The 144,179-nt window shown below is 41.0% G+C and overlaps 2 protein-coding genes across 4 annotated transcripts; one reads left to right on the forward strand and one right to left on the reverse strand.

Annotated features, from left to right (window-relative positions):
* Nucleotides 1-16,440: 16,440 nt before the first annotated feature.
* LOC127574450 (mitogen-activated protein kinase kinase kinase 3-like) lies at nt 16,441-111,704 on the reverse strand. Its single transcript, XM_052023466.1, is given in 21 exon segments — nt 16,441-17,265; nt 17,267-17,390; nt 18,156-18,195; nt 18,198-18,332; nt 26,448-26,577; nt 28,083-28,214; nt 30,001-30,149; nt 30,358-30,391; nt 31,825-31,979; nt 34,295-34,387; nt 42,802-42,863; nt 44,969-45,042; nt 48,233-48,366; nt 53,980-54,091; nt 56,569-56,682; nt 57,372-57,471; nt 59,164-59,204; nt 61,287-61,343; nt 67,635-67,729; nt 90,636-90,717; nt 111,159-111,704. Coding segments are annotated over 20 exon segments (1,914 nt in total). The 5' UTR covers nt 90,655-90,717; nt 111,159-111,704; the 3' UTR covers nt 16,441-17,151.
* A 15,585-nt stretch (nt 111,705-127,289) lies between these two features.
* Nucleotides 127,290-142,877, forward strand: myd88 (MYD88 innate immune signal transduction adaptor). 3 transcript variants are annotated; one of them, XM_052023409.1, is made up of 6 exons: nt 127,290-127,429; nt 127,765-128,120; nt 138,182-138,256; nt 139,828-140,008; nt 141,273-141,364; nt 142,074-142,877. In XM_052023409.1, the coding sequence occupies exons 2-6, from the start codon at nt 127,784-127,786 to the stop codon at nt 142,226-142,228; spliced, it is 840 nt and encodes a 279-aa protein (XP_051879369.1). In that variant the 5' UTR covers nt 127,290-127,429; nt 127,765-127,783; the 3' UTR covers nt 142,229-142,877. The 3 variants fall into 3 exon arrangements, with proteins under 3 accessions (XP_051879369.1, XP_051879368.1, XP_051879370.1); XM_052023408.1 differs by lacking the exon at nt 127,290-127,429 and adding an exon at nt 127,533-127,666; XM_052023410.1 differs by lacking the exons at nt 127,290-127,429; nt 141,273-141,364 and adding an exon at nt 127,533-127,666.
* The last annotated feature ends 1,302 nt before the right edge of the window (nt 142,878-144,179 follow it).

Below are 144,179 nucleotides of genomic sequence, written 5' to 3' on the forward strand. Positions count from 1 at the left end.
CAAATGGTCCTAAAAAAACTTTTTGTAGAATAGAAGAAATCATTCAAGTTTGTGCCAGCACTTGGTGGAACAATTCTGTTAGTTTCCATTTCCCTTTCTGATTTCCCTTTACCCTGCATATTTTCCCTTATGTTTAATTCAGTTTCCTTTTGAAAGACATTTTACTCTAGTTTTATCATCTTTACAAAGAGTGAGTTCCAGATGATAACCATTCACTGAGTTAAAAAAATTGTCTTCACGTCGTTACCCAAAACTTTAACATGTGCCCCCCTTGACTATCCGATAATGGAAAAATCTTCCCTTCATTTACTCTGTCAAAATATTTCTCACATACAACAAGATTAAAGCACTATGGACAAGAGAAGAGACACAAGAGGACTGCAGATGCTGGAAATCTGGAGCAACACACAAAGAGCTGGAGGAACTCAGTGGTCAGGCAGCATCTATTGAGGAAACTGGACAATCAATGTTTTGGGTTGAGACCCTTCATCAGGACTGGAAAGAAAGAGGACAGATAGCCCTCTTCCAGTCCTGATGAAGGGGTCTCGACCTGAAACATAGAACTGCCCATTTTCCTCCATGGATGCTGCCTGACCAACTGAGTCCTCAGCACTTTGTGTGTTGCTAGACGATAAGAGAATGCAGATGCTGAAGTCTAAAGCAAAAAAGTAAACTGCCAGAAGAACTCAGCAGGTCAAGCAGCAAAAAAGCAAATACTAAGTTAAAGCAATCTTAAGTATGATATTAAAGCTACCATTTTGTTAATGTTTAACTGCTTCTGACACTTTATCCTTTTCCCTCTAGCACACAGGACTAAGCTCTCTCTTAAGTTTCTCTAAATTATTTTCCCACCCCCGATCTCTCATTCCTTCACCAGGTCCTTCCTGAATCACTGCTTATTCCTTTGTGATCTGTATGCTTGAATCTCTCAATCATACTTCTGTAGCGAAATGGTTCTTACCAATTATGAAATAACAATGACCATGACAAACCTACTCCTCTTCTTCCTTTTCTGTCTGTTGTCTATGTCATAACTGGCCACATTATCTTCCTACTATTGCCCAGCTTGGTGGAAGTTTATTCACTTGGTTGCTTTTATTAGCTATATAGTTTTAAAAAGAGGATCACTTTCACGGTCCAAACTTGCCTCTCTCATGCAAGTACCTCTGTAGCCCCCAAGGATCCATCTTTGACCTACTCCTATTTTGCATCCACTTATAGTTTTTTTAACCATCCCTCTGTATAGATGCTGCATAATTTTTACCCATTTTCTAACCTCCAAATGTAAAGTTTGTCTTCCCATTAACCAGTTTGATAATTAGCTATATCTGTCCATGACATTTTAATGACATATATGTATATAAATCTTCCACACACTTAAGTTTGGTTGGACTTGCACAAGATCTAACCTTTCACCATTTAGGAATTGATAGCCTCATATTTACATGCATTGAAATCCACTTGCCACAGTTTTACCTGGTCACTCAAATCTATTAGTTTTTTCATGTGTCCATTTTCACTGCTTCCAATATCTTTGTATCATCAAAACTTTTGAAGATACAGATTTCTCTCCCAACGTCTACTAATTGGTCAGTTTGGTGAATGTTGTATTCACAGTATGTCTCTTTGATGCTAATGGCCAGTTTATGACTCATGACTCCTACAAATTTCTGTACTTTTGATGCACATATATAGGAAAGTTCTATCCATTACTAAGGTGATAAGGTCCCTCATGGTAGGTTGATTCAGAAGATAAATATGCATGGGATGCAGGGTGAGTTGCAAATTTGGATTCAGAACTGACTTACAGTACCCATAGAAGACAGCGAGTAGAGGTGGAAGGTTATTATTATGGCTGGAGGTCCGTGATCAGTGGTGTTCCACAAAAGGATCGGTGCTGGAAATTCTGTTGTTTGTGATATATATCAATAATATGAATGAAAATGTAGATGGGTGGATGAGCAAGTTTGCAGATGACACCAAGATTGGTGAAGTTATGGACAGTGTAAAGGACGATCAAAGAATACAGGGGGATATAAATCAGTTGCAGATATGGGCAGAGAAGTGGCAGATGGAGTTTAACCTGGGCACTTGTGAGGTGTTGCACTTTGGGAGGTCAAATGAAAGGAGAAAGGATACATTAAATGGTAGGCCCCTTAATAGCATTGAGGTACAGAGGGATCTGGAGGTCCAGGTCCATAGTTCACTGAAAGTGGCTACACAAGTGCATAAGGTGATAAAGAAGCCGTATGGAATTCTTGCTTTTATTGGTAGGGGTGTTGAGTATAAGAGTAAGGAAGTCATGCTGCAGCTGTATAAAACTTTAGTTAGACTGCACTTGCAGTATTTTGTGCAGTTCTGGTTGCCCCATTATAGGAAGGATGTGGAGACTGTGGAAAGGATGCAGAAGAGGTTTACCAGGATGCTGTCTGGATTAGAGGGTGTGACCTATAAGGAAATCTTGAACAAACTTGGGTTGTTCTCCCTAGAGTGGCAGAGGCTGAGGGGAGACCTGATAGAGCTTTTTAAAATTATGAGAGGCATAGCTAGGGCAGACAGTCAGAATCTCTTCCCCAGGATAGAAATGTCAAACACCAGAGGACATGCTTTTAAGGTTAGAGGGGGGAAGCTTAAAGGCGACATAAGGGGCAAGTTTTTTACAAAGAGAGTGGTAGGTGCCTGGAATAGGTTAGCAGGGGTAGTAGTGGAAGCAGGCAGTTTGGTGGAATTTAAGAGGCTTTTAGATAGACACATGAATATGAAGGGAATGGAGGGATATGGTTGACACACAAGAGGAAGACATTTTGTATAAATTGGCATCAAGTTTGGCACAACATCGTGGGCCGAATGGCCTGTCCAGTGCTGGACTGTTCTATGTTCTATGTAATGCAGTAATTTATGCTGTGATAAAGATGAACATTCCAAAGTACTCAAGAAATCAAGCAGCAATTGTTGAAACAGAATGAATAAAAGCTGGTTACATTCTCAGGTCAATGAACTTTCATTAGTGCTGTGTTTTGTTTTTTTAATCTGTTTCCACTGGACTGTGTTGTAACATACTGACTCTGATGTTATTTCAACCATTATTTATTCTATCTCGTTAAGTTAATGCCACCAGGGGCTCAGAGCAAACCAGATGTTGCAACATGGATGTAAATCACGGATAGAGGAGATCATCAGAGGATTACGAAATTTTGTACAATTTCCTTGGTCAATGAGTAATCCGCCTTGCTAGTCAATCTTTGCCAACACTGTGCTGCCATATCCTAAAATAGTAATGAAAAGCTCATTAATTTTATTTTTTCCCTTGAGACAAAAGAAAAGTGCTACAAATGATATAACTTGCACTGCAGATTACAACACAAGAACTAACTCTCAAAGTGTAACAGGGTGTTAAGATAAGAATGGACATGTTAGATAAAAACCAGGAGTTCAGTAGTAATATACCACTGGGTCAGATACTATTAATTCAAGTGTAATCTGTATTGTGATTTTATAAAATCGCCTGATATTTCAGTACTGTGTTGCCAAAGGTACATTTTTTGGGTGTGATGTTGGGGGTTCCATGATTCTTCCTCTACCCACACAACATTAAGATCCATCTGGTCCAGCAGATTATTCCTAAATCCCTCAGGGAAGAGGATCTTCAGTCATGTAGTGTGGCTGAAGTAATTTTGATTATGCTCCTGGGACATGAGAAGTTAGTGGAGATTTAATAGAAGCATGCAGTTACAAGGGGTTGGACATGTAAAGAGAGATAGTTTACACTGAGAGGAGAGACAGTAACTAGAGAACACAGATATAACAGGCAAAAGGGAGAATTTTTTGTGCAGTTGTTTGTTGAGGTCCTGAATACAGTACTTGAAAGGAATGAGAATAATTAAATATTTATTTTATATGAAAATTAAACATTTTGAATGTTATATTTTGTGGGTTAACTTTCCTTCTCAGCATATTCCCAAGTGTCACTGTAGGGAATGGAACCATGTTTGATGGTATCATGCACGAGAGGCGAAGCGTGGGTTACATTCAATGGGTTACAATCAGTCTATATTCTTGCTGCTGATTGTTAGCTGGTGACTGTTCTAAGAAAATATGTGTGTCTGATTGTCAGATGTATGTACCAACAGTTTCCCTTGAAGCTCACACTTAAAAAATTGTCATTTAGCAAGGTAACAGGTAGTTGTGGGACTGATGAGTGTAGAACTGTATATCAGCAGCAGGAGGAGAGAAAAATGAGAAGGCAAAATAAAATTGCTGTTAAACAAAGATTCGGGAATTTGAATACCTTTCTGCTTTCAAATATCTCTGAATATCAACACTGCCCTCTTCAGGCGTTGCAGTGGAACATCTTCACACCAGTTAATCTGGATGTTTCACTGTACTATAGGAAGATTGAGAGAGCTGGCCTTAGAAGTAAACCAGTAATTAGATCTGGCTTGCTTTTGAGACGGATGACCATGGGTTGAAACTCATGCTAGAATCTCCATTGCAATATTGCAGGAGTGTGGCACCATTGACAGTCCAGCTTTCCAACAAGCAAGCGGGAGACACAAGAGACTGCAGATGCTGGAATCTGGAGCAATAAAATCTGTGGGGTTTGGGGGGGGGGGGGGGGGGCGCGGGGAGAGGAATTGTCAATGTTTTGGGTCAAAACCTTGCATCAGCAGTAAAGGTGAAAATGGAAGTCAGCCAGTATCAAGAGGAGAGGGGAGTGGTGTGACAGGGGCCACCAGGTAATTGGTGCATTCACCCCTCCTCGGTCCATCAGGCTGTTAAGCAAAGTTTCCCTCTCAGGACAATGCAAAATATCCCATGGCACTGCTTTTAAAGAAGAGCAAGAGAATTTTCCCAGTGTTGGAAACAATGCTTTTCCTACAGCCAATATCCAAACAAAAAGGAATCTTTTTGCGAACAAATTGGACATATCATTTCCCTAAAGTACAAAGGCTTTTACACTTTAAAGTAACTCATTAACACTTTAGGCTGATTAAAGTGAAGCTGAAGAATATTTTCTTCCCCTTTTTTTTATCCTAACCATTGATGTATTTAAGGTTCTCTATTAAGACATCTTAACTCAGTTTTGTTTCTTTCCTCTGTACCATTAACAGTAAACCCTTAATTCCTGTACATTTAACCTTCACAGTTTTGCATGTAAGAAGCCAAAACATACTGGTACAGTATTGACAAGAATTTTAAGTTACTGCTTTTGTTAATGAGGAAATTATTCAATACAATAAATTTGAGTCTCCAAGTGATCCTTGGGGTTTTTGTTCCTTTTTATTGAGCAAGGTAATGCAAAGAACAATCTCTTCCTACCCTGGTATCTGCTGGTAGCAATGTATTAAGTGCCTCACTAATGACCCAGGATTGGTGTTTCTATCTGTGTCCGCACAATTTACCACCTTGAGAGGATTCAGGGTGAATCTTCCAACAAATAAAAGCCTCATTCAATTCTGCAAATAATGCCCCCCACTCCACAAATGACCTTCACAAAAGAATCCTATGTAATCAGCAAGGAAACATTATATTCATGGTTCTTGGGATTTGTAGCCATTTCTGGAACATGTCCCAACTAAAGTTAAGGGTGCACTGTAAATAATAATTTTTTTGTTAAATTAATAGCTAAATATGAAAATTTAAGAAAACTGGAACTCTGGAAAAGAATAGTAAAAATGATGGATATACACAGCAGGTCAGGCAGCATCAGTGGAAAGAGAAATAGATCTAACATTTCATGTTGAAGACCCTTTGTCAGAACGTGCATTGGATATTCATCCATAGCTTGAGCCCTTTAAACAGCAAAACTCAGAAACAATGAGATGCTGGTTTAATGAGTTTCAATGATATTACATGATTTATCAGATGCAAAGACCATGATAACAGTAGTACAAATAGATGTCCCCTGGAGAAGATATTGGGTAGAGTATGTCATTCTAATCTGGTTACTCTGTTTGAAGCTGCCTCATAAGCTTTACCATGTTCTCCCATTTACTGTGTTAGTAATATTTTGCTAATTTGATAAAAATATGTCAGCACATTAAAGTTACTTTAATCAATATGACACGTTAACCCATTAAGCAACCTTGTAAATTATTTAATCCTCATTAGTGCACCTGTATCACTATTTTGCTTTTCTTATTGTTTGTACCTATCTTGTCCTTTGTCATTATTAATCTATTACATTTGTAAGATTTCTAAACACCTCCTGACTCCTTTGCTTCAGATCTAGTGCTAAATCATATGCACACGTGAAGACTATTAGTCCAATGATGTTAGTGCATACATTCTAATCTTATCTTGATCATGGCTTCCTCAAAGATGCTTAAATTACAGATTGCAGTTTTAACATCTGCAGGTACCTTTAACTGTGAAAAAATTAAAAATAACAGTTATTATCTTACCCACATACCCTATTCTTGCCTACATTTGGCTGTAAATGGACAGCTAAGTGACTTACAGTCTGATATCACAGAATATTCCTGTGGAAGATATAACAATGTGGAAGAGAAAACAATCTCAGTGTGCAATTTGTCAAAACACATTCACCAGAGATGATCATAACAACACATTGAAATATTTCATCTCCCAGTACTTCCGACTTGGTTTTATTTGAACACAGACTTTGTTTACTTTTTATTTTAACTTACATCTAATTTGTCTCTTACAATCTTCCCACTTTTCTCCATTGACCACGAGTAGCCAGGCATTTTTGGACTTGGGTTTTTGTTGCTGTAATTTTCTTATCTTTGTGAAGGAGCACTAGCATCATAAGAATATTCAGGAATGGAGGTGGACAGTCCTGGTTGGTTCAAGTAATTACTATTATATTACCTGTCTTTCACTTCTACCTCTTCCAGTCTTAAGTATCTCCTGAGGTGCCTTTTAAATTTACCAATTTCATCCATCTCCACAAGCAGCCCTCCATGTTAGAAAGGTTAAGTTGTCTTGCCATTATGTGTGTGGCCCAGTATAAGACAATAATTATGTCTAACAATTTTTTCTCCATAACATCTACTCCAGAGAGCCAGAGAGTTTCATGACACCAAACATAAAACCCACCAAGGAAATATATTCCACAACAGCTGTGCATCCGATCACCCGATACTAGCAGCCCTCTCCCCCTCCCCACCCCTCTGATCCACCCACCCCCACAACCACTCACCATATTCTGCATTCCAAAAGTTAACAAAGCTTCAAAGTTTTGGAAGCTGGCAGTCACAGAACAAAGCACAAGGGTAGAAAATAAATCAGGAAATGCGAGAAATGCTCGTGAGGTCAGGCAACATTTTAACGTTCTTTTATCAGAACCAGGAATAACTGGCAGCAAAACAAATTTTAATATACAGAAAAAGGGAGGAGGAGGTGAAGAGAGAACAAAGGAATAGTCTGTGATAAAGGCAGAAGACAGAAGAGATGACATGACAAAAGAGGTGTTGATGCAAAGTCATGTTGGAGAGCAAATAATCAATTCAGGCTGAGTGTAATTGCAGAGCATGGCCCAACCAACTGTGGAGGAGAGCAAAGTACAGTTGAAAAAGATGGAAGCCAGTTTAGAAGTGCTGGTGTAGAAGCCGGCATTATCAGAAATATGATTGAGACAGAGAAACTAAAAGGATGACATTGACATCTTACAGGAAGTGTGGTTGAGGTAGCTATGGATGTAAGGATGAAGAGTAGGAGAAACTTCACTCATCAGAATCCTGTCAGTTGCAAGGGAGTTGATTGTCTTGTTAATATTTGAAGTACTATATGATGCTGACATACAACAAAGGTAAAGTGAAATAATGCATGACACCAAACAGTATCAGAATCAGGTTTATTATCACTGTCTTATATGACATGAAATTAGTTGTTTTGCAACAACTGTACAGTGCAGACATAAAATTACTATAAATTGCAAAATTAAGAAATAGTGTAATTGAAGGAATAACCAGGTAGTGTTCATGGCTTTATGGACCATTCAGAAATCTGATGGAGGAAAGGAAGAAGCTGTTTCTGAATTGTTCAGTGTGAGTCTTCAGGCTCCTGTACCTCCTCCCTGATGGTAGTAATGAGAAGAGGGCATGTCCTGGATGGTGAGGGTCCTTAATGATGGATACCACCTTCTTGAGACACCACCTCTTGAAGATGCCCTTGATGGTGGGGAGGATTGTGCCCGTGATGGAGCTGGCTGAGTCTACAACTCTCTGCAGCCTCGTGTGATCCTGTGCATTGGAGTCTCCATACCAGGCTGTGATGCAACTAGCCAGAATGCTCTCCACCATACATCTATAGAAATTTGCAGGAGTCTTTAGTGACATACCAAATCTCAAACTCCTAATGAAGTAGAGCCACTGGCATGCCTTCTTCCTGATTACATCAATGTGTTAGGCTCAGGATAGATCCTCTGAGATGTTGACACCCAGGAACTTGAAGCTGCTCACCCTTTCCACTGCTGACCCCTCAATGAGGACTGGTGTGTGTTCTCCTGACTTCCCCTTCCTGAAGTCCACAATCAATTCCTTGGTCTTGCTGATGTTGAATGCGAGATTGTTGTTGCAACAGCGCTCAACCAGCTGATCTATCTCACTCCTGTACACCTCCTCATCACCATCTGGGATTTTACCAACAAGTGGTGTCATCTGCGAATTTATAGATAGTGTTGGAGCTGTGCTTAGAGACAGAGTTATGAGTGTAGAGAGAGTAGAGCAGTGGGCTAAGCACGCATCCTTGAGGTGTGCCTGTGGTGATTGTCAGCAAGGAAGAGATGTTATTACCAATCCGTACTGACTATGGTGTCCTGATGAAGAAGTCAAGGATCCAGTTGCAGAGGTTGAAGTCTCAAGTCTTCAGAACAGATTCCCAGCACATTACTAGAATGGCATGATGTATATTCTAATTATTTCTATGCAAATCAGTGTGAACAATAGGCTTAATATCTTAACCATCTCCTGCCACATCTAATATGTTGCTTTCCATTCACTCAGTCTTAATCATTACATGGCAATATGTAAATATTCCTCTCTGATTAGATGCAAATTTATTTTGATTATGAAAATGAATCATTTAAAAAACATGCCTGTCAATGTGAAATATGTTTTGTACTTCAGAGATCTACCATAAGCATCAAGCAAACCTTGGTCACGTTCAGAGTAAATCTTCCTACAGTATATTTTGAACCTCTCACATGCCACAGTCCAACTTCAGGTACTCAGTCACATACTGCACCATCAGACTAATTACCTTGGTCCATCATGACTGTGATTTCCACTTTGGTACCAAATCAAAGTGATTTGCGCTGCAAAAGCATGACAATATATACATTTGTCAAATCTGCAATGACTGGTGTGACACATTGGGAGAGCAAGGCCTAGATGTACCATGCACATGTGCAGTTAGAACCACTGAGATCAGGCAAAGTCAATTTCATCTGAGTAGTAGTCAAATGGCTATAATTATTTTTGTCTGGTTATACTTTTGTGAAGCATCCAATAACAATTTATTTTATGGGTGCTATATAAATTAATTTATTGCTATTATTACCTTTGTCTCTTACTCACTCCCATGTATCCCAGTGTACAAAATTCATTAAAGATTTCTGGCAACAATTTGAGACAGAGGGGAATCAGGCAGAGAGCAAACAATCTGAGTGTAAAATATGTATGATGCCACTACTTGTACTATTACTGACATGCACATGTGAATAATCTGAGAAGAATTCTGAATAAAACTGAGACATAGAGATTTCCATCTTCCCCTGAACACTCTGCATGTTACTTCACCTTTGACTACGAGCCCAGAGGAATATGTGAATGACACTGAACCTGCAGATAAGAGAGTGCAATGCTGGAATATGGAACAGAAGGAAAACAAGATTCTGGAAGAACACAGCGTTCTGTGGGAAAAAAAGGTGTAAGTCAACATTTCAGCTTGAGACCCTGCATCAGGATTGAGAGAGAAGAGGAAGTTTTGCCAGAATATGGTAGTTGGGGTGGGGGTTGGGGGAGAGGGTGGGGGTGACAGGTAGAACCAGATAGAGAAGGGGGTTCTGGGAAGATGGAAACAGGTGGGGGAGGGGAAGGGGGAAGGGAGAGGTGAACAAGGCGAGAGGAAAACTATATGGACGGGTGAAGTGTGCGGGACGAGAACACCAGGGGTGTGAGTTGCCTGAAATCGGAAAATTCAGTACTTTTATCTCATCTCATCTCATCCTCCACTTGGGTAGTTTACAACCCAATAGTATGAACATTGAATGCAATGAAAATGAAATATTCACTCCAAAGCAATAAAGGGTGGTTTTCCTGCAACAGCAGTGAAACTAACAAAACTGACAGAGAATGAGTGGCACGACTGATTTAGACACGTCTTTGGATGAGAGTATAAAGCCTTTCCATCCCAAGCATTACAAACAATCCATAAATCAAGGCTGCATCCAATGGGATCACATGCTGGCTTGTTCTGCGACCATCACCTGCATCAGCTCTCCTTTCCAAGATATTCTCCCAGAAAAGTAATGGACATGCAACACCTGGCTTTTTCCTTCTTCCCTTCCCACTGTCCGAAACCCCAAACATATTTAATAGGTGAACCAACATTTTGTTTGTACTCCTTTCAATTTAGTAATCTATATTCAATTATTTGTAGATGGTACACACTGTGCACTTGAGGTGATGGGATAATTGTTAAGGGGGGATGGGGTGAGGATGATGGGGGTACCAATCAAGTAGGCTGCTTTGTTCTGGGTGGTGCCGAACTTCTTGAGAGTTGTCATGCACTTACCTAAGTGAAGAGCACTCTATTACACCCCTGACCTGTCCCTTTATAGATGGTGGAAAGACTTTGAGGGGTAAGAAAGTGAGCCAGTCATCACAGGATACCACCCCCTAAACTGTTTATGTCACCACATTAATTATGTGGCAGGTCTAATAATTTCTGGTCAATGGTAACCCCGAAATGTTAATAGTGAGGGATTCAGTAATGGCAGTGCTATTGAATATCAAGGATAGGTGGCTAGGTGCTCTCTTGCCAGAAATGGTGATTACCTTGCATTTTCCTCTTATTTGCTTTATCTGAACATGGCCCAGGAATGCAGGCAGGGACTGCATACTTTACTGATTAGTTGCAAATGTAATTAAACATTGTACAATCATCAGCAATCACTTTCACTTCTGACCTTATCATGGAAGGGGTGGGGCTCAGGTGAAGCAGGTGAAGATGGTTGGGTCTAGGACACCAGGGAACTCCTGCAGTGATGTCCTGGGACTGGAATGATTGACCCCCAACAACCACAACCATTTTCCCATTTGTGAGGCTCGACTCCACACATTGGAGTGTTTTCTCTTTGGTGTCCTTTGACCTCAGTTTTGCCAAGACTCTTTGATGCCACTCTTGGTCAAATGCTACCTTGATGTCAAGGCCAGTCACTCACACTTTACCCATGGATACAGCTTTTTTCCCATGCTTGGACTAAAGCTGTGATCAGGGTCTGGAGCTGAGACATTCTGGGTGAAACCCAGACTGGGCATCGGTGTACAGGTTATCGGTGAGTAAGTGCCTCTTTATTGGCACTGTCAATGACACCTTCCATCAGTTTATTGGATGATTGAATGTAGGGTTGATAGGGTGATAATTAACCAGATTGAATTTGTCCTGCTTTTGTGAATAGGTCATACCAGAGCAACTTTCCACATTGTCAAATAGAGGCCAGTATTGTACTGTAATGGAGAACACTTGGAATAAGGGCAGCAAATTCTGGAATTCATGTCCATAACTGGGATGTTGCCTGATCCACGGCCTTTTCTGTATCTAATGCTCTGAACCATTTCTTGATATCTCATAAAGTGAATGGAATTGGCTAAAGTGAATGAAATAAAGTGAATGAGAAGACTAACCTCTGTGATGGTTGGGTCTAAAGAGGAAGCCAAGATGGGTCATCCAGTTAATGCTCCTGGCTGCAAACTGTTATAAACGCTTCAGCCTTGCCTTTAGCACTCACATGTCGTGCTCACCATAATTGGGGATAAGGATGTTCTGGGAACCTCCTCCTTCCATTAGCTGGTTAATTGTCTGCCATCATTCATGACTAGATGTTGCAGACCTTTCCTCTGATCTGTTGGTTGTGGGATTATCTATTGCATCTTCTTTGGCATTTAGCCCACATGTGTAGCAGTTCCATTAAATTGGTAGCTCATATTTTGGTATGCCTTGCAAAACACCCACCATTCATTCTTTGTTGAACCAGGGTTGATCCCATAGCTTGATTGTCATGGTAGAGTGCATTGCCAGTCCATGAGGTTACCAGCTGTGGTGGTGTAACATTGTTGCAGCTGCTGCTCATGGTCCACAGCTCTTCATAGATTCCCAGTTTTGTGCTGGGAAGATCTGTTCTGTCCAATCCCACTTATCGTTGCAACACAATGGATGCTGTCCGCACTATGCAGATGAACACTGTTTCCACAAGGTTATTTCTACCAATGTTGTCAAGGGCAGATGCATCTGCCAAAGTTGATTCTATACTCCTACATCTTTGAATGCTTCTTCAAATGTTAAAACATGAAGAACAATGATTCATCAGCTGAAGGTGGTAATCAGGAGAGGTCTTCATCTCCATGTTTAACCAAGTACCATAACAATCCCAAAGAGCTACTCTCTCCCACCTGTACATCACCCTATCACTACCTCTGGCGGGTCTGTCCTGCTGGTAGGACAAGATGAAAGCTGAGGGATGGTAATGGAAGAATATGGCACCTTGTCTGTAATATGTGACTCTGTAGGTATGACTGTGTCAAGCTGCTGCTTGACTAGTCTGTGGGAGAGCTGTAGACATTAGTTCATAGAACACAGAACAGTACAGCACAGTATGGGCCCTTCTGCCTACGATGTTGGTGCTGACCTATATAATCACTCCTCCATGATCAATCTAACTCTTCCCTTCTACACAGCCCATAACCCTCCATTTTTCTTACATGAATGTGCCTATCTAAGAGTCTCTTAAATGTCCCTATTGTATCAGTCTCTACCACCACCCCTGGCAGTGCATTCCAGGCACCCACCACTCTCTGTGTAAAAAAAGACCTACCTCTGACATCTCCCCTAAGCTCTCCTCCACTTACCTTAAACTGATGTCCTCTGGTACTGGGAAAAGATATGGATGTCCACTCTGTCTATACCTCCAATAATCTTATACACCTCTATCAAGTTGCCTCTCATCCTCCATCGCTCCAAAAAGAAAAGCCCTAACTCTCTCAACTTCTCCTCATAAGACATGCTCTCCAACCCGGGTAGCATCCTTGTAAATCTCCTCTGCACCCTCTCCAAAGCTTCCCCATCCTTCCTATAATGTGGTGACCAGAACTGAACACAATATTCCAAGTGTGGTCTAACCAGAGTCTTATAGAGCTGCAACATTACCTCTCAACTCTTGAACTCAATCCCCTGGCTAATGAAGACCAGCACACCATATGCCTTCTTAACCACTCTATCAACTTGCCTGGCAACTTTGAGGGATCTATGGACTTGGACCCCAAAATCCCTCTGTTCCTCCACACTGCCAGAATCCTGCCATTAACCCTGTACTCCGCCTTCAGTTCGTTCTTCAGAAGTGTATCACTTCACACTTTTTCTGGATTGAACTCCATCTGCCACTTCTCTGCCCAACTCTGCATCCTGTCCCTATATCCTGTTGTAACCTATGACAACCTTCTACCGTACTCACAACACCTCCATACTTTGTATCATCTGCAAACATACTAACCCACCCTTTCCACATCCTCATCCAAGTCATTTATAAAAATCATGGAGAGGCAGGGGTCCCAGAGCAGATCCCTGCGGAACACCACCAGTCACCAACCAGGCAGAATACTCTATATCTACTACCACCCTCTGCCTTCTGTGGGCAAGCCAATTCCGAATCCACGCAGCAAAGTCTCCATTGATCCCATGCGTCATGACTTTCTGGATGAGCCCACCATGGGTATCCTTGTCAAACGCCTTGCTAAAATCTATATATATCATATCCACCACTCTACCTGCATCAATTTGTTTTGTCACCTCCTCGAAAAACTCAGTTAGGCTCGGTGCCATGCATCTGCCCCTCACAAAGCCAAAAGACTATGTTTCTCCTAATGCTCGTAAATCCTGTCCCTAAGAATCCTCTCCAATAGTTTGCCCACAACTGACATTAGACTCACTGGTCTATAATTCCCAAGATTATCCCTTTTACCTTTCTTGAACAACAGAACAACATTTGCCACCCTCCAATCCTCTGGTAGTACTCCTCTGGCCAGGGAGGATGCAAAGATCATTATCAATGCCCCAGCAATCTCTTCCTCACTTCCCATACCAACCTGGGTTATATCCCATCTGGCCCAGGGACTTACCTATCCTAATTTTTTTTAGAAGCTCCAACACTACTTCTTTCTTAACCTCGACATGCTCCAGCACATTAGCCTGTTTTACACTGACCTCACATTCGTTAAAGTCCCTCTTCCTGGTGAAAGTTTCCAGTGCATAAGGAAGGCTCTGCAAGTTTGACTGGAATGAGAACAAGTCTGTCGTGTCTGAATTCTGTGCTCAGGTCAATGCTGGCAATCCTTTCAGATTTATCTCCTTTCTGTTTTAATGTAGCTGTGAGTGCCTTGATAGATCGATCAAGGATGGACTATTTTGGTGAAGGACTGGACTCATACATATGTTATATGTACGCCAAACCAGGTAGGAATGGTATTTTCCTCCTCTGGAAGAGTGCTTTAGTGAACTAGATGGGTTTTTATGAAAATCTCGTAATTTTGTGGCCATCATAATTAAGATTGGTAGATTTTTTAAATTAACAAAATTATTAATCCAATCCTACAACTGGCATGGTGAGATTTGAATTTAGATACCTTGTCCCATCCTCTGAGTTACTAGTATGATAATTTAACCACTGCATCACTGCCTTTCTTCAGGAATGCTGTCACTCGTTACACCCTCAAGAATCTCACAATCCTTCCAAAGCTTTGGGCCTGTTCCCTTATGCTCAAGTAGGAGATGATGTCTCGGATATGTGTGTGTGTATGTGTGTGTGGCTGTACATTTTTCCCATAGGAGTCAGAATTCTTGTGTCCATGACTTAAGAGTTTGCATGCAAAAAAATACTGCATATGCTGGAAATTTGAAATAAAAAAAATCTGTAATTACTTTGTCCATTTCCAGTTTTAATGTAATCAATGGATTCATTGTTTTCAGGGAAGCAGCGGGTTGGAGTATATCACCTGGAAGACTCTGGGTGATAGGATCAATTGGCCAAAACCCTTCACCACTTATCCACGAGGCTCCTATGAACTTGCTTTCTTGTGCATGATCCACAGAGAGTGTAAATTACATTACATTTCATGATTCATTTCATGGGGAAACTGACAAATGAGCAGAGTGCATAGATTGATATCTCTTTTATGCTCTATGTGCATAAAGGCAATCTGTGGCACAGTATGTGCTGATTAAATTTCTCACGATTCTTCATGTGAATTTTACATGAGAAAATCAATTATCTAACAGGTTAAAAACATGCTTTACAATTGAATTTCTCTCCTACTTCTTCCTATCAATATTTAACATTTCATATTTCTTTGTATTGTAACATCAACCTTGGATCTGGCCATTTCACTATCTGTCCAGTGCATTGGACAGCTCTCTGACTCTGCCTAATTACAAAAGATAACTTCTTGTGCCACAGGACAGCATCTCTGAACAGATGGAAGTAGTTCAGCTTCTGTGATACTTAAAGTGATATATTATTACTTCCACCCTTGTTGAGGAGCTTTATGAAGCAGAGGGCAACGGAGTTCAGCTAAGTTGCAAAATTAAGATAGATTTTGTCTAATTATTCAGGTGAAACTTTCTATATTTTGGGGTAGGGTCCCCAAGGATTCTGATCTGCTCGCTGGATGTCCACTATGATTGCGAAGTCATCTTTGGAGAAGTAAGGTACCTGTCTTGCCACTCATGCAAAAGCATTCACCCCATGTAGCCCAGATATTTAGAGTGGTGGGTTGCAATAGCAATGGTGTAGCTGTACCTCAAACAGTGTACGCTAGTTCAGGATGGTGTACATGACTTCCAAAATTACTCATAGGAAAGATTACAAATTTCATCATTTACACGCATAAAGCCTTGCACAATAAGTATCAATAAAACTCTTTCTCAACGGGCATCCAGACAAGGTGGTATAGTTTCCCAACACAGTGCCACTTAAGGCAGATTCTCTTGCAGGAAGTGAATTTCCATCTCATTAACCCCTAAGGTTTCTCCAATTACCATTTTCTTTTAAAGTAGGGTGTAACATCTGAAACATCCAGTTCTCTGGCATATTCCCATATTCAAAGAGATTTGGAAGATTGTAGTCAGACCCTCTGTAGTTGTCATGCTTATTTGCCTCAGACATTAACACATTAAAGATAATGATATAAGGAAGATTACCTGTTCAATTCAATGATCCTTTAATCGATCAAGTGAAAGGAGGATTACATTTTTTTTACAAATGGCTCTCAAATAAACAGTTATATTTAAAGTTAATAATATGTACAAGTCAACAGTAGAATAGAAAAATGGATAAAGGCTCAGCATCAGAGCATTTCAGTATTAAGAGCCTAACACTTTTGTTAAATCAATTAACTATGCTGCAAGGATGTCAAAGGCCCTGAATTATTATTCTTTTATTCACAGACATATTGAAACATGGAATGGAAGATGAGTCTGGGACATTTTGGCACCAATCTTTCCTTTGGCAAAATATAATCTGTCAGTCACACTGTGACTTCATTTGACTATACTGCACTATGTGCGTTTGCTGTTTAGATTTCAGGAAGGTGAGATGGTCTTGTTCTGGAAAAGCTGGAACAAGACAACGCGCAAAGACAAGCGCAATATCAGAGGATTTAACAGATTTTCTTACTTTTCCTTTCTCATTATCTATGTCATTCCTCATATACACTAGAGCACCTGGTAGAGATGTGGGATTGTCATAGGAGGGGAAAACAAAATGTGCAAATGCATTGATTTGTTGTTAGGCTTTGTGCTTTTTTGTTTACAAATAATATGTACAGTGCTAAAAATCATCTTTTTGGAAGGAGCTATAAAAGAGTCAGGACCCATTTCAAAGTCCTACTCAGAAGTTTAACAACACTACACTGTTCAAACAAACAGTGGGTTATACTGAACAAAGGCATGTCTCAGAAGTTCATCTGCTGATGGTCTCCGCTTCTCCTCTACAAATATCTGCTTCAGAAAACCACGGCATGAGTTTGAGGACACTGTCTGGAAGATGGGGCTTGGTTGGCTGGGTGGCAATTTTGAAGATGGCTGCCATGGCTTCAAACTCCGCCCATGGAGGCTTCTCGGTCAGCATTTCTACAATGGTGCATCCAACACTCCTTAATAAATTGGAAGAAAACAATTCAAACACTCACACAAACAATAATCAAAATATAACAACATCATCAGTAAAGTTATTAACTATTCTAGTGTAGCAAGTAAGTGTCACGCTTTATAATCATTTTTTCTGTTCCACGACATTACAATGATCTAACACAAGGAGGCTCTTCCAGGTTGACTTCTCTCTTTCCTAGTGTCCTTCCAGTACTTAGCACTAATCACCAGCATGTTCTTCATGGTCCTGCAATTCTTTCTTTTAAGTATTTATCCAATTCCTCTTCGTAAGTTATTGTAGAAGCCACTTGTGCCATCTTTTCATGTGCAGCATTTGAAGTAATGACTCATTCCACATAAAAGTTTCTCTGCATTTCCCCTCTGGTTATTTTGTCACTTATGTTAAATCTGTTTCCTCTGGTTTCTGGCTCTACTACTAATGGAAAAGATTATCGCTCGTTGTAATTTTGACCGGCTCTAATAAATTCACCTTTAAACTTTTCTGCTCAATACAGAAAAGTTATAGATTTCCATCTCTGCATTTGTGTAAAAAATGTTCCAATGTTTTCTTCTAAATTATGTTTTGCTAATTTTTACTTAGCTGTTATTGTCCCTAATTTCTTCATTTTAAAGTGGAGTCCCTTCATATTCAACTCTTCACCATACTGGATTACTCAATCATTACATGTTCCCTTTATAGGTACAAGAAATGTTTTAACAAAACACAATTTATAATAACTTTTTTACATTGTTCCCAACATAATGCTTACCAAACATCTGCTTTCCTGCCATATCCTTCTCCACTAATACCTCAGGGCTCATCCAGTAGGGTGTTCCTGTTACTGACTTAATCCCCGTCCCTGACATACAAATGGTCTGTAGACGCTTGCTGGCCCCAAAATCACCCAGTTTGATGTTCCCTGCAGAGTCCCTCAATATGTTGGCACCTGCAATGAGAAAATGATAACATTAACAAATTGTTTCAAAGTACACTTGAAAAACAAAATTACAGCAGGAACATTTGATAACTATTTTTAATCTTACTCAACTGAGATTGCACATAAGTAGACCAGAAACTGTTGTCTGTTTTCAGAAAGTCTATTCTGAGGATAAGGGGATAGGGTGAATGCACTCAGTCTTTTTCCCAGGGAAAGGGAATCAAAAACTAGAGGGCACAGATTTAAGGTGAGGGGGGAAAGATTTAGTCACAGTCACACACCACAGAAACAGGCCCTTCGGTCCAACTTGCCGACTGTGTTGCCCAGTGAGCTGGTCCCATCTGCCCATGTTTGGCCCACAGCTCTCTAAACCTCTCCTGTCTTGAGACACACTTGTGCTTTGTTCTCGAATGGCTCCAGTCTATGTGCTTAAAACAGTGCTTAAAAACTGGGGCAATGGTCTGCCAGTAGTGGAGGGGATGGATGTTTTAGGTGCTGGAAGCAGTGCTGATTAACAGGACAGTTTTCTCCTGGATGGTACTGGGATTCAAGCATTTAAGCTGGGAAGCAGTTAAACACATTACTAAATGATATTGTCCCTTTTCAGCATTGACAAAGTATCAGTGTGGTCCAAGTGTGGATTTTCATGCATTAGTTCATGGAATAAATACAGAAAATGCAGGAAACAATCAGCAGGTCAAACAACATTTGTGCAAAGTCTTCTGTTTGAGGCTCTTCATCAGCACTGGGAAAGAGAGAAAACACGTTAGTTTTAAATTGTAGACTTTCTCTCCTTCCCAGTTCTGACGAAGGGCCCCAGACTTGAAACATTAACTCTGTTTCTCTTTCCACAGGTGCTGCCTGACCTGCTGAGTGTTTCCAGCATTTTGTTTTTTTTATTTCAGATTTCTAGCATCAGAAGTTTTATTTTTGCTTTCTTTAGGGTTTATGGGTTGGTAGATACACTGTGGTCAATGGAATGACCACAGTGTACCTAACAAAGTGTGAATGCGACATGCAATAAACACAGTATACTAGAGCAAGGTCATAAATACTTGCTGGCAACTAAAAATTCACGAAGAGAAAACATTGATCTTGCTCCATCAACAGTATTCAACTGCTATTAAACTCAGGCAGCATCTCTGGAAAGAGGATTCATAACCTTTCACCAGATGAAACAGGGAAAATATGAACAGCAGTAGGCCATTTAGCCTTTCGAGCCAGTTCCATCATTTAATATGATCATGGCTGATCCTCTATACCAATACTATGTTCTCACTCTCTCTGCATACTCCTTGTGTCTTAAAATCTATCTCTCTTTTTAAATGTAGCCCACTGTTTTCCAGGGCAGACGATTACACTGGTTCACCGCCCTCTGAATGAGGAAATTTCTCCTCGTCTCAGTCCTAACTGCCTTACGCTATATCCTGAGATTGTGATTCCTTCATTCTAGAACTACATTCCCCACCGCTCCGCCATCCCCAGTACCAACTATCACTCTGAAAAAGTCCCACTTATTCCTGTCTCTTTCAGATCTGTCAACCAATTTTCAAACTATGCAAGTATATTACCCCAAATCCCTTGTGCTTTAAATTTTGCACAAAACCTCTTATGTATTTATCATAAGACCTTCTGAAAATCCAAATACACCAAACCCACTGGTTCTTCCTTAACTATTCTACCATTTACATCTTCAAACAACTCCAGTAGACTTGTCAAACATGATTATCTTTTCATAAATCCACGCTGACTTTGTGTAATTCTGTTGATATTTTCTAAACATCCCGTTATCATATCCTTGAAACAAAAACTCAAGCATTTTTCCTTCTACTGATGTTAGGCTAACTAGTCAATAATTCCCTAATTTCTTTCTCCCTCCTTTTTCAAATAATGGGCTTACACTTATCATCTTCCAATCTGCAGGAACTGTTCCATAATCTAAAAAAAATGCTGGAAGATGACATTCAGTGCATCCCCTATTTCCATGGGTACCTCTTTTAGTATTCTTTTTATATTCTGGATGCAGGCTTTGGGGATTTATCAACTTTTAGTCCTAGGAATTTCTCTGGTACTTTTTATTAGCCAATACTAAGTTCCTTTAATTCCTCTTTTTTTTATTAGTTTCTTGACTCCCTAGCATTTCTGGGAAGTTATTTGTGTGTTCTTCCATTTTGTTCCCATTATGAATGCTCACATTTCTGACTGTAAGAGACCAACATTTATCTTCACTAATCTTTTTCTTTTTACATATTTGAAGAATTTTGTGTCTTGCAAGTTGAATTTTATACTCTAACCCAGGTTTATTGCCAAAAGACCAAAAGAGGAGATTGCTGGGATCTTGACAGAGATTTTTGTATCCTCTTTAGTCCACAGGCATGGTCCCAGAGGACTGGAGAATAGCCAGTGTTATTCCTCTACTCAAGATGCGCAATTATAGGGAATTATAAGCTGGTGAGCCTTATATCAGCAGTAGGGAAATTATTGGAGAAGATACTTAGGGATAGGATTTACTCACACCTGGAAAAGCATAGACTTATTAGGGATATTCAGCAGGGGTTTGTGCAGAGGAGGTCACATCTTATAAAGTTGGTTGAGCTTTTTGAGGTGAAGAAGATGATTAATGAGGGTAGGGTTGGGTATACATGGACTTCATTAAAGCTTTCAACAAGGTCCCTCATGGTAGGCTGATGAAGATTAAGGCACATACGATCCAATGGAAACTTGGTAGACTGAAATCAGAATTGGCTTGGCTGTAGAAAACTGATCTATGTTCTAGTTTTACTCTCTGAATTACTCTCTCTTGGTCCTTTTTCTTGCTTAATTCTAAACTGCTCCCAATCCTCAGGTTTACTTTATTTTCTGACAATGTTGTATGCTTCCTCTTTGGAGCTAATACTATGCTTAATCTCTCTTTTAAGCCATGGATGGGTAACTTTGCCTTTTTGTGTTTTTGCTTTAGAAGGGAATGTACTGCTGTTGCAGTTCCTTCATTTATATCACATTTTAACCCCTGCATATCCACTACTCACTACTCTTGTCAGAGACAACTTACTCCTCATAATATTGTAGTTTCCTTTGTTTAAATTTAGGGACCTAGTTTTGGATTAAACTATTTCATTTTCCATTTAATATGCAAAATTCTATCATATTATGGTCACTCTTCCTTAAAGAACTTTGGACTACAAAATCATGAAAAGTAGTGGTTAACGTAACGCTATCCCCACTGTCTGTGAGGAGATTGTACGTTCTCCCCACGTCTGCGTGGATTTCCTCCGGGTGCTCCGGTTTCCTCCCACATTCCAAAGATGTATGGGTTAGGAAGTTGTGGGCATGCTGTGTTGGCACCAGAAGCGTGGTGACACTTGCGGGCTGCGCCCAGAACACTCTATGCAAAAGATGCATTTCACTGTGTGTTTCGATGTACATATGACTAATAAAGAAATCTTATCTTAATTCACAGATAAACAAGAAGTTATTTCCATTGTTAATAATTGGGATCTATTAATAAATCAACCATCACACAATCCTGTGAAAATGGAGTAAATGCCCAAGGAGGTCAGCATCCGAGTCATATCACAGGTCAAGGGAATGCAGTCTTCTGTAATTGTATAATGTGCTTGGTCTGTTCCATGGTGGGGTTAAGTGATAATAATGGCTGATTCTGATGGTAGCTTCCTGATGTTAGGAATTCAAGCTTCCACTGCTCAGTAGCAGCTTGAGCACAGCTGCTGCTTTCCTTAAACCAAGTTGATGTTGTGGGGCTCTACAGTCAACAAAAAACAATGGTGGTAGTTGCTGGCCAGCAGCCACCAAACATCGTCTTGGCCAAAGAGGGCAGGATTTCTGCTGACTTGTGCATTTCTCTCCTTCTATTTTTTCAATTATCTCAAGCTTTTGTCAGCAATAAACTGTCTACCCCCACACCCCTAACTCTGGGTAATCCTGAAAATTCAAAGTGAAATCAATACTGAAAAATAAATCAATTCTATCTGGCAGACTTTGGGCATATTCTGCAATTGATGGATGATGTAAAATATGGGATCAGTAAGAATCATTTTAATATAACTGAGGATAGATATAACAAAAGTGCGAAAGACAAACTCAGTGGCAAAGATTTAAGTGAGTTAGTGGATAAGATCCAAGGTTTGAATTTCAGCTCTGGATAGAATAAGTCACCAACTTTACATGGTGTCTAACTGGAAAAGATCGAGATATAGGACATAAAGCTGACATACACCTGGAAGACCATGACTGAGTTGCAGAGTGAAGCAACGTGATCCAGAAGTGGTCATTGCCACTTTATGGAAATGAATTTTTAGGCAAAAGTGTTCCAGAAACTGAATGAATTGTTGCCATAGTCAAGTGTTTAAGACTTACCCTCTTTCCACTACCCCAAATGAGTTCTTGACACAAGCATAATATGAGCAAGAATCTCACCATATGTAACTGCTTGGCATTATCGTTCATAAATATAGCTACAGTGCACCCTCCATACATCATGGTTTTGGATGTACAATGGGTTTTATCATATCCCCCAAGATGGAAATGTTTTCTTTCATTGTAATATAAGTCTGTCATCCGCTCTGAATGGGTACATTATACTGTTGGGTTCTCTAGCTTTATTCATTTTATTAAGATTTATTTGATTTATAAAGAGCAATTAATGGATTAAATAACTGGGCAGAGTTGTGACAAACGTGGAGTCATGAAACTTGGTCTCTATGGTACCCACACCCGAGTAAATCAATGTCTGTAGACCTGTAACCTACTGAGAATCAGTGTGAGGAACTTACCCCAGGGAGATTCAGTGGAGAAACCTGTCCTTTGGGGGCCATTGGGGTGTATGGGACCTATTCCCCAGGGAGAGTCATTCTGTGTGCATCTGTCTCCTATTTATATGAGATTTTTCAACTCCATGTTGTCAGACTGTTCCCTACCTTCAGCTGTGTCCTAGCTGTATCAGGCTCACAGGGAGGCAGTAATATTCCCAGCAGAATTTTGTCTCTCTGACAACGGCAATATCAAGGAGAGAGCAATAGATTCTGGAAAAGGATCAGTAATCTAGCACTGGGGATTTGTCCTGCATATTATAGCTGTGACATACAGCAACGGAGATCATTTGGAAAGAATGGAGATGGATGTTGGGGAAGTCTGTTCAACTGTCTGCATGTGTGCACGAGCACGTGTGTGTGTGTGTGTGTGTCTAAGTATGACCACTGGTGAGGTAGTTTTCTGTTGGGTGAGGGCATTGGGATATGCTGCCATATTGTGGAAATGGAACTGAGGTACAGATCTTGGAAGAATGAGGGGTTCCAAAATTAGGTTAGTAAATGTTAGTTTCACCTATCAAGTGGGTAACTTATAACGTAAGTAAACTACCTGGATGTAACGAGGATGCTAAAATTGCCCCAACAATGTTTTACATTGAGGTTGCACTATAGTTTATCCTTCCCAAATCAGCAAAATATACACTTGCTGCCTTATGGCCTCATCAGTTAAACACTTATCACAATTACCCATCTATCCGACAATGATCTGTATTTACCTATGTTTTCCCCAGTCTTCTTTTTCATTTCCGTGCTCTGTATTCACCCATCCCCAACGCTCCCCCTCCCCATAAGGCCCCATCACTGTCTCTCCATCATTCATCTCAGTTGCCATGCCAAAAAAACAATATTACAAAAAAAACTGTAAACTGCTAAGCTCTCAGAAATTTTAAAGACTGAGGCCTAGGTCATTGCTTCATGACCAAGAAATATTTTCCTACTGCCTTTTCCCAGCCCTTCCCATAGCAAGTCTTCCTGTAGAATGGAAAAGTAGAATGATTTCCTTACAGCTTGATCCAACTTTGTGCTATCGAGAAGTTATCAGCAAGGGCGATGTCACCTTATAAACAGGGTGGAACACTATTGAAATCAGCAGGAAATGATTGAGTGTTTGGCACAGGCATGTTCCAATGTATGCACTGCATCATTTTAAATTAGTGTTCCTGATTAAAAAGAGATGTAGAAGTGAATTACTTTTGAGTGCAAGGCACACAGAACAGACCACATAGCAGAAAGAAAAACTTCTTAACTATCAGATTGATATGATGGAGTTTTTTTTTAAAATAATGACTCACTTTTGGGCATGTATGCAAACCAACTTGTGGAAGTTTTAATGGGATAAGTGTAGCACACTGAGTTTGATTAAGCCTGTCTGACACTGTATGTTAGAGGGAGTATAACAATTCAATTTGTTATTTGTTTACTTGACATTATTAGTTCATGATAAATAATGTCTTAAAACATATTTGATTCTTTGCTGCCCATTGAAGTCATCTAGCAATCTGCTCATCTTCACAAAATGGACAGCAATAGTTCGAAGAGAAAGGCCATCACCACTTACTCAAGAGCAAATAGGATGAGCAGTAAATGCCAATTTTGCTAATGGTGAATGAGTCTCCAAGGTTAATATAAAAAAAGGCAAACAGTTTCACTGATGGAAATCATGCCAAGTCTAATTTAAAAACAGTGTCTTGGCACTGTTTGCTTAAAGGAGGGGTTGAACATTGCCATTTTGAACACAGACATGTGATGCAATCTATGTGACTGATTCAAAGCTCCTTTTGAATTTATCACATTGTTTTAATTCACTGAAGCCTGAGTAATTGTTTTGCAGATACTCATTAAAGATCAAATTTGCAAAGAGTAGCTGCAGATTTGAATACAGTGGAACTGGGACATGTTAAGTTACATAAAGCCTGTGGTCAATAAAGGTCACAAATGCAACAGTTAGAATATCACAGAGTGTGAAATTAGTTCTTATATGAAAAGTTAGTAAAGGCAATTTACATTCAAGTGAAAAATTATCTACTCAAAATACTCAAGTGATAATAGTGGACTGAAAACTGGAAGGTGATGAAAGTAAACCCAGAATATGCTGAAAATGCTCAGCAAGTCAGGCCACATCTGTGGGAAGAGAAATAGAATTAATGTTTCAGGTTGAAGATCCTTTGTCAGGACTCACTTGTCTTCACATGTAGGTCACTTGTACTTTACACAGTGACCTCCATAACCTCAGAATTTTCCAAAGTACTCTGCAGCAAATGAATACTTTTGGAGTATAGTCACTGATGTAATAAATATGTACAATAATATGAAAGGGAACAGCTAAATTTTGCACACCATCACCCCCAAAAAGAACAATATGATAATGGTCAGATAATCTATACTAGAGATTTTGGTTGGGTGATGTATATTAACAAAGGCACTGAGAGGAACGCCTCTGTTCTTTGAATAATGCCATAGGTTCCTTAATATGTAACTGGGAGGGTAGGCAGAGCATCGGCTCAACATTTCACTCCAAAGATGGCACCTAAGATAATCTAGTGCTCCTTCAGTAATGCATATTACCTTAGAGAACCTCTGTGGTGGAATTTGAACTGAGCACTTTCTGACAAGGTGGAAGAGTGCCACCACTGACTCACGGCTGCCAGAGGACACACTGCACTAACGACATCAAGTCAAAGCTCCCAATCTCATCTTCTATCCTGGCTTCTCATTCAATTTGAATTCTCAATCTCCTGCTTTGAACTTGAAATCATACCATCAGGTCAACTGCATTATCTATCATACAGAACAGAAACAGACCTTTCGACCCTGATCAACAAGCTCTAATGTTACACGAATTCTACACTAATACCATTATTTATTCTCACTTTGCACTTGCCTCACATGGAATTTTGCAAACATTACCTCTGTTGAATTTACAACTTCTGAACTGCTAATCCAATACCATAAAAATCTAGGCACGTTAACCTCACCTCTACCCTCAACTGGTATATTTTTTTACTTGTGTAATCAGCATAATGATTGCACTTCAGATTTTCAATTCATCTTAGTCAAGCTGCCTCAGCACCACTTATATTCTGCAGTCAGCTGCTACAGCCAGTGGGACAGAAATGGAATTAGTTGTCCAGAAGTAGTAGAGACACATTTCTATGGTTTTTGTCAACTTGTCTGAAATGACAATCATCAATCCTTTACATTCTCCAAAGCAAGGACAACCACAGATTTATTAGTGGCTGTAGTCACAGATGTAAAACACCTATTGTGTGAAATAAAAAAGGCAAAGACAACATACCTTTTATATCTCTGTGTACAATCATATTGCTGTGCAGGTAGGAAACCCCTTCTAATATCTGTTTGGTGTACTTTCGGGTGACATTCTCAGTGAGAGCTCCATAAGCTTTTAATTGGTCCTTGACAGAGCCCTGAACGAAACAAATTTAACAATTGAAGCAAAAAGAAAAATCTCATTGTATAATCTCATGTTTAAGGTAATGCAAGGTATACTAAGCCATAGAAAAGAAAAAGGTTTCTCCACCACCTTCTCCCCTCCAATGACCTTTCCATCCTCAAACTGAGCCTTGGACAACACAACAGCATCGACCGAACTGAATCAAAGATCAACAACTACTACTGAGCTCCTCACCTGCAATTATAACAATCTGGATCTTTTTACATTTGTGTATTGCATACACAATGATGATGAGCTTGAGAAAGCTCACAGGCCCATCCAGAGAATCCAATATTCCTTCTATGTTAATAAAAAAAAAAGACCTGCAATATACAGGTTAGTTGTTGATCTTGGAACAAACACTCCAGGGGGTTCAGCATTCTTACAAGGATAACATAAGCAAAAAACCCTCTTGAGGACACAATGGGATTTCCTGGTTGGTATTTGCAATGACGTTTATAATAGGACTTATAAACCACAAGCCTTAGTGAAAGTTAATAGTATTCAATTCGTTTTCCCCATTTTGTTATTCATTGCTTGCTTGGATCTAGTTCCATAGCAACTAGCATTTGCTAGCATTCTATGGCAAGTTAACACTTCCTATTTTGAGGCTTCATCTTTTGCTCTTATGAATTGTTTGATAAGTGAAAAGGAATATGGAACAATATTGAACTTGTTCTCATCTGATAGCCTCTACTCATATATTCGATTGTGGGTTCTTGCATTAATAACGAGGAGTGGGAATGCTGACTAATATTTTGGTCTCCCATCAGCTCATGATGATATGGTTAACTGCAACACTGACAACGGTCATCCAAATCAATCAGATAATCAAACTTTCATAGAGGAGAAAATAAAAAAACCTCCATGAGGCTCACCGGACTTAAATACATTGCACATTCTAGGACTAAACTGCAGACATCAGGAAGGGCACAGGTTCATCTACCATTTATGCTGTAACAACTAATGTCAACTGAGGTAAATGTGCCTAAGAAAGGTGAGGTGCAAGTAATCAACTAGGATTCATCCTTGTCTAACAGTGAACGTCATCAGGATAGGTATAGCCTTGGTTATGGTGTGGTCTTTAAAACTATTATATCTCCTGCTGATCATGATGCTGAGACTCTCACAGAAAGGATGGCACCTTCTTTAGGATCTTCTCCCTCCACACAAATATTTAGTCACTGATATTTTTCACATCCTCATCCTGAACATGTGAATGTGTTGCACACGAGGAAGCATCAGTTGTCTGTAGCACATTGCCATTCTCACATGTTGGGTCATCCTTTAAATTAACCTTGTAGAGTGTATCATCATAGCAATGGAAGCTTGTTTGAGGTATTGGAAGTCTGCAAATGTATATCAATAAGGTCCTAAAAAAAAAAATGGGACCTGCTACAGAGGTGGGGAAAGGATTTGTTTAAGACAAATGCTGCCATATGAAAATAGATTAATTAAAAGCATGTGATCAATACTTACACCTGGCATATACTCTACAAAGATTGACAACCTTCTTTCCATTGAATCCCGGAGCGACCCATAATACTGCACTATCCTATCATGGCGAAGGTTCTTTAATAACTGAATTTCACATTCCAAAGCATTGACTTCCTGCAATAAAAATAATAACAAAAATAACCAATTGTCAAGCAGCAAGCTTCTCTTCATTTATATTTACAATATTTAATATTACATGTATATCTCCCACCTTCCACTTGAACACAATTAATTTGTTATTCTACTTGAGAGGGGGTGCCAGTTATAGTTTTAACAAGCAGTAAAATTCCTCTTAGTATACCACGTGTACATGACCATATAAAAGAAGTAAAATTTTGGATGAGTTTAGTCTGTCTTTACTACTTGAGGTTGAGAGGTCACTGTGGAAATCAAACACAAATTACGGAATTATTTTGTGGAACACCTCCCTTCAGTCCACATGACGCTGAGCTTTAAATTACTTGTCATATTTATTCTGCAGCCCACTTCTTTCTGATCTCTCTGTTCAGGAATTGGGGGACTAAATGGCTCATAACTATTCCTAAGAAGAAGTTGCACAAGAACACTGCAAAGTTTTCCCTTACAAATGTATTTTTTGAACACTGCTGTTGAACATGCTTCTACCTTTTAGACGTACTTATCTCCCCTCTACTTCCTTTACTGATTATTTAAAAATAATCTCTTCAGAACTTAAAATATATGAGACCTAGCATGATCTGAATAAAAAACTTTAAAATGCGGTAGAGTGAGAATCTATTACTTAAAATCTCTTACACTTCATTAATCAAAGACATTTCCTACAATGTACAATTATGGAATGTTCAATGATTACCACAGATTGTTGCTAAATGCCAGCAAAGTTCAACAAGAATCTACATTAATGCACAAAACCCTTGAGGAACTCAGCATATTAGGCAGCATATATGGATAGAAATGGACAGTCGACATTTTGGGTTGAGACCCTTTATCTGTACTGCATGATTGAGGGGAGATAGCCAGTATAAAAAGGTGGAGGGAAGGGGTGGAGCAAGAGCCAGAAGGTGATAGGTAAATTCAGGTGACGGGGATGATAGGCAGATAGGGGAGTGGGAAAGTAGGAATGATATCAGAAGCTGGGAGGTGATAGGTGGAAGTGACAAAGGGCCGAAGATGATGGAATCTGATAGGAGAGGAAGGTGCAGCGTGGAATAAAGGGAGGGAAGTAGGGAGGACACATGGGTATAGTGGTGAGGGGAACCAGTGGTTGGAGTGTGTGGGTGACGGGCAAATGGAGAGGGTGAGGAGGGAAGAGAGATGGTGATGGGGCCAGGTAGATCAGGAGGGGAGAGAAAAGAGAAAAGGAACAGAGGGAGAGCAGTTACCGCAGATTGAAGAATTCAGTGTTTATACTGCCAGGTTGTAGGCTACCCAGGCAAAATATGAGGTGCTGTTTTTATTTAAATGTTTGCATTTAGCCTCAATTTGGCAGTAGAGAAGGCTGTGGACAGACAAGTCGGTAAGGGAATGGGGAGGAGAATTAAAATGGCTGACAACCAGGAGATCCAGATGGCCATGGTGGACGAAGCAAAGGTGCTCGGCGAACCAGATGTAGAGGAGGCCGCAACAGGAGCACCGGATGCAGTAAGTAACACCGGAGGTATTTGCAGGTGAAGGAATGCCTCACCTGCAAGGGCTGTTGAGGGCGCTGGATGGTGGCGAGGGGGGAGGTGTAGGGACAGGTGTTACACCTCCTACAGTTACAGGGGAGAGTGCCTGGGGAGGGGGATGGGTGGGAAGCGTTGAGCGGACCAGGGCGTCACAGAAAGAGTGATCCCTGTGGAAAGGAGAGGGAAGGGGAAGATGTGGTTGGTGGTGGGATCTAGATTGCATGACATATGAGCAAGTTGACTCAATCACCAACCTTGCTTGTTTCTTGGCAATCTGCATCAAAAGCCACTTGTTTGACTGCTAGTTCTCTACCCGTGTCAGCATCGTAGCACAGGTAAACTTCTCCAAATGCTCCCCGTCCAAGAAATTTTCCAAGTCTCCAGTTGATGGGAGCTCTCGGTGCTGTTGGAATTAAGTTCAAAAGCAGCTTCAGTGTAATCTTTCCTAATACTGCTTTTTTGTTTAGACTTCAAAGAATGTAAAATTGATCACTGGCGTGGAAGGCTATTAGGCCTTAATTAGAGCAGCTCTTTTAAAACATTAACCAATATTAATAAATTCATAACTGTTCTACCTCTAGGAACAAAACTAATGCTCTTTAGTAACTTACTCCATAATGAGTTATCCTTTACAACAGCATTAGTCTTTGCAGAAAAAAATATAGTTTTGCTTAAAAATAAAAAATAAATTAAATCCAGTCATTCTTCACATTTAAATGTGATGTAATTGTAAACTCTACAAAGGGAGAGGTAATTGTAGCTCAGTTTTAACCTAACACACTCTATGAAAATAGTGTTATTTTAGGTAAGCCCTAGATTTACTTGTTTACCGTTTAATTTATAGAAATAAAATGTATGAAATAAAGTATCATACCAATGTAAATTAATGTGCTAATTGATATTATATTTAGATTGTCATAGATTAAATAAAACATGAGGCTGTAAGTTATCTCAATCTAGAATCTTTTCAACCTCTATAAAGACAAGATAATGCAGCATCTCAGAAATGTGCAGAGCCGCAAAGCAAAAGGGGAGCAATGATCTCAGGGTGATGAGGGTCTGTGATTCAAAGTGAACCTGGGGTCGAGAGGTTGGTGGGCTAGGGAGGATTGGGCCTCCAGTCTAAGATCGAGGGCACAAAGGGAATGGACAATAGTGAGGCCAAGGACAGATAACCCAAGTGGGGGTGGGAACATGGACTAGACATAAGCCCAGTGGGGCTTGCAGCAAAGAGGCTCATATCCAGTTAGGATGGGGTTTATCAGTCATGCAATCATAGACCAAAAAACATTACTAGTTAATTGGGATGGTTATGGGTGATGAAAGGCAGGAGCAGAATTATTACATGCATGGCCGCAAGAAACTCTGTGCCTTGGATTCTATGTCAGTGAACCATATAAGGCTGATCTCCATTAAACTGGTGCCAGAACATGACTCAACTCTCTTGTTAAGGCCTGTTTCACTGAATGACGGATTTATGAGACATGGACATACAAATATATTTTGTGCAGGTGAGGTCAAGGATGGCATTGCATGCTCCCTGACATAACTGTGCACATCCAGCCACCTCCACACATTTAGCAATCAGGTTTTAGATAAGTCTTTCACATTAATGTACTGCACAATGCAAAAGAATTGCAATCCCTTATCTGCATTAAAAAAAGATTATATAGCAATTTATGATTTACAATGCTACACGACTCAGCAATTGGAGTAACTTTTGTCCTATGTACTCTTCACTGTAGTCTAATAATATTCTGGATTTATTCCATCAATGTGCACTGTGTGTGTATTGGGAGGTCTTGTATAATATTTTTATTGTAAGCATTCCTGTGCTTGTTCAGTTTAACAACATCATAAAGTTGTAAATATATTTATTTGTGACCTCTAGCACAAACTAAAGATAGGGAATTTTCACCTTTAAAAATTGCAAAACAGTGATCATTGAAATTCAAACCATTTTTTTATATTTAATCTTTTCTAAACTTCCAAGGTATTTCACCTCCGATTTACTCTTGGGAAAGCGCTATGCATTTACTTACATGCTGAAGACAGGTGTCTGTCATGAATTTTCAAGCAATTTTATCTTCACTGCTCCACCGAATGGTCCAGTTGTCATCAGACTGCAAAGTATTCCCCATACTGTCCCCATTGGTACTATGTGACCGAATGGAAGGAACTAGTTGGAAAAGATTTTCCTGCTGGATGAAGCTTCGGGGAAAAGTCTTCCTCCCTAAAAGAAAAATGATAAATAAAACAAGAATTATACATTTGTGTACTCTTATTTTCCACAGTGCATTGCAATAAGTAATTTCTTTTGAAGTACTGTTACTGTTAAATGAGGAAGGCAACTCATTTACAGAAAAGCTCTCATGAAAGCAACTGGGCTGCCCAGAACATTCAAGAGTTGGGAAGAGGGAGTTAAATTAGACGGCCCCAAAAAGTGAACACAGATAAGATGACCTGTAATTAAGCCACAACCTTTGCTTCCAGTACAGTGTCCAGGATGCCTTCAAATTCACTTGCTGCATGCAACCAAGACTAACCACTGAAAATGAGAGACACAAAGGACTGCAGATCCTTTGTGCAGAAATCCGGATGAAAAACCTGTCAGTCCCGAAGAAGGGTCCTGACCTGAAACATTGACTGCCTGCTTTCTCCACGGATGCTGGAGTTTTCCTCTTTTTAACCACTGAAAATGGTTCAACGAGACTAGATACTCATTAATACCAGAACCAAAAGCTTCTTTTCGAGCTATTGTTTGGAAGGTGGGCTGCCCAATGCCTGCCCACTTGTGCATTCTTGCTGTGGTCCTCTTCTTCTTACTCCTCTGTCATGTTTTGCATGCCCTCAACTCATTCTCTCTTAAGTCACGCTGCAATTCAAAGGGAATGCCTACAAAAGTACCCATATCTGGGAGCAAAAGATCTGGGCAAGAGCCTAGAAGTCTGCACAAAACTTTTCAGCAATGGCCATCCTATAGATGTTAGCAACTTCAATGAACTTGAAAAAGTCTCAAACATTTGGAGAAACATAGCCACACCCAACTTATATCAAACAGCAATAAATGTTAAAAGTAGTTGATGATCCATCTAAATTGCCCTGATGAAGAGATGCTGCAGGGAGTTATCTATCCTTTCACCGTCTGAAATTAAGGTAGGACATTAGCTGCGGTGCTAACTTCCAAATGGCAGTGTTGGTTTTAAGTTAGTATTGAATGCCCATTGATGTCATGATCAGCCATGTTTGCATATTCCTAAGAAGCATTAGGTAGTCATGCTTCAAATAAACATGTGTTCACCTGACACCAAATTTGAACAAATTCTGCACCTGCATATGAAGCTGAATTTTGTGGCTTAATACTCTTTGCTTTTGTCCCAGTAGCAGCATGGAATGGCTCATATGAACAGTTAAAATGGTGACATTTCTAACAATGGCTTTCTTCATCGCTATTGCATTGAAGCATCAACCGAGAATACGAACTAACGTACAGATGTAGAACATGAAACTATAACTTCCTGTTTCAGCCACTAATCTAAATGGATTATATTTTTAATAATGAAGAGTACTACTAATTTGCAATACCAAAGGAAAAAAACACATTTCCTTAGACCTGGTTTTAGATTCATGAACACCTGGATTTATCTGACAATCTTTATATTAAAACATGATCCCTTAGTGGTTAGATAGGTCTACATATAAACATAGACTGGTGAGCAATGGAAAATACAAAGGAGGCAGAGGAAGAGTGTGGTCCAGAAACTTTTATGTTTAATCAGATCCAATTGTTTGCTTGGCAAGTGCATGCCCCCTTCCTTATGGTTTAATTGTACATTTGCGCGAAGTTAGATGATCTTAGAAAAGGTGAGAATAGGACAGTGAGCAGGTACCTTCCACACTTCTTGGACTAGAAAGGTGGAAAACAAAAACACATAAATCCCATTCCAAAGTATTGTATATTGACTCCCACTGGAAAGAATGCACATATGGTCATTGGGTGGGTACAGGATGTGCTCAAATTTGGACAGACTGCCAACACTCACTTTCTAAACTCTGACACAAAGGGAAACGTTTTATTTCTAGTGCTGATGACATTCTAGTCTTCTTGCAACTCCACTGAGCAAGAGCCAACCGACCCAATAGCAGAAAAGATTTTATTTTAATTCAGTATTTCTGAAATATCGTCATGCACTTTTGAACAATATGCCAGTTGCGCTTTTCTCCCCCAAGTATTTTCCTACTATTGGCTGGAAGGTGACCATAACTGCAACAAAGTTAAGACCTCTTTAAATGGAACAAGCTGCTGCCTCCTCATTCATGGTTTATGGGACTTATGCCAAATAACATGACCAAATAATTCTATGGATCATGATGGTTCCTGTGTTACTGAGATCTATGAAATAGCTTCTATGGCAAGTAACCTAGCAGCAGAAATTTAAAGGCATCTTGCTCTATTACTTGGACATGGATGAGAAATTATATACAACTATCCTTCTGATGTCAATGCAAGAACATTCAGAATCTCAAAAAATCTGTTTTTTAACTGACCATCACTGTAGTCCTTGCGGTGGTTTGAAAATGGAAACTGTCGTGGGTACGTTCCACCTTTTCCTGCTCTTTCATAAGAGTGTTTAGCTTGATCTGAAAGAGAAAACCAAATTAAAATGAGCAATTACTGGGTAGCTTAAGAATCATGAAGAACCAGATAATGAAATCTACCTACAATAGTGGCATGCAAGATTTCTTAACATTTAATTTGGTTTATTTTAATACGATTATTGCTGCCACATGTCCATCTATTCCTGCAGCTAGTCTTACGTCCTATTGAAATATATCATTATCCTCCTCACCTGTCATTACACTTCCACACTTTGTGCTATCTACAATTTTGAACGTCCCCTGTACACCTGAATCCAAGCAATAAATGTCAGAAAAAACAATGGACCTTTCCCTCATCCCTGGATAACATCAGTTTCTATTTTGTTCCAGTCCAAAAGACAACCATTCACCACAACTGTCTAACAGCTAAAGCAGAATGCTGTCACTACCCTTTTTGCTTCACGGATTCAACTTCGCTAGGAGGCCTGTTATTTAAGCCTTTATTAAACGTCTTATGAAACCTCACATATCATTTACTATTTTGGCCTTATTAACCATCTGTGTTATCTCATCAAATGAGTTAAAACATGACATACCTTCTAAAATATGTGCTGGCTTCCATTAATTAGTCCAAGGCCCTGCAAAGTTAAACTGACTGATTTGTATTTGCTGTTTTTTTTCTTTATTCCTTTATCCAATAACTATGTGACATCTAAAACCTTTCAGTCCTTTTGACCCCACCTTAAAGATAACCAGAAAATTATGTTTTCTACGTCTGCTTTTTTCATCCATTAGCAACCTAGAATGAAACATGCATCACCAATAGGCCTGGTGACTTATCTATTTTAAGTATTGTCAGTCTGTCTAATATCTCCCCTGTACTTTGAGCCTGTCCAGGTTGACGAGGTTCTCTTTTATTTGATCAAGGCAGCAGGATCTTTCTTGGTGAATACACGCATACTCCTTTAATACCTCAGCATGCCGTCTGCAACCATGAGCACACCTTCCTTTTTACTTCTAATATCCTCACCCAAACTCTTATTAATTATTTATATGCCTATAGAAGACTTTTGAGCTCCCATTCATATTACCTGCAGGTCTAGCCGCATATTCTCCCTTTGCATCTATTTCCTTTTTCAGTTCCCTCTCAGTTTTCTACATTCAACTTCTCATTTATACTAACAACCTTAACATCTGTCACATACATACTATTTCTGCTTTATCTTAAGCTCCATTTCCTTCATCATACAGGGAGCTCTGGCTTTGCTTGTCCTACCATTTCCGCTAGAATGAATGCATAAACTGCTTTAAAACCACCACTGCTTTTCCTTGCACAATCTCAGTTTTGCCTGGCAATCTTTGATCAATTCACTTGGACCAGGTTCATCTACTGGTTGTGACCTTCCTCTAACTTTCACTCTGGCTTGCTGCTAATCCTTTTCCATAACTCATCTACAACTTATAATGCTTCCAGGACAAGAATCTATTGATCAAGAAAGTTCTTCTGAATGCAATTGAGAAATTCTACTCCTGTGCTCTTAATATCCAAGTCAATATTGGGATAACATATGTTCCCATTATTATCACTCTTTGGTTTGTACATCTCTCTGTGATTTTCCTACAAATATGCTCATCTACATTTTTTACACTGAATGATGGTCCATAGAATCAGTGGTGTGATAGGACCTATGTTAGCTCTAACCGAACAAATTCTGTCCTTGATCTTTTTAGGATACCCTCTCTCTCTGGTGCTGCAATATTCTCCTTAAGCAATACTGCCATCACCTTCCTTTCTTTTCCTTAATAGTTTTCCTGAACCAGTCAGGCACAGGCAATAGCACTAAATGTTCTATATATCAAATCAGCACATTGTAGCCTGCACCCCAAAATTTACTCCATGAATGGAATGAACTGTGTCTGTACAACATACTGGAACTAGTATATACCGCTAGCAAAAGGAGGTGAATTTCTAGCCAAAGCATCAGGAATATTCAGATACATAATGTTTTTATACCAAATACTGGCCTGTTTGAGTCAGATCTTTATTGTCAGAACATCATTATGCATCAGTTATTTGTGCCTCTGGCTCACTTACCTTATTCATCACGCTCTGTAGGTTTGCAACATACACCGCAAAGGTCTACTAGATCCTCTTATATTTCCACTTGGTCTGTTTCCATACAAATGCTCACTTCTCTCCCTAGCATTTGTTCACATTGCTTTCCTATTTTAATGCCATATCCAATTCCAATCCCACTGCCAAATTAGTTTAAACCCTTCCCAATGCATTAGCAAACCTCCCAGTAATGATACTGGGCTTGGCTGTATTGAGATGCAAGCCAGCTGGCTCATGACATATTCATTTGTACTACTTTCCCTTTTCTATAATCACTAAAACAAAGTAGTGGTGTTAATCAAGAGATTAGATGAGCTTCTGCTTTTTAATCTCTCTGAATTGGTCCCTGGATGCCTCTGGATCACTAGTCACAACAAAACATGAGATTGGGACTGGTGGTCCCTCTATTGTTGGTGTGAGGGTATTGGTGTGAAGGTACTGTGTGATATGGCAGGAGGGGGTGGGAGGGGGAATGAGCCAGTGGACAGTGTGTAAAAGATAAAGAGTAGTGAATGGAGGAAGAGCAGTGGTATGGTGTATATGGGATGGCGGCTAGTATATGGGGGGGTGGGGGATGGAGGTCAACATCTGGTATGTGGGGAATAGAGCGTGATGGGTCCATGGGTCTGGAGTTTGGTATGGCATGTGGATGGTCTATAAGGAAATGGTGTGGTGACAATGTGGGATAGGGAGGAGGTGAAGGGTGGTGTGCAGGTTTGGGGTTGTAGTGTGTTGTGTGCAGGATAGGGATGGGGAAATGAGGGGAGAAGGTAGCGGGTGATAGATTGTGGATGTGTGGTGTTTTCTGTTGACGTATTTGAGGGATGGCTGTTGATGCGAGAATGCTGCATTGTGTGGAGAATGGGGAAGTTGTGGTGTGTGTGGACTGAGGAGTGGTATGTGCCCAGGACGGATGCTGGTGTAGGAGTCATATGTTTTATGGTTTGTGGAGAGAGGGTAGTAGAAAGTGGTATGTATGTAAGTGCACAGTGTGTGTGAACGTATGTGTTTGTAGGCAAGGGTGGGTGTGTGTGAGAGCAGGTTTGTGTTTGTGTTACAGGGGAGTAGGAAAGCAACTTCTAGGTAACATGTAGCAGGAGCTGTTATCGAAATCCAGGAAACATAAAAGTGAAAAGATCTTTAATTATAGAACCATAGAACACAAAACAGGCCCTTCGGCCCACCATGTTGTGCCATCCATCAAACCACCCTCACACTATCTAAACCTTTCCTCCCACATATCCCTCTATCTCACATTCCTCCATGTGCCTATCCAACAAATTCTTGAACCTGTCCAATGTATCTGCCTCCACCACCACCCCAGGTAGTGCATTCCATGCACCAACCACTCTCTGGGTGAAAAACCTTCCCCTGACATCTCCCCTGAACCTCCCACCCATAACCTTAAAGCCATGCCCTCTCGTCTTGAGCATTGGTGCCCTGGAAAGGAGGCGCTGGCTGTCTACTCTATCTATTCCTCTCAATATTTTATATACCTCTATCATGTCTCCCCAGGAGAGCAAAATAAGGTGTGATAAATCAGAAAGATGCAGTCCATCTGAAGAAATAGGATTTTTCAGAAAAATCTTGGAAGTCTCAGACTTGAAAAGCTCCAGTGTATCGCTCGCCTCCAAGCAGCTAGGCTCCTGTGGTGAATACCTGATGTCAAGGCAGCCAGATAGACAAGACTGACAAGAAGATTTCAAAGTAATACTATCAGCTGTTATGTGTTTCTTTCCTACAGAGCAGCAACTGCTCCAAAAGTACCTAACATTTATACACACTCATAAAGAATCAGCATAGCAGCCAGAAAATGACTTCCATTGCCCATCTCTAACGATTCTCAAAAGCTGCTAGTGCACACTTCGAAGCATCATAGGCAATCAAGAATTTAAAAGTATCTGTGGGTTGGAATCATGTGGTAGCAACACTATCTAGAGGAAGGAAATTCCCTTTCCCTGATGAAAGTCAGTAGTTAAACTGCCGTTCCATTTTTGTTAACACCAATCCAGCAGCTTTCATTTTTTTTCTGCTGCTATCTCACAAATTACTACATTTACTGAATTCAGTTTCACAACTTTCCACTGTGAAGTTAGAACCAGGATTGATAATTTTTGTTTTATTTATTTCAAAAATATATTTTGTTCGTAATAACATATACAATCAATACACATCTTTCTCTACATTCATTGTACCATCAAATCAATACATTCTCCTACAATGCACCAATTTCACTCATGCTTCCATCTTGGACAGTACGCTCACGAAGTGTCTGAGACACTTTTACACAGGACCCACGCCCTCAGTGTCAAGTGGCGGCAGGACCCTAGAGCATGGTCCTACCCCACAGAGCAAATCTAGTGGCTGCACTGAGCTTCAGTGCAAACTCCTGCACCCTGGAATATGCCAATCGGCAGCATTTGGTTGTACACAGCTCCTTAAATTGGAAGACCAACATGTTTTGGGCTAGGTATCAAACAAATAATTCATGATTTACTGCTGAAAGGAAGTGCGTTTATAAACCTCTCACCAAATCTATTGACTAAATGCGTGTTCTGGTTCCATACTCTTCATTCCAATGATGCCTTTTCTGACCCCTTCCAACCACTGCCACAGGAGATCTAATGACACACACTTAAAAATCTTCATTGCAGCATGTCAACATACCCATACAAGCCAAATATTTTATCTTGGCTTCTCCGGATCTGCAGTTTGAAATCTACAAGCTCTGGCCTCCAGTTAGCAGTATTCAACCACAAATACTTGATTTGCACGGGAAACATGGGGGCAAGTGGAATTAAAGGGCAATAATCAGTTCAACAATATACATGTTCTCTGAGCCCAAGTTTTTAGTGAGATAAGGGATTGAGAGATCTATTAATAACTAGAAAATGTTTCTGAGCACAGCGTGCAAGAAACAAGAAAACAACTGGGAATGGGTTGCACAGTGGCACAGAAAATAGAGTTGCTATCTCACAGCTTCAGCAACTCAGGTTCAATCCTGACCTGCAGTGCTGTCTGTGTTGAGTTTGCAGGTTGTGCCAGTGACTGTGTGGGTTTTCTCCTGATCCTCCGGTTTCTTCCCATATCACAAAGATGGGCAGGTTGGGAGATTAACTGGCCACAGCAAACTGCCCATGGAGTGTAGGTGAGTAGCAGAATCTGGAAGGCAGTTCATGGGAACATGGGGAGAATAAAATAGGATTAGTTTTGTGTAAGATTCGTGTAAATGGGTCAAAGGGACTCTTTCCATAGTGTCTGATGGTACAATCTACCAGAGAAAGTAGTTGAGGCAGGTACAATAGCAACATTTAAAAGACATTTGGATAAGTACGTGAATAGGAAAGGTTTAGAGGGATATGGGCCAAACGCAGGCAAATGGGACTAGCTTAGGTGGGCACCTTAGTCAGCATGGATGAATTGGGTGGAAGGGCCTATTTCCATTCTGTATAACTCTACGTCTCCATTTCTATGTCTAGTCAATGTGGAAGGACATTTGAAAGCTCTGTGTATGTGCACAATGGAGAGGCAGTAACACAAACCAGGGCTTCTTTCCCAAGACAATCTAAGTTAAGATACAATCTGGGGAAGGAAATACTTTCTCATGGATTAATATCTGTTGGACATGGTCACTTTACACAGCCCATTTGTGAAAAGGCAGGAAAGATAGCATGAATAGGATTAGGGATGCCATGATCCATCGTCTATTCCATTCTCTCTCAATTTCCTCTGGTTCTCAGTTAAAACCATGACTTTGACAAGATACTGAATAAAACAAAAATAACATTTCTTACAGAATGGTTTGAGTTGCAAATCTCACATCATGACAGCATTCTTTGATGCTGCTGGCCACAGAACTTAGCTTTAACAGCCAGCACACCTAGATGTGGGGTCGCACCAGTTGACAAAGGCATTCAGGGCAGAGCTGGTCATTTGTGACAGGTCCAGTGCGACCTTGCTGAACCAAACCAATTAGCTAGGATCTGGCTTCTCATCAGAAGACTATGCCCAGGAGAAATTGTGAACATACAAGAATGTAATTCAGCACAGATCATTCACACATTTAAAAGGAGGAACATTTATATGGACAACATAATACCTTATTAAAATGTCATTAAAGCGAAGTCCAGTAATACAGCAGTAGGCAATATATTTACAATTATCTTAGTTACAACAGCAAATTACAACAGCTTTTGGCTTTTATATATGCTTGCTAATTGAACCATGTTGCAGTTATTGCCAAAATATGGATTGTCTGGGAGGGAGCTCATGATCTGCATCATGCAGAGAAAAGCATACAAGGTCCACTAATATAAAGATTAAGATACATCTGTTCAGATTCATGAATCTTGGAAGCATCTGTGGGATTTTCCAGCTGGCTAAAATGTTTAGATATCAAAATTAACAGCTGGTCTGTAAACGGCCAAAGAACTCAACTGTTCTTCTGTCAAATGTTTAAGCTGCATAGATTGTGAGGTTTGTACATCCATAGAGTTATACAACACAGAAACAGGCCTTCAGTCCAGCTTGTCAATGCCAACCAATGGTTATGCCATTTGTCTGCATTTGGCCATATCCCTCTTTCCTATCCATGTACCTGTCCAAATGCCTTTTAATGTTGTAATTGTACCTGCCTCTACCGCCTTCTCTGGCAACTCGTTCCATATACCCACCGTCCTCAGTGTGAAAAATTTGTTCCTCAGATCTCCTTTTAATCTTTTCCCTTTCACTTTAAACCTTGCCCTCCAGTCTTAGACTCCCCTAACTTGAGAAAAAGTCTGAGACTATCTACCCTATCTATGCCCTTCATAATTTTATAAATCTCTGTACAGTTCCTACTTAGCTTTTTTCGATCCAGGGAAAACATTCCTAGCTTATCCAATCTCTCCTTATATCTCAAGCCCTTCAGTCCAGGCAATATTCTTGTGAATCTTTTCTGCACCCCCTTTAGATTAAACAAATCCTTCCGATAGCATAGCAACCAGAACTACACACAATACTCCAGGTGCAGCCTAACTATTGAGTTCTGAAAGTGTAACACCATGTCTCAACTCCTCTACTCAATGCTTTGGCTGAAGAAGGCAAGCATACTATATGTCTTCTTGAACACTCTACCTACGTCGCCACTTTTAGGGAACAATGTACTTGTACCCCAAGGTCTTGCTGTTCAATAACACTCCTCAGGGCCCTAATATACACTGTGTATGTCTTGGATTATGGGTAAATGTTCTCATGTATTGGCTCTTCTGATTACTTACCATTAATAATATGTACAGGTAGCAGTCCACACAAACTTGAAACCAGTTTGTAAACGATGTGATCCTACTTACGCAAGATTAGACAAAGCCGGATGATGTAATAGAAGATAAAAATTCCAAACCTTCTGAATAATCCCGACAGCACTGATTTGTTTTCTCAATTCAAGATTATGTATCAAAGAAAAAAATATTTGGCAGCAATGAACTTGCAAATAGGGATGTTTCCTTCTACTGCTGTTTGGACTACGATGCCAGCAGAGTGAAGGCTCAGAACTTTTTTCCCACGTTTGAGATGCTGTGCCATGGTAAGTGGTTGTGATTTTATTCATCAGAACACCTACTGTTGTAAGGACCTGATTTGTATACAGAAAATCCCAAGTTGATTTAATATTGGGTGATTACATGCTGTCCTCAGTATGTTGACAGAACTAAACCTGTTGCAATTGTTATCCCTCCTTCATCCCAGCAAACATGGCAAGTCCTTGCTGGGATATGGGTTCTCAGACTCTAAAACCTCTCTCATATGTTACTCAGCAATTTTCTGGAGTGATTCAAATTGGTTGAAATCTAGGCCCTAATACAGTGTGATCTCAGGATGAAGTCAAAGTGAATGTTCCACACTGCACTTCTGGCTGAAGATAGTTGCAAATCCATCAGCATGTCTGCACTGATGTTCTGGTTTCTGTCACCATTGAGGACAAAGATGTTCACTGAGACTCCTCAATCCTTTAGTTGTCCAAGACAAACTAAGCCTCGACTTTTTAGCAATCTTCCATTCAGATTTAGTCCCATTATTCTAGCTCCACTCTTCTTGTTTTCTCTCAGTTGACACCCAATACATAATTTTCTATAACCATGCAATAATATCACATGCAAATGAAGGAGGTCCTTCAATTGATCTGACAATTTTTTTGACACAAATATATGGTTCCATTAGCTATACATCTTTGTTTGACACCAGAATTTTTGCCACACCCAACATACCTGCAGATCACCTGCTGATCATTTGCTTTCTAACGTTAATCCTGAACTTTCCATTCACAGTTCACAACATGTACAGGTGATTCGTATGAAATTCCTACCTTTAAAGTTGAAGCATTCATCAGGATAACTCCTTGCAAGTCCAGACTGGCTGAAAGATGGACTATAATTTGAGAAAATAAAGAACAAACAAAGATTTTAAAAACCAGTAGATGACTTAAGTACTTCAAATTCTTAAGTACTTCTATAAATAGATCTAAATGATTTTTGTATTTGATTATTTAGAACCTTTAGTAAAAATTTCTCTGGTTACCGTGTGTATGGGTAATAATCTCTTTTGTGGCACCTTATCAATGCCCTAATGAAAGTCCAAATGCACAACAAAAAACTGGTTTGTCATTCTCTACATCACAATCTCAGTAAGTTTCAACAGATTTACGAAACATGATTTTCCTTTCATAAACCCCTGTTTGACTCAGTCCAATCCTATTATTAGTTTTCAAGAGCCCTATCACTACTTACTCAATAAATCATTCTAGCATTTTCCCTGCTTTTGATGTCAAGCCAACTGGTCTATACTTACCTGTCTCCTCTCTTAAATAGTGCATACATTCTCTAACTTCTAGTCCATAGTAACTATTCATCAATCTATGTAATTTTGGAAGATGACAACCAGCACATCCACTCTTTCCATGGCCAGTTCCTGTGGAATTTAAGGATGTAGGCCATCATGCCCTGCGAATTTATCGCCTTTCAGTTACATTACTCTCTCCAGTACCAGTTAATTACATAATTTCTTTGTGATCCTCATTCACTCTAGACCTCTATTCCTCCAGTATTTTCAGGAGACTTTCTCTATCTTCTTCTGTGAAAGTAGACACAAAATATTTAATTTCTCTGTTCATTTCTTATTCCTTAGTATAATTTCTCCCGTCTCAGTTTGTAAGGGAATCACATTAACTTAAGCTAAGCTTTTCCTTTTGACGCTTCTAGAAAAACACCTACAATCTGTTTTTATATTTCACACTAGCCTATTCCTGAATTCTAACTTCCCTTTCCTTATCATTGCCCTCACTTTCCTTGCAGAATCCTTAAATTACACAATCCTCCAGGCTTATGCCTTTTTTTTTGCCAATGTTACAAATCTATTTCCAACTTCTCATGTCGGTTTCTTCAACGATACCTCAATCAACATACATTTATACGAATCCATCCCTCATAAGTAGTTTGCAGTATCTTTTAAGTGAAGCTAGAAACTAAATGAACAGAAAACGGGGAAAAAGTTTAAACTTAGAGAAAGGCTGCTCAAGGATGACATCAGATGGTATTTCTCCACAAAGAGGCAGAAATTTTTTAATTCTCATCTAATGAAGTCTTGACAGCTTCCCTCAGAAAGCTGTCAAGACTTCATTAGATGAGAATTTAAAAATTGAGTGACTTTTATTAAACAATGGTGTTATTAAGTGTTACAGGTTCATGGGTAGTAGACAAAGTTATGATTCTTGTCACTCATGATGTAATTGAAAGGCAGGCAGGATTAATGTTTTGAATAGCCCATTTCTGTTCTCATGTTACAGAAAGAAATGTTTGAAACGTAAAGCATTCCATAATTCTGAGATCTTATGAAAGATGGAATTTTGTTAGAAGTTAAAATGAGTAAAATTCAGCAATTGCATTGACTGCAAAAATCAATAAGACAAAAAATTTTGATGGTCAAAAATAATTATTTGAGAAGGAACTGATACAGTTAATCTTGCCTTCTGGAAATGCTTCCAATTTTGACCAACCATCAAGATAATTACATGAAAGGTGACAAATAAAATGTTTTCACTCTAAGAAATATAAGATGAAGAAAGCCTTTCAAACTATTTGAACTCATCATTGCAGAATACTAAACAATTATCTTTTTAACTAAACAAAATCTTAGTGTAGTGTTTTATTCAAAGGCTGTGAGGCATCCCGCAAATACTGTGCTGGGAGTTCCTTCAACAGAAGGTGTACAGCAGTTCAAGAAGAGGAGTCACTACCATATTCTCAAGGGTAATTAGGAATGGGCAATAAATGCTGGCCTTGACAGCAACACTCAAATCCTGAAAAATGAATAAATGAAAAGGTAAAAAATAAGATAACATCATTAACGGAATAACTAAAGTCTGCATCCCCTCTTACCATGCCACAGATCAAGAGGGAATAGAAAGTGAAAGCAAAGATAGTCACTTAATAAGATTTGTAAAAAATGAATACAAATCCACAACAATGAGTATCTACCTGTCTATCGATCTGTCCAGAGACTGACAACTTCCAGAAAGTGATGCTTCAGCACTGCTGAAGGGGTCCAACATCTGCAATCAGAAACAACAGTAAACTTTCAGAAATAGCTAGCTTTGATATCAGATTAAACAAATACAGACAGGAACAAATGTACAATAAGGTCAACTGAAAAAGTTTTGACCTTGCAGAGAAACCATTGAAACAAAAGAATAACATTGCAATCTGAAGATCTATATCTTTGTAGAACACAATGAGATAGAAGATCATCCATCAATTCACTGATTTCAAAGCAGCAGGATTTCAGAAGCAGGATACAAAAGCACATAAATTACTATATTGTGCTCTTAGCCTGAGACCCAGGATTAATTTCTTTCTCACTAACTTTCATTTACTGCTCTTTGAACCCATGCACTAGCAAACTACTTTAGTAACTAAAGAAAAGTTTTATTTCTTATTATCTAGAAAGATGAAGGTCAGTTCTCCATGGAGATTGATGTATGGGATAATATATATGAACACAGGTTATTCATTTACTGTTGAACAACAATGCTTATTTTGATTAATCAACTCTGCAGGTATATTTCACAATCAGTTCATTTTTTGAGATAGATGTAATTACTAATTGGAATAAATTGATTAGTTGTCAAACCCTGCCGTGTGATGAATATTAGGCATACAGTGAGAACATTACTGAGACTCTGGGAATTTCTGAGTAAACTCTGCATCTGGGATCCAATATGTTCTCTCACATCTTTTGTGTCTTATGTAGAAAAGACACATGACACATTGATTTATGCCTTCAGGCAACATACCAATCATTTAAGACCCTGATGTGAGGAAAGCAGGAAAACAAGTTCCATTGTGTTTAAAAAATGTTGTTAAATAATTCATGGTTATTCCCTACATTTCAATTATAATTATGGTGTGTTATAACAATTTGTGTCTTATATTTAACTCAAAAATTAAGCCTTATATTGATCTCAATATAGGGCTGCATACAACTAGCAGCTGATAATTCTGAAAATGTTTAAGCACCAATGGGGTGGTGGGAGTCATTAAAGTGATGTGAGTGGGACCTTGAGGAGAGAAATAATTTGCTCAGGGAGGACCTTTTTAAATCTGAGAAAACTCAATAGCTTAAAAAATGCACTAATTTCCCCGAAAATGAGCTATGTCAGAGGATTAAATCATTAAATTCTCGACCCAAAACGTCAATGGTGTTGACCTAAAGCACTCCCAAATGTTGCTTGATCCACTGAGTTCCTCCAGCAGGTTTATTTTGCTCCAGATTCCAGCATCTGCAGTCTCTTGGGTGCCAGATTAAATCAGTAGTTGCACATCTGATGTAGAAAATGGTAATTTGGGAAAGCATATTTCATGACTGGATATGTCTGGGTAGAGTTTTGGACAGGTGTGATTTGACCAGAAATCATCACAATTTCATCTTATTCCAGAAGATTTCATATGAATACCAGGAAAATAAACAGTTTTGTGCTCCTGAATTACTGAGTTTGTGTTTCCAGTGCTTGGGACTTTGACAAGTTCTGATCATAAAGTATTGTTCAGAACAGATGTATACAGGAACTCTTTGGATTTGCCTGATCATAAAAAGCACTAATTATGTGTAAGTAGCCGTTGTTATTGTGGCTGAATGATTGTGGCCTGAAGGATCTCAATTACATAAATTCCCAGGTTGGTGCACTGGGTAACAACCAGCACACTCATTTAAATAGATCATCGTTTTGACACTATTTAATTGTCAGGTTTGCTTCTAAGGAAGCAAGTTTATCCCTGAGAAACTGGAGAACTACTTGATAGATAAATTCAAATTCTCCAATGCAATATTAGAGGAGTGAGATACTAAATCATGGCCTCAATTCCACTCTCAGACCGATGACAAAATCCTAATGTTCTGTGTGAAAAAGAACAAGGAATATTTTGTCCTTTAATTGACATCACTAACACAGATTCACTCGTCATTATCACATTGTTATTTCTGGATCCTTGCTGTTGCCAAATTACCTGTTGCATTTCTTAGTGTTAAAACAGTGATCATGCTTTAAGAACACTTAACTGGTCACATAAGAGCTTTAGGAGATTGAGGTCATTGAAGTCTCCATCTAAGTGTCAGTATGTTATTATGGATGTCATTTAAATCTTTAAAACTGCTGCCAACCATGCTCGAAACAATATAAAGCTGTTTAAAGTTTTCTGGAGTACCTTTGCTTCAAGATCAGTATCAGCTTGCCTCAGTTGATAACACTATTGCCTCCGAGTCAGAGACCTGCAACCCAAAGCCCCTGGATTTCAGCTCAGAATATAGCCCAACACTTCAGTGCAATACTGGATGATTACTAAAATATTATAGATACTGTTGCTCAGATGACATTGTTAATTCAGCTTTGTTCAATGAGAAATTAAAGCTCCCACTGCATATTCAAAAATTGGGTAATTCTCACACTGCTCTGGTAGCTCAGCTGTCTAAAACACCATGATAAAAAGATCAGTACATTTACTGTGTCATTTGATAGCTTTTGGCATTTATAAACTGGTAAGTTTATTTGCCACAAAACAGTATTACCTGCACCTATTCCTACATTATGTTATTATCCCATCCATCAGTTTAGTTTCTCCTTTAAGGAAGTCAATAAGGTTCATCAAATATGGAGCTCCCTTTCATTTTGTTATGTTTCCCATTTTGCGTTATATTTCCAGCTTCCAATGCTCTATATAAATCTGTTATGCTTCTGGAGAAACCAAGGTCAGGTAATGGAACTCTAACATTTAATTATGAGAGCTAACTCTAACTTCCCTTTCCCTGTGCTCTATCCTCAGATACCGCAGCCATATTTCCACCCCACAAACACCACTTTGCTCCTCCCATCCTGCTTTTTAAAGTCCAGCTCTTTGCACTTTACATCTCCCCCGAATCTCCCAATCTGTTGGCTTCCTGTCTGCCTATAATAGTTTCTGCTCTTGATCTCTGTGCTGTAAAGCATCAAGATCGCTTTCAGTTTGGCAAAAGCACTATTTGATCAGAGGCTTACTTCCTATCAGTACCAGAAAATAAATGGTAATTGGCAACTACTAACTCATCGACTCTGTTAGGCCTGTTTTTAGAAATCATGCACCCAAGGAGGAGTCTGTCTCTTCATTTCAGAAGCACAACCGTCATGAAATTCAACTAGTTCAATTAATAGCACTAAGCTAGGACTTTTGTGTACTTTGGAGCTTTGGCAGAATAGACAGAATAAACCTTACATTTTGTTCCAATGTCTCTGGAATGAATTCTCCCTCGCTATTGATGCTGGTGTAAGATCCTTGACGTGCAAACTGCTGCTGACCATCAGGAACACTCCCAGGTGGAGGTGAACTACGACCTGTGTGCAGGGAACCTGCAGCAATTAGAAAAAATATTGACAAGCTCAATTACTTTTTTGCAAAACCCCTGCAACGTGAGCAAGAACCCAATAGAGATTGGTAGTGACATAGATGCTACTTGCCCAGTTTATATTACAGCATTGATATGGCTTGATGTGCAGCACATTCACCAGATTGATACCAGGGGTTAAAGGGTTAAATTATACGGAGTTATATAAATTTGACTTGCATTCCATTTAGCAAAGAAACTTAGGGGTGATTTAATTGTTAAAATTGATAGAAGGGTTCAACGGGATTGATAAGAGTGTCCATTTATTCTGATGCCAGAATCCCACAACTAAAATGAATAATCAATCTATAACACATAAACTGTAGAGTTTTGGCCAAATTGGTGGTCACCGTGAAGTATTTCTTTACACTGAGGAGATGAGACCTGCTGCAGATTGCCAGGAAGGATAGTTAAAAGTCAGGTCGCTGGAATCACTTAAATTAGCTGCAATCTGTATCAGTCGATGGTAGGTTTAATATTTATGTTTTCCTATCCTCAATGTATTTATTTACTTATTTTTTTTACTTCAGGATGTTGACATCACTTGCAAAAGCACTATTTACTGAGATGCCCTCATTCATTTTGTTCAAGACCTCTCAGAAAACAAATATTTTAAGTCAATAATTAGTCATCCTTCTAATGTTTTCTTCTTTTTGCTAGGCAACCTCTAAATGTCTGTGTGCTACAAATCCAAGAGATATTAGCAATTTCAATGGATCTCTATTCTAATTTTAAAAATACCCAAGAGAAACATGTCTTCTTCTTCGTCAGTAAAAGTGCTTTTTTAATATGAAGTTAAAATCCTCCTGCAAGTCTAGGGAATTAGAACTTCTCATAACAAGGTTTTCTGCTGGAGTCCAGCCTAGCTTTTAAGCTGCTAAAGGAAATCTGGGAAGCTCTGAGTCCTTCTCACATTGTGTGGATTTGATAAGTGATGAGCGGGTCGACAGTGCTACACTATCTGAAATAAGATTTGGAGCGGGAGATTTGAAAAGAGGTGAGTCTCTGTACTTGTGCGTTTCATCTTGCAGGAGTCTAAAAGAGGTGCATTTGCAAGTTGTTAATAGTTGATGGCTCATTGGCTGGTTAACAGCAGCCAATAAAAAGTTAGGGCCAAGTAGAGCAACCATTTTGAGAGGGGCTGCTGTCCAGTCAAAGTGCTGCTGGTTGTCTATAAGTGTGGGCTTTGGTGACTACCAGGCTTCAGTGAGGAGTACAAGCAACATGAGGTAAGATGAGGGTAGGTTCTTATTCTTTTTTTCTGTCTCTTTATTTTCCCTCAAAGGTTTTTAGTCATGGCAGGTAAGCTCAGACCTGTGTCATTCTCCTCCTGTGCAATGTGGGAACTTGTGGAGGCCGCCAGTGTCCCTGATGACTGTGTGCAAGAAGTGTCCAGCTGCAGCTCCTGACAGACTGCATGACAGCACTGGAGCTGCGCATGGATTCACTTTGGAGCATCTGTGATGCTGAGAATGTTGTGGAGAGTATGTTTAGTGAGTTGGTCACACTGCAGTTTAAAGGCCTAGGGAAAGATAGGGAATGGGTGACCAACAGGCAAAGCAGTAGCAGGAAGGTAGTGCAGGAGTCCCCTGCAGTCATCTCCCTCCAAAACAGATATACTGCTCTGGATACTGTTGGGGGAGATGGCTCATCAGGGGAAGGCAGCAGTAGTCAGGATCACGGCACTGTGAGTGGCTCTGCTGCACAGGAGGACAGGATAAAAAGTGGCAGAGCTATAGTGGTAGGGGATTCCATGGTAAGGGGAATAGACAGGAGTTTCTGTAGCTGCAAACGGAACTCCCGGTTGGTGTGGTGCCTCCCAGGTGCAAGGGTCAGGAATATCTCGGAGTGTCTATAGGGCATTCTGGAAGGGGAGGGTGAACAGCCAGTTGTCATGGTGCACGTAGGTACCAATGACAGAGGAAAAAAGCAGGATGAGATCCTACAAGCTGAATTCAGGGAGCCAGGAGGTAGATTAAAAAAAATAGGACCTCAAAGGTAATAATCTCAGGTTTACTACCTGTGCCATGTACCAGTCAGAGTAGGAATAGCAGCATAGTTAGAAATGAATATGTGGCTTCAGCAGTGGTGCAGAAGGGAGGGTTTTACATTCCTGGGGCATTGGAACTGGTTCTGGGGGAGGTGGGACCAGTACAAACTGTATGGTGTACACCTGGTCAGGACTGGGATCAAAGTCCCAGGGGGATTGTTTGCTAGTGCTGCTGGGGAGGGTTTAAACTAATGTGGCAGGGGGATGGCAATCCATGCAGAAAGACAGGGAAGCAAAGCAGAGACTAGAGCAAAAGTTAGAAAAGAGAAGACTAAGTATAGAAAAGTAAAACACAAGGGTTACGAGATTCGAATAGGACAATGAGTGTAAAGGCACTTTATCTGAATGCCTGCAGTACTTGAAACAAGGCCAGTGAACTTGTGGCACAAATCAGTACAAAGGGGTATGATTTAGTGGCCATTACAGAAACGTTGTTGCAGGGTGGAGATGAGTGGGAATTAAATATCCAAGGGTATCAGGTAATGTGGAAGGATAGGCAGGAAGGTAAGGGGGTGGGGTAGTGCTCTTAATTAAGAATGAGATCAGGGTTATAGAGAGGATATAAGATCTAGGGAGCAGAATGTTGAGTCCATCTGGGTAAAGATTAGGAATAGTAAAGGGCTGTGGTGGGGGGGGGGGGTGGTGGAAGTAGGGGTGAAATCACTGGTGGGAGTTGTCTATAGGCCACTGAATAATAACATTACAGTGGCACAGGCAATAAACCAAGAAATACTTGATGCATGTAAGAATGGAACGGCAGTTGTCATGGGGGACTTTCACTTCCGCATAGATTGGGCAAATCAAGTTAGTCGAGGCAGTCTTGAGGAGGACTTCATAGAATGCATCTGTGATAGCTTTCCTGTACAGCATGTTAGTGAACCTACAAGGGAAAATGCTATCTTGGATCTTGTCCTGTGCAATGAGACAGGTAAAATTAATGATCTTGTTGTTAGGGATCCTCTTAGAAAGAGTGATCACAGTATGATTGAATTTCTCATACAAATGGAGGGTGCAATAGTTCTATCTAAAACCAGTGTATTATGCCTAAACAAGGGAGACTACAATGGGATGAGGGAGGAGTTAGCTAGTGTAGACTGGAAACACATGTTATATGGTGGAACAGTTGAGGACCAGTGGAAGACTTTCAAAGACATTTTTCACAGTGCTCAACAAAAGTATATTCCAGTTAAAAGCAAGGACAGTAAGGGTGGGGAGAGCCAGCCTTGGATAACTACGGAAGTAAAAGGCATTAAGTTAAAAGTTCATGCATACAAAGTCGCCAAAAGTAGTGGGAAACTGGAAGATTGGGAAAACTTTAAAAAGCAATAAAGAACCACTAAGCAAGCAGTAAAGAAAGGGAAGATAGGTTATAAAAGTAAACTGGCACAAAATATAAAAACAGATGGTAAAGGATTTTTAAATTATATAAAGTGGAAAAGGGTGGCTAAAGTGAACATAGGCCCCTTGGAAGATAAAAAGGGAGAATTACTATTGGGTAATGTGGAAATGGCTGAGCCCTTGAACTATTCTGTGTCAGTCTTCACAGTGGAGGACATGTCTAACATGCCAAAGAGAGATGTTATGGATGCGAATGGGAGGTGAGGACCTTGATACAATCGCTGTCACTGAAGAGGTTGTGATCAGCAAACTAGTGAGTAGACAAGTTCCCTGGTCCTGATGGGATGCATCCCTGGGTACTGAAAGAAATGGCAGAAGTTGTAGTAGAGGCGTTTGTGATAATTTACCAAAATTCTCTGGATGCTGGGCAGGTCCCAGTGGATTGGAAGACAGTGAGTGTCATGCCACTGTTTTAAAAAAACTATGTAGGCAAAAGGCAGGTAGCTATAGGCCAATTAGCTTAATGTCTGTAGTCGGGAAAATGCTTGAAGCTATAATTAAGGAAGAAATAGTGAGACATCAGGACAGAAGTGGTTCCATCATGCAGACGCAACACTGATTCAGGAAGGGTAGGTCCTATTTGACAAAATTATTGGAGTTCTTTGAGGACATTATGAGTGCAGTGGATAGAGGCAGACAGGTAGATGTTGTATACTTGGATTTCCAGAAGACGTTTGATAAGGTGCCGCATAAAAGCCTTGTCCATAAGATAAGGATGCATGGAGTTGGGGAGGTAATGTATTAAAAATGGTTAGAGGATTGGTTAACCAATAGAAGGCAGAGAGTTGGGATAAATGGGTGTTTCTCTGGTTGGCAATCAGTGGTGAGCAGGGTGCTAGAGGGGTCAGTGCTGGGCCTGCAACTGTTCACAATACACATTAATGATTTGGAAGAGGGGACTTAGTGTAGCATATCTAAGTTTGTTGATGACACTAAATTCAGTGGAAAAGGAAATTGTGCAGAGGATGCTGAGAGTCGGCAGAGAGATATAGATAGATTAAGTGAGTGGGCAAGGGTCTGGTAGATGGAGTACAATGTTGGTAAAATGGTTTCTGTCAAGGGTTAAACAACACTGCACTCAGCAAAAGGCATGCATTTCAATATCAAGACTGCTAACTGACTGACGTACCCAAACCTTTGTGGGAACTATTAAAGGAAGTTAGCCTAAGCTATCAACATTGAAGGAAGTTCATGATTAACAAAAAAGGACTGGAGTCAGTATTCTGATAACAACAATCTCCCTCTGACTGCAGACATAAACATACATCTTAAATGCTAAATTAGTTCATTTAAAATTGGCTCTAATATAAAATAAGCTACTATTAAAAATAGTAAATTCCAAAGCTTCCCCATCATCTCCCTGAGTAGGTAATATTGTTAGACTCCTCAAAAATTCATCAGTCTGATATGTTAACTATGTTTCTCTCCCATGGATGATGTACAAGATGCTAAATATTTCCAGAATTTACTGTTCCTGTTTCTGAAAGCAGACATAGTAGTCAACCTGGTACCTAGTATTTTGCATCAGTGAAAATGGGTATGAATTCCTATGTTTGAATTCTCAGATTTCTAACATTCAACAGAGATGAGAATAAAACTAAGGCATAACCACAACCCATAAATCATAAATGATTTGCAACTATAACTTTCAATTAAATCTTCCTTTCAATGTCCCAAGAAGTTAACTTAATTCACTTCTGCAATTTTGGATTGGATTTTGTGAATAGACTCAGGAGTAAGATGACTATCTGCACTCTCAGTCAAGGGGACAAATTGGGCAAAGGACAAGGCAGTGGCGATCAGCCACATGAAAAAATTGACTCATCGTTGGAGTAAACTTCGATAGGACTGTAAATGCTCATTATTCCTGTGGTTGTTGTCCATTCCACAACTACCCGGACTCTGACATCATTGCCAAAAACTCTACTTGATTTTCCTCTCCCTATCTCATGGCTTTTAAAGCCAATTGCAGCAACTTGTATCACTGTCATTCTGGCTGAAATCTAGAAGTGGCTGGGAACAATATTTGACCCTCAATTATTCACTGGATAAACACAGCAAACAGAATGAACTTCTAAAAATAGTGGTTGCTAGGTATTTTGAGTAACAAGAACATAAAGGTTGTCTCACCTGTTGACAGTTTCCGATGGCGCTCACTCCCTTTATATAATGATCCCAACAAGTCTCCCATAGACTTGGATATCCTAATCTCTGGCAACTTCTCTGCAGTTTTACAATTCACCTGCCAGCATTACACAGATGAAATAAAGTTTTTTTTATCAGACTTGATAAACTAACAATAGCATACCAATGTTGATAGTCCAAAAAAAAATTCTCGTTTTTAACAGGTGTTTTTAGACATCAAGATTTTGCTGCTACAACATTCCACTTTTGCGGATTTTAAGAGCAATGCAACAAGGTTTGCAGGATTACATTATTACAAATCTGTTTACAACATAATATTATTAAAAATTGGCTCATTTCAACAGTTCCTTAATTAATTGTAATTCTTGTAGTTCTTTTTTGTATGTTCTTCCAAGATGTGAGAAGGCTGCATTCACCTGCTAACTGCCTCACTGCCCTTGAGGTGAAGGTGGCTCTTCTTGAGCCAGTGCAATCCTACTGGTGAAGGTTCTCCTATTGGGAATTTCTGGGATTTTGATTCAGGGACAATGAAGGAATTCAATACATTTCCAAAGTCATGATGGTGTGCAACCAGGAAAGGAAAATGCAAGTGATTTCATCCCTAGGGACCAACTTCTTTTGTCTTTCAAGGTGGTAGAATTTGTGCTTTAGCAGGGGCTGTCAATGAAAACTTGGCAAGTTGCTGAAGTGCGTTTTTTTTAGATGGCTTTTGTGCATTAGTGCTGGATGAAATGAATGTTTATGGTGATGTATAGAGTGCTGGTCAAAAGGGCTGTCTTATCCTGAATGGTGCCTAGCTTCGTGAGTGTTGTTGATGCTACACTCTTCCAGGCGAATGAACATCACATTCCTGACATGCCTTGTAGATAGTAGGTCCTGGGGATCAAGACAAGCTGCAAAACATCCAGTCCCTGACCTGTTCTGACCAATGATGAATTCCAGAATGTTAAAGAGAAAAATCATTGCTGCTAATGCAATCAAACACCAGTGGAAGGTGGTTATATTTTCTCTTGCTAGGAATGGTTATTGTTGGTAGATCTGCATGATAATGTTAGTTGTCATTTATCTACCAATGCTGTCCAAGCTTTGCTGCATACAGGCTTGGAATACATCATTTTCTAATGGAATTGAACATTGTACCATCAATGGCAAACATTCCTATCTGCAACCTCATAATGAAGAGAAGTTCATTTCTAAAGCAGTTGAAGATGGTTGGGCTAACAGCTAGAAGTAAGCTGTTAGAAATGGATAAACTCCTTAAATGGCATGATGCTGGGTTCCTTCCAGCACTCAATGCACATTCAGTCTTGAAAAAGCCTCAGTTGCATCATAAATCTCCAGAATGGTTGCACTGATGTTAATTCTGTATTGCACACTGACAGATGGCTTCACCTACCTATACTGCATTGTTCTAGCTGACATTTACTGTGCAAGTTCAAACACCCTCAACTGCGTAACACAGAGCATGGCTTATCCCACCAATGTGCACAAGCATTTTGTACCATTAAGGCTTCCTGCAGTGTCTTTAAAAAAAAGGCTGCTAATCATGGCATCTAATTATTTTTATTCAATATTTGTTTTGAATATTTGTCTAATCCATTGTTGCTGATTGTACTATAAGTGGCAAACTGAATGGAACAAGAGTGTGCCAGACTGAAACAGATGCTCCAGCAGCAGGAGTAACATAGTTAATAACACTGGTTGGGAGGAATTTCTGGGTGTGGCATTGTGACGGAGCTGGATGAGGAAGACCATGGTCAGTTACTGAATTTTGCATCCAGGCCATGCTATCTTTTTGCAGATACCATCGGGTGGGACACCCAGAAGCCTGAAGTTCCACACCACCAGGTTCAAGAATGGTTACTTCCCTTCAACCATTTGGTTCTTCAAAAAAACCACCAAAACCCTAATCACTGGAGTTTAGCAACACTATGACCACTTTGCACTAAAATGGTCTTTGTTTTTGTTCTAATTGTGCTTTCTTGTAAGAATTGTTTATAATTTGTTTTTCTTGTGAATGCTGTTTATATGATGCTATGTGCCTGTGATGCTGCTGCAAGTAAGTTTTTCAATGCATAGATGTACTTGTGCATATGACAATAAACTTAACTTTGACTTATCTTAACTGTGAGACAGCTGCATTATCAAGTTATATGTAGCCTGTAATGCAGGGTACTGAAGTGTTAATAAAATTATTGTGGAATAATTATTTCAGAAGACTGGTAAAGAATAGTTATTGGACTTAACAGAATAATGGAGGTGGATCAGCCAAAATAAAAAAATGTACTGCTGTAATGCAGGATGCTGGTTCAGAGGAATTACTGAGTTGAACAGTGATGGAAAGCAGGATTATCAACTAAAATGGGAGAGATTGCTCAGTTTAATAAATATTCTAAGAGTAATTTTTTAACCTTGCAAATCATGCATTGGAACAGGACAACGTTCCTACAGTGATCTTGCCAACTGCAAGCTGATCACCTCTTTTAGATAAAAGAATTCAATTAAGTCAAACCTATAAGCCAGTTTTTACTCAAGAAAAATAACTGGTAAAAATATTGTACAAGGTTAACTCACGTGGATGCTCTTTCGAGGCAGGACCAAAATCCTCAAGGTCTTCAGACTAGAATTTAGGTCCAAGTGCTCAATGGCTTTGTCCAATTCATTCTGGCATCGTAATGGAGTCTGAAGCTGTTCAATAATTTATAAACACAGACATATAAAGTTCAGAAGACGTGCAAATTAATCTATAACTTAGAACAGTGCAGGCTTGATTTCCAGAACATTTTACTCAGTTAGTTGTTTCTTCCATAAACTGGAACTCCACCTAGATTCCTATTATTTGCAATTTGCTCACTTATCACTCTGCATCCCCATGCATTGATTCGATAATCCTTAATTTCATTCATTAATCATTCACTCATGCTCCTTTACTTGCTTGTAATTTTTGCTCTTATCCTTCACGATGGTTTTATTCTCTCCTTCACTTCCATGCTAATACTTCTCTCTTTCTCTCATTGGATAGTGTCGCTGGGTGCTTGATGGTTGGCGCAGTTACACTGAGCTGAGAGGCCTGTTTCCGTGCCATTTTGCTTTTCTTTCTTACCTCTGCTACTGTTGTTTTCATTCCCTCTCATTTCTATTTCACTGGAACTGTCATACAAAAAAATTACATGGCAATGTGGCAGAGACAAGGGAGTTGATTGGGTCCCTAAATTATATATTATGGGAATGGAATAATCACTGCCTAATTGGCAAGTTCTACAATTATACCAACATCCCTGACAATTTGTGAGAAGGCTGCACTAGTGAATGAACATATAACATGCAGAAAGCTAATAACTTACAAATAAAGCATGCAGAGCATTCAAGAAGCATACCTCATTGTTAATAAGGTGTAACTCCATTTGCTGCCCAAAGGCATCCTTGACCTTTTGAAGGATGTCTTTTAACTTTACTGGTCTGGAGAACTGCATGACCCTTTAAAAAAAAATTTGCCAATTACATAAATTATTACAATCCCCAGTAATCTCTTAATAAAGAAGCAGGAAGCTCACATATTTTGAGGAATCTAAAACACTTTTAAGGCCCTTCAATGTTCTGCTTCCCTTTTCCTGCTGGTTTCTGAAACAATCTGGTCGAGCAGACATTCTTACTAATATGATCAAATGTTTAATGTTCTGGTCAAGACATTTTTTTTTCCTTTATACAGGAATTTCCCTGTTTCTTAAATCTATTAATATACATGTTCTACAGGAAGGGCATAATTACAAATTTACCAATAATACATACTCTCTCTATGACTCTCTAAAAGCTAAGGAGAGTGGGTGAGCCAAACCCAGCCTTATTGACCTATCACATACAGACCTTTTTTTATTCCAAAATAAACTTTATTCATCATAAAAAACAAACTATATACAATAAAACAGTGCAAACCTTTACATTCATGTACAGATCCATCATTAGTGTTACCTTTTTGTATAAAAAAAACACAGCACCAATGCCACTCGTGTGGCTCCCTGGGGGGCTACCCAATCCCGTATCTACAATATTTACGGGGCTTTCTCACCTGACCCTGCCCCTCCCTCTCCAGTGGCAGATGAACCCTAAACTGCAGTTCTTCCCCACCGAGGCCTTGCGTTGGCTGCACCCAGCTTCAGTGCGTCCCTCAGCACATATTCCTGCAGCCTGGAATGTGCCAGTCAGCAGCATTCCCTTATGGACATCTCGCAGTGCTGGGAGACCAACAAGTTTCGGGCAGACCAAAGGGCTTCTTTCACCGAGTTGATGACCTTCCAGCAGCAGTTGATATTTGTCTGTGTGTCCCCCTGGGAACAGCCCCTAGATCAGAGAATCCTCTGTTATGCAGCTGCTGGGGATGAACTGTGACAAGGACTCTTGCATCTTTCGCCACACCCTCCTCGCAAACCCACAGCCCGCAAAGAGGTGGGCAACCATCTCATCCCCAGCACAGTCCTCCCGGGGGCAGCATGCACTTGGACTGATGTTTTGACCATGCAGGAAGGATCCGACTGGGAGGACCCCTCTCACCACCAGCCAAGCGAGGTCTTGGTGCTTGTTGGTGAGTTCCGGCGATGAGGCATTCTGCCAGATGGTCTGGACAGTCTGCTCAGGGAACCACCCCACAGTATCCATCGAGTATTCCGTGCTGACCACTGCCTGATGGACTTGTGGTCAAAGGTGTTGGTCTGGAAGAACTTTTCCACAAAGGACAAGGTAGTGCGGCAATGTCCAGCTGACTGGGGCATTGCGTGGCAACGGGGCCAGGCCCATCCTTTGCAAACACCAGGGACAGGTAGAACCTTGGCATGTAGTGGCACTTGGTGCTGACGTACTTGATACCTTTGCTCAATGATCAGTTTGTAAATTCAGATGTATTTGTCCATCCCCACCTCCATTAGACCCTTGAGTGAGTGAAGCTGCAGTTCAAGTTGAGATTTCTAATTTAAATCATGGAACTTACAAATGTGCAATCGATATGTCTTATGGGTTATATAAATAAATGGAAATTTGTAAAAGTATGTTAGTTAGAAAAATCATGTAAGGAATCAGAATTTGAAACCAATAATCTTTGCATATGAATATCTAGTCAGTCATATTGAATGAAATGGAAAGATTTCATAGTAAAATGATCTAAGAAATATAACTTACCTTTTTTCTCCTTCATGCTCAAATTTCATCCTCACCTCATTCTGCAAAAAATGAAAAATTATTAATAGAAACTAAACAGCAGGAGCTGAATCAAGGTCATGGATGTAAAAGAGATGAAGGTTAGCAGTGAAAAGATCTGTCAGTTAAAACAGTAACATGCAGATTTTTCAGGGACTGCTTAAGAAAGTTCGGTGGATTTGCAAATTAATCCATAACTTAAAACACTGCAGGCTTGACTTCCAAAACATTTTATTCAGTTAGCTTCTTCTTACGTAAACTGGAACTCCACCTAGATTCCCATTATTTACAAAGCCTGCCCATTTATCACTCTGTATCCCTATGTACTGATTTGATCATTCTCAAGTTCATTTATTAATCATTCACTCATGCTCCTTTACAGGAGATTTTGGTTGTGTTAAAGTTTAAGTTACACTGGGGAAAATGGAAGGCTGACCACGACAGCAATGGAATAGTCAAATCCGAAAATAATATCGCACGATTTAGGGAAACGTTGGCAGATGGGCTGATGGAGAGATGGCCAATATTGTGGAAGGAGCTTTCAAGAATCTCTTGAAGTTTCCTGGTAAAGGTAAGCCTCAAGCAGCATTTATTGGTAATGTGCCCATGATGTTCCCAAAGAGACTCACCACAAAATGCACCACAAAATGTTGTACTGAGAAAGTTTTTACTTACAATTAGATTTAAATAAGGTAGGTAGACAGCAATGTGACAGTTCCAGAGTTCTCCTGACAGGCCACCTTCCCACATTCTAACTCTTTCCCCCACCCCCTCCATTATCCTGAGTTCATAATAGAATTCCACTTTCATACATCCTAACTCTCCACAAATCTGTCAGTTCTGTGCTCTCTGACCTTCAATGCTCATACCAACAAAGCACAAACTTAAAATTCTCATCCTTGTCTTCAAATTCATCCAGTCCCCTAGTCCTTCACCATGTCTGCAACAAATTCTATCCTAGAACCATCAAAGTGCTTTATATTCCTTCAGATCTAGCTGAAAGTTCATCCTGGAACTTCCTTCAAATATCTGCTATCTATAGCTTGAGTCATCTAGATCCCAATGTCTGTAATTCCCTCCTAAAACCCCTACAAACTATTACTTCTCCGTAAGGCACATCTTAAACCTATCCCTTTGACCATGCTTTTGTCAGTCATCTAATATCTTCTGGAGAGGCTAGATCTGTTTTAGAGACTGAAGAGGCTAAGTCTATTTTAGAGACAGGAGTGGCTAGGTCTGTTTTCCTTGGAGCAGAGGAGGTTAAGAGGGGTCATGACTGAGGTATAGACTGCAGGACGTTTCTCCCCATAGGAAGACAGAAATAGAGGATATACAGTGGTATGCAAAAGTTTGGGCACCCCTGGTCAAAATTTCTGTTACTGTGAATAGCTAAGCAAGTAAAAGATGACCTGATTTCCAAAAGGCATAAAGTTAAAGATGACACACTCCTTTGCTCATTGCGGCCAAAAAGTTCTATTTTAACTTCATCAGTCCACAGGACTTGTTTCCAAAATGCATCGGGCTTGTTTAGATGTTCCTTTGCAAACTTCTAACACTGAATTTTGTGGTGAGGACACAGGGAAGTTTGGAGAAAAAGGGTGCAGAATTTCATGAAAAGAACACCTCTCCAACTGTTAAGCACGGGGGTGGATCGATCATGCTTTGGGCTTGTGTTGCAGCCAGTGGCACAGGGAACATTTCACTGGTAGAGGGAAGAATGAATTCAATTAAATACCCGCAAATTCTGGAAGCAAACATCACACCGTCTGTAAAAAAGCTGAAGACGAAAAGAGGATGGCTTCTACAACAGGATAACGATCCTAAACACACATCAAAATCCACAATGGACTACCTCAAGAGGCACAAGCTGAAGGTTTTGCCATGGCCCTCACAGTCCCCCAACCTAAACATCATCGAAAGTCTGTGGATAGACCTCAAAAGAGCAGTGCATGCAAGACAGCCCAAGAATCTCACAGAACTAGAAGCCTTTTGCAAGGAAGAATGGGCAAAAATCCCCCAAACAAGAATTGAAAGACTCTTAGCTGGCTACAGAAAGCATTTACAAGCTGTGATACTTGCCAAAGGGGGTGTTACTAAGTACTGACCATGCAGGGTGCCCAAACTTTTGCTTCAGGCCCTTTTCTCTCCTTGTTATTTTGAAACTGTAAGAGATGGAAATAAAAAAGTAATCTTGCTTAAAATATTAAAGAAATGTGTCATCTTTAACTTTATGCCTTTTGGAAATCAGGTCATCTTTTACTCGCTTAGCTATTCACAGTAACAGAAATTTTGACCAGGGTGCCCAAACTTTTGCATGCCACTGTAGATTTGGGTAAGGGATTTACAGGGGATCTGAGGGGGAACTTTTTCACCCAGTGAGTAATGAGTACAAGGAATGCAATTCCTGCGAGTGTGGTGGAAGGGGAGTCATTGGCAGCATTTACGAAGTGTCTAGATGAGCACCTGATTTGTTTAGACATATAACTTTAGAAGATGGGATTAATATGGATGGGTGCCCTCTGGTTAGCATGGACTTGATGTGTCAAATGGCCTGTTTCCATGCTGTATGACTCAATGACTTTGGCTCAGTGTTAATTTCTGTCTGATTATGCTCTGTCGATCATTTTATAACATTAAAAGGTCCTGATAAATGCAGGTTGTTATTCTTAGATGTGGTTCTGTACACAGAAAGTATGACACTTATTTGCATTTATATAGCACCTTTGCGGTGAAGGATCGCCAAGTATTTTCACAAACAGGCATAAGCAAAATAGGCAAACGTGGAAAGGAGAGGAAGGGTACAAATGAGAAAAGATCCAAGAAATTTGTTTTCCCAATTTTTTTTAAAGAGGAGAAGGAGGCAAGGAGTCAGAGAATTTTGGGGTGAGGATTTCAGCGAGTGAGCTGTGGTGGCTGAAAGCATTTCCAACAGCAACAGGTCAAAAGAATTGATTCAAGGGAAGACAGTGAACAGATAGCGTTATGAGGATTCAGCAGTCTGTAATAAAAGCAGAGGCAAATAATATTGCAGAGGTAGCAGTACAGTGAACAAACAATAGAGTCTGAAGCTAAATACAGGGTCCAGCTAGATTACAAATAATCTATTTAAGCCCAAGACATTGGACAGTGAGAAGTAAGAAACATTTGACCAAGACCAGAGAAGAAGTTCCAAAGGGCGCACCAAGACAGCCAAATGAAATGAGTTAAAATTTTTTCTTTACTCGTAATTATCAGAATCTGGAACAGTTAATAGAAACTGAGTTGTCAAAAAATTTTGGAAGTGATTTGATCAGCTACCCAATCATAAGGAACTTACAGGGTTGGAGGGAAAAATCAGGGATGGAGGACTTTTAAAGAGTCAAAATGGGTACATCTGTCAAATATCCTCAGCTATAACTTTTTATGACTTTACAGGAGTCAATGGGTGCAAACTGTTACTTCCAACTTTGTGATAAAATAAAATCCATGAATCTCTCTCTTTTTTATTGGAGAAAAGATAAGTGGACCAAATGAGGTCAATCTTTTAAAGGAGTCAGCTGTTAATACTGTGTTCCAAAACAAAGATAAAGTTTATTTTTTTATATATAAAAACTACATTTTTTTCCATAGGAAACCATTTGTAAAACTAGGAAAGGGCCTTGGTAGCTCTTCAAAATAAAAGCCAATGCTAAATAATATTCTGAATTAGAACACGCCCTTAGTGAGAAGTTAGCCAAAGTCAACTGATAATGATAACAATGGAATGCTTTGACATTGCATAAAATAACATTGACTGGTGAACTGCCATGGAAAAGAGAGGAAAGGGAGTTCCTGAGTCTCGAATACTTTAAAAGATGTGTAAATCTAACTGAGAAATTCAAAGGTAATCAGAATGGAATATAAACTGTGATTGTTTAGATGAGTAAGTACCAGAAAATGCACCAACTATAATCTTCCAGCTCTGCTGAAAGCCAGAATGATTACAACATTTTTGGATGGATTCCAGAATAAGTACACTGGCCCAAGAATGCACTCATAAGAAGCACAGCAGTATTTTCTAAAGGTCTGAATTAGTAGATTCCCTTATCCTGTGTGACTATTTCATCATTAAGATTACAGTAAACAAGTTATAACAGTGTGAAATTTTTATGCCAGATTGATTTTCTTTCACCCTTCTGTGTAATATAGGTGCCACAGGAAAGGTCATCATTTAATGCCAACTCCTTACTGCCAGTGAGAAACTGACAATAAGTCTTTTCATATCATGTAATGGTGGCGGAGAGAGTGGATGTGGTGCCTGCTTTAAACTGAATGTTATTGGAACAGTTTGGCTAGAGGCATGGCTAGTTCTGAAACAATGGATGGGGCAGCACAGCAGTCAAGTTACTGGCCTAGCAACCAGCGTTTTGAATATTGTCACAGAGACACAAGTTCAAATCCCACCATGACTGCTGAAGTATCTAAAATCAAGTAATTAAAAACAGTCAGAATAGCATTAACCATGAAACTACCATTTTGTCATAGAAACCCATCTCATTCATATTACCCTTCAGTTAAAGATATCTGCATCCTTATATGGTGCACCTCATAGGTGACAATATTTTAAATCCATTTTTGGGATCTGGGGGCATAGCTTGCAAGGCCTATGGTCATGGCCCATCTCTAAATAACCTTGAGAAAATAGTGGTAAGCCACCTGCTTGAACCACTGTAGTCCTTCCAACAATGCTGTTGGGTTGCAAGTTCCAATGACAAGGAAGGACCAGCGATATATTTCCAAGTCAGGTTAGAGGTCACGGATTTGTAAAGTGTGTGGGAGTAGTCAAGGCAAGTAATTGCAGCACATTTTCTTGATAGATCACCAGTGATATAAGGGATTGAATGTTTAGGGTGGTTGATGGGGTGCCAATTAAGTGGGTTGTTTTGTCCTAGATAGTGTTGAGCTTCTTGAGAGTTTTTAGCACTGCATTCATTTAGGCAAGTGGGGAGTATTCGATCACACTCTTGATTTATGCCTTATAAATAGTGGAAGGACCTTGAGGTGGTAGAAGCTGAGTCATTCGTTACAGGATACCCAGCTTATGACCTGCTCTCATAGCTACAGTGGCTTGTCCAGTTGAGTTTCTGCCTCCTCAGGTCACAGGCAATTTGGGATGGGCAGTAAATGCTCCTAGAAGTGTTATCTGCCTCATGCCATAACCTCAGATATTTCACCATGGCCCCATTCCACTATGCCAGCTCTTGACAAGCCAAGTGAAGATTGATTAGGGCCTGTTGCCCAAATGCCATTGCTGACCCCCATTGTCAAGGTCCACAAGCTGCACCTCTCACAATGCCCACATGTGCTTGTTGAAATAGTGTTGACTGCCTGCTCGTCAAGGGAAAGCTCCTGTATAACTTTTGACAGCAGCATAACCATATAGAGGGTGTCTGGAGTCTTCTACTACAGTTTTGTTTCTCCTTAACATGTCACAGCTCCACAGGTGCCTGGTGGTGCTATTCCAGCGAAAATTATTACTGACTGGTTTAAACTAACAAAATGACTGGTTTGTTAGTATAAACCAGCTATTAGTCAGCAGTTGGTTAATTTTATTTTTGCAAAGCAATAGGTATTGCATTACCGTACCAAGCAAGCAGACTTGGCACAGGAGTGGTGTTATCTGCCCCATACCATAATTCTAGATATTGCAGCATAGCAAGGGGTGGAGTGGGGGAGTGGTGGGTTCGGTGAACACAAAGGTCCCAACACTGGGTGGGTTTAATTCTAATTTTAATTTGTAAGCTTCTTATGTAGTTCCAGACACTGACTTTACAGTTCACCTCATCAATGTGGCTTTTGTGAAAGAGCATGCATTTCAGGGTTACTCCAAGCTAATTTGAGTGTGTGCTAGGAGGGAAACAGGTACTGTTCCAGCTGATGTTTAGCTTTTCATCTGCATCACAACTGCACAGGTGGAAGAGACTGACTTGTTTATTTGAGTTTGGTTTAAGTTGATTAGTAGCATATTAGTCAGTCAACCTGGCTGGTAAAGTTGTTATAATGTGCTTAATATAGGCAAAGTCCCCTGTTTGTGTTGATAAAGCAATGTGTTTTGAACAGAGTGGATGGTCATTTGTGTAAGTGTTAAATAGCAAGGGTGTCAATCTCCTTCCTTGGGTGGGCCATTGTGTTATGAATGCCAGCAGCCATGCTTTCATCCAAGTTCAACATTAAAGCAATGATTTTCCTCGTGTTTGGATAATACAGTCACTGACTGTGTCACAGATCTTTCACAGCCACATTCAATGATTGACAGTATCATACAGTTGATCAAAGCAACAGCAGTGATTATATTTGTCTCAAAGGCATCTTCAATGCATTGCGTAAGATTACGCACCTGGCCAATACATGAACTGCCTGACCAGAAACCAGCTTGTTTGGGAATAAATTATTTTTCTCGAATGTTAATGGTCCATTCAAGATGATGCACTCATCAAATCTACACAGTGGCAGAGCATGAAATTTGCCTGGACATTCCTTCGGTCTGAGGGCTTCCTGGTTTCTGAAGCACAACAATGCATACTTGTTTCTGAACCTTAGGCAAGCAGTCACACCTCGGGCAGTGTTGCATAGTCTCAACAACAAGTCATTGGCTGCTGGGCTGAGTTTTTTATATGTTCACTGTTCACATTATCAAGGCCTCTGACCTTGCTATTTTCCAGTTCCGCAGCTGCAAAACTGTTCTCTTCTTCTTATTTTTGGTTTCTTTTCTGCTATTTGGGGGCTTACCATTTTTACGCAGTTGATAATGCAAGCTGGTTAGTAGTTAAATTGTAGTATTGCTCGGTTACCTGCAAACCATTGCTCAGTTTTTGTGAACCTGTGGATCAAGCTTTCAGATTATGATTGTTCTGAGTTAACTCCGTCCACCAACTTTAATTCCAGAACGCTTCTCCCATTGTCACTTCCCGCACTTTGTATCTTCCACATATCATTGGTATAGGTTTAACTTGTAAAAGCAGCTTTCAAGGAAATGTTGCTGAACATTCATCTCACAAAGCTGATTGAGTTTTTTTGAGGAGGTGACTAGGAAAATTGATGAGGACAGTGCGGTAGACATGGTTTACATGGACTTTAGTAAGGCTTTTGACAAGGTCCCACATGGTAGGTGGTCTAGGAAGTTAAGGCACAAGGGATCTAAAGCATGTTGGCAAACTGGATCCAAAATTGGCCTGATGATAGGAGGCAGAGGGTAGTGGTAAAGGACTGTTTATCTGACTGGAAGTCTGTAACTAGTGGTTTACAGCAGGGTTCAGTGCTGGCACCTTTATTGTTTGTCTTGTATATAAATGACTTGGATGAGAATGTAGGTGGTCTGATCAGTAAATTTGCAGACAATACAAAAATTGGTTGAGTTACAGATAGCGAAGGTGGTCATCTAAGGATGTAGTGGGACATAGATCATCTGAAAAGTGGAGTGGTGGCAGATGGAATCTAATCCAGACAAGTGCAAGGTAATGCACTTTGAGAGGTCTAATTCTGTTAGGGCATATGGAGTAAATGGCAGGGACCTTGGGGGTTTTGATGTACAGAGACCCCTTGGGGCACTAGTCCATAGCTCCTTGAAAGTGGTGACACAGAGTAGTGAATAAGGTATTTGCTATGCTTGCCTTCATAGGCTGAGGCATTGAGTACAAGAGTTGATATGTCATGTTGCAGTTGTGCAAAACATTGGTTAGACCACGCTTAGAGCACTGTGCACAGTTCTGGTCACCTCACTATAGGAAGAATGTAGTAACGAGAGTGCAGAAGAGATTTACCAGGAGATAGCCTGGAATGGAAGGATGTGGTTATGAGGAGAGTTTGGATAGGTTGGATTTATTCTCACTGGGCATAGGAGGCTGAGGGGAGACCTTTATTTATAAGACTTCTGAGATTTATAAAATTATGAGGGCCGTGGATAAGATAGAATCTTTTTCTTGGAACAGGGGAATTTAGAACTAGAGGGTGGAGGTTTAGGTGAGAAAGGAGAAATTTAAAAGAGATATGAGGGGTAGGTATTTCACACAGAGGGTGGTGAATATCTGGAATGAGCTGCCGGAGGAGATGGTAGAGGCAGATACAATTACAATGTTTAAGCAGCACTTGGACAAGTACTTGCATGGGAAAGCTATAGAGGAATACAACTTTAATGTCGGCAAATGGAATTAGCGTAAAGCCCCATTGGGGTCAGTGTGGGCAAGGTGGGTGGAAAGAACCCGTTTCTGTGTTGTAGGTTTTTATGATTCTATGATTCTATCTAATGGTGGGGGCAAACAGTGGTGGTCATCTAAGATCAAGACTCCAGAAATATACAATACAAAAAGACAGGTTGTTTTGCTGCTGAGCTTTTCCACATCACAATGGCAAGAGTGAACTGAACTAGCTTGGTGACTGTACTGGCAAGATTTGCAGAATTTAAACCTATTGTCCTTCGTCTTTGATGCAATTCTTACCTGTTTGTTCTTGCTAGTGTCATAATCCAGCAACCTTCGGCACTTGCCCAGAGCAACCAAATCTTTCATAATCGAATTCAGGGCTTCTCGCTCATCTACAAAACAAGACAGACAACCCCAAAACAAAAATAGAATTAATTAATATGATGTAATGGCCACATACCTGAAAGAAAAATATCCTTTGGATTATAACTGACTCAATTAAAACCAAGCAGCAGCAGCAACTTGTACCATCTACAAGATGCACTGCAACAAATCACCAGGGGTCCTTAGACAGCACCTTCCAAATCCACGACCTCTACCAGCTTGAAGGACAAGGGCAACAAAAGCAAGGGAACACCACCACCTGGAAGTTATGCTCCAAGCTACCCTGACTTGGAAATATATTGTTACTCCTTCACCATCGCTGGGTCAAAATCCTGGAACTCTCTTCCTAACAGCATTGTGGGTATACCCACACCTTAAGGACCGCAGTGGTTCGAGAAGACAGCTCACCACCACCTTCTCAAGGGCAACTGGGGATGGGCAATTAAATGCTGGCTCATCCTGCGAAGCCCATATCCCTTGAATGAATAAAAAAGTCTGTCTGCTCAAACTCCTACATATTGCTTTGCTAAACACAGAAATTATTTAGAAGCATAGTGACAGTCACTAATTCAGTGGATGCCCCAAAGCATCTCCATCAGAGAAGATGTTGGCAACATGCACATTTTCCCCCTATAACTGGAGATGCTACTGAACAATCAGCAACTAATAAACAAACTGCATTCATTTCTCAACGACAATACAGGATCTTATATGCAATTTATGCATACTCAGTGGCCAAAGTGGGGAAATAAGGACAACATTATGCATAGCAACTGCCAGCAAACGGCAATGAAATAATCTGCTCTGGTGATTTTTTATAGGGATAAATAATAGCTGAAAGCCTTGTCATCTTCATAAAGAACAATGGGATGTTTACATCCATGGCACAGATTGTAGCTCAGTTAAATTTCTTTTCAAGTGTTGGGGTGAAGAATGATCAGTAGATAATAGCAAAGCCATGCTGCCACAGTGATAGAAAAGAAGTGGCAGGTAATGGCAGAGGATTAGCAGAAGATGGCAGAGAGTGCAACAGGCAACAACTCATTGAGCATGGTGGTGGGCATGACAGACAACTGTAGGGATGGAATAGGTGATTCAGAGAATGCAACAGGAAATAGTAAGCGCTGACACAGTTAAACATGGGAGTTGTGGCAAGCAATTCTGGGGAGCTACAATATAGAAATACAGCGGTATAGGAGAGGTGAAATGGGGGTTGTGACAAACTGTGGTGAGGTTGTGACCTTTGGTGAGACCATACCTGAAATGATCCATTCAGTTTCTGATTCCTTACTTAAGGAGGGACATACTTGTATTGGAGGCAAATTTGCTGATGTACAGAGGTAAGTAAGAAAGCAAGTCATGAGGACACCAGGGGTATGCATAGATAGGTTAAGTAAGTAGGCCAAAATTTGACAGATGAAGTATACTGTGGGAAGTGTGATAATAGAAGAATAGAACAGGAAAATACATGAAGCACAGGAAATTAGCACACAGGTATAGTAGGGAAAGAAAATTGATCTTATGCAAGTATAAAAGTAGGGATGTCTTACTATAACTGTACTGTATTGGTGAGGCCTTACCTGTATACAGTAGTCCAGTTTTGGTCTCATTTAAAGAAAGATTTACTTATTTTGGGGGCTCTTCAGAGAAAGTTCATTAGGTTGATTCCTGAGATGCAGGGGTTGTCCATTGAGGAAAGGTTGGCTTTAGAAGAAGGTAAATTTATGGCAACATATAGGATTACAAAGAGGTTTGAGATGATAGATGCTGAGGGGATGTTTATAGCTGGGTAATTGGGAGCACAGTTGCAGCATAATGGATTGCCTGTTTAAGATGGAGATAAAGAAGAATTTCTTCTCAAAGAGTTTAGATCTTTGGAATTCTCTAACCCAGGCAGGGATGTGGAGATTGGGTCACTGAATACATTCAAGGCTGAAATATTTTTGGACTGTCAAGGGTTATGGGCAACAGCCAGCAAAATGGAGCTGAGGCCAAGATCAGGTCAGCAATGCCCCACTCCTGTTTCTTATGTTCTCATATTTGTCATCGGTAGGCAAGTGATCAAGGGGAATTGGAAGGCAGTGGGGCGGGGAAGGGGTGGAGGAGTTAAAGACAGCAGAGGATTTATTTGAGGGATGGTCTTTCCATCTCCTCCTTTCCCCCTGGCAAAGAATTAGCACAGGCAAAGTACCTAGCTGCTAGATCCGGAAGTAGAGGCCTCTCTTAAACTGCTGGATTCTATTACAGTACCATTGTTAGAACAGTGTGGAAAACCCTCCATTGCACAAGCACACTGTACCAAACTCAAGCCAAGTTCACAGCTGGATGAATTATTCACCCAACCTTCAACATTTCATGGCCAGAAAGGAAAGTCCCTTTTATTTAATCACTAACTGAACTTTTCCTGCAGATTAAATAAATCCACTCTGATGTTTATCAGCAAATGTTCAAAGAAAACACTCTCAAGAAAAATCAGAAAGCTAAAAGAATAAAAGCTTGCACTGAATCAGTATCTTTAACAGCGTAAAACATTCCAAGGTGTTCCACAGGAGACAATAACTGACGATCAGCCAAAGAACATATTAGAACCGCGTCCAAAGCAATAATGGATTGTGCTGGGTCAGAGTTGGATAAACTCAGATTTCTCAGTTCTTCTTGGCAGTTATTAATTGATCAACACTGTCGTAGGTAAATTGCCCGCAACATTTGCCTACATGAGAACAATTAGTACACTTCAAAGTCACGTGTTATGAAGAGATTTGGGACCTACAAAGGTATCAACAATATGCTTGATAAAGTCAGGTTTTATACTCTATAGAAAAAAGTTTGTGGACATGAAAGTTTAATGAAACATCTTATTCCAAATGCAGTTTAATTTTTTTTTCAGAAATTAGTACTTTTGATGTACATTTGATTGAAGTGAAATGTGATAGATGGGCCCTGCTTTTCGATATGAATAATGGTGGGGCTAACAGAATTTACTATCCTGATGGAGTTAATTGGAGAGAAACCTCTGGCATCTGCACATAAACAGGCAAGCAGGAAAATCAAGAAGCTACTATCTGAGTGATCCTGCTTGGCTACAAGCTGTGTTGCTGCATGAGCTCATCGACAGACTTCAGTACTGGAATACAACAGCATGTCGCTGTGCTAGGGTTTGTCCACTCAAGTATGAAATTTTTTTTAATGATGTCATATACCTTAATTATAACTAAACAACCTGCCTGGAACTGGAAATTAACTTTTACAATTCTGGAGTTTCATCGTTACAGATTTACTATGATTGGAAATTCTAAAAATAAAACCCAAGACATTTCTTTTTTTTCCCCCTTTCTACTCCTGACCTCAACTTCTCTTCTGTGCTAGTTCCCAATAACCCTCAATTCTTCAGTTTTTCAAACATTTATCTATCTCCACCTTAAATATATCTCAAGATCTGGCCTCCACCACCCACAGGAGCAGAAAATTTCAGAAATTCATTACTCACTGAGAGAAAAAATTTCTACATACCTCAGTTTTAAATGACCAGCCCCCCTACTGTAGCTATGTCCCCTTGTTCATGACTCTCCCGCTAGTGAAAACATCTTAAAACTGACCCTGTCAAGCCCCCTTGGGATCTTATATGTTTTAATAAGGACACCTCTCATTCTTCTTATCGCCAAGGAATGCATACCCAAACTGTCTAGCTTCTGTTGACTGGACAACCCTCTCATTCCAGGAATTAGCCTGGTAAATCTCATTTGGGCTGCCTCCAATGCTATTATATCCTTTTTTATGTAAAGGGACCAAAACTGTACACTATTCCAGGCATGGCCTCATCAACACCCCATACAACTGTAACAAAACATCCCTATGCCCAAACTCCAAGCCCTTGGTAATAAAGGCCAACATTTCTTAACTACTTGTTGGACCTGACTGCTAATTTTTGTGATTTATGCACTAGAACATCTAAATCCCTCTGAACTTCATCATTTGTAGTCTCACTTCATTAAATAATAATCTGCCTTTTGATTCCTCATAACAAAGTGCATGACCTCACATTTCCCCCAATCACACAATCTATCCTGTTGCAGAATCACAATGTCTTCATATCCAATCTTTGTATTATCGGCAAACTTGGAAACCTTACATTTTGTTCCCTTTTCCAGATCAAGGTAAACAATTGAGGGCCAGAAACCGTCCCTGGGGTACGCCACCAGTTACATCTGTCCAGCTTGAAAAGGACTCATTTATTCCAACTCTGTTTTCTATGTGACAACCAGTTTTCAATCCACGTTAACACCTTTCCTCCAATAGCCTGGGCTCTTAACTGATGCACCACGCCTTATGTGGCACCATGTCTAAATACACTACATTAACAGGTTCCCCTTTATCAACTCTCCCTCCCACATCTTCAAAGAATTTGAGAAAAATTGTCAAACATGATTTACCTTTCATAAAACAATGATAACTTGGCTTGATTATATTCAGCTTTCCTAAATGATTAGTTACTTCCTATTTGATTATTGACTCTAGTATCTTGCCAACAGTAGATGTTAAACTAACTGTGTGTTGTTCAAAATAGCTGCGTTGCGCTATGTTGAACAAGGGAGTCACATTGGCTGTTTTCTAATCTTCTGGTATCATACCTGAATTTAGCAAGTTATGAAAAATTTCAACCAACGGGTCCATTATCTCTGCAGCCACTTCCTTTAAGACTTTTGGCACAGGCTATCGGATCTTGATGATTTGTCCTCTTTTCTGTGAGTTTCTCTAATACTTTATTTGAGATTTTTACAAATTCCTCACTGTTATTTAAAATTAGCCATCCATTACCTTAGGAAGATTTGCAGTGTCTTCCATGGTGAAAATTGATGCAAAAAATAATTTAACATATTTGCCACTTCTTTGTTTCCCATTGTTAATTCATCAGCCTCATTCTTTAGAGGTCCATCATAAACATAAACCACCTTCTTCCTACTTTAGATACTCTTGACTGTTTGATATTACACACAGGTTCTCTCACAAAATCAATGTTCTCCCTTAGATTCATAGAATCATACAGCATGGAAACGGGTCCTTCAGCCCAAATGGTCCATGCCGACCAAGATTCCCATCTAAGCCAGTCCCATTTGCCTATGTTTGCCCCATATCCCACAAAACCTTTCGTATCCATGTACCTGTCCAAGTATCTTTTAAAGGTTGTTAATGTACCTGCCTCAACCACTTCCTCTGGCAACTCATTCCATATGCTGACCACCCTCTGGGCGAAAAAGTTGCCCCTCAGGATCCCATTAAATTTCCCTCTCTCACCTTAAACCTATGCCCTCTAGTTCTTGATTGCCCAACTGTGAGAAAAAGACTGTGTGCACTGACCTATGCCCTTCATGGTTTTATTCACCTCTATAAGATCACCCATGCTCCAACCTGCTCAACCTCTCTCCATGACTCAGCCCCTCGAGTCCCCGGCAACATCCTGGTAGATCTCCTCTGCACTCTTTCCAGATTAATTACATCTTTCCTATAGCAGGGTGACTAAAACTGAACACAATATTCCAAATGTGGTCTCACCAACGTCTTGTACAACTGCAACATAACATCCCAACTTCTATACTCATTGTCCTGACTGATGAAAGCCAGCATGCCAAATGCCTTCTTCACCACTGTCTACCTGTGAAGCCACTTTCAGGGAACCATGTACTTGCACTCCTAGTTCCTTCTGTTCTGCAACACTTCCTAAGCTCTACCATTCACTACAAAAGTCCTACCCTCATTTGTATCCCCAAAATGCAACACCTCACACTTACCCAAATTAAATTCCATTCTCCATTTCTCGACCTACTTACCCAGCTGATCAAGATCTCCCTGTAAATCCTGATAACCATCTTCACTGTCTATGACACCACCTATTTCAGTATCATCCTTCTTATGAGCTTTTGAGTCTTTTGCTGCTGGATCTTACAAACTTTCTGGTTCTCTGGCTTACCAATAGTCCTTACCACTTTCTATGCTCTACTTTTCAATTTAACCTTATTCTTGACCTCCTTTGTTAACCACAGATTATACCTCTTTCTCATGGAATCCCTCTTTCTAAATAGGATAAATTCTGCTGAGTGTTATGGAGCAGTTGTTTGAACATCTGCCACTGTTCACCTATTGACCTGTCTCTTAGTTTATTTCTCTAGTCCACCTCTACCTTTATACCATTATAATTGCCCTTACTTAAGTTAAAGACAGTGCTTCTGGTCCTTTGGTGTTCACCCTCAAACTGCATCTGGAATTCTATCATATTGCGGTCAATACTACCTCGGGGATTTTTAACCACAGAATCTCTAATCAATCCTTCCCCATTACACTTGACCAAATCTAAAATAGCCTGCCCCGGGTAGGTTCCATAACATCCTCTTCTAAGAAGTGATCCCTGACACACTCCACGAATTCTTTTATAATACTCTTACCAATTTGTTTTATCCAATCAATATGTAGATTAACATTTTCCATAACAATTGCAGTTCTCTTCAAACATGCCCAAGGTAGTTCCCCATTATTGTTCCGCCCTACCAAGAGGGCGCATTTGGCGGCTATAGACTACTTCCACCCATATCTTCTTTCCCCTGCTATTCATGATTTTAACCCAAACTGATCCTACATATTTATTCACTGCCTCTATATCATGATTCAATACCATTCTGATACCTTCCTTGATTAACAAGGTTACCCAGCTTCCTGTCCTTTTTGGTTTGTTCTTTTGGAACATTGTACAATCTGGAATTTTGAGCACCTGGTCTTGACCACCCTGCATCCATGTCTCTGTAATAGCTATTAGATCATACTCATATGTTACTATCTGTGCTGTCAATTCATCTATTTTATCGCAAATCCTACATTCATGCAAGTGAAGACCCTTGAGCTTTGATTTCCTGCAGTTATTCTTCAAATATTTTTGTGGTACTTGTTGCTGAGTGCCGTTTTAGACAAATTGCAAAGGATTATTAATTTGTCCAAAAAAAATCTGTAACAATTAGGAGGCAAGAATAGCATACATATTTCATCAGGGAGATATCTTTAACATGAGGTTATGCAAAATCTTCAAATGAATAGACTGTCAGCTCTGCAAGCATGCTCTGCCATTCAATTAGATACTGTTTCACCTGAATCTCCAGCAATGTAGGTAAGGAGCATGCCATTCAAGGCCTCATGTTTGTTCCACCATTCAATGACAGCAAGGCTGACCTATTAGCTAATCCTATGTGCTTTTACTATATACCTTTCTCCCATATCCTGTAACTTAATTAGCACATTAAAATACAACTCTCTCATACTGAAAGTGCCATTTGTAGAAGCTAGTTCCATATTCAGCCACAAACAATCTGCTGGAGGAAGTCAGTGGATTGAGCAGCATCTATGGAGGGAAAGGAATTGTCAGGATTTTGGGTTGAGTCCTCAAACGTTTCCTTCCCACCTCCCATCCACCCCCCCCCCCCCAGCAGATGCTGCTCAACCCGCTGAGTTCCTCCAGCAGTTTGTTTGTTTGCTCCAGATTCCAGCATCTGCAGTCTCTTGTGTCTCTATATCTGTGTGTATTTGGACTTCCTAATTTTACTTCTGGAAGTCTGGGTTCTAACTGTTAGTCTTATCCTAGTCTCACCAGTTCTCATCCTCCTTTAATTTCTCCCTTCATAAAAACTCCATGAGCCATACTTGTGGTCACCTCCTTGACCTTGCCATCTAACAGTCCATCATCTCAATCAAAGGTAGGGCTCTCACTTCCTCAGATTACTGTCCACCCACATTCTTCCAACCCCACTTCTTCTGTGGTCATGCCTGGGAAAAGTTGTCTTCTATATCACTAATGAACAGTCAAAATTTCAGCCTTCTAGCATTTGGCCTTCAATTTCTCATGACATTTTAGCAGCTATCAATCGGCCCTACCACACATACAAACCCATATTCGATGTCCTTGTCCCCATTAAAACTATTACTCCCTGTTACACTTGTCATTTCTTCATTTATCTCTTTTTTTCTTAGTACAACAGGCAGAGACTTGAATGGATATGGTGCACAACTAGTGAAGTCATTCATCACCAGATCTTGAGGGACCAAATAAAGCAATATGAAGCCCTGCAGTTGTGTGCCAAAATTGCTGACTATTCCAAACTCATGTTTTAAAGAAAAACTGGGTCCTTTTCTTTAGTTTCTCTTCTTGAAATACCCTTGCCTCTCTCCTCCTGATACATCTCCAACGACTGTGCCTTTCTCCTCCAGGTTAATTTCCAACAATTATGAAAAGATCACTATGAATGTGATTTCTTTTTGGTCAGCTATCTCTGCAACTTCCTGAAAATCAAAAAAAAACTGCAGATGCTCTAAATCTAAAGTAAAACAAAAAATATTGGTCAGAGCCCATTGTCATTGAACCTGAAACATTATCTCTGTTTCTCTTCCCACAGATGCAGCCTGACCTGCTGAGCATTTCCGTCATTTTCTGGAATTTCCTTCCCTTCCCTTAAATGACCAGGTCAAACTTCTAAGATTTCCCCCAACCTCAGTCCTAAAGTCATATCTTTCTCTAGTTTTTCATTGAAATGCACTCTTCAAGTTCTTCCCATCCATGAGAACCATTATCTGCTCTTTTGATACTATTCCCACTAAAATGGTGACCACCAACTTCCCTTCCCAATCTCCATGTTAGCTAATATTGCTAAAAGTTAGGTGCCTCTTTCTTTCAATTCTAATGTCATCATCCAGTCTTCAAAAGATAACTCCTGACCCTTCAGTTCTTACAAAGTGATGTCCCAGCTCCAATCTACCACCTTGTTACCACCTTACCTCAAGTTCCTTGCTTAAAATACTGAAATTAGGATTCCATACCTGTCACAGTACTAAAACAATTCTCATCAAGACCACTGAATATATCCAATGTGACAGAGACAAACACAACCCATTCTTCCTTGTCCTCCTCATTCTGCATTCTTCAACATGGTTAAACAAAGGATTCTGTCCAATGCTTTTTCATCAGAATCAACTGGGTGAGACTGCAATAGCCTAGATCCACATCTTTCCAGTCACAAACAGGGAATCACCATCAAAGCTTCCATGATGCTCACTCTGTTGTCTCTGGTGTCGCCAAGTATCAATCCTTTGCATCCTCCTATTTCATATATCAACATCAGCAATATCAGTTTCCATATGTATACTGGACAATATCCACTTCCACTTCACCACCACATCCTCTCTTGACCTCTTTTCACTATTCTAAATTGCCAGACTGCTTGTCTAACACACAGTATTGGGTGAGCAATGTTAACATCTTTAGCAATTTCACTGAATAATTCCTGTTGATAAAGGCTGATAGATCAACATTAAACTGAGTGCTTCTTAAATAGAGGGCAATGTTCCAGAATATGCTTAGAGAGGAACTTTCGAGAAATTTTCTGGTAGTGACGAAGCAGATATCAAATTGAATTATAGTTTACAATGTGATATTGAAAAGCTTTAGGTTGCAGGAAGATATGGATGGTTTGTGCAGTTGAACAGAAAGTGACGAATGAAGTTTAAAACAGAGAAGTGTGATGTTATGCATTTGAGGAGGTGCAAAAGGAAGGGAATATACAATAAAAGGCAGGACATTGAGAAATGTGGATTAAAGAAGTCCCTTTAGAATTTATATCCACAGATCCTTAAAGATAGCGAGGCAGGTCAATAAAGTGATTAAAAAGAACTTAAGATGCTTTTCTTATTAACTAACCATGTCTTCTTTTCCAAAAATAAAGTTTAATCAAAAATTAGCGATTATGAAGTACAGGACATTCATCTGTCTGCATTCACGACATCTCGGATATCAATGCATTCGCTTACAATATTTCTTCTTCTCCTCAGGCAGTCCTTCAGGATTGAGGCTGAACTTGTGGGTTCTGAAGTGGCTAATGAGGCCAATGCGGGAACCACACAGTCACAATATCCTGAGTTGTTTCACTGGCATGTCAGTGGGTAGTTTCTGAGGTGCTGCACTTCTTCTACTGTTTATGCAGGGCTTTGCGTGCTCCTGATGGATGGACTCGAGTTCGCAATACAAAGCTCATTCTCCACTTTGAGGGTTGTGGGCCAGAGACTCCCAGGGATCAGTGAGAAAGTTACAGTTCTTCAAGAGGCTCTGCAATCCTGGAATCTCTTCATTCACCTGCTACGATCCCTCCCACAATATTTAACCATGCTAACATGACATCAATTTTCATTCTCAAGCATTCCAGCAATGAATTTGAGCAGGGCCCAACCCCCACAGTGTCCAATGGCAGGTTAGGCCCTAAAAAGGCCCTTTCCCCACAGAGAACTATGCCAGCAGCATCGATCTTCACTGTGTCCCACAGCAGCTTTGTAATGTGCCAGTCTGCAAAATCTGGTTGTGGATAGCTCCTTGCATTGGAAGACCAGTAAATTTTTAACAGACAAAAATGCGTCTTTTACGAAGTTATTATCTTCCAACAGCAGTCAACCTTTGTCTCAGAGTATGTCCCTGAGAACATCCCATACAGCACAGGGTCCTGAGTTATGCAGCTGGTCAAGGTGAATCTCAACAAAAGTCCTCCCTTTCTAGACCTTCTTGGCAAACGCACAATCTAAAAGGAGATAGCTGATGCTCTCATTCCCCCACAGCCATCTCCAGGACAGCATGTGATGGTATTGAGATCCCAGAAACTGATGGGGAGGGCCCTTGACCAGCCAACTAAGGTCTTGAGGTTAGTTTGAAAGTTCTGGTGATAGGGTATTCTGTCAAATGACTTTGACAGTCTGCGTGGGTAGACACGTGACATGAACCACCATCTTCTTCCCTCACAACATCTCGAGAACATTCCATACAGGCCACTGGAGACACAAGAGAATGCAGATGCTGGAATCTAGAGCAAAATACAAAATGCTGTTGGTACTCAAGCAGGTCAGGCAGTATCTGTGGAGGGAAATGGACAGTCAATGGTTCAGGTCAAGACCCTTCATATAGACCTCTATCTGACTGACGTAGACAAAGGTGTTCCTTTGGAATGGCTATGGCCCATCCTTTGCAAAATCGGGGACAGGTACAACCTGAGCATATGGTGATACTCAAGTGAGCAAATAATGTAAGAGCAGCGAGTTTATACTATAACTATATAGTAGTGAGACTACAACATGAGTACTGAGTACAGTACTGTTCACTACATGAAAATGTGGTTGCATTGGAGAGGATGCAGAAGAGATTTATGAGAATGTTTGCCAGGCCAAGAAAATTTTAATTATGAAGAAAGATTGGATGAGCTTGGGCTAAAATTGTTTCCTTGGAACAGACATGATTAGAAGAAAACTTAGTGAGCTGCATAAAACCATGAGAGGCCGAGAAGAAGTAAAAAAGGGGGAGATCTACTTCCCTTAGCTGAGGAGTCAGAAACCAGGGAGTACAGATTTAGTTGGTAGAAGGATTTGTAGGGAAATGAAGACAACTTTGTTCACTTAGAGGATGGTAGGGTTCTGTAACTCAATGCCTGAATGGATGGTAGAGGTAGAAACATCACATTTAAACTGTACTTGGGTGAGTAGCTAAACATCTGTGACCTGCAGGGCTGTGGAGGCAGTGCAGGAATGTGGGAAATAGGTAGCTGTTTTCAATTGGCACAAACATGATGGTCTGAATGGCCTTCTGTATAATAATTTTTCTTATGATTCTTTCTTTTTCAATCTTTTTATTAATTTTCAGATTAATACATATAACATTGGTAATTATACACTTAATACAAAGAGATCGGGAGGACAACCATGACATATATAATCATAAAGAATAAAAAATTTCTAGGCCCACGGTTTCTTGGTAAACGAATATATTACAAAAAGAAAGTCAAAAGGAGAAAGAAAAAGATTTATTATATATTAAAAAAACCCAAATCGAAAAATAATTGTAAGTAATAAAACAAAACAAACTAAAACAAAAATTTCAAAAGAAAACAAACTGGACTGATATGTCTCGATGAACAAAGAGCATTATTATGTTGTCAACTCCGCTCCTCTAAATTCAAAGATTATTGAAAAGCGATCTATATCATATGAAAATATTGAATAAATGGACTCCAAACTTCCTCAAATTTAAGCGAAGAATCAACAGTGCCACTCCTAATTTTTTCTAAGTTTTAAACATGATATAGTTTGAGAAAACCATTGAAAAGTGGTGGGGGGTATTGGATCCTTCCATTTAAACAAAATGGATCGCTTGGCCATTAATGTAACAAAGGCAATCATACGACAAGCAGCAGCAGATAGGTGGCCAGATTCCATCATCGGTAATCCAAAAATTGCAGTGATTGGGTGAGGTTGTAAATCAATATTCAACACAGTTGAAATAATGTTGATCTTATGATTCTATTGTCAAGTTTATGCCAGTTCTCTGCAGAACAACCAGTCAGTCCCATTCACCCATTCTACCCTGCTAACCCCTCAAATGTCTATTCAATTTCCTTTTGAAACCTTTTGATTATCTTGGCTTTCAATTCCGCCCACACCTCCTCCCACCTGTCCCCCACTTTGCAGGCAGTGAGCTCCAAGTCATTGCTACTAAATGTGTAAAAACATTCTTCTTCACATCCCCCTATATTTCTGGTGCAAAACCCAAAGCTGTGATCACTACCAGCAACAAATAGAAGTTTTTCCTTGTGTACCTCATCTAAGATCTGTAATAATCTTCTCCACCTCTATCAAATCTCCACCCAAGCTCCTTTGCACCTAAGAGGACATTTCTAGTATTTCCAATCTAACATTGTAGCTGAAATCTATCTTCTTAGGAGCCAGTCTATTAAATCTTCTCTGCAACCTCTCAACAAGTTTCACATCCTTCCTAAACTGTAGTGACTAAAACTGGATGCAAAGCTCCAGTGGTTAACTAACCCAAGGTCTATAAAGGTTCAGCATAACATCCCTGCTTTTGTATCAGAAACAACTGAGAGCTGGATACATAGAACAATACAGCACAAGAACAGGCCCTTCGGCCCATGATGTCTGCACTGAATATGATGCCAATTTAAACTGCACATCTGTATTCATGGGTCTATATCCCTCAATTCCCTGCCTGTTCATGTGCCTAAGTGCCTCTTAAATGTTGCTATCATATCTGCTACCACCACTTCCCCCGGCAGCACGTTCCAGGCATCTACCACTCTCTGTGTAAAAAAAACTTGTCACATTAATCCCCTTTAAACTTTACCCTTCTCACCTTAACATAGGGGTCTGTAACTCAGTGCTTGAATGGATGGCAGAGGAAGAAGCATCACATTTAAACTGTACTTGGGTGAGCAGCTAAACATCTGTGACCTGCAGGGTTGTGGAAGCAGTGCAGGACTGTGGGAAATAGGTAGCTGTTTTCAACTGCCACAAACATGATGGTCTGAATGGCCTTCTGTGTAATATTTTCATTACGATTCTATTATCAAGTTTATGCCAGTTCTCTGCAGATCCACCAGTCGGTCCCATTCATCCATTCTACCCTGCTAACCCCTCAAATGTTCAAATGCCCTGCAAAATATTCAAATCCATTCACCAATCCTCAATAAATGAAGCAGCCCCAAGTCCCTCCAATCCTCCACACTTTCTGAGTCATAGAGAAACAGCCCTTTTAGCACACCAAGCCCATGCCTCCCATCAACTACCCATGTACACCAATCACACTTTTTATTTTGCCCATTTTCTCAGCAGTTAAGATTTTACCAAAAACTTATGCACTAGGGATAATTTACAGTGGCAATTAACCTGCCAATCTGCATGTCTTTAGGTTGTGGGAGGAAACAAGAGCACCCAGAGGTCACAGGGAGAACATGCAAACACCACATAGACAGCACCCAAGGTCAGGAATGAACCCGGGTCTCTGGCGCTGTGAGGCAGCGTCTCTGCTAGCTAGCTTTAGAACAGTGCTAGTAAGCCTTTCATTGACTCCCTCCATCCTTTCTACTCAAAATATATCAGCTCAAACTTTGTGTTAATTTCCATCTGGCATGTCTGGTCACGCCCACACTGGATGGAACAGAACATAGAACAGAGAACAGTACAGCACAGGAATAGGCCCTTTGGCCCACGATGTTGTGCCGAACTAATTAACATAATTAAGTGCTTAACTAAACTAGTCCCTCCGCATACATGAGGTCCATAATCCCTCATTTTCTATGTATTCATGTGCCTATCTGAGAGCCTCTTAAACACTTCTATCATATTTGCCTCCACTACCACTCCTGGCAGCACATTCCAGGCACACATCACTCTCTGTGTAAAAAAAACTTGCCCCCTCTCACTTTAAATGCATGCCCTCTAATACTCGACCCTGGGAAAAAGATACTAGTTGTCTACTCATTATGCCTCTCATAATCTTATAAACTTCTATCAGGTCTCCCTTCATCCTCCACTGCTCCAGAGAAAATAACACAAGTTCGTCCAAACCTCTCCTCATAGCACATGCCCTCTAATCGAGGCAGCATCCTATAAGCCCCTTCCGCATCCTCTCCAAAGCCTCCACATCCTTCCTGTAATGGGATGGCCAAAATCAAATGCAATACTCCAAATGTGGCCTAATCAGAGTTTTATAAAGCTGCAGCACAACTTCCTGTCTCTTGAACTCAATGCCTCGACTAATAATGTCAAGCATGCCATATGCCTTCTTTACTATCCTATCAACTTGTGCAGTCACTTTCAGGGAGCTATGGACTTGGACCCCAAGATCCCTCTGTACATCAATGCTGTTAAGGGTCCTGCCCTTTAAGGATAAGGAAGCTTTAATACAGGCCGTCCCTGGGGAGTGAAAAGGTTCTGCTTTACAGACGTCCTTAAGTCAATTTTGTCTATGTCACAAAACACACAGAAATCACCTAATGTGATAACCTCACCTCCACAGTATTGTGATGAATGGTGTCAAAAACACACAAGACTGATAAGAAAGAACAATTACTAAAAGTGGAGAGACATAGGAAATTAGTCCTGCCGTTCGAACTTTTGAATTTAATATTATGGGAGCTCACTCGTATCTATGGGTGTCCATAAGTCAGATGTTTGTAACCCGGGGACAGCTTGTATACTTATCTTGCTCTATTTCTTGAAAAATCCCATGATGGAAGACTGAAGTGAACATAGAACGCTACAGCACAGTACAGGCCCTTCGGCCCACAATGTTGTGCTGATATTTTATCCTGCTCTAAGATCTATCTAACCCTTCCCTCCCACATAGCCCCCTATTTTTCTGTCATCCACGTGTCTATCTACGAGTCTCTTAAATGTCCCTAATGTATCCCCCACAACCTCTGCTGGCAGTGCATTCCACACACCCACCACTCTCTATGTAAAAAAACTTACCCCTGACATCCCCCTTATACCTTTCTCCAATCACCCTAACCCCTCGTGTTAGCCATTGTCGCACTGGGAAAAAGTGCTGTACATTCTTGCTGTGCAAAGATAGCAGCCAGTAATGTAAGATCCTGGAGATAGCTACAGACATTTTTATGTGACATGTGTTGAGGGTGGACTACATCAAGTCTGTAGCAGAACTCTAAGCTATTCTTCAAATTTTAGCTTCCAGCTGGAACTCACAGTTGAAAACCCAGATTCCCATTTCATTCAAAATGACACACCCACTAACAAAGCAATTAACTGCTAAATTGTGAAGTAAAATTTTGGTTCGAAATAGAACAAAATTAATGGAATTAGAAAATGTGTGACATGTGACTTGTATTAAAGTAGCAGTCGAATTTTTTTTTTAAATGGTACAGGTAAAAGCAAGAGCAAAGCAGTGCAAAGTCCAGCTGTAGTTTCTGCAAGAATTGTGAAGAGGGATATAAATATAATTTAGAGAATTTTCCATGACTGCTCCTGCCTTCATCCCTTTGGGAGGCTACTATCTATTGAAATGGATCCCACTTCCCACTCTGCTGTTGATATAAGAAAGATTTTGGCTCCTATCATTGATCCTACAGGATGTGTTCACATTTACTCTTGGATAAACAGACTACTATGGAAAACATGGAAAGTACTCCAGTCTGTGTGTCAGAAGTTAATGAAATAAACATAAAAGGTCAGTGAAGTGCAGTGTCAAATTTGCCCAATAGCTGAATGACCCAAGCCGGGGAGTAAAGAATTCTCAACAAAGCATAACTACCTACATCAAGAGAAATGGGGGGTAAATGAAGGGGAAAGGAAAGTTAATTTCATTTGAAAATCAGTGATAAACACATCTGAATAAAGCAAAATGCCATGAGAAAAGCTAATGCATGAAACTGTAAACTATCTCAAAACATCATACCAAGTATAGTACAATCAGGACTTTGAGCAGTACAGCTTGCTCTGGTCAGGAAATCAGCCTTATGAAACAAATATAAAAGGACACAAGAAAGTAGGAGCACGAGTAGAGCACTTGGCCCCTCAAGCCTACTCTCCCATTCAATATCATCATGGGTAATCTTTACTGGCCTCATCTTCTGTGCCAGTTCCCCTTAACCCTTAATTCCTTGATTTTTTAAACACTTATCCACTCCACCTTGAATATATCTAATGATCTGGCCTCAACTACCTTCAGGAGTAGAAAGTTCCAGAGATTCACTACCTCAGAGAAGAAATTCCTTCTTGTTTTAGTCCTAAAGGGACAATTGCTTGTTTTGGATTGAAGTGTATAAAGTTAGGGTAAAGAGTGCAATATTCTTCCCAATCCAATTTGGCTCTCATCAGTTTTTCCTTTAAAAGCTGGGTGGATATATTTATTGCTTGAAACAGATGCAATAATAGGGTAATTTGCTTAGCTATTAATATAAAACACACTCTATCTATCTATTTATTACTACAATAAACACCAACATATATAAGAATATAATAGGAGCAGAAGTAGGCCACTCAGCTCCTTAAACCTCTTCTGCCACTCAACCTCCTCTGCCACTCAACAACACCATCACCGATTCTTTCTCTCTGCAACATTTTCCTGCACTATTTCCATATCCCTTGATACATCTAAAAGCCACAAATGTATTGATCTATGTTTTGAATGACTAAAGCCTCCATATTCTTCTTGGGTATAGAGTTCCAAAGATCCACCACCTGAGCGATGAAATCTCTCCTTGTTTCAGTCCTAAAAGGACATTCCCTTATTTTGAGACAGTGACCCCTAGTTCTCAACTTCTCAGCTAGAGACAACATCCTCCCCGCATCTATCCTATCCAGCCTGTAAGAACTTTAGATGTCTCAATGAGGTCACATTTCCTCTCACTCTTCTAAACACTAAAAACTCTAAAGAAGCTAACCTACTTAATCTTCCTCACATGACAAAGCCACCATCCCACAAACCAGTCAGCTGAACCTTTGCTGCATTCCTGTTAAAGCAAGTTCATCCTATTTTGAGGCAAAGATTGTACCCAATCTTCACCAGAGCACTATATGATTATAGTGAGATATCTTTACTCCTGTACTCAAACCCTCTTCCCGTAATGGCCAACAGACCATTCTCCATCTGCTAACCAGGTACTCACTCATTCAGCTTGTCTATATCCACTTGAAACCACTTTGCATCCCCATCACTACTCACATTACCATTTCTTTTTGTGTCACCAACAAAGTTGGAAATATGATATTTGGTCCCCTTGTAGCGGCCCAGACCCACAGGACTCGAACCGCCATCGGCGGCTGCAGGCGCATGTGCGGGAGCGCGACCCGGACTAACCGCGACACGGACTAACCACGGGGCGGGCCTTCCGGCAGGGACCGCACATCACGTCTACCGCAGAGGCTCTCGGTTACTTTAGCGAGCGCGCGCGCTTTGTTTGAGTCAGTAAAGTGTGCTCCAGTCCAGCCTCCGTGTTTCTGCGTTTTCTTTCCTGCCACGCGCTGCGTTCGGCTACATTTGGTGACCCCGACGCTCCCAGACGGCATCTGGAACCCGCGACATGAATCCCAACGACTCGCACAACGCAGTCTCGCTCAAGCTCCCAACATTCTGGGCTGCTCAGCCCCATGTTTGGTTCGAGCAGGCTGAGGCCCAGTTCAGCATCAGAGGCATTACAGCCGACGCCATGCGGTACTACTATGTGGTCAGCGCGCTCGACCAGGACACAGCAGCACGGATCATCAACTTCCTGCACCATCCATCTATGGAGGACAGGTACATTAAAGTCAAGGCACTCCTCCTCCGCACTTTCAGACTCTCCCGCCGCGAACGAGCCGCGCGGCTCCTGCGCATGGACGGCCTGGGTGACCACAAGACATCCGAGCTGATGGATGACATGCTGGTGCTCATGGATGGCCATAAACCCTGCCTCCTTTTCGAGCAGCTGTTCCTCTAGCAACTGCCAGAGGACATTCGCCTTCTCCTCGCGGGTGAAGATCTCAGCGACGTGCACAGCCTCGCGGCCAGGGCGGACATTTTGTGGCAGAGTAAGCAGCGGGGAGCAGCTTCCATCTGCCTAACCACGACCGTGCAGCCTAAGACCAAGACCCCACAACCGAAACCGCCGAGACCCACGGGGGACAAAGACGAGGGTTCGGACTAATGGTGTTTTTACCAGAGGTGGGGGTCTAACGCGTGCCACTGCCGTCCACCGTGTGCCTTCCTGGGAAACGCTGGGGCCGGCCGTCGCTAGTGGGTTCGACGGCTGCCCACCGTGACAGCCTCCTGTTGCTCTGGGACCAATACTCCGGGCGACGTTTCCTGGTGGACACTGGGGCCGAGATCAGCGTCCTTCCCCCCTCAAACATGGACACCCGTACCGCGGCCCCAGGCCCCGACCTCACCGCCGCGAATGGCACCACCATCCAGACGTAAGGCTCACGTACCATCCCGCTGCGTTTCGGCCCCAGCTGTTTTACCTGGACCTTCACGGTAGCAGCGGTGTCGCGGCCATTACTAGGGGCAGTTTTCCTACAGGCCAACTGCATTCTGGTCGACCTGAAAGGCCGGCGTTTGGTCCACGCCGAGACTTTCCAAACCTTCCAGCTCAGGGAAGCCCAGTTCCTGGCCCTTCACCTGGACTCAGTCACGCTCTCGAGTGACGAGTTCACCAGGGTGCTGGCGAATTTCCCCTCCATCATCACCCCACAGTTCTCCACTACTGGCCTCAAGCACGGCGTACAACACCACATTCCCACATAAGGACCACCGCTGCATGCCCAGGCCCATAGGCTGCCACCCGACAGGCTTCACCTCGACAAGGAGGAGTTCCGGAAAATGGAGGAGATGGGGATCATCCGCCGCTTGGACAGTCCTTGGGCATCGTCACTGCACATGGTGCCCAAGTCCTCAGGAGGCTGGAGGCCCTGCGGGGACTACAGGAGACTTAACGACGCCACAGCTGCCGACAGATATCCGGTGCCCCACATCCAGGACTTCACAACCAACCTCCATAGGGTGACCATCTTTTCAAAAATCGACCTGGTCCGAGGTTATCTTCAGATCCCTGTGCACCCCGACAATGTGCCCAAGATAGCCCTCATCACCCCTCTTGGGCTGTATGAATTCCTAAGGATGCCTTTCGGCCTCAAGAATGACGCTCAGACTTTCCAGAGGCTAATGGACTCGGACGGGCGAGGCCTGGATTTCGTTTCCATCTACCTAGACGACATCCTGGTGGCCAGTAAGTCATGCAAGGAGCACGTGGCACATTTGCGCCAGCTCTGCCAGCGCCTGAGCGACCACGGACTGGCAATCAACCCGGCAAAGTGCCAGTTCGGGCTGCCGGAAATCGACTTCTTGGGCCACCGGGTCAACCAGCATGGAGCTGCCCCTCTGCCGGACAAAGTTCAGGCCATCCGCCAGTTTCCCAAACCCAGCATGGTCAAGGGCCTGCAAGAGTTCATGGGGATGGTGAATTTCTACCACCAGTTTGTGCCAGTGGCGGCACGCATCATGAAACCCCTGTTCGGTCTGACGGCTGGCAAGGCCAAGGAGGTGGAATGGGACGCGGAGTCCACGGAAGCCTTCGAGCAAACCAAAGAGGCGTTGGTGAAGGCAGCCCTCCTAGTACACCCAAGAGTCGATGTACCCACGGCGCTCACAGTTGACGCTTCCGACACGGCGTTCGGCGGAGTCTTGGAGCAGCTCGTCAAGGGCCAGTGGCGACCGCTCGCCTTTTTCAGCCAACACCTGCGACCATCGGAGGTGAAGTACAGCGCTTTCAACAGGGAGTTGCTAGCGCTCTACCTAGCCATCCGGCACTTCTGGTATTTCCTCGAAGGACAGGATTTCACTGCGTATACGGACCACAAACCCCTCACCTTCGCCCTTGCAAAGATATCGGACCCATGGTCGGCTCGGCAGCAGAGGCACCTCTCGTTTATCTCGGAGTTTACCACCGACATCCACCACATTGTGGGGAAGAACAACGTGGTCACCAACACACTGTCTTGTCCCCACATCCACTCAGTGACCACCTAAGCCCCAGGGGTCGACTACACGGCGCTGGCGCAGGCACAACAAGCAGACACCGAGATCCCAGCCTATCACACTGCCGTTTCGGGACTCCGGCTGGAGGACGTCCCCATCGGCCCTACAGCGGTTCGGCTCCCGTGCGACATGTCAACTGGCAGACCTCGGCCCGTGGTACCAACAGCATGGAGGCGGCGGGTATTCGACACACTACACGGCCTGGCCCACCCGTCCATCTGGGCGTCCATCAAATTGGTCTCAGACAAATTCGTCTGGCACAGTCTGCGCAAGCAGGTCGGACACTGGGCCAGGACCTGTGTACACTGCCAGACCACCAAAGTCCAGCGGCACGTGAAGGCTCCCCTCCAACAGTTCCAACCGACGCTCGGCAGGTTTCAGCACATCCACGTGGACATCGTCGGCCCCCTGCCAGTCTCCTGGGGCGCCAGGTAGATCTTCACCATGGTCGACAGGTTCACCAGATGGCCAGAGGCCGTGCCGCTAGCAGACATATCCACGGAGTCCTCCGCCAGGACGCTCATCGCAAACTGGATTGCCAGGTTTGGACTTCCAGCGGACATCACCTCTGACAGAGTGGCACAGTTCATGTCAGGGTTGTAGACAGCACTGGCACAGCTCCTGGGCACCCGTTTACACCACACCACGGGTATCACCCATAGGCCAACAGTTTGGTTGAGCGTTTCCACAGGCACCTCAAGTCAGCCCTGATGGCGCGCCTCAGAGGGCCCAACTGGGCAGATGAACTTCCTTGGGTTCTACTGGGCATCCGCATGGCCCCCAAGGAGGACCTGGGCACCTCCTCGGTGGCGTTGGTTTACGGCACCCCCCTGACAGTCCTGGGCGAGTTCGTGCCGGAGGCCCAAGGTCCAGCAGGGACGCTGGCGGAAGTGCTGACGAAGCTGCGGGACAAGGTGGGGAGCCTGGCACCGGTTCCAACCTCCAGACATGGCACTACACCGACTTCTGTTCCTCGGGATCTCAGGGACTGTGAGTACATCTTCATTCGCAGGGGCACGCACAAGTCCCCTCTGCAGAGGCTGTATGAAGGACCCTTCAAGGTGGTCCGGCACAACCGATCTACATGTGTCGTGGAGGTGGGGGGCCGCCAAGAGACCTTCACAGTGGACCGCCTCAAACCAGCACATTTGGACATCGGACAGCCCGTGAAGGTGCCCTCACCACGCCAGCGGGGCAGGCCACCCAAGGTGGACACACAGACTGGGGACCCCATGCCCCCGATGGGCAATTCTGGGGGGGGTGGTGTAGCAGCCCGGACCCACAGGACTCGAACTGCCATCGGCGGCCGTGGGTGCATGCGCGGGAGCGCGACGTGGACTAACCGCGGGGCAGGCCTTCCGGCAGGGACCACACATCACATCCACCGGAGAGGCTCTCGGTTACTTTAGCAAGCGCGCGCGCTTTGTTTGAGTCAGTAAAGTGTGCTCCAGTCCAGCCTCCGTGTTTCTGCGTTTTCTTTCCTGCCACATGCTGCGTTTGGCTACACCCTCAGCTAAATTGTGAATAAGTGAGGCCAAGCACCAATCCCTGTAGTAGCCCATTAGTAACAGCCTGCCAACCTGAGAAAACCCCATTTATTACTTCTTGTTTGCATTCTACCTCTTAGAATTAATCTAGTGGTCTATTAATATAAAACACATTCCAATAATGTCTACAGGAGGCATGTCATATTACTGAAATAAACACAATAGTAAAAGGAAAAATACACAAGCAGTCTATTTAAGATCATAAAACTAGCTTTAGAGCACCAGAAACAGAAACAGGGATAGGTCATACAATCAGTCAAGTGAGACCCATTCAACAAGGTCATGCCTGATCACGTGCCATCTTCCCAACCAATCCCCTCATTCGCTTAAGAACTAACAGTCCCAGTGCATTGTACATTCAACAACAAAGCATCTAGTGTCCTGTGAGGTTGAGAATTCTCTACGTGGAAAGACCTTAAGTAGCCAAACCCTTATCTTGAAACTAAAGCAAGTAGTCCTGGTCTCTCATGCCAGAGGAAAACAGCCTTTCAGCATCTTCCCTGTCAACTTTCCCAGATTTTTGTATGTACCTCTCATTCTTCTGATCTTAAGACAGTATAAGCCAAACTTATTTACTCTTTCCTAACAGGACAACCTCATCCCCCCAGGAATCTACACTGCACTAATTCCAAGGCAAAGATACCCTTCCTTCGATGTGGTGATCAGAACGGTGCTCTAGATCATCAACCAGCACATGGATCTCCAAAATTTAGTAGTTTCACACCTTTGAAAAAAAATGTTTGAGTATTCTTCCTACCCTCACATTTCCCCACTTTATGTAGACTCTTTCCTACCACCTCATGGGTTACATTGCCATTAGCAAACTTTGGTTTCAGAATGGCACTAAACCAACTTAATAGTGCTCCCCTGACATTTTCACATTCTGGCTTTCTACAAAGGAACAAAAGAAATAGGAGCAGATGAAGGCTATCACTGATGTGAAATTAAAGAAAGAAGCACACAGAGGGACTTACTTACCCATGATTACTGTCAACATCAGGACAAGCTTTCTAGGTGTCAAAGTAGCAAATCGGGGCTATCTTTGCATGGTGAAGTTACCCTGATGAACAAACAAGAAAGGTTATCTATTAGTTTAAAAAACTCTAAGCAAAATTTCCTTCAAATATTATTTTTAAAAGATGAAAACCATGATTTTCATCAATATTGCATATTGTAATATGAATGTTAATCCAATGTTCAAGATATTAGATTTGTCTTCTTCAAGACACTAGCAATGGAGAAGGAAGGACTTTCTACTTACTCATAGCTCAGAGGTAGCACAGTTCCTGTACTTCTCTCAAGTGAGCTGAACATTTCCACCACAACCTGATGAGTATTAAGTTCAGGTTTGGACAACTGTATACCCTTACACCTCATCTAACAATTAGCAGATATCTATATCGAGCAAGGTATGGTATAGTGATTAACCAAGTGTGTAAAAGAGGAGCCAGAGATGAAAGACAAATGCAGCCACTCTGTCATATCAAGGATGGAGATTAATATTCATTTCAATGAAGTCTTCCAGCATTCTGGTTAACATTTTACCTTCAACATGAACCACGGATTAACTGGTCATTCATCTCACCACCAGTTGTGCATCATTGTCGGAACAGAATGGCACATTAAGAATATTCATTTCAATTTTTGAAGTATTCTAAAACATTGTAAAAAATACAATGAAGCGTATGAATTCAAGAATTATTATTTAGTTAATACAAGAATTTCATCATGAAACATGGGTAGGTGGACAAAGCAGCACCATGACTTCTGAACAAATCTTTTCACATATACACACCACTGTTTACAAATTCACATATTGGCTAAGTTTTGTCAGGCTGGAATGCATATGGAGAAATTGGACATGAAGCTCAGTGGGCACAGTGGGAGATTCATGTTAATTTGTAAGATTTACTCTAATACCCCTCATTTATTTAAGTTCCCACTCCATCCCTATAAACTTCCTCCCTTACTATGTTAAGTACATTGGCTAACATAGTACTAAGCTGTGGGAATTTAGAAGGTTCCAGATTCGTACAGTAAACTGTGCCAATCTTAATCTTAGATGTTACATTATTACACATAGTTTCAGTGGCCTCAATTGGATAGGGAAACAGATTTAGAGAGCAGCAGGGTGGGAGAGAGGGTTTTGGAACGAGGGGAAATCAATTAAGGATATCCAGCAATAATGGTAATCCAGCCTTTCCTGTTGGGCATATCCATGTGCGGGGCCAACAAAGAATAATTTTAGCACCCTTCCCTGCTTAATGGATTTCCTCACTCACCTGCCACTCTAATCTGGGTGACTCTAATTTTAAACTTCAGGCAGCAAAGATGCCACTGCAACTGGCTGGGTTTTTTTTAAAGATCAAAACTCAACAACATTGTTGAGAAGCAATGGCTGTTTTTACTTGTGGCCTGATTTTCCTACTCTTTCCCTTAAACATCGCCCCATTCCAGACTTCTCCCCCACACCATCCTCAATCCCCTTTCTGGGCTCTGGTAGTGACCTCCAAGAAGTCCAATTTTAACAGTTGGGCAATTATTTTCTGCCTGCTTCCCAGCCACTTTGATCAGGGGCATCAACAAGCAACATACAACCACTATGGGTGGTGGAGGTGAGGTGGGTGAACAGAATTGTGGAGACAACGGGATGAAAACAGTGGGTTCCCAGAGATGAAGTTGGTGGGAGAGGGGTTGAGGGATGAAAGCCCAGTGGACATGGATAAGAGACAACAGGAAACCCCAGAGGATGGATTGAAGAGGGAAGCCAGGTCCAAAAAGCATCAGTAGGCCGAGGGAGACTGCCACCAGTAGTCTTGCACTTTTTAGAGAGAGTGAGGACAGAGTGGGATTAGACTGGATCTGACAATAAAGGATTAGTATACACATAAGGGTACCATTTCAAAATGGACCAGCTGCTCCATAGACCCAACCTCAGGATTAAAATCAATCCTGACATATATGTGCACATATCACAAAAGCAGTTTTCGATGCCGAATATTCCATAACTGAACAATTTGACCACACACAATGCATGTTGATTTGATCAGTTTGGTCAGTTAATAGATTGTTTCTGTACAGTAGAATTTGAATGAGTTGTTGCCTTCAGGGAGCTGAAAAATGTATGGGGAGGATAAAAAAAATCATTTTTCTACATCTTATTTTAGTTTTGGTCTTTTTTTAGCTTGCACAAACAAGAATAACCCACATTTACACAGCAATTCCAAAAAACATTCTGTAGCGATTGGGTTAGATATCAGCGATTCAGATGCAGAGATAAGGATCCGTTACCACACAAGGGACTGTCCAAAAATACAATACTGCAGGACATCTTGTCAGAAAGACCAACTAGAAAAAAAACATCCAGTACCTAATAGGACTGATAGGAGACAGGAGTTGTATCATCAGAGACAGTGTTGATGAGACTGACAGCCATTCAGATTTCCACAGACAAGAGACAATTAATTTAAAACTCAGGGCCTTTCTACACAGGTCCCAAGCAAATACAGGTGGGAGTAGGATGTCAGGTGACAGAATATCACTGGTGAAGATCAGAAACACAGATTTCCAGGCAAGTCATTGCAAGGTAGGCTTGGAATGGCTAGGAATGAAATTGGGGAAAGGATGCAAAAGTCCAGGACAGGTGAACCATAGAGTGTTTCAAAGGTAACTCTGCCCCTTCTGTAAACTATTAAAATAATTCCAAACCTCTGCATTGGAGCATATGGAGTGAATCAGTCACTGGACTATATACAATTTCATTAGAGTAAATATTGCTCAACAAGAATTCAATTAAGAAAATTATAAATCCTTGCCCGCTCTTAAACTATATGCAGTACTCATGCTGTGCCCTAACTACTATAGGATCAAGTTCTAACATAACCTCTCCACTCTTATATTCTTATTTGGCAGTAAAGAAGCAAAAGTGCCTCTTTAACCAATTTATTGAAATATGCCTGTTTAACCAATTTATCGAACTGACCTGATGGCTTTAACAATCTATGTATTTATATTCCATTTTTTGATCAGCCTGCCATGCATGACCTTGTCAGAAGCCTTGCTAATGTCTATGTAGAACACATCAAACAGACTGGCCTCATCAACCCTCCTTGTTACATCCCCAAGAATTCAATCAGGTTAGTCAGATATCAGCTTTGCATAACAAATTCATGCTGACTGTCCTTGATTAACCTAAATGAAGATTTTACACAGTTCCTTAGAATGAATATCAATAATTTACCCACAACCAAATTTAAACCAATGGACCTGTAATTACTTGGTTTATCCCTTCCTCCCCTTTATACAATGGTACAGCACTACCAGTCATTCCAGTCCTCTGACATCACTCCTGTAGTCACAGAAGATTGAAAAATTGTCAGAAGAACCTTTGCATTTTCGTCCCTGGTTTCTTTTAACATCCGGGATATACTGCAGCTAGACGTCAATGTATCCATTTTCAAAAGATGATGAACCCCTTAATATTTCCTCTTTATTATGGTTATCCCATCCAATATTTCACATCCATTCACTATAACTACATCATCACAATCATCCCCCTCGTTTGTGAAGACAGTCATAAAAAACGTGTTCACAATTTTATCCATATGCTAATTAACATACAGATTACCTTTACCGTTTCCAATAGGCTTTTCTTTTTTATGCTCTTGCTCTTCATATACTAATGAATTATTCCAATTTTCTTTGATTTTCCTTGCCAATGTCCTAGGACATTTTTTTCTGTTTTCATAATTCGCTTTTTTAATATCACTCCTACACTTTGTATACGATTTCAGATTTTCTGGTGTATTCAGCTCTCAATGTTTGACATATGCTTCCCTTTTGTTTTGCCTGACTCTATCATCTATGTACCTTGGTATCCCAGGATCTTTGATTTTCCTACTGCCCATTGTCTGACCGTCGGTGCCTGTCCACCACCACTAGCATCTGGAGCCTGTCATGGTGCAACACAATCCACTCTCACTCCATCAGCTTTAAACATTATTGTAGAGTCTGAGAAGAAAGCCTACTTGCAAAACTCATGGTAAGGTCCTATGCATTCACAATAAAAGTGTCAATAGTACAGTGCTTCAAACAAGCCCACCATTAAAATGGTTAGACCATGCCCTTTATAAGTGGCAGTGGCCTACTTTATTACTCTGAAAGAGTGGTCACTCTACCTGTGCCACATAGACCACATGAGCAATTCCAGAATTTATAGCTTAGGACTTGTTCTTCCAGCTCTCTAATATACTGGAACACCACAGATAGAACCTTTCATCAGATCTATCTGATACATCATTTGTTTGGTCTCTTTTCTCATCCAGTAAACTCAATATGTTCAAGGTCCGATTGGAGAATTCCTGTGTTCCTGTCTATATTGGCTGGTTCATAGATTACTTTTATTGCAAAAATTAACCAATTTATCTGAGGTTGACATGGAGTCAAACTGTCAACATTAAATATTATTTTAAATCTCAACATTTATTCCTTTTGCATTCAAGAGTCTAAAGAAAGAATTGCGATTAACAGGACCATCAAGCCTATCACAGGTATAGAGCTGCAGCTTGGAGTCCAACTGTACTAACTAACTGTACAGTGGTCCCCCTGCTATGTGCCACTAGGAAAATCATTGCAAGGGTTGTCCTCAATCATCTCCTTCCAGTGGCCAAAGAGCTGCTCCACAGCTATTCCACCCATCTGGAGGCACAACTGTTGAGATCTTTACTATGCAACAAGATGAGCATAAAAACCACTGTACACAGCCTTCCTTGACCTCACAAAAGCCTTTGACTCCACCAATCAAGAGGGTCTGTGGAGTATTCTTCTCAAATCTGGCTTCCCTCAGAAATTCATCCCCATCCTATGCCTGCTACATTCATACTGCTCAAATAAGCTGCGTCATTGCCCAACACCATTCTCAATCTTCCCAACATCCCCCGCATTGAGGCGCTAGATACATTCATTCTGATCTGATAGGCAGCCCCTGTCATTTGCAAGTCCATCACCAGACTCTGGTCAAAGGAAACAATTCAATGATTTCTCAAAGCAACATTGAAGAAGTGTAACAGCTCCATCAACTTGTGGGAATCCCTTGACCCCAGCTGATCAAAATGCAGATGCAGCATTTGGGACAACACTGAAAATCTTGAATTCCCTTACTGGGCCCACATGGAAACCCAGCAAAATCCACACAACCTCCCATAGCACTCATACACTGCTGAATCTAACATCTCCAGATAGACTGTGGCAGTGGCAATGGATGCCATTTTGGCCTCATCAGTCACTTCAGAACCCACAGGACTGGAGCGAAAGCAAGCCATCCTTGATTCACGGACTGCCTAAGAACAGGAGGAGGCTGAGGCTGTAGTTTAAATTCTCTTTGGTGTAGTCAAGTAAAGGTATGATCTGATTGTGTTTAAAATGTTACCAGAAAATTAGGCAGATATGGAGAAACTATTTCCCCTGGAAGAAATCAACAAGGGAACATGATACTAAAATTAGAAGCAAGACATCCAGGAGCACAATCAAAATGCATTTTTCCCCACACGAGCAGAAGTTAGTACCTTGCCACCTAAAGGCTGTAGGTGCTGGGAAAATTAACGATGGACTAAAGCAGTTAAATTTTCATTATGAGTAGCAAAAGTGCAATGGTAAGACAATAAATTTAAAGTACAGATTAATTCTGTATAATTTGAAATGCAAAGAGGCACATGGGACTGGGTGCACAAGACCCATTCCTGTGTTCACTAGTCTTCTCAAATATATTGAAGACACAAGACACTGCAGATGCTCAAATCTGCAGCAACAGACAATCTGCTGGAGGAACTCAATGGTTGAGAAGCATCAGTGGGGAGGGGGGGGGGGGGGAGAAATGGTCAACATTTTCGAATCATCAACAATTCCTTTCCTCCCACAGATGCTGCTCAACCTGCTGAGTTCCTCCAGGAGATTGTTTGATGGCCTGCCCACTTAATTCATTCCAGCATTCTACTCTGCTGTGATTAGTCTACAGACAATAATTGGCAGGGAATTCTAATTCCTGCACTGCCACCACCTTTAAACTCTGGGCTTTGTAGAGATTTTATAAATCTGAAGAGGCAGCATAAAGTGTATTTATTTCTTGCACCCTATGAATGATAATGCATTAATGAATGCTTAGAAAAGCCTAAACATGGAATATATTTACATAGAAACATAGAAAAGTAACACACAGAACAGGCTCTTTGGTCCACCATGTCTGCGCTGATCATGATGCCACATTAAACTAATCCTATCTGCACATGGTCCATATTCCTCTATTCCCTGCCTGATGTATGTCTAAAGGCCTCTGAAACTTTGCGATCATATCTGCTTCTATCACCTCCCCAGACAGTGCATTCCAGGCACTGTAACACTGTTGGTGTAAAAACTCCATAAATCTCCTTTAAACTTTCCCCCTCTCACCTTAAACCAATGCCCTCTGGTATGTGACATTTCCACCCTGGGAAAAAGACTATCTACCCAATGATTCCCTCTCATAATTTTATTAACTTCTACCAGGTTGCCCTTCAGCTTCTCACACTCCAACCTCTTTTTATAGCTAATACACTCCAATCCAGGCAGCATCCTGGTGAACCTCTTCTACACCCTCTTCAAAGCCTCCATATCCTTCCTGTAGCATGGCAGACAGAACTGCACACAATACTCCAAATGTGGCCTAACCAGAGTTTTACATGGCTGCAACATGAGTTCCCGACTTTTATATTCAACACCCCAACTGATAAAAGCAGGCATGCTGAGAGGTGCACAAATACAGCTGCCAATGGGAAATAACTGAGAAGATGGGCAGCTACCTGACTTTCAGGATGCTGAGGTTAAATGTAATATCCCAACTGCTGCCTAGGCTACAAAATAATACAACAAAGACAAGATGAACTGAGACAGTGAAATCAGTACAGCATAGTTTCACAGTTGTCATGACTTTTCCCAGCTGCACCAAAGTAAAAACTTATGTAAACCCTGCAACTGCTCCATTAGTAAAGTGACACGAAGTGAGTGCCTGATCTGTACAGACCAAGGTCGCAATCATGCTCTAATCTTTTTTTAATTGGTCTCAGCCAGGCAGTGGTAAAGTAACAGCACTTGGTCTCAATACTTTTGGAATTCTGTTGTATTCCTATTTCACGGCTCCAATGGAAACCAATCTTTGGTGAGTGTATGATTGGGTTTGGCTTTAACACTCCCCTACAACTTGGGCATCTAGGTCAGCACTGACCATTTGGGCCAAAGGGCCTGTCTCTGTGATGTATGACTCTATAATGGAGTAGCCAAGCAATGCCTTTTGAGGCAACACAAAAAGAATGAAGATGTAGATCAGGTACATTAAACTCTACGCCATGAATCAAGACTACCAGAGAGAGAGGATTTGTTGAAAAGCAAATACATAGAACCACAATACAGAGAAGTGCCAATTTTTATTAACATGCAATGAAGCTTTCTCCATGTCTCCTATATTTCCCAAGTTAGTGACTTTAATTCCAGTTGTGGAACTGGTGGATGCTACAAAGTAGATTCAGTGCAATCAATCCCCATGAGTGACAAAACATATTTTCTTCTCATTAATAGAACGCTGTGCAACTTTGGCAATGTTTGCAGAAAACAGCGTTGTTGTGCCCTCTGATCACAATGTGAGAACGAGCAATGTTACAGTCCATCTGTTGTGAATCAGGTTCTTCAATTGCAGCCAAATCTCACCATCAAATGTTCCATTACACCAAAAGAAAAATACCAGAAAAAAACTACAGGGACATTTTTCTTCTGATTTATGTATCTGTTTACAAAAGTTCATTGAGTTTGAAATCAGATTAATCACAAACACACACACACACACACACACTCAGAGAGGGTTTTCTTACATTATGGTCCTGATAATTCTGAGGAGACAGGGAAGATGTTTTGCCTCGGCAAACCCAGAAGAACAGGCTTCAACAGGGTTTTCCTAAATGTAAAGGCAGGAACTGGTCACTAATTCTAAAATCCTTTGTTTGGCTGCAGCCAGCCTGCTTGAGAAGATGTCAAGTGGGCAAGCCTGTGGCACCAGGCCACAGCAAGGATGCTTAGAAAAAGGAGGGGAAGCACAATCAAGGAAAGTAAGGAAAATACTGTGAGAAACTATAGATGGGGGCAAGGAGCACATCATGAGGCAAAGAGAACATTGGTAAAACATCAGAACACAGATGGTCCACCTGCTGGGATGGTCAATAATTTGTTGGTGGACTGGGGAAAGCACTCCTGCTCTTTGTTACCCACCTGCATTATTGGAAATACTCTAATTTCTTCTATGCATCCTCCTCACCCATCTCTAGCTACTAGGTTTGCCAAGATCTGGGAAACACAGCTGGCCACCAGTGAAACTGGAACAAAGCTGACGCATACAGCCTCATTTAAATACTTAAATGGGATCTCCTGCTAGGAGCATCTAACCTCAGTTTACTGGAAGTATGAGAGACTACACTTGGAGTGCACAGACAGTTGCATCGAGTCATACCCGCAGTCTGCTTTTCAATTTCCACAATTCTAACGTGCAAGCAACTTTCCTGGCAGGTTATAAAACCATCACTCCTGTCATCAGGGCAAGCAATTAAGTCATCCACATCACCAGGCTGCTACCAATTTGAAAGTAATCTTGAGCTATCTGCTAACACACTAATTGGCCAGCAACCCAAGCCCCCCTATTTATAGTGAGGTGGTGCCACACAAGATTTTATAGCTGGGCAACGAACTCGTCTGTTTCTCCGTCTGGTTGGCCAGTAGTTTAAAGAATGGTGAGTGGAGGTAAAATGTGTTTGGAACAGTTGGGAAACCTGGAGATCCAGCACTTCGCAAATATTTTTTCCAAACTTCCCCAACAATGGCACCTTATTAGTGTAATTTTATGAGTTTATGGATTACTAATTCTAAATATTTCACTAATGATACTTCATTCTGATTATCTGAAGAGTAACACTGTTTGCTTGCTGGATTCATGTAAACTTCAGATCCTTGTAGAGAGTGCCACACTGAGCAAATTGCTGCTCTAAAGCTCACAACATCATCTGTAAGAGCAGTGATTGACGAGTGCTGTTCCTTCACTGCTGATTGTAAAACCCAGGCTATTAAAAGTACTAAAAAAAAGTTCAATAGACGTGCTTAGATTTTTCTTAATCTATGGGATTTAAGTATCAATGGCAATTGCAGCATTGATTGGCCAAGGAAATAGTAGTGACCTTTCTTAGCCTTAAAATATTAAACCCAGATATTTTTAATTGCCTTTAGGATTTGGAAAGTACAGCTTTACCCAGCTTTAACGATCCAACTGTAGTTCTTTTATTAGCAGCCAAATTAAATTGGGTAAAGCATCCTAAAACAATTGTACCATTCAAGGCACCACTGCTAGCTGTATTATTAAGTGGTTTGTTTCCTTTTTTTTCCAAAATGGCTGTGATCTGGTATTTTTAGAAATGGTCTTACAATTGATCAGCGTCGAGTATAGCCCAGGCTAAGGGATCAGAAGACCTGTGCTCCAGAACTGGCTCCTCCTCCAGCAAAGCTGTTCCACTACAGTTGCAACACTAGCATCCTCCCAATAAAATGGAAAGTTTCCCAGGTATTTTCTGACCATAGTAAAGAGGGAAAATGCAATCCAGTTAATCACTGCACAAGCAGCCTACTGTCAATTATCAGTGAACATGGAACATTACAGCACAGTATAGGCCCTTCAGCCCACAATGTTGTGCCAACAGTTTATCCTGCTCTAAGATCTGTCTAGCCCTTCCCTCTCACATAGCCCTCCATTTCTCTATCATTCATGTGGCTATCTAAGAGTCTCTTAAATGTCCCTAGTGTATCTGCCCCCACAACCTGTGCCAGCAGTGTGTTCCACGCACCCACCACTCTGTGTAAAAAAACTTACCTCTGACATCCCCTTTATACCTTCCTCCTATCACCTTAAAATTATGCCCCCTTGTGTTAGCCATTTTCGCCCTGGGAAAAAATCTCTGACTGTCTACTCAATCTATGCCTCTTATCATCTTGTAGACTTCTATCAAGTCACCTCTCATCCTCCTTCTCTCCAAAGAGAAAAGCCCTAGCTCACTCAACCTATCCTCATAAGAACTGATGGAAAGTATCATCAACAGCACCTACTAATTGATAATGTGCTTACCGATGCCAAATTTGAGCTGGCAGGACCACACAACTCCGGCCTTTCTCACAGCCTTGGCGCAAATAGGGATCAAAGGGATGAATTTCAGAAATGAGGTAAGAGAAATACCAACACAGTATTTGACTGACATCAAGGAGATCTGGCAAAGTCAAAGTTTATGGGAAGATGGTCCCACTGCTGAAGTCATACCTTGAACAAAGGAGGACGGTTGTTGATTGTTGGAGCTCAATCATCCTAATGCCAGGACACTGTTCTAAGTGTTACTTAGGGCATTGTCCTAGACCCAACAATCTCCAACTGCTTCATCTTTCTGAGGTGACTGGGTCAGAGTGGGGATGGCTGCTAATGATAACAATGCTCAATTCCATATACAGCTCCTCACAAAATGAAATAGTTCGAGTCCACATATAGCAAGACCTGGAGGACATTCAAACATGGACTGATAAATGGCAAGGAGCATTTGAACAAGGTTGTGGCCATCTCCATCGAGAGAGAATTTGGCTACCTACTCTTCACATTCAAAATCATTACCATCACCAAGTCCCTCACCATCAATATCCTGAGGTCATCTGGCCCAACTTCATAAATACTGTACTGCAGCTACAACAGCAGGTCAGAGACTGAGTTTCCTGTAAGAAGTGACTCACCACCTGACAGCCCAAAGGAGAAATGATGGAATATGTTTCAATTGCCTCTATGAATGCATATCCAATGGTACTCAAGAAGCTTGGTACTATCCAGGACAAATCAACCTACTTGACATCACACCTATCACTCTAAACTTTCATACATGGCAACGCTGGCCCACCATGGCTACAATATGTATCATTTACAAAATGCAATGCAATTTCCCCAAGGCTGCTGCATCACCATCTCCCAAACCCATAAACTCTACTACCAAGAAGGAGAAGAGCAGAAAGCACATGGAAACACTATCACCTGAACATTTCCCTCCACATCACACACCTCTTTAGAAAAGTATGTTCTGTCTAGCATTTTTTTTCCAAAAATATTCTCTCATTGACGAAAAAGATCTGCTGTGCCATATAACCGCCTTCAATTTTTCTTCAACAAATGTAATTATATAGTAGTATTTAGTATATCCACATACATGTATATGATTTAGCGTGTTAGCATTGTTTAATATGGTCATTTGACTTGAAAATATATCATATTTCTTCATTCAACACACACAAAATGCTGGAAGAACTCAGCAGGCTAGGCAGCATCTATAGAGGGAAATGAACAGATATGTTTTGGGCCAAAATGCTTCATCCCTCCATAGATGCTGCCTGACCTACTGAGCTCCTCCAGCATTTTGTGTGCCTTGCTCCAGATTTCCAGCATCTGCAGAATCTCTTGGGTCTTCATATTTCTTCATTGTTGCTGGAATCCTGGATTTTTCTATCTAGCAGCATTGTGGGAGTATCTTCACTGGATGGGTACTAGCATTTCAAAAAGATAGCTTACCTTCACCTTCCCAAGGCCAATAGGGATGGGCAATAATTGCTGTCCTTGTCAGCATGGCCTAGATTATGATAAATAAATAAATAAAACGGACTGATTTTCCTGTGCAATACTGCATTGTTGGAGGTATCAGTTTGGAATTCCCACTACACTTAATGGAAAACTTGCAAATATAGTATTGGCTACTTCCATTGCCATGGAACAATTTTCAAAAGTGGAATACTTTACGAATATCGTCCTAAATGATAGTAGCCCATGTAACTAAAGATAAATTTACACCCTGCCATATTTTAAATGATTCATTAAACCTGGCCCCAACTATCTTCTCAGGCAGATGTAAAAGATCTCACCATACTCTTTTGGAAAGAAGCAGAGTTCCTCTGTCATACTTTCCATGATCTAGTGATTATCTCATTACTGCCTATCACGTCTTGCTGTTCAGAAGAACTTCATTTGCTATTAAAGAGAGGTCACCAATTGCTAGTTTGCTCATCCTTTCATAGAGACACAGTACCCTACCAATCCTGAGAATTAGGCCTAAAATTTACTTTTGCCATATGATAGTTTATGATTTTTTAAAAACTTCTTTAGTTCAGTGCCTATGTTTAAAGAATAGGGATTGGGTCATTTAAGTTGATTAAATAACTGCAGAGCAGTAGAGTCATTGCCAGATTTAATTTTTTGCAATATCATTCTTCCTTTCTGTTTCTTGGAATTGCCTAACTACCCACAGCAAAAAGATTCTGCAGCCCACACGTAGCCACAAAGGGACTTATTTCTGAGTTCTCTAGACTTAGCTCTGTCCTATATACTCTTCTGTTTTGTCTTGCTGCTGTAGCCATGGTTATAAGATTACAAGCTTCTGAACATCAGGGTTTTTTATATTAGAAGCACTACTGAAACAGAAGAACTGCTCCAGGTTTCTTTGATGGTTTACCTATATTTCTGCCTTCATAGTAAGGTCCAAATGACATTTCAAACGTAATGGAGAATCTGGTGAGGGTGTGGGATGTAAAGGTATTAACTTCAGTGAAGAAATACCAGAAAAAAAAATCATGGGACTAAAAGGTTTAATCCTTCTTGGATCTGATGACCTACATTCCAGGGTTTAAAGTTAAATAGCTACTTTGGCATTGGTTTTCCAGAATTCCATACATCTTGGAATGGTCCCCACTCATTGGAAAGTGGCAAACCAACATTGAATATTCACAAAAAGGAGAGAAAATAAGGAACCATTCACTTGTTGATCTGAAATCATTAGTTGGGAAAATGCAAAAATCTATTCTTAGAAATGTCTTAAACAGAACATTTAGAGAAGCATAATATGATTGGACAGAATCAACATGGATTGGCTAAAAGGAAATTATCCTTGACATATATGGGCAGATAAAGAGAAAACCTACTAAATGTATTTGGATTTCCACCAAGTATTTCCACAAGTGTGTCACATTGGAGGTTGTACCAAATTGGTACATGAGAGATTAGGGTAATACATTAGCATGGATTTAGAATTAGTTAAGGGACAGATAAGCAGAAAAGAAATGAATAGGTCACTTTCAAGTCAGTATCCTATAACCTGTGGAGTACCACAATAATCAATGATATAGCCTCAGCTACTTATAACTTGAATCAAATGGGTGGGAAGGTAGGATCATTGTTTAATTGGTCTAAATTTGCTGACATTATGAAGTTAGACAGGAGGGTGACTTTTGAAGAGAATACAAAGAGGCTGCAAAAGGATGTGGACTTTCACCTTAGTCAGTCTCAAAATCATTTTTAAAACATCATTAAAAACTTTTTTGTGTAGAAAAATATGATTCCCATATTGGCCACATTACTTCAAAAGTACTTGGCATTGGCACTTTTTGAGACATCCTTAGATTGTGAAAGATGCTTTATAAATGTAGGGATTTTCTTAGTTTTTATTTAATATGGATATGTGCCATCTTCAGACTCTGTGTTCTGTGATGCTGGTCTGGCTGACTTTTGCATGTCATTCTAGGAAGTCTTTTATAAAAGTGTTTCTTCTGAGGATATGCTCAATCCATATATTTACTGCCCACCCTGAGTGTTCCTTGAAGGCACCAAGAGTAAATTTCAGCATGGACTGGAGTTCAGTTCAGCTACTGCAAGTAGGAGTGACAGATTCTTTCCCTGAAGGATATTAGTAAATGAATTGAAGGAAGAGGACCACGACCTAGTATCTACCTGCATAATGCACATGCATTTGGGCATCAGCTCAATTAATTCCCACACCTGTAGTCAAATGGCACAAAACTACTCATTGTACAGGCTCACACTCCATGAATCATGGAATTTTACAGCTTTAGGAAACTACCCAGAGCACTGCTTTCCCTGCACTGACTTTCCAAAAGAACAGTAAAACTGTGCTAGTCCCCTCCACTTTCCCCACAGCTGTACATTTTTTGTCCTTTTTAAGTAAATAGCTAATCCCATTTTGAACTCATCTTTTAAATATCCCAATAATGTTCCCTGGTCATATAAAAAAATCCAGCATTTCTTATGTTTCCACGTAACAGAAGTCCCTTTGGACCAATTAGAGTAAATCTCCTCCACGCCCTCTTTAGGGTATTGGTGTTGTCCCCAAGATATAGTGCCCACAAATGTATACAATATTCATCAGCAGCTTAACCATTGCTTTAAAGGTTTACTACAGTTTCTGTACTTTGCTACTATTAATAGAGCACATAATCCCACCCATTTTTTAAGCAGCCAACTTGGCCTGGTACATGTTCCAGCATCACCTTTATAATTATTATTGGATAGCATTCAATTACTTTTGTTTAAGGGGAGGTGCACATTCCAAAGGAACGTGAAAAGGTTGGAAGAGTTTTAACAGTTTTCTCAAGGCTGAAATCGAGTCACAAAGAGAAACAGCACAGAAAGAGGGCCTTCAGCCCAACGAGTCCATGCTGACCATCATGCGCCCAATTTTACACCAATCCTACCCTTACCTATTTTATTCTCCTGACGTTCCCATCAACTCCCTCCAATTCTATCATTCATGTACACACCAGGGCAACTTACAGTGTCCAATTAACCTACTAACCTATACGTTTTTGAGATGTTGGAGGAAACCACAGCACCCAGAGGAAACCAATATGATCACAGGAAGAATGAGCAAACTCCACACAGACAGCATTGGAGATGAAGACTGAACCTGGGTCACTGGAGCTGTGAGATGGCAGTTCTACTAGTTGTGCCAGAAGTGAGAGTTCAAACTGAACAGCTCAATTTCTCACTCCATTCCCAGCCCACAGCAAGGTCAATTCAACTGTTTTTGAAGACTGATAAATGCTAATCAAATTCCTAATATTGCACTAAATAAGGTTCCCGCCATAATCAGCCCTTTGAGTAAAACATGTCAGAGAGAAATTGAGCCCCAAAAACGGTAACATTTGCAAGGCTAGGAAGCGCAGAAACTTTTCATCAGCCTGAAACTCTCTCTGCATGTGCTGCTATCCATCCTACTGAGAGTTTTCAACATTTTCTGGCTTTATTTCATATTTTCAGCACCTGCATCGTTTGGCATTGAGAGTACGAGCTCCCTCGGGTCCCAGCATGTGTTCTTATGTTGCCCCTTGTCATCTGTGAAACCCAGCTGTACCAACCCAACACACCTCTCAGTCAGCTGAAGGATGTAAGTAGTTAGTATCAGCTCAGCAGTCCACAGAGACTCTCAGGCAGCTAACACACTGGTTCCTGCCCAGGAGTTTAAAATTATACCCTTAAGAAAGAAGCATTCAGAAGAAGAACCAATCATGCAGTACCTGGGCTCTTCACAACCCTCATCTGTTCTCAAAATAAAATCAGATTCCAGGGAGGTTTCGTAAAGAAAAATTGAAATCCTTCCCTCACCCTGTGAACGAATTTAAGGAAACAGCCTGTTAATTTAAATGAAACTATGTACTTACAGTCCATGGGTGGATACATTGCAGTTAAGTGCAACATCCTATCTTACAAAATACTGTCAGCCTTTTAGGAGGCATTATTAAATCTCAGTTGCTTGTTAACATCTATAAAACACTTGAAGTGTGGATTATTACTAGATGCACTCATCTGGTTTATCCTTACTGACTGCCCATTCAGCATGTAAGTCAAGTTTAGCATATGTCTTCATACAATTATGTAAACAAAGAGACAGAGGGAGTTCACTTTACATTTAAACATGAATTAACAGTTTATTGTAAATTGAATGTTCCCAGAGCCTGGACATTATCCAGTTGATAAAGGTATTAAGAACCCAGCCTAGCTACTTAAAAGATAACAAGTTCAATACTCAGCCTGAAACGAATTGTTTTGTTTCATGCCAGGGATGGCAAAATATGTTGCACTAACTTCTCCCCCTGCCTTTTGTTAAGGAAGCAAAAGAGACTGCTGGTCATTAGTCATTAGTTTCTGCCAGAAAGTGCACAACTCTGAGTATCAGGTAAGGTCAGGGTCAGGCTTGGCTGTGAATAACAATTATTAGGGCTATCTATGCATCCTTCAGGGAAAAGGTTAACTCATACATGAAGAGTCCATGTCATGGAAGAGAACAGAAAAGATAGGGATTACCTGAAGTCTATTTCTTCCACATAGAGAAAACTATTGAAACGAAAATCTGAAGGTTTTAGAAGGGAGCTGATCTAACATCAGCCAAAGTCAAAGTTATCCCAGACATGATCTCCACCCTGTCCACTTAAGCTTGGAAATCATGCTTTAGGCAATAATAAGATGTAAACACAGAGTACATCCAACTAACAATTTAAAAAATGATGTTGGATTTCATCTCTAAAATATATTAACTACTTCATTAAAATTGTAAACAAAGCAACAACTTGAAACTTTATACCTTTAAGAATTGCAAAAGATCCCAAGCAAATAAACAAAATAGATGCTAGTCCAATTGGAAAATTTTACCACAGGTTTGTCAAGGTTTCTTTTAAAGATTTGGAAAGGTGGAGGGAATTAAAAATGGAATTTCTGAGCCTGGATTCTAAGTATTCATGGAAACATACTAATGAAAGCATGGAAACCAGAAAACAAGAAGTGAAAACTGGGGCACCACCATGTAGTCAGATATCAGTTGATCTGCATCCCAACTCCATTTTCCTATTTTTATCCCACATGCCTTTGATACATCACCAAACAAAAAGTGTTAGTCTTGAAGGCTTGAACTGTCTCAGCATCCACAGACTTTAGAAGGAGTGAATTCCCTGAACAAAAATTACATTAAGCTTATGAATTGAAGCGTGGAATGCATTATTTTAAATAAATGATAGAAAGAAATTGCAGGTACATTTTAGCCATGTACTGCCACAGAACCGTTGCACACTTGAGCAGAGCGTAAGTGAGGAACAATCAATTAACACCAGACTTACGAACCACACTAGAAGGCCAATTACTCATCAATCATCGTTTGGACACATTGTGACCACAGGGATTCCACCCATACTATTAGTGTACTACTTTTTTTTAAAACTTTCTTATTATCTTATTCAAACTATCATTCCAATTGAATAGGACAATATGTTGATAAACAATGGTGTCATATAAACAAAAAGTGATGATTGGCAGTGTAATACATGAATAGATTAGAATATGAACAGAAATGATGACTGAGAATTTTATTCCAAATGAAGACTTTAAGAAATAAACTCACTACAGTAATATACGAAAGAAAGGTCATACTTCCTGGGCAGTCCCTCAGGACGGTGGCAATTGTTTCCATTCCTGTTCTATGAGTTCTAAGCAGCTGATGAAGCAAATATGAGATCCTCATAAACTGCCTTAGGTGGACAATTTGGGAAGTACTCCTTCTCCACTCGAGCATTTCATGAGCCAAGGATTTGGTAGGGATGCTGCAGTTTTTGAAGGAGACTTTGAAAACATACTGAAAATGTTTTCAGTGTCCGTCTAGCAATCTCTTGCCACAACAGAGATTGGAACAGATTATCTATTTCTGGTGTCTGATGTCATGCATGCAAATGACCTGACCTAACCTGACTTGCCCAATAGAACTGACTGGGTGTAACAAGGACCTCAGTTGTGGACTGGGAAAGGATGCCGACATTGGCTCACTTATCCTCCGGTGGATTTGGAGGATGCTGTGGAAACAGCAGAAGTGGTCACTTTGACTACTTTGCACTCAAATGGATTTTGTTTTTTTTGTTCTAATTATGTTCTTTCTCGTAAAGATTGTGTAAAATTTATATTTAATTCATGTTTTTCTTTTGAATGCTGCTTATATGATGCTATGTGCCTGTGAGGCTGCTGCAAGTTTTTCATTGCACCTGTGCACACATTCACTTGTGCATATGACAATAAACTCGACTTTGACTTTGGACTTATGGACTTCAGGAAAGGGAAGTCGGGAGAACACATACCAGTCTTCATTGAGGGGTCAGCAGTGGAAAAGGTGAGCAGCTTCAAGTTCCTGGGCATCAACATATCAGAGGAACTATCTTAGGCCCAACACATGATGCAATCAGAAAAAAGGCATGCCAGCGGGTCTACTTCATTAGGAGTTTGAGGAACAAAGACTATTGCAAATTTCTACAGATGTATGGAGGAGAGCATTTTGACTGGTTGCATCACCATCTGGTATGGAGGCTCCAATGTGCACAATCGAAAAAGGCTGCAGAGGGTTGTAGACTCAGCCAGCTCCATCACGGGCACATGCCCCCTGTCATCAGCAGCATCCATCATTAAGGACCCTAACAACCCAGGACATGCCCTCTTCTCATTACTACCATTGGGAAGGAGGTACAAGAGCCTGAAGACCCACACTCAAAGTTTCAGGAACAGCTTCTTCCACTCCGCCATCAGATTTCTGAACAGTCCATGAACACCACCTCGTTGTTCCTTTTTTGCACTATTTATTTATTTTTGTAATTTATAGTCATTTTTATGTCTTGTAGTGTACTGCTGCCCAATTTCACAACATGTGTCAGTGACAGTAAACCTGATTCTGACTTTGGCATATCTCCAGTTCTTTGAGGAGCTTGGTGTAAATAGTCCAAACCTCTCACTCAGGTGAGGTTGCAAAGACATCTGCACCACCAGCAACAAGTGCTGATCACCACCTATCCTGCTCTGTCATCTCGAGGCACCATGCCCCCAAATGATGGTGCCGCAACAGTTGGACCTCTACAAAGTCCACCATAATGAGCACCTGTGAAGGGACTCTTGGCTTCTCCAGAAAAAAAACACCTGGACTGGTTTGATGGGCATGGCCAGGATATCCAAGACCTAATTAACTGCAAATGGTATGTTCTTGGATTGGAAGTTGCACAATGGGGAGCAAATCATCTCTACAGACACCTGAAGGGTGAGGTTCAACAGAAAACCCATGACCTGTAGGACAGATGTGGGAGAACAGACTTAGATAACCTACAGACAGCATCTCAAAGCGATGAGAGATGACCACAACTTTCTCTCCACAAAACCCTCCAAATCCACTGATAAGTGAACCATTGTCAGCACCCTCACACCTACAACCCCAGAACTGAGGCCCTAGTTACATTCAGTTGGCTCCAATGGGCAGGCCATGTTGTTCGCATGGCTGACACCAAACTCCAAAAGCAGGCACTCTACTCTGAGTTCCTTTCATGGCAAGGGATTGCCAGGTGGACAGCAGAAAAGATTCAAGGATATTCTCAAAGTCTGTTTGAAAACGTGCAACATTCTCACCAACAAGTAAGAATCCCTGGCCCATCCTGCTCAAAAAAGAGATAGAGCATTCAGAGTGAACCATGAGCCCACATGTTCAGAACACATAGAGGCCCAGCATGAATGGTGGAAAGAGTGCACCATCTCCCAGCAAGCACCTCCTGCCTCACCAGTGGCAGTCTGTGGGTCCCACAATGGCCTCATAAGAACCTACAGTACTGGAGTGGATGCAAGTCATCCTTGACTCTATGGGATTGCCTAAAAAAATGTTGTTAAAAAAAGATGGGATTCAGCTATTGTTCAAAACATCATGTGCAGAAGTGATGCAAGGACATCCCTCAACTGCAAAGGGAATGTGAGCATGTCCACAGAGTTAAGTCAGTGTAGCTTTAAAATTAATAGTTTTATATCAATATCCTCAAAATCCTCAACAAGAAACCACCATAATTCCATGCTCATGTCAAGAAGCAAAATGCACCAGAGAATGTACATTGAGTAGCAATTTGAGAGAAAGATAAATTAATATTTCGTTATTGCACAATAATTACTCCATTTTGTTCATGCAAATATTGAAGAAGTGTGCGTGACAAAGAAATTCTCCTCGGGCTTGTAAGTAAGTTGTTGACGTCCCATCGTCACATCTCAGGAAATGCATTTGTTTATCATTTGTTCTATGTTTGCACACTCGCGGAACATATCCCCACTTACGCACATTTCTTTCTTAACCACTGACAATGTCCACAGTTCAAATCCCAGAATTTCTATCCTGCTCCTCAGCCTCTCCACCCAGCAATAATTTTCCCGAAATATTTACTCTTGGTTGAAAGTGATCAAAAAACGCCTCATTGCAAGAAAATAAAGCTCAGGTAAGAATCCATTAAAAAATAAGAAGCATACATTATCTACCGACTATAAACAAGTGTGGTTTCTATCAGATCAACAAGCTGGGAGCAGTCTGCAAATTTAAATTATTGTTTAATACGCACGGACACATTAGAATACACCCCCAAAGTTGAAATCTAACTTCCTTCAGTTTTTATTTAAAAAGTAGCAAACCGGACAGAAGATATCTTAGTGGAACGAACCGATTCACTTCCTGGACAAGTTAAAAAGATTACAAAACAGAAATAGGTCACCACTTTTGCAACATTAGTAGCTATAAAAGAAAGGCAACTAACCTTTGCCTGGCTTGCAGCTCAAAGTATTTCCAGTGTGAAGAATATTAAAACATCAGACATTGAAGTATCAAAAATCAGGTTTTACCCCAGGTTTCCGACTCAGTTTAATCGTCGTGGTTTCTGATGTGTGTTTTTTTCTCTCATTTGCTCACGTCCGGAGTGCCTTCCTCTTTACTGGACTGCGTGTGTGTGTATGTGCGCTGAGATACAGGAACCAACTCCACTGGCTCTGCTGACCTGAAGTCAGCGGCTACGAGCGCCTCACTACTCCGAGTCTCCGAATCAGCTTGGGCACCGCAACACCATTCTCTCCGTCACTTATTTGCAACTCCGCAAATCTCAACCAAACGGGGGGAAAAACAGAATGGGGGCAAAGCTTCCTTGCTCCTCCGGTCTTTATATGTCTTTTCTCCAATTGCAAAATAAATTAATGCAAAAGTCCACACCCCGAGATCCCTACTTCGTTTTCCGCAGCCGCCAAACTTTGGCCCTCAATCTCTGTTTCTTGCTTTCAGTCACTCCACTGTTTTTCCGTGTGAAAGTTCAGCATGCGTGCGTCAATGTAATATGAGCACCAAAAAACCATGACGTGGCGCACACCGCCTCATCCTTCTGTAGTCGGCACTGCACACACACACAGACACACCGGTACTGTACTGTACAAGATGCAGCAGAGACTGTACACTCTTGGATTGCCCCAGGTCTTGTGCGGCGGGGATCAGTCATTTAGTTAACATCAATTGAAGTCAACACACAGCTGTCAGGATAAAATGTTAAGAAAGAACTTTAGGCATGACCAAAATAGATTTCGAATACATAGCTGCTTCATTTTTCAAGATGTATTGTCCAAATCGAGTTTATTGTCATGTGCATAAGCACCGTGAGGTACAGGTACAATGAAAAACTTGCTTGCAGCAGCATCAGGGGCAGCTAGGTTCAGACAGCACACAGAATATAAATTATACAAGACAATGAAGAAAAAGACTGCACAGAACAAGACACTAGTGCAAAAACACAATTAGAAACAAGTCCATGGTAGCACAGAGGTGGTCCTTGGTGTTCTGTTGTTGAGGTAGGGTTAGGGTTGTGCAGGTTGATTCAAGATGGTTGTAGGAAAGTAGCTGTTCCTGAACCTGTTGGTGTGGGATTTCAGGCTTCTGTACCTCCTGCCCAAGAAGAGAACATGACCCAGATGGTGGGGGTCCTTGATGATAGGTGTTGCCTTCTTGAGGCAGTGCCTCTTGTAGATGCTGTCTATGGTGGGGAGTGCTGTGCCCATGATGGACCGGGCTGTGTCCACTACTCTCTGCAGCCTCTTGCATTCCTGACAGTTGGAATTGCTGTACCAGGTCATGATGCAAGCAGTCAGGATACTTTCTACAGAGCACTGTACAAGTTTGTTAGAGCATAAGGTAACATACTGAATCTCCTTAAGCTTCTAAAACAGTAGAGCCACCGGTTCGCCTTCTTCATGATTACATCTATGTGTTGGGCCTAGGACAGGTCGTCCAAGATGTTAACACCCAGGAATTTGAAGCTGCTTTCTCTCTCCACCACTGACATACCAGTGAGAACTGGCATGTGGTCTCCCAACTTCCCCTTTCTAAATTCAATGATTAGTTCCTTGGTTTTATTGACATTGAGCTTAAAAGTAATATCATTGTGCCTTTAAAATATTGCTTTCAGGATGTAAGTAGCAGCATTTCTGGTATTTATTCCCAGATGATGTCTCTACAATTGTATTAGATTGGAAATTCTGATAATTGGACCTATTGAGATGAAGGACTAGAAATATGTGGAAAATATGCTATTCATTGAGTAATACAGCAAAGAAACAGGACTTTTGGCCCATCATATCCATGCTGATCTTTAAGTACTCATCTATACTAATCCCATTGTCTAGCACTTGCCCCAGGGCCTTCTATGCCCTGGATTATCTAGATACTTCTTCAATGTTGAGAGACTCTCTGCCTCCCCAAACATTCAGGCAATATGTTCCTGATTCCATAAACCCGCTGGCGGAAAAAGTCCTTGGATCCCCTCTAAACCTCCAACATCTGACCTCAAACCTATGTCGTTAGATTTCAGACATTTCGGCTATGGAAAAATTCTCCTGGCAAATTGCATAGGATTGTAAACAGGGCTGTAAATGAAATATTAAAGAATGATGTGTGGGATGTCGAAGCCAGTAGGGTGAAAGATGAGGACAAGGGTAGCTCTATTTCTGTTCTATATGGGGGTGTGGGAGTGGCTGAGAGCAAAAGTGCATGAAAAAGTGTGAGAGACCCTGTCTCACCACTCCCCCTCTCCCCTTTATATTGGATATTTTTCTTCTTCACTCTCAGTCCTGATGCAGGGTCACGAGCCAAAACATCGACAGTTCCTTTCCCCTCACAGATCCTGCTTGACCTGCTGAGTTCCTCCAGCAATTTGTTTTTCACTCCTGATTCCAGCATCTGCAGTCTCTTCAGTCTCTAGATTCTTAGGGAGCTAGACAGGATAAATGCTGAGTGGATGTTTTCCTCTTCTGAGTAAATCCTCGGCCAGAGGGCATGGTGTCAGAATAAAGGGACACTCACTTTAATACTAAGATAAGGAAGAATTTCTTCTCTCAGAGCACTGTGAGTCACCATTGGATGCTGTGGAGGCAGTTTCCTTGTGTACATATAAGGCAGAAATTTCTAATGAGCAAGGAAAGCATGAGTTATGCAGAAAGGGCAGGAGCATGGATTTGGGGAATGTTAGATCAGTCATGATCCTATTGAATGATGAAGCAGGCTCAAGGGGCTGAATAGCCTACTCCTGTCCCTATTTCTTAGAGACTTAGGGTTCTTCTTGGCAGAGAAGAAAGAGTCTCCTTGCAAGTGCCAATTCTGGTGGAGTTCACAGCAGCCCATATTGGTGGACATTTGCAGTTCTTGTAAACTGGGAGTTGACCAATTGCTCTGAGGTGCTATCTGAGAAGAGCTAGATTTGAGACCTTCAATATTAACCTATCTACCGCAATGCTCCTGCTGATGCTGATGTTTTGTAGTCATGTTGATGGAGATAATAGAGCAGATCAGGCTCTATTATCTCCATCAATCCATCAGTCATCGGTGCCCGTCGTGGTGTGGGTGATGGGGGTATCCTCACTGAAAAGAAGTTGAGAAGGTTATACCCCAACTAAAAAATAGCGAAGCCTCAGGAGCAGATGGTATCCTGACCGAAATCTGAAAGCTCAGAGGTGGAGAGCTTCAGTCACAAATTCACAATGTCACCCTCATCAACTGGGAGGAAGAAGATTGCCAAATATTTGAATACTTCAGAGACGCCATATTGTCACCACCTTCAAGAAATGAGATAAGTGCAGGTGTGATCATTACAGAAGGGTTTCCCTGCTGGCTTCCAAAGTCATCATCAGGGTCTCACTGATCTGCCTCCAAGTGGCCAAAAACTGCTCCCTGAATCACTGTGTGGATTGCGTCTATCTAGAGGCAGAGTGGACCTTCACTGTGCAACAACAGCAAGAAAAATGCAGGGAGTAGCACTGGCCAGCATTCATGGCCAACCTCAACTTCATTAAAGCCTTTCACTCAATCTACTCGGAGGATTGTGGAACATTTTCCTCAAATTCAACTACCCATAGAAATTTGTCTCCATCTTTCATTCATTTGATATTGGGTAATGAACCTGGTCGGGTGTCAGATCTCTCAGTGGGTGAACATTTTAGTGATAGTGATCATAATTCTATCTCCTTTACGTTAGCACTGGAGAGGGATAGGAACAGACAGGCTAGAAAGGTGTTTACTTGGAGTAAAGGGAATTATGAGGCTCTCAGGCAGGAAATTGGAAGATTAAATTGGGAACAAATGTTCTCTGGGAAAAGTACGGAAGATATGTGGCAAATATTCAGGGGATATTTGTGTGGAGCTCTGCATAGACATGTTCCAATGAGACAGGGGAGTCATGACAGGATACAGGAACCGTGGTGTACAAAGGCTACAATAAATCTAGTCAAAAGGAAAAGAAAAGCATACAAAAGGTACAGAGAGCTAGGTAATGTTAGAGATCTGGAGGAGTACAAGGCTAAAAGGAAGGAACTTAAGAAAGAGATTAGGAGAGCCAGAAGGGGACATGAGAAGGCCTTGGCGGGCAGGATTAAGGAAAACCCCAAGGCGTTCTACAAGTATGTGAAGAGTAAGAGGATGAAATGCGAAAGGATAGGGCCTATCAAGTGCAGCAGTGGGAAAGTGTGTATGGATCCGGAAGAAATAGAGGAGGTACTTAATGAATACTTTACGTCAGTATTCACCACGGAATAAGATCTAGGGGATTATAGTGGAGACTTGCAGTGGCCTGAAAAGCTTGAGCATGTAGATATTAGAAAAGAGGTGGTGCTGAAACTTTTGGAAAGCATCAAGTTGGATAAGTCGCCGGGACCGGATGAGATGTGCCCCAGGTTGCTGTGGGAGGCAAGGGAGGAGATTGCGGAGCCTCTGACGATGATCTTTGTGTCGTCCATGGAGACAGGAAAGGTTCCGGAAGATTGGAGGGTTGCGGATGTTGTTCCCTTATTCAAGAAGGGGAGTAGGGATAGCCCAGGAAATTATAGACCAGTGAGTCTTACCTCAGTGGTTGGTAAGCTGATGGAGAAGATCCTGAGGGGCAGGATTTATGAATATTTGGAGAGGTATAATATGATTAGGAATAGTCAGCATGGCTTTGTTAAGGGCAGGTCCTGTCTTACAAGTCTGATTGAATTTTTTTGAGGATGTGACTAAGCACATCGATGAAGGGAGAGCAGTAGGTGTAGTGTATATGGATTTCAGCAAGGTGTTTGATAAGGTACCCCATGCAAGGCTTATGGAGAAGGTGAGGAGACATGGGATCCAAGGGGACATTGCAGTGTGGATCCAGAACTGGCTGGCCTACAAAAGTCAAAGAGTGGTTGTTGAAGGGTCGTATTCTGAGTGGAGGTCAGTGACCAGTGGTGTACCGCAAGGATCTGTACTGGGACCCCTACTATTTGTGATTTTTATAAACGACCTGGATGAGGAAGTGGAGGGGTGGGTTAGTAAGTTTGCGGATGACACGAAGGTTGGGGGTGTTGTGGATAGTTTGGAGGGCTGTCAGAGGTTACAGAGGGACATAGATAGGATGCAGAGTTGGGCTGAGAAGTGACAGATGCAGTTCAACCCAGATAAGTGTGAAGTGGTTCATTTTGGTAGGTCAAATATGTTTGCAGAATATAGTATTAATGGTAGGACTCTTGGCAGTGTGGAGGATCAGAGGGATCTTGGGGTCCGACTCCATAGGACACTCAAAGCGGCTGCGCAGGTTGACTCTGTGGTTAAGAAGGCATATGGTGTATTGTCCTTCATCAATCGGGGAATTGAATTTAGGAGCCGTGAGGTATTGTTGCAGCTATATAGGTCCCTGGTCAGACCCCACTTGGAGTATTATGCTCAGTTCTGGTCGCCTCACTACAGGAAAGATGTGGAAGCCATAGAGAGGGTGCAGAGGAGATTTACAAGGATGCTGCCTGGAATGCGGATCATGCCTTATGAAAGTAGGTTGAGGGAACTCGGCCTTTTCTCCTTGGAGAGATGGAGAATGAGGGGGGACCTGATTGAGGTGTATAAGATGATGAGAGGTATTGATAGGGTAGATAGTCAGAGGCTTTTCCCCAGGGCTGAATTGGTGGCCACAAGAGGACATAGGTTTAAGGTGCTGGGGAGTAGATATAGAGGAGATGCCAGGGGCAATTTTTTTACTCAGAGAGTGGTGAGTGCGTGGAATGGGCTGCTGGAAACGGTGGTGGAGGCTGATACGATAGGGTCTTTCAAGAGACTGTTGGATAGGTACATGGAGCTGAGTACAATAGAGGGCTATGGGTAAGCCTAGTAATTACTAGGGTAGGGACATGTTCGGCACAGCTTTGTGGGCCAGAGGGCCTGAATTGTGCTGTAATTGTTCTACCTTACACTTGTTCCACAATGGCATGCAAGCCACAATACAAATCAATATGTCTACAACAGAACAGAAGGCTGGTATCATTCAAAGGTGTTTCATTGCCCCAATACTTTTTGAAGTCTTATGCACTGCACCACACCACCATCAAATTGCCTGGGAAGGTAAAATTAATCTTACAAACTAATGGTAAACTATTCAACCTATAATCTAGAACCAAGCTCAAGTGAACCTCAGTAGTTAAGCTGGAATATGCAGCTAACATTTGTATTTAGTAACTTATCTCCATCATTGGCTTCTTCATAAAACAGTTGATGGGCCTTACATTCAACATCCTTAAGACAAAGGTTCTTGACCAACCTGCTTCCACTGCAACACTCCAAGAGATGATACCAGTCCAAAATCAAAGTCTCAGACCAGCTGTCTATTGTGGCAGGGTTTATATGCTATAATGGGCTACAAAACGAAGTTGGGCAGCATCGCAGACATCAGTGCATCCCTTCCTGATGAACAATGCACTCTATGCACGTTTTGAACAGAAGGGGAATGGAATGTCACCACCCCTCCACCCCCAACAGCCTTCAACATACCTGTACCCACAGTCATCGTTGAAGATGTCAGTTCAGTCTTCTGGAGAGTGAACCCATGTAAAGCGTTTGGCCCAGATGGAGCTTCCAGCCGTGTCCTTAGTTCCTGCACAGACCAGTTGGCAGGGGTATGTGCAGACATTTTTAACTTCTCTCTACTTCAATCTGAGGTCCCCACCTGCTTTAAGAAGACCATAATCATCCTGGTATCCATGAAAAATAAGTAATATGCCTTAATGACTACTGTCTGGTGGTTCTGAATCCGGCATCATGAAGTGTTTTGAGAGGCTGGTCATGGCACATATCAACTGCAGCCTCCCAGACAACCTCGACCCACTGCAGTTCACCTACCGCCAAAAGGTCCATGGCGGACACCATCTCCCTGGCCCTACCCTCATCTCTAGAGCATTTGGACAGTAAAGACACCTACGTTAGACTATTGTTTATTGACTACAGCTCCACCTTCAATACTATAATTCCAAGCAAACTCATCACCAAACTCCGAGACCTGGGACTCAACACCTCCCTTTGCAACTGGATTCTTGACTTTCTGACCAACAGACTGCAATCAGTAAGGACAGGCAGCAACACCTCCACCACGATTATCCTCGATACTGGTGTACCACAAGGCTGCATCCTCAGCCCCCTAATTTATTCCCTGTACACTCATGACTGCTTGGCCAGATTCTGCTCTAACTCCATCTACAAGTTTACAGGTGACAGCACCATAGTGGGCCAAATCTTAAATAACAATGAGTCAGTGTATAAGAAGGAGATAGACAGCCTAGTGACATGGTGTCATGACAGCAACCTTTCCCTCAATATCAGCAAAACAAAAGAGCTGGTCATTGACTTCAGCAAGGGGGTGGTGCACATGCTCCTGTCTACATCAATGCCACTGAAATCGAGAGGGTTGAGAGCTTCAAGTTCCAAGGAGTGAACATCACCAATAGCCTCTCCTGGTCTAAGCATGTAGACACTATGGCCAAGAAAATGCACTAGCACCTCTACTTCCTCAGGAGGCTAAAGAAATTTGTCATGTCCCCTTTGACCCTCATAGACACACCACAGAAAGCATCCTATCCAGATGCATCACAGCATGACATGGCAACTGCTCTGCCTGAGACCACAAGAAACTGCAGAGAGTTGTTGACACAACTCAGCACATCACAGAAACTAGCCTCCTCTCCAGGACTCTGTCTACACTTCTCACTACCTCGGTAAAGCAGCCAACATAATCAAAGACCTCACCCACTCCGGACGTTCTCTCTTCTCCCCCCTTCCATCAGGCAGAAGATACAATAGCCTGAAAGCACATAGCACCAGGCTCAAAGACAGCTTCTATCCCGCTGTTATAAGACTTTTGAATGGTTCCCAAGTACGATAAAATGGACTCTTGACCTCACAATCTACCTTGTTATGGCCTTGCAGCTTATTGTCTGCCTGCATCCCACTTTCTCTGTAACTGATGCCAGAATCAGAATCAGAATCAGATATATTATCAATGACTTACATGACATGAAATTTGTTGTTTTGTGGAAGCAGTACAGTGCAAAGACATAAAATTACTATAAATTACAAAAATAGTGCAATAAAAAAGGAATTACGAGGTAGTGTTCATGAGTTCATGGACCATTCAGAATTCTGATGGTGGAGGGGAAGAAGCTGTTCTTGAATCGTTGAGTGTGGGTCTTCAAGCTTCTGTACCTACTCCCTGATGGTAGTAATGAGAAGAGGGTATGTCCTGGATGGTGAGGGTCCTTAGTGATGGATGCCATCTTCTTGAGGCACCACTTCTTGAAAATGTCTTTGATGGTGGGGAGGGTTGTGCCTGTGATGAAGCTGGCTGAGTCTACAACTCTCTGCAGCCTCTTGCAATCCTGTGCATTGGATCCTCCATACGAGGCTGTGATGCAACCAGTCAGAATGCTTTCTACCGTATATCTGTAGTAATTTGCAAGAGTCTTTGGTGACATACCAAATCGCCTCAAACCCTTAACAAAGCAGAGCCACTGGTGTTTCTTCTTTGTGATTGCATCAATGTGTTGGGCCCAGGATAGATCCTCTGAGATGCTGACGCCCAGGAACTTGCTGCTCACCCTTTCCACCGCTGACTCCTCAATGAAGACTGGTGTGTGTTCTCCCAGCTTCTCCTTCCTGAAGTCCACAATCCATTCCTTGGTCTTGCTGGCGTTGAGTGCGAGGTTGTTGTTGCAACACCACTCAACCAGCTGATCTATCTCACTCCTGTATGCCTCCTCATTGCCATCTGAGATTCTACCAACAACAGTGGTGTCATTGGTGAATTTATTGATGATTTTTGAGCTGTGCTTAGCCACACAGTGTTGAGTGTAGAGAGAGTAAAGCAGTGGGCTAATCATGCATCCTTGAGGTATGTTGGTCGTCAGCAAGGAGGAGATGTTATTACCGATCCGCACAGACCACGGTCTCCCGATAAGGAAGTCGAGGATCCAGTTGCAGAGGGGGGTACAGAGGCCCAGGTTTTGAATCTTGGCGATTAGGACTGAGGGGATGATGGTATTGAACACCAGGCTGTAATCGATAAACAGCAGCCTAACATATGTTTTGTGGTTGTATAAGTGCTCCAAACCAGACTGGAGAGCCAGTGAGATTGCATCTGCTGTAGACCTAAGCAATAGGCAAACTGCAGTGGGTCCAGGCCCTTGCTCAGGCAGGAGTTAATTCTAGCCATTATCAACCTCTTGAAGCACTTCATTACAGTAGATGTAGGTGCTACTGGGCGATAGTCGTTGAGGCAGCTGATCCTGCTCTTCTTGGGCACCGGTATGCCCTTTTGAAGCAGGTGGGAACCTCAGACTGCAGCAGTGAAAGGTTGAAGATGTCCTTGAACACTCCAGTCAGTTGGTTGGCACAGGTTTTCAGTATTTGGCCAGATACACCATCGGGGCCTGATGCCTTATGAGTGTTCACCCTCTCGAAGGATGTTCTGACATCGGCCTCCAAGACAGAGATCACAGGGTCACCGAATGCTGTGGGGATTCGCACAGGTGAGGTGTTACTCTCCCTTTCAAAGCATGCATAAAAGGTGTTGAGCTCATCAGGGAGTGAAGCATCACTGCCATTTATGCTGTTAGGTTTCGCCTTATAGGAAGTAATGGCATGCAAACCCTGCCACAGCTGTCGTGTGTCTGATTATGCCTCTAGCTTCACTCGGAATTGCCTTTTCACTCTCACGATGGCCTTCCATAGGTCGTACCTGGACTTCTCGTGGAATTCTGGATCACCGGTTTTGAACGCCGCAGAACTAGCCCTCAGTAGACTGCGAATCTCCTGGTTCATGCAGGGCTTCTTGTTTGGGCAGACTCATATGTTTTCAAAGACACACACCCATCCATGCAGGTCTTGATGAAGTCGGTGACGGCCATGGCATATTCATTCAGATCTTAAGATGAATCCCTGAATGTGGTCCAGTCCCTCAATTCAAAGTAGTTCTGTAAACACTCCTCTGCCTGCCTTGACCATAACCTTGCGGTCCTCACCACTGGTTCTGTGGTCCTTAGTCTCTGCCTATATGCCAGGAGTAGAAGTACAGCCAGGTGATCGGACTTGCCAAAGTGCAGTTGCAGGATAACACAGTCAGTGTTCTTAATGGTGGTGTAACAGAGATTGAGTGTATTGGCTCCTCTGGTTCTGCAGGTTATACGTTGGTGAAAGTTGGTCAGAGACTTCTCCAGGCTAGCTTGGTTGAAGACCCCTGCGATGATCGGGAGGGCATTCGGGTGTGCTGTCTCATACCACTTTAAAATGTAACCCTTTATTCTGCATTCTTTTACTGTTTTCCCTTCTACTACCTTAATGCACTGATGTGATGAAATGATCTGTATGGATGGCATGCAAAACAAAGTTTTTCACTGTACCTCAGTACATATGACAATAATAAACCAATTTACCAACTTACACTCTTCCCACCACATGTACAAGCTCGAAGTTTTTTTCAGATTATTTTCATGTGGAACCAACATCTTCATGGAATGCCATGATATAACCAGAAAAATAATTTTATCTTCTTCGGCAGTCCCTTGAAACTGAGAATGACTTCCCTCCATTCCAGTTTTGTCGATTCTGAGGTCACCGATGAAGCCATTTTGAGAACCACTGACTCTTCCACAAATGGACCTGATTGGACAGCTAGGTGGGTAATACATTTTTAAATGGTGAGAGATTGAAAGGTATTGGGGTTCAAGGGGACCAGGGTGACCTTGTACACAAATCATTGAAAATTAATGTGTTGACAGAGCATGCAAAAACATTGTGAGAAGATCTGAATACAAGAACAGAGACATTTGATCCAATTATATAGGACTCTGGTGTAAACACATTAGAGTCTGGTTTCCCTATCTAACAAAGCGTGTACTTGGACAAGGGAATACAGTTAATTTTCAACCATTTTCAGCCTGGAATGGTCCATTTGCTCTATGAGGAATGATTAAGCAGACTGGATCTGTAATTCTCCACAATGATGGTGATTTCATTCAAATGTACAAAATTCCCATGGTGGTTGACAAAGCAGATGCAGAGCTGACGTTTCCTTTGGCTGGGATGTTGGAAAGGGGTTTGTAGTCATAGAGTAAAGGTCAGCCCTTCAGGACAAAGATGAGAAGTTCTTGCACCCAAAAGATAATGAATCTCTGGATTTCACTTGCCAAGAGGGCTGTCCAGGTTCAGTCACTGAGTACATTCAAGGCAAAGATTGATAGATTTTTAGATATTAAGGGAGTCACTCGATATGGTGTTAGTGTGGGAAAGTTTCACAGAGATAGAAATCAGCCATGATCTTATTAAAGTGTGGAGCAGGCACAAGAAGCTAAATGGCCTCCTCCTGCTTCTACTTCCTATGTTCATAGTTCTTAAAGTGCTCCAAAACTACAAACAGCTTTTCCCTTTGCAGATGTTGTATTCCCTGTATTTTTCAACGTCAGAGCTGAAAAACAGATACTTATATCATAAGACTCATTCTGTTATTACCACAATCAGAAAGCTGCAAAAAGCAAACATTGAGACATTCTGTTATAAATTTATAGGCCTGTAGTAAATACAAACTGCCTGGTGCTGATGCAATGGAGTTCATCAAACTTAAATTGGCTCCACGGCGCCACCACTGGATACCTGGAGTGATTACGCACAGAAAAAAAATACAGGACAAGTCAAAATGATGTTTTTACTAAAGTCCAATGACAATTAAATACTTATTCTCCTTTCCATTTCTTGTCAAATTTTTTGTGCTTGTTAAATTGAAAGATGGTGAAATGGCACAATCTCAGGCCACTTAATGTCATCAACAAGCTTCCCTGGGGCAAGTTCGAGCACAGCCAGGTGCTGACCATTCAGCTCCAACATCATGCCCAGTAGTAACTCCAGTGAACCAGCCCCATCTTTGTATGAGATGGTTAGGGTCTATTCTAGTTAGGGTCAGCGGCAGCTTTGTGCTACAAGCCACTGCCCAATATGAAGTCTTTCTCTCTCTTCCCCTGTTCCATCATGCAGAAGATAACAGAAGCTTGAAAACACGTAGCATCAGGCTCAAGGACAGCTTCTATCCTGCTGTTGTAAGGCTCTTGAACTGACCTCTTGTACGATAAATGTGAACTTTTGATCTCTCAATCTACCTCGCCTTATTGGTCTATCCGCACCGCACTTTCTCTGTAACTGTAACACTATATTCTGCATTCTGTTATTGCTTTTCCTTTTGTAGTACCTCGATGTACTTATGTTTGGAATGAATGATCTGTCTGGATGGCAGGCAAAACAAAGCTTTTCACTGTATCTTGGTACATGTGACAATAATAAACCAATTACCAATTGATTGCTATGGAATAGTTGTAGTCCTGTATCTTATACTTATGTTTCCATTCCGTGAGATCTACATAGTGGAATTTGTTTGTGATCCTTTCCAGATCGTGACCATCCCACTTTCACTATCCTCATCCCTCAGTTGGATGGTCATAGGTTTACTTGCCATTCCAGAGACTTAGCAATAATTAAGGCTGACACTTTAACAGAAGCAAAGAAACATATGGCACAGTTGGAAACTATTCAGAGCACCGAGGAAAAGCTTCATTGTCAGAGGTACCATCATTGTGAGATTGAATTGAGGCTGTCTTTGCCCCTCAGACAGACATAGTACTATTCAGAGTAGTTATTGGTGTTGTAATAGACAATATTTATCTTTCAACCAACATCATCAAAATAACATCTGGTCATTATCACATTGTTTTTGGTAGGATCTTGCTATGTAATTTTTCCTTCATTAGGACAGTGACTACTTCATTGGCCATGAAATGTTTTAGGACCACCTGAGGACATACAAGTTACTATTTAAATGTAAACTCTCTATTTGCCCAAACTCATTTTAGGGAGGACCTCCAAAATTATATTTTTAACCTGTCAGACTGGTCCATGAACTTGGTTCCAGATCTACACCTCTGCATTTCCCAGTCCCCGGGCCTATTTATTTTCTCCAACAAATATTATCTTCTGGTTAGACCACACTTAGAGTACTGTGTCCAGTTCTGGTCGCCTCAATATAGGAAGGATGTGGAGGTGTTGGAAAGGGTGCAAAGGAGATTTACCAGGATGCTGCCTGGATTAAAGAGTATGGATTATGAGGAGAGACTAAGGGAGCTAGGGCTTTACTAATTGGAGAGAAGGAGGATGAGGGGAGACATAATAGAGGTGTACAAAATATTAAGAGGAATAGATAGAGTGGACAGCCAGCGCCTCTTTCCCAGGGCACCAATGCTCAATACAAGAGGGCATGGCTTTAAGGTAATGGATGGGAAGTTCAAGGGAGACGTCAGAGGGAGGTTTTTCACCCAGAGAGTGGTTGGTGCATGGAATGCGCTGCCTGGGATGGTGGTGGAGGCTGATACGTTGGTCAAGTTCAAGAGATTGTTAGATAAGCATATGGAGGAATTTAAGATAGAGGGATATGTGGGAGTAAAGGGTTAGATAGTCTTAGGAGCGGTTCGAAGGTCGGCACAACATGGTGGGCCGAAGGGCCTGTATTGTCCTGTATTGTTCTATGGTTCTCTACAAAATAATATTAATGGTGATTACATACTCCTCAATTGTTCATTAAAACAGTAAATTAATTCCATGATCCAGAAACTTCAGTGGTTAAAAATGATAGAAGGAAATATGTAATGAAAGTTGAAAATTCAGGAAATCCACACTGTTTCCAGCTGCTGTGTATTTCAAATTAAATGGTATTTCTTTAAAAGAATCAAACTGGTTGAACAAAACAAGTTTATATGTTGTTTCACTCCAATATTGTTGCAGCTGCTTTGGTTTATGCTTCAAAGAGTGTTCACTATGTGTGAGAATGTGGGAGGGTTTTGTTATATGAATAAAGGTGCAAATGGAAAAGTGGTGCAGAATGAAAGGTGTGAAAAAGGAAGGGATTAAGGGAGAACGGAGGAAGAGTAGCCAATTTTAATTCTGTTTTGTTGTAGTGCCTCAGAATGTCATGTTATGTTAAGAGGCTATATAGAGGCTGATGATATTGACTCAGGTCACGAATGAATCTCCTGCCCCTTTAACTATAATATAGAGACACCTGAGCAATTTGTTCAGAAAAACTCTCTGCAGAACTCTCCATTGGTCTCTTCCCACAATCTTTAAAACCTACCACTTTGATGAATTTGCTTCCTAATCTCTCATTAGCAGGTCTCCAGTTTCCCTTCATTTATCTGGACTGTTCTTTAACATAAAAGATGCAAGTGGTTGTAGAAAACCTTCCTAATAGTGTGTATCTCTGCATTTTGTTTGCTCTCTGTTTACCAATCCGAAGATTATCTGTCAACCACTTATTTCCTGTAAGACTCTGCCAAAACCATATGCTACAATCTCTCTCACTACTTTCGAAAGCTTCAGCTCTCTGATTGTTCCTTCTGTTTGTTCCCCTTTGCATATCATAGTGTTGCGGTTAGCATAATGCTACTACAGTGCCAGCGACCTGGGTTCAATTCCAGCCACTGTCTGTAAGGAGATTGTACGTTCTCCCCGTATCTGCGTGGGTTTCCTCCGGGTGCTCCAGTTTCCTCCCACATTCCAAAGACATTCAGGTTAGGAAGTTGTGGGCATGCTATGTTGGCACCGGAAGCATGGCGACACTTGCAGGCTGCCCCCAGAACACTCTACGCAAAGATGCAGTTCACTGTGTGTTTCGATGTACATGTGACTAATAAAGATATCTTATCTTGTCTTATCTGTATACGTGAGGCACACTATATAAGCTACAATGTGACATGATCTCTACGAAGTTCTGAAGCATGTAGGAAGAATAAACTGATATCCTGTCATATGTTTGTTTTAACCTTTGATTTAACCTGATACGTGTATCTCTTGACTGGTTTTGAACTATGGGGTGAGAGCCCAATTGAAAATCAAAACACTGCAGATGCTGGAAATCTGAAATAAAAGCATAAAATGCTGGATGGTCAGGCACCTGTGGAAAGAGAAACAGAGTTAACGTTTCAGGACTGAGCTGACAAAAGGTCCTCAACCTGAAATGTTAACTCATCTCTTTTCACAGAAGATCCCTGACCTGATGACTGTTTCCATATTTTAAATGAGAGTGCAAGGCTCACTCATAGCTGACAGGGGATCAACTGTCAGGCTCAATAGCTCAGTAGGCTGTGCATGCATACAGATTCATATTGCAAACTAAGGTTGGGCACTGTCCAGGTAGTTAGATTAAACAACCTCCTGGTTCCAGCTGCCCTTCCATCCATTTGTCACAACATGTCCATCACTTTCAAATGACAATTGGTAGCAAGCAGATGCATGCTTATCCACGTGGCTGACTCTTGACTCTTAATTTTTGCACTTTTCCACCCACTACAATTTCTTCTTTCATCTCTCTAAAATTATTTTTCATCGTCACTTGCAGAGTATCTGAAAGATTAATCAATTCTGTTTACTCCGTGAATTACCTGTCGAGACTGTCAACCTTCTCCTGCCATTCACTTGGATCATAGTTGATCCACAGCTCAATTTCATGGCACAGTCTTGAGCCATTATCAATAGCACTTCACAAACTAATGACATTTCCAGCACTTGACGTCAGCGGCATGAAAATACCATTGCTTTCAGGGTCCCCTCCAAGTCTCATGCCATTCTCACTTACACATAAAATGATTTCTGTTGCTTGCAAAATTCTGGAACTCCCATCTCCACTGTGGGAGAATTTTCACCACTTGGCTTCAGCAGTTCAAGTGGGTAGATCAGCGCCCCACCCTTGAAGGTTAACTCAAGGTGGACAATAAACGTCAACCTTGCCAGCCAACCTCAATATATTTCTTTGAAATCCCTGATATCCTTACCTATTCATTTAATTGTTAGAACTTTCAACTGATTGTCTTTTGAAAAGTGAAATTTAAATGCACAGATTTTCCTTTATCCTTCGGTTTAACCCGAACCTTTCTCTTTTGAATTATAGGTTAGTCAACAAACCGAGATTAACTGTCCAAGGATTAGTCAACACGGAAATGAAATATTTCTGTACCACCCCAAGAAGTTGTTTTCTTGTCAGTTCCAATCACGTCACTTCCCGGAGCTGGGAGAAGACCAAGGAAGTGACAGCGGAGTTTTTTTTTAAATACTAAAGTTTTTCGCTTCCTGAAATGTAAACTGGAATTAATTTCTGTTTTTTTTTCCGGAGAGGAGATTTCCATTGAGGCCTTTTTGTCGGTGCGTTTTATTTTCAGCGTTGATAGTTTCAAAGCTTAAAAGAAACTTTGGTTGTTATCTACAAGATGTATTACACAATAGAGTAATATGTTTCTTTTATGCTCCCGTCTTACTTGAGCTAACACCGTGGCGGGTCTAGAGGCCGAAATAATATTTTTTTTAAGTTAAGTAAAAAGTTTGCTTTGCATGGATGAACCACTTTTAAATGGCCTTACTGGTCAGAGGGTTATGTATGAAGTGAGGAAAATATATTATTCTTGGGAGAGAATAAAGATTTTTTTAAAACAAAAGGCACAATGATGGAAATTGCATTTTCTCTCTCTTTCTCCATACAGAGTTCAGTGCACCCACAAAATGACAAGTTGCACGAAAACAGGTGAGGAAGGCGCGGACTCACCGGCGCCCATTGACTTCTACTCAGTCCCTGTGACCGCGCTGAGGGTCGCCGTGAGGAAGAGGCTGGCCCTCCTCCTCAATCCCAAGAAAATGGTGGCGGCGGACTGGACGGAACTCGCTGAGGAGATGGGCTTTCACTACCTCGAGATCAGGAACTACGACCGGTTAGAGAACCCTACCGGTAAGATGCTGGACGAATGGGAAGCCAAGGACGGTTCTTCTGTGGGCAAATTGCTGGAACTACTCCGGAAGATTGAACGAGACGATATCCTTGAAGACCTCACGCCAGCTATTGGTAAGCTCATTGATTTCAATTCTCTCAGAGCATCCTTGTATATATTATTATTTTGCACCCTGGGGAGTATTTTATACTTCTTTTACCCCTTGCCTTTCAAATTCTGTTGCCATCCTCAATGGACCAGTCAAACTGACAGTGGGTCTAGCCTTTCAGTCTTTCAAATGAAACATTAAACCAAAGCCTAATCTGTAGTAGTGGGTGAATGTAAAAGATCCCCAACACTACTTGGAAGAAGAGCCAACCAGTATCTAGCTAAAACAAATACTGCTGTTGAGGTCAAAGTTGATGCTTTGACGAAACTCAGGTTTCAGTGAGGAGGGGGAGTAGCTAGAAAGTAGGCCAAGCGAGGTTTTTTCCATTTTTTAAAAGGGCTGGTGATGGCAGTCAGTGGAGTTGGCTGCTCCTCCTGTGAGATGTGGAATATCGAGCAGAAATGTAGTGTCCCTGGTGACTATGTCTGCAGGAAGTATGTCCGCCTGCAGCTCCTCTCAGACCGCATGGATTGGTTGGAGCAGGAGCTGGACTCAACCTGAGGAGGCAGAGAGTATTAGAGAGGAGTTTTAGGGAGATGGTTACACCAAAGGTTCAGTCAGGTAGATGGGTGTCCAACGAGAGGGAGGCAGGCAAGTAGTGCAGGAGTTTCCTGTGGCTGCTTCCTCTCAAACAAGTATAATGCTTTGTATACTGTTGGGGGGATGACCTCTCAGGAGAAAATGACAACAGTAGGCAAATCAGTGGTACCATGAATGGCTCTTGTACAGCAGGGTAGGTCAAGGACTAGATGAGCAATAGTGATAGGGGTCTCGGCACAGATAAGCAATTCTGTGACTGCAAGCAAGACTCAAGGATGGTGTGTTGCCTTCCTGGTGCCAGGATCAATGATATCTCTGAGCAGGCACAGGACATTCTGAAAGAGGAGGGTAAGCAGCCAGAGGTTGTAGTCCATAGTAGTACCTATGACATTGGCAGGAAGAGAGATGTGGTCCTGCAAAGAAAATTTCGGGAGCTAGGCAGTAAATTAAAAAGCAGGAGCTGTTGGGTTGTAATCTCAGGGATTGCTGGGGTCTTGACAGATCTTTGTATCCTCTTTAGCCACAGGCAACATCCCAGAGGACTAGGAAATAGCCAATGTTGTTCCTATGTTTAAGAAGGGCAGTAGAGACAAACCAGAGATGAGCTCCACCTGCATCTAGAAAAGCATAGACTTATTAGGGATAGTCAGCATGGCTTTGTGTGGGGGAGGTCATGTCTTACAAACATGAATTTTTCGAGGAGGTGACGAAGATGATCGAGGGTAGGGCAGTGGATATTGTATACGTGGACTGTAATAAAGCTTTAGACAAGGTCCCTCATCGTGAACTGGTCCAGAAGATTAAGGCAAATAGGATCCACAAAAACTTGGTAGATTGGATTCTAAATTGGCTTGGCCTCAGAAGACAGAGGGAGGTGGTGGAGTAAAGTTATTCTGACTGGAGGGAAATGATCAGTGGTGTTCCACAAGGGTCAGTGCTGGGACCTCTATTTTTTGTGATTATATGTACAATTTGGACAAAAATGTAAGTGGGCTGATTAGGTGGAGTTGTGGATGGTGAGGAAGGTTGTCAAAGGATTCAGCAGGATATAGACCAGTTGGAAATGTAGGCAGAGAAATGGCAGATGGAGTTTAATTCGGACAAGTGTGAGGTGTTGTACTTTGAGAGCTAAGTATACAGTAAATGGCAAGGTCCTTAAGAGAACTGATGTACAGAGGGATTTTAGGCTGCAAGTCCATAGCTCCCTGAAAGTGGCAACATAAGTAGATAGGGTTGGAAAGAAGGTGTATGGCATGCTTGCCTTCGTTGGCTGGGGTGTTGAGTATGAAAGTAGGGAAGTCATGTTGCAGATGCAAAAAACTTTGGCTAGGCTCACATTTGAAGTATTGTGTACAGTTATGGTTGCCACATTTTAGGAAAGACGTGGAGGCTTTGGACAAGTTGCAGAAGAGGTTCACCAGAATGTCGCAGGGGTTAGAGAATACTAGTTATAAGGAGAAGTTTGACAGTTTTCTCTGGAGTGTCAGAGGCTGAGGGGTGGACTGATAAGAGTATATAAAATTATCAGAGGGGAAGATAGTCTTTTTCCCAGGTTGGAAATATCAAATACCAGAGGGCATAGCTTTAAGGCAAGAGGGGGAAAGTTTAAAGGAGATTTACGTGGCAAGATTTTACATAGAGTGGTAGGTGCCTGGTACATGCTGTCAGGGGAAATGATGGAAGCAGACAGGGTATCGGTGTTTAAGAGGCATTTAGATAGACACATGAACTGGCAGGGAATTGAAAGATATAGACCATGTGCAGTTTAAATTGGCATCATGGTTGGCACAGACATCGTAGGCTGAAGAGCCTGATCCTCTGGTGTACTGTTCTATGTTCATTATCACATTGCTGTTTTTAAGACATTTCTGTGCATAAATTAAATGTTGTATCTTCAACACAATAGTGCTTGCAGATGAAAGGTACTTCATTGATTATAAAATACCTTGGGGAAAAACATGTATAAATGTAGACCTTCTACTTCTTGTGTGATATGGAGATATTGAAAATTGTGCTGAATCCAAGCTATCACTGCAATTTCACAAAGCATCTGGGATAGGTTCCTCTGCCACTCTCAATACAACGACTAAGATGATTTCTCAGAGGTTTATGTGAAAGATGCAGAAAAGTCAAATTAAGAATCTTGTGAAAGTTAAATTTTCAACCTAATTGAGGCAGTCTTTTGTGCAACTGATGAGCATGTGAAATTCACTTATGATTAAGTTTGCAGAAGTCATAAAATTGGAAGTAGATAAAAATGAAGGTAAGTTTCTTTTTAACTCGCATAATGTGGTCACAAGTGGAAGCCTGACATTTATGGTCTGTTCCAATTTCCATTTAAATTGAGTGGGTTACAGTGTCATTTTAGATGACAGTTAAGAATTAACCACATAGTTAGATCAGTGGTCACATTCAGGCAAACCAGAGTAAGGACAGTAGGTTTCCTTATGAGGACATGGATTTTACGGCATTCCAGTAATTGTGTGATTTTTTTCCAGTTCCAACTTTTTAGTTCCAAATTTGTGTAATTACTTGAACTTGCATTCATCAACTGCTGTGGCAGGACTTGAATTTCACTAATCTGGATGCTAGTCCATCCATTTATCTGTGATATTACCATGGGCCACAAGAGTGAGTAACACTGAATTGTTAAATTTACTGGGATGTGTTTTTCCTATGGGGTGTAAATTATGCACATTGGTGTGCATTTTTGAACAAGATCTATTTGCACCCAAACTTCTTGCCAGTTTCATTAACATGATTTTTTTTTAATTGGGCATAGATTATGGAACTAAAATTGTACCCTCTATTCCTCCTTCAATGATGAATTATTTCAATTTTCTAAACATTTAGCAATTTGTCCATATTAATCATGGCAAATTTTGGACCAGTCAATTTTTAACGTAGCTCATATTAATGCCATAGAGATTTTAGAGGCATAATGCCTAGCTAAGTGTTAAGAGTTTGAAAGACATTTAATTTATAACCCTACAATCTTCAATATTATAGTTTTTGAAATGTTTATTATTCCAGAATAACCTCTGAAAATCATTGTTTGACAATACAAACATTTGAACAATCTTTGAGATGGCTGAAGTGAGCACCAATTCACCCCAATTCCACAGCTTTTCCTCAATTCCTCCTATCCCACTGTCCAAATATCAATAAAAAGAAATGAGAAGTTGGTTAGACTGATAACTCCCAAGGACCTGAAGATCTACATCCAGATGCTCTGGTTATCATCTTCCAACATTCTGAAGGTTCTAGAAATGCTCATGCATATTGAAAGTTAGAAAATGTGTTCCTATTATTTAAGAAAGGAAGTGACAGAGAAAACAGGGATCAACTAACATTTTAGCCAAACATTCGTGGTAGGGAAAATGGTGGAGTTTATAGTAAAGAACGAAATAATAGAACACCTAGAAAAGAATAATAGGATTGGGTCAACATGAATTTACAAGAAAATATTCTCTCCACATAGACTCTGTCAAGACCCCTTAGGATCTTACATGTTTCATCGTTAGCTCTCACTTTTCTAAACAACAGTAGATACAAGCCCAGACTGTCCAAAATTTTCTCCTAAGGTAACCCACCTATTCCAGTTATTGAGCTAGTAAACCTGATTTGAACAGCTTCATATACATACTTCCTTGAATAAGGAGATCGGTATTAAACACAAAATTACAAAATATGGTCTCACCAGTAATATGAAATGAAGGCATAACTTTGCTACTTTTGTATTCAGTTCCTCTAGCATTAAATGTTAGCTTTCCCAATCACATGCTGTGCTTGCACACTAGCCTTTTGCAGAATCATGTTTGATTAATTTTTTTAGAGTTCCTTGAGGATGTGACTGGTAGACTAGATTTTCAGAAGAGTGATAGAGGCATTTAAGAGGCTCTCAGAGAAGCATGTGAATGTGCAGAGAATGAAGAGATATGGATATTGTGTAGGCAGAAGGAATTAGTTTAGTTATTTAATTAGCAGGTTAATTAGTTCAGCACAACATTGTGGGCCAAGGGCCTGTTCCGGTGTTGTGCTGTTCTCTGGTTCAATAAGATTCCACAGAGGAGATTGATCATAAAGGTTAGAGCCTTGGATTTGGGGTGACTAAATAATATCATATTTCAAAATTTGCTGATGATACAAAAATAAGTGGGATGGTGAATAGGTCATAAGATATAAAGAGGTTTCAAGAAAAGGGCTGAATGACTGGGTGAGAACATGTTGGATGAAATATATCATAGAAAAATTCACTCTGGTGCACAAAACAGAAAAAAGCAGGGTATTCTGTTTAACGGTGACAGATTGGGAAATGTTGATTTTCAAAGGAACGGGGTGTTCTTGTACACCAGTCCCTGAAAGCTTACGTTGCAGGTGTAGCAAGCAAATAGGAAGGTGAATGGTTTGTGAGTTGTATTAAGAGGATTTGAGAAGAGGAGTAAAGATAACTTTACTGCAATTTATGACATAGAGTCTTAGTGAGGCTGTAGCTACAGTATTGTGTACAGTTTAGGTCTCCTTGCCCAAAAATTATATAGGTGCCATAAAGAGAATGCAATGAAGATTCATCAAATTGGTTCTAGAGATGTTTGATCCTCCACATGAGGAGAGATTGTGCAGGCTATGCCTGTATTCTCTAGAATGTGAATTGAATATCGCGCTCTCTAATGAGAGTCAAGCTCCTGCAGCCTGTAGAGCACAGGAGTGCCACCAATTGAAATGAGGGAATTACTTTGGGATATGTTTTCATCACAAAGTACAGGGTATAACAGTGTAAACTCAAACTTCTTGCTTCAGAAAGTTTACAACTGAAGATTTTGCAAAGACCTGGTCCCACACCAATGAATAAGGTAAACTCAGTGACTTACTCTAAAGCTGGTCAAAGACCAGAGACATTTTCTATTGCTTGGCAGGAGCTTTACTACTTTAGTTCTGGTACTGATTATCAAGAAAAGGAAGTGAATCTTAAAGATGCTATCTTTAGTTTATAATTCTGCTGCAAAGCCAATTTCCCTCAGTTTTCACAGCCATTCTAACCCTTGAGTGATATCATGTAAGCTTGTTTATTCATTTACAATATTTATAATGTATTGAAAGATGCATTCTTTCAATTTCTACCGTCTGGGTAATGCTTTCCAGGACATTTACCCTTATACTTGTATACAAGACAAAACATAGTGGCAAGGATATCTAAATACACCGGTCTACAATTTTGTATCTCTTGTGAAACTCCACTCTTCTGTTGCATTTCCTTTTCTATTAATTTTACCCCTGACTACTTCTTCACTGTTGCTATAATTTCCTGTTGCTTTACAATTCTCTGAGAACTGTTCCATTGACCCTGGCATCTTGTACACCTCTAAATCCAATTGCCTCAATAACTGATGTCTCCCTTTGTATACCCTCGTTTACAGCAGACTAGTAATTGCAATTTTGCCGGCCATGTAGAAGTCCTGACTGGTGACTTTTAGTAAACGAATAAAAATGAAGAATTCCTCATTCTGTGTCTATTTATTTGAGGTAGAGAGTACAATAACTTTTAATGCAACAACTGACACTGGAATGCCCATCCCTTTCGCTTTTTGCACAAGCTAAACCCTGAATATACTCGTCACCGTCCTGGAGCTAAATCTGCCAACAATCCGATGAGGCAAGACTTCCAGTGCAGACCAGTCACTGTTCCCTGACTGGAATACCTTTATGGCTGAGAGGTCCCATCTTTAAGGTAAAACTCCACTTCCATAACCAATAAAAAGTGCAGACTCCATTTTGATCTAACATCAAGTTTAACATTTTCCTTCCCCTTGCTCTGAGCAAACAGGATTTCAACACTCTTCCCTTCTCCTATTTGGTATCTTTGTCACCCGTTACATTTTTTAAGGTCACAAAGTCATAATTTAGATACACGTTCCAGGTGATTAAACACAGTTTCAGTCGTTATTCAATGACTCAATTTCAGTCAATTTTCAGGTGTGTAGGCAAAGCAAAATAATTTCACATTTGCAATTTTAGCTTGGGAAATAAAAACTTTAAAAAAAAAAGCGACTGCTCTTTGATCAAAACTAACTCAATGCCATGTGCAAACAGACAATTCCTGGACATCAGTGTTTCTAAAGACTTTGTTGGAAAGAAATCAGACATTTAAACTTTAATTTTATGACAGTATTTTAAATGCTACTGCTTTGTGGACATCTCTCTCATTCCCTCTCTTTCTCTCTCTTTTTCTCACCCTCTCTCTTCACTATTTGCCTCTCCCTTTCTCATTTTACTCTTGCTCACTCTTTCTCTCCTCTCCTTTTCTCGCTCTTGCCCTCTTTCCCCATTTGAGAATTTCTGGAATTTTGGAACACATCCCTTACTGCCACTTGCACAGCCACCTCACTCCAATAACGTAGGCACTGATAGGCACTCTTCCTCTGGGCAATGCTACAGCATCATTGTCAATGACAGGATCTCCTGGATCAAGGAGTTTCTGAATTCTGGGATATCCTATTTTCATCCTCCTCTCCTCCTCAATGCCCACTTCTTTGTCAAAGCTATTGATCATTTTATCTAATCACATTTCTTTGGTGTGGCATCCATTTTTACCTTTTTTTTACTCTGATGTGTTCCCTTGAGATATGTTCCTACATTAGAAAAGCTGTACAAACATATTGTGTGAGAGAAGAGAGGATGTACTGTGCGTACATTGTAAGATGAAATATATTGGGATAATATACATGTAGATGAGAGAACTTGGTACAAATTTTTCAGAGGAATAGCAGAGTATTATGAAGAATATTTTTTGAAATATGCATTATCATTAGCATTCTTTTAAACATGAAAATTGGAGAATAATGAGACAAAGAATTGAAAGCAATCATGCATTCCATACTGTCAGAAAACCAAGATAAAGTGAACCAAAGAGGAGTTACAGGAAGTACTAGAGTAGGTAATGAATAACATGAGGAAAAGATTCTTTAGAGCTCAAGGGTAGCCAAAAATAAGTAGGAACTGCTAACACTTTGTGTCTCCAGAACAACTGATTCAAGTGACAACAGATCTTGACATGATGGATTAGCTAAGGTCTTAAGGTATATTCATTGCAGTACAGGTAAGAAGATTCTAGGTTTGATTTCTCCTCAGTATCGTGTTGGTTTACTTTGGTTAGGGCAATATGGAATCAATCTTAATGACCTTGGATGGCAAAGGACAGCAAAATTCAAGCAGGGCACCATCTGGTAACTACTATTGAAAGCATAAGTTGCAGGTTTCGAGTGAGCACCAAATCAGACTTAATGGTTTGAAAACCTGAACTATTCCATGATCATCCTCACTCCTGGTTGATCAGCATACTGACAGTCATAACCTGGACACGGCAATGAGGAAAAGATACTTGAATGTGAAATAGAATTGCTGAAGCCTTCTCCTTGGATATCAGGCCAGAATTCCTGCACTTTGCAACAGAGGGTCATAATGAGCAGGTGATCTCATGAGAGTGAGAGCAAACTTGGTTCCCTCAATGTTAACGAAGCAAAAGAGCTGGTCATTGACTTCAGGAAAGGGGGCGGTGTACATGCACCTGTCTACATCAATGGTGCTGAGGTCGAGAGGGTTGAGAGCTTCAAGTTCCTGGGTGTGAACATCACCAACAGCCTGTCCTGGTCAAATCACATAGATGCCACGGCCAAGAAAGCTCACCAGCACCTCTACTTCCTCAGGAGGCTAAAGAAATTTGGTTCGTCCCCTTTGACTCTCACCAACTTTTATCGATGCACCATAGAAAGCATCCTATCTGGATGTATCACGGCTTGGTATGGTAACTGCTCTGCCCAGGACTGCAAGAAGCTGCAGGGAGTTGTGGACACGGCCCAATGCATCACGGACACCAGCCTCCCCTCCTTGGACTTTGTCTTTACCTCTCGTTGTCTTGGTGTAGCAGCCAGCATAATCAAAGACCCCACCCACCCAGGACATTCTCTCTTCTCTCCTCATCCAACGGGTAGAAGATACAGGTGCCTGAAGGCATGTACCACCAGACTTAAGGACAGCTTCTACCCCACTGTGATAAGACTATTGAACGGTTCCCTTATACGATGAGATGGACTATGACCTCACGATCTACCTTGTTGTGACCTTGCACCTTATTGCACTGCCCTTTCTCTGTAGCTGTGACACTTTACTCTGCACTATTACTGTTTTTACCTGTACTACATCAATGCACTTTGTACTAACTCAATGTAACTGCACTGTGTAATGAATTGACCTGTATGATTGGTTTGTAAGACAAGCTTTTCACTGTACCTCGGTACAAGTGACAATAATAAACCAATACCAATAAACCAATACCAATATATTTTCCCTACTGAAACCATGCAGCTGATTTAGGTAACAAGTTCAACTTCTTGTCCTCAAGGCAACAGTCTCACAGTGGAACGTTCAACAGATTTTAAGATCAATTTCCGAAATAGGACTCAAACCTAGAAACATATGACTCACAATTGAGAAAGCTGTTGAATTAACTGGCTGGCACTTACTACAGGAGTGCAGAAATTATTATAAAAGTTGTTTTTACCTCAGTGGAGTTTTAAATTCTCGTTAGAGAATCTGATTTGATGTAATTGGATCAGTCTGTTGCTGCTTGGGCTACTACATTCTCTGACTGAAAATTTGGTATATGGAATAGATCACAATGGCATGACACCTTCTGCTGACTGAAGGCATTATACTGCTGTTACACCTGGAGGACATTTAAAAATTGGCAATATTTACAAGCCACCTTGCCCTCGCATCTGGAGAGTATTGGCAAACTAAAGGTGGATCTGGGAAATATGAAGAGGAGTTTGGACCACCGTATGGTGGTGAAGACAAGCTGAGTGATCTGCTGATCCCAAGTTTCCTTGAAAGACTTGTAAGTAATAAGGAGCTGGATTATCTGTGCCCCCTTAAACATAGACAACTCCAAGGCAACCCTTATGGCAAGGAATAAGATACTTAATGGGATAGCAAAAGTAAAACTAGACCAGTACCACAGAATTAAAGGGCAGTGTAGAAGCTGTACTACTGTACTAGTAATCCAAAAGTCATGTTCTGGAGATGTTGAATTCAAATCCCAACATGGCGATTTGAAAAAAAACAGGTAATAATGATTATAAAACTGTTGGAGTATTGTAAAAGTTCAGGTGATATACTTCAGCAGATGAAACCGGGCAGCTTTAGCCAATTGTGAACTACTGGTTAACTCTTAAAATGTCAAAGTGTTATTGAGAAAAGAAAACCTGCAGATGTCCAAGTTTAAAAAAAATTGCACCACCTCAAGCAGTTATTTTTTTTAACTTGGAAGAGTAAATCACTTTGATAGGAGGAATATATGAAACAAAAATGGAAGAATAAGATTAAGTGGCAGAAAATTGGGAGGCTCCAATCTAAGGATAAAGGGAACTTGAATCCAAAAATTTCCATCAGTGTTAAAATATCATAAGTCATCTTTATTGTTTTTTACAGTGGAGTGCTGCAGACAATATCTCAACAAACCCGTTCAGGTGCCATCAGTGGATAGCAGTGACCCTAAGAGCACAGGTAATATGCAGACTAGATTTAACTTTCTTTTTCTAATATAATCTTTCCTACACGGAAACAAAATAACTTCATTATCTGTCATAGCAAGAATTGCTCTTCCTTCAGTTTAAAGATCTGAGCAGCTGAGAATGAATCTTAAAAATAAGTATTCTTGGAAAAATGTTTTGATAGTCTTGACTGTAGCCAGTCTTCGGGTTTAAGGACAGTACTGTGATGCAGTTGGTACATCACAGCTCTAGCATAATAATTACCAACCCTGCTGAGTTTAGAAGGTAGTGAAGAATCAGTTCAAAAAGTTATTTTTTTTTACCTTGTCTAGGCAAAATTAAATCAGACAGTAAGTTATGAAATATGCTGAGGATGAACAAGAGAGATGATAATCTTGCTATCATGTTTAGTTTATGTAAAAACATGTAATTATTGGTGCAATGCAGAGAACAAAATCAATGTAAACATATTTGCAGAGAAACACAATGGTCTTGTGTTTTAAAATTAGGATTTTATTATCTTAGCTGCAGTGATGCACCTCTGAAAATAGAATGCAGCCAGCTCACTTCTGCTGTCCATGCCCACATCATACTCAAAACCTAAAGGTAAATTCAGTGTTTGCACCCAATCAGCAGGAAGCCACTTGATGAAAGTACAGATTAGGGAATCAGCTTTTCCTATACTTTCCACGTCATCAAAATAAAGATTATGAGAGGTATCATAGTTGTAAAATCATCTAAACACAGTAGTAGTATATGCACTAGGTAAACTTCAAGGAGACCAGCTCTCCTTCATCTTATGGTCAGGGCCTACTTGAGAAAAAAAGAACCTATCTGGTTTCCCAATAATATCTTGGTAGCTGGAATGACTCAGTGTTACAAGAGTTGTTGATGATCTCTAGTAATCAAGCAGTTGGTCTACAGCAGATGCATTGAGTACAAAAGTTGAGACATCATATTACACTGGAATATTGTGTGCAGTTCTGGCCACTATACTATAGGAAGGATATGATTAAGTTATCGGGCACAGAAAAGATTCACAAGGATGTTGCCAGTACTGGAGGGCTTGAATAAGGTGAGACTGGATAGGCTGGGGCTGTTTTTCCTCGAGCGAAGGATGCTGAGGGGTGACCTTGTAGAGATTGAGGGCCATAGATAAGGTGGAAGGGCACAGTTTTTTCTCCCCAGGGTAGGGGAGTCTAAAACTAGAGGGCATAGGTTTAAGGTGAGAGGGGAAAGATTTACAAGGGACCTGAGTGGCAAAGTTTTCAAACAGCTGGTGGTGGGTATATGGAACAAGCTTCCAGAAGAAGTGGTAGAGATGGGTACAATTACAACATTTAAAAGACATTTAGAGAGGTTCATGGATAGGAAAGGTTTAGGGGGAAATGGGCCGAATGCAGACAAATGGAACTAGCTCAAGAAGACACCTAAGTCGGCATGGACTAGTTGGGCCAAAAGGCCTGTATAACTCTATGACTCAAACATGAAATGAGGAAAGCTACCAGTGGAAGAATTCTTTGGGAACTATAAGATATACCATGTTCCAGGTGATGGATTAATAAATGCTATTTTCCCTGACAGGAGTTACACCTGAATTCTTCGATGCCTTTATTTGCTATTGTCAAGCTGACATCGAGTTTGTCCACGAAATGATCAAGCAGCTTGAGCAGACTGAGTACAAACTGAAGCTGTGTGTATTTGATCGTGATGTGCTACCAGGGTCATGCATCTGGACCATATCCAGTGAGCTCATTGAGAAAAGGTATGCAGAGACTGCTGGTCAGTGTTTGGGAATACAACAAATTTTTGGGATAATGGGCACATTAGCAGACAATTCTAGTGTGTCTTGGGGGTGCTAACCTCCTATCCCAATAATTTGCCATGGGGAATAAGGAGGGCTGTTCAATATGTTTTTTTGAGAACGTGGCCTTCAGGCCCATCTACTTTCCCTTTTATCATCTTCCAAATCAGATGGTGCAACAAAAATGGTTTTGTTAGTCAATCATGGGCAAGTAGTCTCCATCTATTAGTCTACAACTGACCCAGACATGAGGTAATATAAACTCCCAATATTGAAAATCTTCAGAAGACTTTAGTCACTTGACACCTTGTCTTCCCAGGCATGCTACACTTCCTGCATATTATGTCTTCTTGGACTTCATACAGCAGGGTTCTGAACTTAAAATATGCTGGAATCTTTTCTGGTACCCTACTCAGAATTCTTATTCACAAGTATTCCTTCACAACAAAGCCTGCCAGGCAGCTCAAAACCAAATAAGATTATTTGCAAACATAATTCAGGCTTCCTCTGATACTCTCAGCACAGATTACTATGTGGCAATGAGGTGCAGAATCCTGAGCCAATTTACCTTTTTTCCCCAGTATCACAAGATGTTGCCCCTACAGATTTCACCTTGTGAGCAATTAATGCAACACAGTTTCAAAGGTTGAATTTGGGAGTATGCTCAGTGTGCCTCAGCCAGAAAAATTCACTGAGCTGTTTGTGGGATGTGATTCAAGCATCAGGCAGTCAAACTTAAATATTTTTGGATGGTGGATTGAGATGAGATAGTACCACTTCCATACCCATGATAAGTGTCTTTCATCAATAAAGAAAATGTGTTAATAATCAGTATTGAGGACTTTCCAGCTTGGATTAATGCCAAGGATGAATGAGGCAACTATACTGAAAAGATGAATTAGAATGGTCATGTGCTTCCTCATTTTTGCAATGAGATTTGGAATGCCTTCACTTCTGTTCTAGGCCCATCTCATCCAGGTACTATTTTGCCAGCAATTGCATTCTGTCCTTGGACTCCAGCACTTTATAATGTTCTATAAAGAAAATTATCTTTATGTAATTGATCACATTTGTGTGGGAACTTTTTCCTACCTGAAATCTACATCAGACAGGGAAGGAAGACAAGATAATAAACTAAAGTACTAAAATTAAAGACTAGCATGATATGAATTGCCAGCAGTTCTACTGGAATCTTATGGATTATCTTTTTCTTGTTAACTGACAGGTGTAAAAGAATGGTGGCAGTAATCTCTGATGACTTTTTGGTTAGCGATGATTGTGATTTTCAAACAAAGTTTGCTCTGAGTCTTAGTCCAGGTAAACCAACTATATGTTATGTACCACCATCTATTCTAGCTCATTCCTTTCTATGCTTGTGTTATTATCTTCTCCATCTTCCTCTTACAAATTTCAACCCAATTCATCTCATTTTCACTGGTTTATTCAACCTTTGATCTCTTGCTTCAACCCTTGAGCTTCTCAATTTTTCCCTCATTTAGTGATGCTTTATTTTTCAAAAGTGATGTTTCACAGTATGCATGATTTCACACAAAGTGTTGCTGTTTTTCACTTGTGAGTGCCTATGCACTTGCCTCCATTGTGTCAACCAATTGAGTGATGCCCTGGGAAGCATCTCCCACTCCCATTGCGGTTATGGGAAGAATGCATCTTTTCAGACCATTGGTGGAGCAGCTGAGGCATGCAAACAACTAGGTATGACAAGGAGTAAAGCAGCTTACTCACTGCCTCCATGGTGCTCTACAGAGTGTATCACTGAACTGATTCTGTACAGAACTGATTCCAGATTTGTGTGTTCAGAATTGAACCAATTTCAGGCAGAGATTGTGAGAGTGCTGGATAAAAGCTGGTTCCCAGTTTGTATGTTCAGGGGACTTGCTTGTGGAATCAAATTCTATCCAAGGTATAGTTTTAAATGAATGAAGGGAAGATAACTGGAGAAGTAAGAAAGCAAACTGGAAGTAGCAAGAGGAATTTCAAAATTAATGTTTTGTTTTTGGTTCTACAGGTGCCCGAGACAAACGGCTGATCCCTGTCAAATACAAACATATCAAGAAAGAGTTTCCCAGTATTCTCCGCCATATTACTCTTTGTGATTACACAAACCCAAGCACTAAATCATGGTTCTGGAAGAGGCTTGCAAAGGCACTCGCACAGCCTTGAGAGAGCCTAGACGAGGAATGGAAGTACTCAAGTTTGGTTGGTGTAAAAACTGTGTGGGGATTCTACCATAAGGTGACTCGATGAACTGTACTCAATGACTGGCTCCATTATCTTGACCACTTCATGCTTTCTTCAGTATTAAAAGAACTGGATGTATTTCACCTGGTGGCCAAATTTAATTTAAATGAAAGGAAGTTTTGGAGCAAGCATAAAAATGGTTCAGATCATGTGCCTGAGGAATTGCAAACTATTATTACTTTTTTTTTAATGTTTCTCAGCTATATAATTGCCTCATGGAAAAGTCAATCACCATATCTATGCCTTTAAATGAAGCCACTGAAAAGCCTGTAGTCATACTGTATGTAGATGTTCTATTTGGCCAGTTGTGTTTTCATGGGCTCAAAATAGTGCACCTGCTTCTTTCTTTCACCTCCCTCTGTCACATGAGAAGAGAGTGCCTAGTTTGTTTTCCGATAACTGACATAAAATTACTTTGGGATCTAAAATGTTGGCCATGTTGGAGAAAACCATATTGCCCTCATGGTAACAGAAAAATCAAGCAATGCAGCTGCAAACAAGGTAGTACAATTATGATTTGTTGGGAGTTCTAAGTCTTCAGATTAAAGTTTGGCCTGATGATGTCAAATGATGATCTTCTCTGACTTCTAGTTTAAGTTCTCCTTTCACAAGTTGCATAGTCGAGGTAGCAAATAATATCAAAGTACTTTGGAACAAATATATGCATTCTCCAATGATTATGTTAATAGGCTATTAATTCAGGAGTAACAATCCAGAGAGTGAGAGTTCAGAATTTGTTTATTTTCTACAAATGATGCTGAGGGAAGACTGATAAAGCATTTTGAAATTTTTTAAGTGGTTTAATTAAAGTAGATGTGAAACCATTTCGACAGGGGAGGAATTCCAAGACTAGAGGCCATAAACAAAAGATATCCTCTAATAAATTCAGCATTTGAGTCAGTGAAATGTCTTTTCCGCAATGAGAAATAGAAGTGTATTTGAGTTGTGTAACATTGATTCATTGAAGTGGAAATTACATGGATTCAGGAGGTGTAAAGAATAGAAGAAAATGTTGAAATAGTAAATGAAGAGGGGTAAGAAGAGGCTCATGTGGAAATGTTGCTGTCTGTCTTGAAAATTCATTAAAGAACTAGCCTTAAGTGTGTTGGGTTATTATGGAAAACCATCATGTTCTATGGAGGATGAAATCTACAGTCCTGGCTCAACTGGCCTATTCATTATAACAATCCCAAACCGTTATTGTTGATTCTTAACTACTTTCTGAAGTGACCGAGTCAACTACTCAGTTGCACCAGGCCCTGTCAATACTTCAAGAGGAATGTTCAAAAACATTACCTAAGTTCACTGATGATGCCCATAACCGGGGCATGAAAGCTTGGTCCTTGACAGAGAACTTGTAGTCAACAATTGGAACATTAATAGTGTCACCTGCATTCTGGGAAATGTTATGGAAAGTAGGCCTTTTCCTTTAGCCTCTGTGGGTATAACTTTTAACCTGTGCAATTATTTGTTCCTTTTCTTTGCTATGGTTTTATGCATTATTAGTAAAATCACTCTTTTACACTTTTTTGAAACCAATAAACACTGTGGAAGTTTTAATTTATCAATTTCTACTGATTGTAATCATAGTACAATCTTGTGAATCAGATTCATGGTAGAAGATGTGAATCAACCATTTCACATATAGTTTTGTGAAAGAGAAATTGTGTTTGACGATTTTACTACAGTTCTTTGAGGATGAATAAAAGGGAACCAGTGGAAATTCACAAAAGTCATTCAACAAGGTGTCTGAAAAAAATTTTTTACACAAGTTAAGAGTTTGTGACTTTGAGTCATAGAGTCGTACACCATGGAAACAGGCCCTTTGGCCCAACTGATCCATGTCGACTGTGTTGCCTGGTAAGCTAGCCCC

This window comes from Pristis pectinata, chromosome 9, assembly GCF_009764475.1.
Source record: "Pristis pectinata isolate sPriPec2 chromosome 9, sPriPec2.1.pri, whole genome shotgun sequence".
In the NCBI taxonomy this organism is placed as follows: Eukaryota; Metazoa; Chordata; class Chondrichthyes; order Rhinopristiformes; family Pristidae; genus Pristis; species Pristis pectinata.

Excerpts from the sequence above, each read along its gene's own strand:
- myd88 (XM_052023408.1), top strand. The coding sequence starts at position 127,635 with ATGGCCTTACTGGTCAGAGGGTTATGTATGAA. Across the intron at positions 128,121-138,181 it reads AGACCTCACGCCAGCTATTG|TGGAGTGCTGCAGACAATAT; the intron begins GTAAGCTCATTG and ends TGTTTTTTACAG. Across the intron at positions 140,009-141,272 it reads AGTGAGCTCATTGAGAAAAG|GTGTAAAAGAATGGTGGCAG; the intron begins GTATGCAGAGAC and ends GTTAACTGACAG.